Source organism: Podarcis tiliguerta (genome assembly GCF_965153285.1).
Source record: "Podarcis tiliguerta genome assembly, chromosome: 17".
NCBI lineage: Eukaryota > Metazoa > Chordata > Lepidosauria > Squamata > Lacertidae > Podarcis > Podarcis tiliguerta.
Window position 1 is genome coordinate 33,705,528 of NC_139550.1, and position 110,578 is coordinate 33,816,105.

Sequence of the window (110,578 nt, forward strand, 5' to 3'; positions counted from 1 at the left end):
AGATTTCAGCAGTGTAATCCTATGCATGCTTACTCCCAGATAAGCATGTATAGGATTGCAACCTGAGACTTCCATGGTTAATCAGTTTACATTCAGGTTGTCACTCTAGTTGGGGTTGCTTAGTCCTAGGCAGGTGTGATTTGGAGATGCATGAACAGAAATATCGTATGTTGTTTTTTTTTCAAACCAAAAGACCAGCTGCTAATCCTGTGATACTTCTGTGCTGGTTAGGTGTAAGTTGGAGGCTTCCCTTCCATGCTTTAAGAATGATGCAAATAAGCTAAAGAAGATTTAGAAGAGGGGGAGGGATAAATGAGGAAATGGATTGCAACAAAGAAAATGTAAAGCAAAGATGAAGGAACTAAACTCTGGCGTATTCTTACATTACTGTGATGATGTGGTTGCCACTTCTGTGTGGTCTCTTCCCAAGCTACTGCCATGATGTTTGAGATGGGTTGCAGGCATAGGCAAACTCGGCCCTCTGGATGTTTTTTGGGACTACAACTCCCATCATCCCTGACCACTGGTCCTGTTAGCTAGGGATGATGGGAGTTGTAGTCCCAAAACACCTGGAGGGCCGAGTTTGCCTATGCCTGGGTTAGGGTCATGCATGAGGACTTCCTTCTTGACAGAAGGCTCTCTCCTTTGGGACAAGGGGTGCCCAAGCACAAATTACCCTTACACCTCACTCATTGCTTCCCTCATTCAACATAGATTGATGCAGCATGCTATCACACAGATAGAGCAGGCACTAGGCTAAAGTAGTATCAGAACAGGCCTTAGAGAAGACTTGGGGAGGACAGGGTAATAGGGTTTTTTGGAGGGAGGGGGCTAAACATCTTCAAGTGTTGCCATTAAGGAGAACAGTTGTATTCAACAAAGTGTTATGTCAATAAATGTTTCCAAACAGTGAAAAGAGCTGGGTAATAATAGACCACGTGGCAAGGGACTGTTGAGATGTCTAAAATATATATTCATCCTGCTGGTTCAGAAGGGTTTTGAGGGACCGGTGCTCCTAGAAAGGCTTTCAAGTGATGACCCTGAAATTCGTCATTACCAAGTTGAGCACACGAATTGCTCCAGCTCCCAGTGCTTGGCTTTCTCACGAATTCAGGACCGTTAATCAGATGCTCAAAATCATGTGCTTTGTAGTTGCTCCCTCTTGACGAAGCTTGGGTTGACTACTGTGGGCCAGGTGGGCAGGCTACCTGACAATCAGCAGTTTGTCCAGTGACTGTCTTCTCTCTTTGGGTCAATTCACTTGCTTATTTTTATGTGGTGGTCTTCTTCCATCTGGATCCGAAACCGAAACCCTGGTTGTGTTTCTGCAAGGTCGAATGTCCACATGGCTGCTGCTGCACGGTGACTGCAAGGTTGTGCTAAATAATCTCCACCTTGAGCTTTGGGTTGGCAACTGGTGATTTCGTTGGGGTGTTCTCTTACTTGTGTGAATGAATATTCACTCTTAAAGCACTGTCTCGTTTCCTCCGGCTACTGCTGCTGCTTCTTTCCTGTGTTAGTCACATGAGTGAACCCACCCAAGAGGGAATCATGCAGTGAATGGGGTGATATCATGATGCTGTGTCAATCACATTTGGCTCCACATTAGTCTCACTGGAGGCAAATGAGGGTAATTTAATAAATAATGAATTTTTTTACATAAGGGCGCTGAAGAAAGCATTATATACATACATGTTTTGACTGCTAAAATGTTGCTGAAAAATGGCAAGTAGTTTTGGATCTCTGCACATTCATTTTGGCCTATAAAATGCTCAGTGCTGGGACGAATGGCTTTTCAGAACAGGAAAGAGAAGACCCCTCTCATATTGGTCAAGGCATGAACATATACGAAAAATTAAGTCATATGAATGGCTCTCAGTTTTGGTCCCAAGACAACCACATCACATGCCTCAAGGGTGGTATGCTATGATTATGGGGCGGGTGGTGCTGTGGTCTAAACCACTGAGCTTCTTGGGCTTGCCAATCAGAAGGTCGGCGGTTTGAATCCCTGCGATGGGGTGAGTTCCCGTTGCTCGGTCCCAGCTCCTGCCAACCTAGCAGTTTGAAAGCACGCCAGTGCGAGTAAATAAATAGGTACCGCTCTGGTGGGAAGGTAAATGACGTTTCCGTGCTTTCTGGCTTCTGTCATGGTGTCCCATTGTGCCAGAAGTCATGCTGGCCACATGACCCGGAAAGCTGTCTGTGGACAAACGCCGGCTCCCTCGGCCTGAAAGCAAGATGAGTGCCGCAACTCCATAGGCGCCTTTGACAGGACTTAACTGTCCAGGGGTCCTTTACCTTTTTTTTTAACCTTGCTATGATTAAAATCGTCATGAAGTTGATGCAGTCTTAACAGTTTCAGAAAATCACTGGCATGGATCTGAAGGCATAAAATGTAATGTTTTAGGAGGTGGGGAATTAGAATCCATTCTTTGCGGTTTGCCAAAAGTTTTGTACTTTTTGTGTGTTTTTTAAACTGCCCAACCCAAGACTCATTACTTGGAATCAACCCTCCCTGATTATAACAAAACCTGTCTGAATCCTCCATTGCCCTGGGACAAAATGTTTTGGTGCCTGAGTTGGATAATCCAAATGTCACACACCCGCCCACTCATCAACATGATGTGCGGCTCACTGGAAAGTTCTTCTACATAAAACCTTGTTGGAATTAATGGGAGTTCCGTATAAACATTACTTTGCTTTTGGACATCGCACATTCATTTCAGTGGGTATTGGACAGAAAAAATGTCACAGTGGATTATATCCCATAGGATGGTTCTATCACTTCCACACTTTGCCACTTCTGATGACACTCTGAAAGCCACCCAAAGCAGCCACTCCACCTTGCCTCACGAAAAGGCCATTTACATCTTGCTCTCTCCCTGATTCTCCTTTTTGGAGATCTGAAACCTCACCTGGAAAAAACTGGTGTCAGCCAGTGCCCAGTGAGTGATCCCAACAACTCCTTTCAAAGAGGTTTTTCAAGGCAACATTTGGACAATGGGATACTTTAGGAGCACTGTTCTCAACCTGTGGGTCCCCAGATGTTGTTGGACTACAACTCCCATCACCCCTGAGCTCTGGCCTTGCTAGCTAGGGGTGATGGGAGTTGTAGTTCAACAACATCTGGGGACCCACAGGTCTAGATGATCCCTCCCAACTCTATGATCCCCATCTGCCTGCCAGTGAAGGGAACGAGAATCTTCCTCCTTATTTCACATTCTTGTCTGGAGTAAGGATCTTCCTGTCCTGCCTTCATCAGTGACACTCTTCGTCATTGCTCTTTGTTCTCTTCCTGGCAGTCACTCATGAAAGCTAATGCCACAATGAAACAGTTGTTAGTCTTTAAGGTGCCACAGGTCTCTTTGTATTGCTCCAGAAGATTAGCATACCTACCTCTAGGGTTGTGCGCCCATCTCACTTAAGAGGCCAGGGGCCAGCGCTGTCTGGAGACACTTCCGGGTCACCTGCCAGCGTGATGAAGCTGCTCTGGCGAGCCAGCACCAGTGCAGCACACGGAAACTTAGGGGTGCTTTCGAACTGCTAGGTGGGCTGGAGCTGGGCCCGAAAGACGGGAGCTCACCCCGCCGCGGGGATTCAAACCGCCGACCATACGATCGGCAAGTCCTAGGCGCTGAGGCTTTACCCACAGCGCCACCCGCGTCCCTATAGTTTCTGCTTACTTGCCCGCTATTGGAATGCTAGCATGTTTGCCATACATCCAGACATTACTGGGATTGCAAAGGTGGAATTGACGTCTGTGAGGGTTTTCCTAAAAAAGCAACCCTGGGTAAAGGGAAAACACGTGGGTTCACCACCATGGCTGCCACCCTTGGATTGGAAAGGTCTGGAAATCCACACTTGGTCTTCCGTGTCCTTCCCAAGCAATGTCTCCAGGCCACTAAAGGGCACGTATTATTAAATCTTTTTTCTAGGCCTGTAAATCACTTTCAGATTCTATAGCAGTGCAAATTGGAATATTTAGTAGTATAAGGTGGGAAATTATTTAAATCATAAGAAATGGGGGTGAGCATTAAAGCACTGAAGTACTTGGGGGGGGGGACTTGGGGGTCTGTGTAAAAAAGGGCTCAATGGTTTTGAGGTCTTCTTAAAAAAATTCTCAAGAACTTTCAGGGTGTAGTGGCTTTTACTTTTTGAAATATGGCAACCCTAGTACCAGGTTTATAACTGTGAACAGGTGTGTGTGTGTGTGTGTGTGTGTGTCCCCAACCAGCCTCAACCCCAGTTGGGCCCTTCATTGCTATCCAGTCTCCCTTTTCTTAGGTTATCTCTACCACCATGAATAGAGATACCCGAAAAGATTTAATCACATCAGATTATACCTGTTGGATTTGGTCTTTGTAAATGCAACTCATGATGAGCCAGGGCTATGTTGGTCGCCACTGAAGTATTATCTTTGTGCCTCCACTGAGCCTCACCACTCCAGCCTCTCCTCAGAAGTCTTTTCTCTAGAAAGCGACAACGAAACCTTTCCAGTTCCCTCCGGAACACCAACTCACAATGTGTTTGTGTCCCCATGATTATTCGTTTTTAAGCTGCATATTGTTTGGTCTCCTTCTGCCCTTCCACTCTGAAGAACAGTTGCCCATAATTACTATGGATACAGTGACGCCATTGGGGAGGGTGGGGCTTAGTGATCTCCACAAGACAAAAATCAAGCCAGTCTATCTGGAATTAAGCCATATCTGTGGAATGAAAGAGTGTTTGTGACTGACAAGGATCTGGGGCTTAGGAATTCAGGCAATATTTGAAGAGAAACTGGCAACCAGTCTGGGTGGGTTCTATTCCTGGTAAAGGGAATGGAGGGAGAGTGGGGCAAAACAGGCAAGCTTGGACCCAGAGGTCCTGTGTAGAACTGGATTCAGTTAATTTCTGGGCCATGGAAGAAGACCCACTTAACTCTCTTGGGATGGGGTAGATGTATATAGATTGTGAGGCATGAGAACTGAGAGAGTACCTTAGAGTTCATGCTCTCTTTGGATGTGGTTTCTAGCCAAGCCCAGTAAGGAGTCAGGAACTAACCGCTTCTGTAGCATTTTTGAAGCTAAGCAGAGCTTGGGTGGAGACCACTGGGCATCCCTGTAGGCTTACTAAAAAGGGGACAGCTGGCGGCCTTTGGCTCCTGGTGGGTTCCTTAATGGACCTAGGCTTTGGCGAGTGCCCAGCCCCACCCACTGATTGTGCCATTTCTGTCATCACGTGGCTGTGGCCGTCATCAAACAGCCACAGCGTATGGGTGGCCACTTCTTCCCAGCCTGAACTGAATCACCGCTTTGGCAAACCACTTTGAAGGTATTTAATTTTGATCCTGTCCTCCTTCCAAAGGAGCACAAAGTGGCGTTTTTAACCTCGCAACATCTGTGAGCAAGATTAAAAGCAGAGAGGGTGACTTGCTCAAGACCACCCAGAGAGTTCGCTAACCACTGCACCAGTCAGTCTGGTGCTCAGAACATCACTGCGTGAGAATTACACCAGTCACCTAAAGATTCTCCCTGGGGCAGGTCTATAATAACACAGACTTCCATCAGCTTAACAGTCATTCCCTTTCCCCAGGGATGCTGGGAGTTCTGAGAGAGAGGGAGCTGGAAAGGAGAATTCACAGCCCTTCTCACCAAATTACAATTCCCAGGATTCTGTGAGGGTAGCCATGACAGTTCAAGTGGTACAAACCCCAAATAAGTTTTCAGTGCAATGTTGCTCTTGATTAACACTGCCCAGTTGTCTTCTGGGCCAGCCAAGCCATCAAAGCTTCATTTGAAGTCTTCGTCATGGGTACGGCATGCGTATTTATTTTATGACCGCTTAACCAACTTCAGAAAGTTTGAGCTGGCACGTCAAATTGCAGTTAGTTATATGACAAACACTTCAGGTGCCCCAGCTGCAGAATGATTGTGTGAATTGGTCCCGAAAGCTGATCTGGCTCTAAGGCAGTCGGACAACGGTATTTATATAATAGCAAGAATTTCATTTCCCTCCTCCACTCCACTTCTATGCTAAATCCAAGCCCCCCTCCACCCAAAAGAAGTTTTTGCTCTAGGGACAGAGACTAGCGCCGGAAAGACTTTGCTAGAGAAGAAGTTTTTGAATGCCAAAGTCAAAAGCAACTGGATTTACTCTTTTAGAGAGGAAATTAAATAGCTGCACATTCCTATAAATATTGTTGGTCTTAACCAGTGTTTGAATGTGTGCCTATGTTACACGTGTGGGCCAAGACAATATATGCAGTAAATATAGCTGTATTTTTAATGCATCTAAGGCAGGGGTATGCAACCTAAGGCCTGGGGGCCAGATGCAGCCCAAACACCTTCTCAATCCGGCCTGCAGACGGTCAGTGTGTTTTTACATGAGTAAAATGTGTGCTTTTATTTAAAATGCATCTCTGGGTTATTTGAGGGGCTTGCCTGGTGTTTTTACATGAGTAGAATGTGTGCTTTTTATTTAAAATGCATCTCTGGGTTATTTGTGGGGCATAGGAATTTGTTCATTTCCCCCCTCCAAAATATAGTCCACCCCCCCCCCCCACAAGGTCTGAGGGACGGTGGACCAGCCCACAGCTGAAAAAGGTTGCTGACCCCTGATCTAAGGTGTTAAATGCATGCTTGACTGGGAGTAAGCCCTGTTAGATACAATTGGACAGACATCTGAGTGCATAAGATTGTGCTGCACATCCTGTTGAATTAGCAATTACATCAGTGGCTCAAGCACACCCTGAAGGAACTGAACAAAGCTTTGATTTTCAACAAGATCTCACCCATCTTTTCGTACTGACTGCTCAGGACAGGTGTTGTATATGCAAGCCAAGAATGTCCCAGATTTCTGTAATTTTTTTTATTTGGAGGGGGTGTCTTCAAACTGAGAACTTGTGGCAGAACATAACTTTGAAGGCCTAGAATCCAAAAAAGCATGTGAAACAAAGAAACTTAAAGTCTTGGTCCTCAGACAAGCACACATGCAATTAAAACTGAGACGGTGCACAAACGAAGGACATATTGCTCACGTCCTATAAAGCAGCGTGTGTAATTAGATCTGATGCTTTGCATACCTGTTCATCCAGCTGAAGAAACCTTAGGGCAAAAGATGTCTCTTTCTTCACTGTTGCTGTTTTCTTGGGGTGGGTGGGGGGTTGTATCATTATGGGAGCCCCAACTTGCATTGTGAAGCTTTACATAGGTCAATATAGGTTTGCCACAGTGACAACTAATCAATGTTTCTGACTATGAGTGCATTTTATCAAGAGACCATCTTATTGTCTTCTAATACCCTTTTGCACATCGCAGTCAGCACACTCCTTACGGAGCAGAGTGATGTGCTAGTAATAACACAGGACCATGAAGAGGTCCCTTTTTTCAATTAATCCATAAGAGGGGAAGGATTGCCCTACAGGAACAGTCCAAGGTCAGTCTGGCTCAGCCACCTGTTTCCAACCAGAGAGCACTTGAGAATGGAATTAGTGGCCTTCCCCCTAATATTTGTTGGTAGCTGTAGCCTCAAGGAGTTTGCCCAAATCCTTTCCTAAAGCCATCACAACCACATCTTGTTGATTAGGCGTGATGGATCCAGCGGCGGAGGAAGCCGCTTGGGTGCCTGTGGCAGCGTGCCCAGGGACAGGGCGAGCTGCCCATAGGGGTGGGGTGCACCATGGGGCCACTGGGGTCTGCCTGCCTCCTCCCTCTCAGCCACCCTATAGCGGGGGGGGGGAGGCAGCGGGTGAACCGTTTGGGCACTGTGGAGCCTGTGCACGCCCAAGCCACCGTGTCACTTCCAGGAGAGACGCGTGGCTTAGATGCACAGTGGCATTTTTTCACGCCCCTCAGAGTGACACCCAGGGAGGCCCGCATCCACTGCACCCCACCCCCCTTCGTCTGCCCCTGCATGGATCACTTTTGCACTGTGTGGGGAAATGTCCTTTCTTTAGTCTGGCCTCCTGAGCCTACCGCCAGTCACCTTCAGTGGGCGACTCTGAGTTTGAAGAGCGAAAAAGAGGACCCATTTGCCAACTTCTACTTTTAACTATGGATCTCTATGACGACTCTCATTTTACATACCCATGAAAAAGAGGGCATGTCCTGGAAAAAGAGGACATATGGCAACCCTTCTCCGAGTTCCAGGATCAAGAAAATGTTCACTAAAGGATGTTGCGAGTGAGGAATGTGTTAGGCTCATTTGTTTTCAAGCAGGCTGCCAGGGTTAGGATTAAGGAACAGGACTGTTTTATGTAAAACAACAAAATGGGAGTCATTCTAGGGCTACACATTCTGAACGTAGGAGCAGTCATTGTTTTCTTTGTGGAAAGGATGAGGCATGTACCGTTGTGTTTCTGTTACATCCTCTGGCACTGTGAAGTTGTGGCGTAAGGAAATGCACTACTGAGGCACTTTCTTTTAAAAAAATAAAAGTTATGTTTCTTAGAAAGAGGGCAGAGATGGGCCTCACTTTGGTTTTGGTGGGATTCCTACAGGCCTCTGACAAGGCAGGCCCAAACAGAATTAGGCGCCTGAGGTGAGGAGCCGTGCTAATACTAATTATATGTGCAGCTGTTCCCATTAACCTACAAGTGGTTTGTAAACAGAGAACATCCGAATAGATTGTCCCCTGGTCTCTGTCTCCCACAAACTGAAGGACATCTTGCTTGCTTCAGTCATTCTCACCTTGGTTCCCTGCCTCTCTCCCATGGGCATAACATTTAAACTTTTAATACTCAAAATCTACATGCCGGCCTTGGGCAGGCTACATCTCTCACCATCCCTGAGCATTGCCCATCCTGTCTGGGGTGGATGGGAGCTGGGAGGCCAACAACACTGAGAAGGTCCCAGGCTCTCCATCCCTGCCCAGGTATTCTGGGCTGTCCTTCTCTCATCCAAGGGTGCCACTAACCAGTACTGCCTGTGACACACACCAATTGCGTCCCAGGGGCTTCCTCATTATGGCCATGCTGCTTGAAAATATCTCCTTCTCCACCCCTAATCGCCCTCCCCATACTGGGCCGGGCACCTGGTGAAAATCTGACAGGAGTCCCTGGATTTATGCCACAGTAACTGAGAGCAGCGTCTCATGCTGGCTGTGCCTCAATATTTGTACAAGCGATTTTCTCCCGTGCAGGTCACCTGCATCTCTTAACTGCTGGGTGGAGTTTGGCACAAGGGGAGCAGCGCACACTTGCTCTTGTTGCTTTGCCATGGCAACAGCGCACAACACTTGCCGTTGCTAAGTCATCACCTCCCTCTCCCTGAAGGCATCTAGTTCCTCAAGCTGTGAGAGGCCCACCTAGTGGAGAGACGTGAGCCTGCAGAGGGGATGGAATGGCCTGTTCATCCAGCCCCGTCGAGGGTGAGGAGGGAGGTCAGCGTTGCACCTGCTGACCCCAACTTTTGCGTGTTCATCTGAACCTCCGTGCGGAGCCTCTGCGCTTCCTGCCTGCGTGTGAACAGGCTTCCGTCAGCGCTGTTTGTACCCCGGCAGAAACACAGGATACAGCTTGTACGCACGTAGGCTCTGTATAGAACATTGGTGATGAAGATTGGGGTGGGGTGGGGCCAGGAGAAGGAATCCCACCCTCCTCCCTCCATGTGTTCATTGTCTGCAGATCTGGCCAGTTGAACACAGTTTCAACAGTACACTTGCTGGACGCAGGGAGTGTTTGGGGGCACACAGAGGAAACAGATTGGCCTGAAAAATGGCAGGCGATCAAAAACGTACGTGTGCAAAAAAACCACGGATAAATACACCATGGCACTTCCCAAGCAAGAGCACTGTTTTTGAAGGGTGCCAATAAAGGGAGAGGCTCTATAACTGGGCCCAAGTTGGATACCCTGCTGGGTTAGACAGCGTTGCCCAGTCCCTGTGCCAAGACCTGGCAGGGCCCTGGAAACGTGTGCCATGTTTTCTGTCTGCCATGCAGCACAAAACCGATCAACCCCAGAGTTATTTTTACTCAGACAGCTCCATCGTCACCGTACAGAGAGGCGCCTGGGATAGGGCCCTACTGCACAATCGGTTGCTTGCGGGCAGCAGTACTTTGGAGAGGCGCCATTGACTGCATTCCAAGGGTTGAACCCCAGCTGCCCCTATAAACATATGAAATGAAGCTGCCTTTTAGGGGACCAGAGCTTCTGATGGGCTTTCACATGTCCGGGTGGCTCTAATATTATTATCTTCTCCAACTGGCAGTCCCTGTCCAAGGGCTGCAGAGGAGAATTGTCTTTCCCAGCCTTGCTACCCGAGATCATTTTCACTGGAGATGCCAGCGACTGAAGCGTTTGGTTCTTCTCAAAACGAGTCATGTGCTTGACTGCTGAGCTGTGGTTCCACGTTGTGAGAAATCTTGGGGCACACCTCTTTAGATTGGGCCAGCCCTGGCCTCAGGGCAACGGCCAGGTGGCTGAGTTGGCTGAAGAGGAATGCTCAGAGAAGCAGGAAGCTGTTACAGAAGCAACCGGCCTTCTCTCTCTCTGTCTCTCTCTCTCTCTCTCTCTCTCTCCACTTCCACCAGATTCTGGAAAGAGAGTTTGGGCTCATCCAGACTGCCGTTTAATGGGGATGGTGAGCTTCCCGTGCCTCCATTAATTCTCCATTTTCCATATGACATTCTTCTCCAAATCAGGGATACTCTGAAAAACGGTGTGTGAGATAAAATCTGGATTGAGGGAAGGGAAGGTATGGGAAGGCAGTGATTTGGAGAAGACTGCTATACAGACAGTGGAGGAGGCCTTTGCTCTGAAACAGCAGGTCTCTTCTTATGAACAGAATAATACCTGGGAGGTGGTTGTCTGATCAGAGCAGGAAGAGTTGTCTGGAAGGGATGCAAGGCCTATGTGACTGGGTTCCCAGGTATTCCTGGGGGAAATGGAAGCCAGGTGGATGGGGTTTGGCTCCCAGTCCTGCAGGGAAAGGCAGTGGCTTCCAGAGAGACCTAGAAACTTCACAAGCTCCCCCAACTGTGAGATGATATCTGATCATTTTGCCCACTTGCAGACACCGCTTGCTGCATGCAGAGGGCAAGTCCACTGCAGCACAGTGCCTGCAAACTCAGATCACGCAGACAAATCAGCCAAGCTAGATGCTACAGGGAAAGGTGAAGGATAACGCATGCACAGCCCAATCTACTAGCTAATCCTGGACTGGCAAGAAAATGGATTTCCAAAGAGATCCAAAGTGGTGGTGTGCAAGATGCGACATTTTCAATTATTCCTTTTGTAGCATTGTTGTTCTCTGGCTAGACGGTTCTTGCAAGTTTTTTAAGCGCACACAAACAAAACCAACTTGCAGAAACAGATGAGAGTGGGGGAGAAGAATGCAGACCCCAGGCAATGCCTTTTTCCCCGACTACAAAAATGGCATTCAGAACCTGGATATATAAAAATCCACCCACAGAGCCAATCTTCCTAAGGGGAATTCCACAGGGGTGCCTCATGTTGGCAGTATTCCACATTCTGTCCCTGCAATGAGCAATCCTGCAAGACCTTGAGTTTCTTTCTGATCTTAGAGGGCTTTTCCAGACAACCTGTATTTTCAGCATTCATCCTGATTCGTTTCCGGGGGGGAAATGTGCAGAGCTTATACAGCATCACAGTTTATACTGAGCATTCATTTTAATTGGTTCGGACAAAATTTTGCGCTGATGTGATGCAGTGTTGTTGCTTATTGAGGGTTCACACTCAGAGGTTGTATGACATCACCTGGCATGGCTGTTATCTCACACTAGAACACATCCCAGTCCACTTTCCCACCGCTTTTCTTACCATAACAATTCCACGGTGGCGGCTGCTTTTTAAAGTGCCGTTTGCTGTGAGACAGAGCCAAATCTGCTTTTAACTGCACAACCTAAATTTGCTGGCATGTGATTTATGTCTACCTGGAATAAAAGCAGTGACAGTTTGGTAGCGGCTGCAGTCACAATCCTTCCGCCTTGTCAAACAGTGCCCCACATATATCCCAGAGAGCATAACCACAGGGCTGCTCCGTAGGCAGGGACCGACAGAACTGGGGGGTTTGTGGCAGGGGGCCCAGCATCCTGTAAGGAGGACCAGGCTTTCGAGGCTGGGGAGGGGAAGGTGGGGAGAGCTGGCTGTGCAACCCTCAGGCAAGAGGGAGCAAGAACTATGCGCTCACAGAAACACACCACCATCTCTCTCTCCCTCCCTCTCTCTCTCCTTCCCGGACGGACGTGGTTTCCCTATTTATCCACAATGACTCAACCCTCCCTCGGCCCTTGTGACTCTCTTCGGTAACCTTCAAGGAAGGGAGAAAGCAGAAGCAGTGCAACCACAGAAGCTGCCAGCTTTGATCTGCCAATTCTTTGCGCACGACCCAGGGGTGGGGCAGGGGAGCGATAGGTGCGATTTTATGCTTCTTAGATCAGATGCTCCTCTCCCACCCACCCCCACTTGTTTTCTGGGGGAGACCTGGTGTAAAAATATATGCTTGTTGTTGCTATCATAGTGGGGGTTTTTTTTTACTTTATTCATAGGCTTCTGTTTAGGACACGCCATTCCATCTTCTCTCCCCCCCTCCCAGTTTTCTTTCTTTTCTTTTCATTTCTTCTTTTTTATAAAAAATACATTTATACCAAACTTCGAGGAGTTTGAGGTGGCATACGCAAGTCTCTCCCATTTCTATCTTCACAACAACCCTGTGACGTAGCGTCACTTCAAGGTCTCAATTTGAATCTGGATCTCTGAGTCCAAAACTCTGATCTGTTGCTTTAACACAACATCATCTAACTCCCTGCAGGTAAATGCTCTTTAAATAGTCAATGTCATCGAATCCCCCCCCCCCCTGCAAAGGAATTAGGATGAATGCTCAATAAACAGGCCACCTGGAAATGCTCTGCCTATTTATCTACTTGCACTGGTGTGCTTTCAAAGTGCTAGGTTGGCAGGAGCTGGGACAGAGCAATGGGAGCTCGATTCGAACCACCGACCTTCTGATCAGCAAGCCCAAGAGGCTCTGTGGTTTAGACCACACCACCACCTGCATTCCCACAAGAACATAATAAAAACCTGCAGAATCAGGCCGGTGGCCCATCTAGTCCAATGTCCTGTTCTCCCAGTGACCAACCAGTTGCCTGTGGAGAACTTTTAAGCAGGATCTAAGCACAAGAGCACTCTGTGGTCTCCAGCAACTGGTTTTTGGAAGTTTATCTGCCTCCATCCCTTTCTGTTTTTGACCGGGACAGCCAAATTTTACACTCAGCTCCTAGGATCAAGATAGAAGCATCACAGTTCCGATTTCATGTGCTATAGTAGCCACTGGGGTCATAGAACTGTACAGTTTGAAGGGATACACGATATCTCTGTTACCTATCTATGTATTTTTCCACACAGATATATATATATATGTCTTCAAAAACGCTGGCACTCATTGCAGACAACAACTGAGCTAAGACGCTCCTCTGAACATATCCAAAATGCCTTACTGTCTCTGAGAATACTCATTTGTGGAGGGAGAGCAGGAAGCAGACACTTTTTCTAGTTTGTGTACTCTTAAGAGCAAGGGGCGCGGGTGGCGCTGTTGGTTAAACCACAGAGCCTAGGACTTGCCGATTAGAAGGTTGGCGGTTCGAATCCCCGCAAGTTTGGCTCTCAGATGGTTGCAGCTGGCAAAGGTCACATTCAATGTTGCATTCGACGTACTTCTTCCTTATGTACAGAATCTGTAGTCCGTCTTCAAAAAGTTATCAAAGCAGACGAAAAGAAAAAATACAGCACACAACGTATTCAGTGATCCAAAATAATTATAAGATGGTCATGTGGTAACAGTATATCTTTTACAAGCACTCTCTGTTGGGGGGGGGCTGTTGGAGTAAATGAATTCTGTTGTACAGCAGGAAGAAAATTTAAGATCCATATGTAAGGAGGAGGACCAGTGAGGCCACTGAATATGGGAGGAGGGGTTTCTATACATACAGAAGATCGTTCCTTTTTTCATTTGTGAAAATGTTGTGAATAAGCTTTCCGAGTAAGAACAAGCACAGATTCATTTTGGGGGGCCTGGTTTCGTGATGTTTTCCCCTCCTCCCCCCCCCCCTTTGGGACTCCGTTTCTTCTTTTGGCAATTGCTTTGAGAAAAATGGTTCTGCTTCGACAGAGTGATAATCTTCCAGTCTGCCCCACACTTTTGCACTGCTGGAAGAGATACACTCTGCAATGTGAGCTTTCAGCCCCCAGAGAAGCTGGGGGGATATAGAAAAACTTCTGGAAAAAGTTGAATTATTTATGGGCAGCCTCTCCTCTCCTCAGAACCATCCCAGAGGCCTAATAAAAGGCAATTGTGTCTAAACCAAGAATAATCTTTCCCTTTATATGACATCTCTACTGCACAGTGAGACGAGGCAAGTTTGTCCCCTGTGGTATTAAGGCAAACTAAGGCCCGGGGGCCGGATCCGGCCCAATCGCCTTCTAAATCCGTCCCGCGGATGGTTCGGGAATCAGCGTGTTTTTACATGAATATAATGTGGGACGTGGTTGGCGCTGTGGGTTAAACCACAGAGCCTGAGACTTGCCGATTAGAAGGTTGGCGGTTCGAATCCCCGCAACAGGGTGAGCTCCCATTGCTCGGTCCCTGCTCCTGCCAACCTAGCAGTTCAAAAGCACGTCAAAGTGCAAGTAGATAAATAGGTACCACTCCGGCGGGAAGGTAAACGGCGTTTCTGTGCGCTGCTCTGGTTTGCCAGAAGCGGCTTAGTCATGCTGGCCACATGACCCGGAAGCTGTATGCCGGCTCCCTCGGCCAATAAAGCGAGATGAGCGCCACAACCCCAGAGTCAGTCAGGACTGGACCTAATGGTCAGGGGTCCCTTTACCTTTAATGTGTCCTTTTATTTAAAATGCATCTCTGGGTTATTTGTGGGGCAGAGGAATTCGTTCATTACCCCCCCAAAAAAAAAAATAATCCGGCCCCCCCACAAGGTCTGAGGGACAGTGGACTGGCCCCCTGCTGAAAAAGTTTGCTGACCCCTGTATTAAGGGTTCCAGCCTAAGGCCTCCTGTGGTTTCCACTGCTACTTCACCTCCAGGAGCAGATCGAGAGACTGTTTTGCAAATGCAGTGCTGACAGCTCCAGAAGTCAAGGTTGGCTTTAAGATTTGCGGGAGTCCTGCAACCCAACACTTCCAACCATCTCAGCTGCCCGAATGAGGCATCGTCAGCTGGGAGCCTAGATGTTCAGGCCAAGGCAGCAGCAGGACCAGAAGTGGAAGTCCACAGCCATTCTGGGATGTGCCTGCAGGCAAGGGAAGGCAAAGAGGTTTCAGCAAAGGGCCACAATGAGTCAAAGAAAGGGTCCAAAGGCCTGAGCTTGGATCAGTTCAGAATTTTAAACCTTTCTGGATGTCGTCGAGGACCTATGGCAAAATTAACAGCACAAGGCAAATAGATGACCTGTTCAGCCAGAAATAGGAGTGCTCTTGATAAAGTATCACAGGTGGTCCAAAATACCAGAGACCAGGGTGGTTGGCGAGGAAAACCAAGTGTTCATGTTTGGCTGTAGGACTGTCATGTTGCAACCTGGAGGTCTGTGCTGAAGGTTTAAATAGCTAATGCTGCAAGAAATACATGCAGATGCACCTGATCACCCAGCTGTGTAGCACAGCTGGAGTCAATAGGACAGGGTAGAAAAAGCTGCAGCCTGCCTTATGTCTTGCTGCTCCGGGCTGTTTCAACGTACAGCCTGGCAAATGTGCTCTCACGGGTTCAACGAACCTCAGAAGGCTGAGACCGTGTGTCCTGGGGTTAAACCCTCCCCATCGGTTTATGGCATGGGCAAGATCTGAACTCAGTCCTGTAGCTGCTACTGCACTGGCAATACAGTTTGAAATCTGGGAATTCTAGGTGTCTGGGATGCGGGTGGCGCTGTGGGTTAAACCACAGAGCCTAGGACTTGCTGATCAGAAGGTTGGCGGTTCGGATCCCCATAACGGGGTGAGCTCCCGTTGCTCGGTCCCTGCTCCTGCCAACCTAGCAGTTCAAAAGCATGTCAAAGTACAATTAGATAAATAGGTACCGCTCCGATGGGAAGGTAAACGGCATTTCCGTGTGCTGCTGTGGTTCGCCAGAAGTGGCTTAGCCATGCTGGCCACATGACCCAGAAGCTGTACACCGGCTCCCTCGGCCAAGAAAGCGAGATGAGCGCTGCAACCCCAGAGTCGTCCGCGACTCGACCTAATGGTCAGTAGTCCCGTTACCTTTTAGGTGTCTGGGAGAGCTTTAGTGCTGCGCCTTGAGCCAGAGTCCATGGCTTTTAGGAGCAGATATTTAGCACGCATGTCTCTGCACACAAGTTTACAGGGGCTGCCTCCTTGCGAATCAGCCACTGAAACTACCTAAAGAGCTGGGAGCACGCAAACCTGGAGTAGTTGTGATACCCTTCGCACGCAGGTGTGAGTGTACCCATTGAACTTCCCCATATGCCTATCTCTGAGTTTTATCACAGATAACTAACTGAAAGAGGTGCAGAGTATTTTCAAAAGTAAAACCTGTGGGAACAAAAGGTGCATGTTTTCAATAGGCTAAACTAGCCTTCCCTCACGTGGTGCCCTCCACATGTTGCTGTACCGAAGCTCCTGTCATCCATATCCTCTGGTCATGCCGGCTGGGGCTGATGGGACTTGTTGTCCAAAGCATGTGGAAGGCACCACATTGGGCGGGCGAGGCTGGATTCTTGCCAGTGAAATAGGATAAGCAAGTTCAAGCAGTGGCAGACTCCACCAGGCAGTTATCTAGTTCTGCTCTGGCTCATTTCAGGGGACTAAACTTCCTGGGTCAGTTCTGCTCTACGTTCCATGTTCATTCTGGTGTGCCTGGCTAGCAGCACCTGAAGACTAAAGGCTGCGTGGGCAGGGGTAGGATGGGAAATAAGGTTGTGTAATTTCTGTGCGGTTGGGGTTTTGCAACGTTTTCTGAACTCTCTGCCTTGTCTCTTTACCCAGATGGCTGCTGGTTCGCTTTGACTCAATGCAAACAAATGTCCCTCTCTACCCCCTGGCCTAGGGCACCCCCCATTCTGAACATTTGCCCCTCTCAAGGCAGAGCACTTTAGCATTTAGGGCTGCCCCATCTGCTGCCTTGTGCCCAAAGAAACTCTGGTACCGGCACTGCCCCACTCGGGAGCTTTGCCCAACCAGCTGGTGGTGGCGGAGCCAGAAAGCAGCCTTGTGCCCCAGGTGTGCCAGGCCTGGCTTGAGGCTGCAGTGGAACAATTTGTACAAAAAGAATTAGCGGCGGCGGCAGGCAGGCCTGGAGGGAATATTCCGGCTGGTAAATGTGCTGAACCCTGTGGGCCCCACCCAGCTGGGAAGTGAGTTTCCGGAGCTGCCACATAATCTTGGTGCTTTGAATGCTCTATTTTTAGGGCTGCTTTCAACTGATTTGGGAGCTGCACCGCTCGCCCTTGGCCTCGCTGTCTCAGTAGGTCGGGGGAGTGCGCAGGACCACCTCCCCAATTCTCCCCCCCCCCTCCCAGCCCAGCAAGGATGTTTCAATCTGCAATCTCAGAAGCAAATGTCGGAGCAGGAGACTCATCACTCTCTCGCCTTCCTTGTTTTTCTGCAGAGACACTCTGGCGACAGGACTGGCCCCCTCGAGGCATCGCAGACCCCAAATCTCCTGGGCCTCTCTCAACCTCTGGTGAGTCTCATTCCGCTTCTTCAGCTGCACATACACACCTTACACTTAAAGCACCACCCGCACCAAAAATCCCAGAGAACTGTAGGTTGCTGGGAATTGTAGTTCTGTGAGGGGTGAACTACACTTCCCAGAATTCTTCGGGGAGGGAAAATGTGCTTTAAATGGATGGTACTCTAGGTCTCCCTTTGCCTACAGTCCTGAACACAAATGTTAAGAAACAAGGTTGGCTCTGAGGTGGAGGAGGCACTTTGCTGCCGCTCTGTCCTTTCTCGCCAAGCCAGCATGGTCAATGGTCAGGGATTGTGGGAACTATGAAAATATCTGTAGGGCACCATGTGACAGAAAGCTGGTCTATATCCTTCTGAATGCAAGACTGAAGTGTCCCTCCAATTTTACCCCAGAGACAACCCCCCTGTCTGCCCTAAATAGCAAAAGATTAGAGAAATGTTGAATTACAATAGTCCTCTAAGGTAGGCCAGTATATCTGAAGGAGCATCTCCACCCCCATCGTTCTGCCCAGACACTGAGGTCCAGTGCCAAGGGCCTTCTGGCAGTTCCCTCACTGCAAGAAGCCAAGTTACAGGGAACCAGGCAGAGGGCCTTCTCGGTAGTGGCATCCACCCTGTGGAACGCCCTCCTACCAGATGTCAAAGAGAAAAACAACTACCAGACTTTTAGAAGACATCTGAAGGCAGCCCTGTTTAGGGAAGCTTTTAATGTTTGACACATTGTTGTATTTTAATATTTTGTTGGAAGCTGCCCAGAGTGGCTGGGGAAACCCAGCCAGATGGGCGGGGTATAAATAACAAATTATTGTTATTATAGGCCAATACTATCATTCCTTCTTCAGCTCATTGTCATTCCTACTCCAAAGACATAGAAACTGGCAGAGGAGAGAGCTTGGTGAAAGCATAAGCCCTCAACGTTACAGGTGAAGATGTTATGGACCTGCTGTCCTGCCTCAGGCTTGCTTTTAAGTGCCACAAACAAGGTGGCACATGGAGCAGGCCTCAGGCCTTGAGGCGACTGAGTCTCAGCAATGAGAATTGAGCCATGTAGACACACAGCTCCCACTTTGCAAGGGTTCACAGTGTGAAAATTCACTTATCTGAACACGAAGAATTAGTACCCAGACCTCACAATATGGACCATAAATTCAGATATCCAAACAGAAAGCATGTTTTACTTCCTTGTTAGCCTTTTGCTGGTTGGCTGAGGGAGGGAGAGGGAACAATTGGACAAACCAGAGAGCGATTTCCCTGGGTTTTATTCCAGCCTTGGGGAGTCAAAATTCCATGGTCAGTAACGCTCTGGAAAATTTTGCACAAGAATCAATGGGAATTGTTGGCTGGTTATGCAAACGCTTGCCTGACGAACAATTTCCAGGGAGCACATTGTGTTCGTTAAGTGGGACCTGTGTGGAAAAATGAACATGTCTTTCAGTGTTCCAACTCTTCTCTCCTGGCTGGGTCACACTGGTGCAAACTCACTTCGCCTCTCCCCGCTCGCATATCTCAACGTTCAGATGACTCTTTGCTGAATGGGTGGACTGCCTCCATAGAAATGTCTTGCCTTTGAGCCGGCATCAAGGAATATGAAAAACTGTCAGCAGTGCTTGTTATCTGCGATAGCTCATTCCCACATGCAGGTCAAGAGTCAATGCTGCAGTCATCACATGCGAAGTATGCATGTGAGAACAAGCTCTAACACCCTTGGGGATAAGGGGTCCAGTTTTGGCTGGGTGGAAGCAAAGGGAAAAGGCTGGCTCTGGCAAAGTGGGGTTAGCACTGGTAAGAGGGCACCAGTATTGGCCCCAGTTTAGGCTGGGTTCTCTTCCCTTGCAGCCAGTTTGTGGACCCTCCCCTTGGCTCTGAGGCACAGAGAACTTTGCTGCCCCATGGCCCTGCTTTTTGAGAATGAGGCCCAAAGGGCATGCTACTTTAGATGTGTTGTTGCATTTGAAATGGATTGGGAGAGGGGTTGGCATCAGGGTCGTGTGTGGTGTTCCTGGCTAAAACTGCTCCTTCAAAGCTGTTTGTTTGTTTGTTTGCTTGCTTGTTGTTTTTTTTGCCCCCACAGGAGCTTCCCTTCCAGTGCAGGGGGCATTTTTGTTAGGAGCATAATAATAATAATAATAATAATAATAATAATATTTATACCCCACCCATCTGGCTGGGCGGCTTCCAACAAAATATTAAAATACAATAGCCTGTTAAACATTAAAAGCTTCCCTAAACAGGGCTGTCTTCAGATGTCTTCTAAAAGTCTGGTACAGTCATACCTCAGGTTAAATGTGCTTCAGGTTGAGCGCTTTCGGGTTGCACTCCACGGCAACCCGGAAGGAACAGAACACGTTACTTCCGGGTTTCGCTGCTTGCGCATGCGCAGACAGTCAAAATGACATCACGCGCATGCACGGAAGTGGCAAATCGCAACCGCGCACATGCAGACGTGCAGTCACGGGTTGCGTTTGCTTCTGGATAGGAATGTGGCTCCGGAACGGATCCCGTTCATATCCAGAGGTACCACTTTAGTTGTTTTTCTCTTTGACATCTGGTGGGAGGGCGTTCCACAGGGCAGGTGCCACTACCGAGAAGGCCCTCTGCGTAGCAGGAGAGGGAAGCGTTAACCCCACCACCACCAGCTCGTGCCCACCGCAATCCCCATCCGGATGCCCGCCCACCTTAAATGCAATGGTACATTTCATTTGACGTGTGTGCCCTTTGGTCCCCAGCCGTCCCCTTCTTGCCACATGACATGGTTCAAGTATGCACTTAGAGGTATTTTTAAGCATACACGTAAAAAACATATATGACATGTCAGGCACATCAAACATCTTGTGTTGTAGAGACAACCTCATCAGGGAGCTGCGACATGGCCCCTTCCCATGCCCATTTTGTATGACAAAACAGTGGGGTGGGGGCCTATCCTTGTCTTGCTGCTTCTACCCCCAGTGTGGTATAGTGGTTGAGAGCGGTAGTCTTGTAATCTGGGGAACCGGGTTCGCGTCTCCGCTCCTCCACATGCAGCTGCTGGGTGACCATGGGACAGTCACACTTCCTTGAAGTCTCTCAGCCCCACTCACCTCACAGAGTGTTTGTTGTGGGGGAGGAAGGGAAAGGAGAATGTTAGCCGCTTTGAGACTCCTTAAAGGGAGTGAAAGGCGGGATATCAAATCCAAACTCTTCTTCTTCTTCTTCTTCTTCCTGCAGCGGCTCGCAGCTGGATGCAGCGGGTGAGGTTTTCAAGAAGTAAAAAGCTCTCTCACCTTGTGACCTGCTGCCACCTGATTCATGGCTGTCTTTTCTCTTCCAGCTCACGCCCCAAGGTCTCTCCCCGATGCCTCCCCTCTCCTGCCGCTGCTGCCGCTGCCAGTTGGGGTTCCTGGTGATGTGATTTTATCTTGACGCTCCGAATCACATTGCCAGGGATTTCCAACCGTCGGTGAGCGAGAGAGATCACACCCGACTTGGATGGGAGGCAGCAGAGGCTCACCAGCAGTTGTGGGAAGGTGAGAAGTCTGCCCAAAGCGTGGCAAATGCGCCACCAGCCCCGTGCAGGGCTGCTATACCTGAGGAGTGGGGGAATGGCGGCGCATACACTCATGTGCTAGTGGGGGTTGGGGGCTTCAGCAAGGAGCATGGGGTTCGCCAGGAAAGACCTCCCGACTGCAAAGGGTAGGGCTTAGCCCACCTGTGAACAGCGTTTGGTTCCATCATGTTCACAGTGGCTAAGTTCCGCCACTTGGAGTCCATTGTCCCCACATGCAGGCGCATGACACAACTTCATCCCTCGGCAAAGCCTCACCAAGAAGGGATGCCAGCCAGCCTGCGTACTCTACCTTTAAAGCACCCCCAAGAATCCAGGGAACTGTAGTTTGTTGAAGGTGCTAGAAATAGTAGCTCTCTGAGGGGTAAACTACGGATCTCAGAATTCTTAATTGTGGGGAGGTAGGCATGTACGATGGTGTGTGCCCGCTTGAGCAGGCGATTCTGGACTTACTGGTCCATGCTGTGATTCCTGACATGGTACCTATGCTTGCTTTGCCCCCCACTTGGAGCCTGACCCTCCCAATGTCTAATAGATGTTTTTGGGAGGGGTTGGCTTGTGGGTTTGCTTTGGTTTGCCTTTTTTGGGGGCGGGTAGGCATTCCACCAGTTTGGAGCAGGGTGATGGCCCTGGACTTCATGAGTCTTTCTTCTGTTAAATGGATACAGTGGTACCTTGGTAGTCGAATGGCTTAGTTGTCGAACAAATCGGCGCCTGAACATCGCAAACCCGGAAGTAAGTGTTCCGGTTTGCAAACTTTTTTTGGAAGCCGAATGTCTGACTGGGCTTCCGTGGCTTCTGATTGAGTGCAGGAAGCTCCTGCAGCCAATCGGAAGCCGTGCCTTGGTTTTCAAACAATTTCGGGAGTCGAACGGACTCCTGTAACAGATTAAATTGGAGAACCAAGGTACCACTGTATTTGGTTGGTGCCTACATTTCCTTAAGATTTCCAAATGTGTCCCCCCGGCTCAAGAAGATTAGAGACCCCCAGCCAGTGGCGTAGCGCGGGGGGTGCAGGGGGGGCCGGCCGCACCGGGCGCAACATCTGGGGGTTGGGGTTAGGGGGCGCAAATCCACGGGTTAGGGGGCGCAAATTACTTGCCTTGCCCCGGGTGCTGACAACCCACGCTACGCCACTGCCCCCAGCCCTCCTTATTTGTCCTGAGCAATTGAAACACAGTCCCTGCTGTGTTTGGTCCTGTCTCTCCCCTGCCACCCCCCCCCCCCGCTCTTTCTCAGTGGGGCCCTGGACATCTGCCCCCAAACCCTGCCTTAATGGCACCATGGAAGACCCTGATAGGGGACAGAAAATGCAGGGTGGGTGGGGGTTGAGATAGAGAAGGTCTTCTTTGTTCTGAGCTGGAGAGGGTTGGTGGGGCGGGGGCAGGCAGAGGAGGGGTGTGGAGACCCCAGCTTCCTCCATGGGGCTTTGCCTCCTGTGCCTACTGAGCTGATACTCAGTTGCTTTAGATAAACTGGCTCAGTTCAGCAGGAACAGGAGTCTTGCCCAGACCTTGCAAAGATTCAGCTGCTGGCTGGGGGACCTCCGAGGACGCAGGCAATGGTCACAGCTGGATTGTCATCACCTCCAACAACACTGTGAAGGGGCACAGCCTGAGCTGCACGTGTGCCACGGAGGACCCTGAGACTGGCAGGGCCCCCCTCCCAGGAAAACAGCCGCCTCTGCTGGATCTCAGGAGTGCCCGGCCAAAACCTTCTCACCATCCCCACCAGACCTCAGACAGCTTCACTGTTCCTCCGCATCACTCTGTGAGAGCTTCTGCACCATCTTTGGGGGCTGGCCTTGCATCACCCCACATGTAAATAAACAGTTGCTGTTAAACGGTTGTCGACTCCTTGCTTGGATTTCCGCCTGTTGAATAGAATGGAAGCAGAGATTTTCAACCTTTTTGAGTCCACAGCTCCCCTGACCAATTCCATTCATTGGGCTCAGGAGCCCAGTTCTGTCACCCCTTGCCTGCAGAGCTGGCAGCCTCTCACCCTTTTTTGAACACCTTCCCTTGTGGAGTGCTCACTCGGCCTCCTCTCCTCTCCTTGGGAGTCCTCCGGGAAGCTGCCACTGCCATCCCTGGTCTCTGAACTCCCCCCACCCCAAAGAAGGATGCTTCGCAGAGGCACCGTTCGCCTGCGGAGCTTATAGTCAAGGCTGCTGCAATGAACAGCTGTGCAAGCCTTTGGGAGGCAGAGACGCCAGACAAAATCAGGGGAGGGAGGGAAGGAAAGAAAGAAAGAGGGACAGAGGCCAGTGTTCCCCACAGCACCTCTGCTCATCATTCAAGGCACCCCAAGGTGCCACGGCACACAGGTTGAAAACCACTGGTTTACAGGATTGTAAGTGTGGCATCCAGGAGCCAGCAGGGCTTTATTCTTACTGCCTTCAGTAGGGTGGATGGCCTCCCCTCCCCGAACCCCACTGTCCCTGTGACGTCATGCGCTGAGACAACAAGGTGAGGCATTGTAGGGGGTGCAGCCTTCTCCCTCGTGTTGTGAACACCTGAAGCCACCTGCCCAGGCAGGGCACAGAGTGAACCTTCCCGCTCTCCCCAACGCAGCCACCCCATCATGCAACCTGCCAGCAAGTCCAGGCTTTGTGAGCAATTAAGGGATTAGAGGAGAGGAGTGGCGCTGGGGATCCCACCCACTCTGAGTCATGCCAGGGCTGAGCCCAAGAGGCCCCTCTCCGCACACCCCTGCCTGTAGGTGTAAGATGGTGGAGCTGGAATGTTAATGCTGGAGTGTACCAAGGCGCAACAGGGGAGGGCAGCTAGTGAGGGAACCCCTCACCGCACACCCCTGCCTGTAGGTGTAAGATGGTGGAGCTGGAATGTTCATGCTGGAGTGTACCAAGGCGCAACAGGGGAGGGCAGCTGGGGTAGCAGGGGAGGTGAAACACAGAAGGGGTGGGGACCAAATACACCTGGTTGTAGCACAGGGGTGTAGCACAGGGCGCAGGGGTTGGAAACAGGGGACTTGGTGATCCCTGGTGGCTGCTCAGCAGCACCTGTTACGGAGAGGGGGTGCATCCTGTCCATTGAGACAAAGGACACATTCTGTGAATGGCTCCTGGGAACCAGCTGCCAGGCACCTTTACTGTCCCAGCCGATCGAATCCCTTTGTTTCTTTTATTTACAAAAGCATTCATACAGCGCCAATTCATACAATATAACATGGTGGTGTAAACAAGATATGCAGTAAAGCACCTTAAAAAAAACAACATTAAATGACTGGCTAATAAAAAATTAAGCAGCAACGTAGGCCTATACATACAAAGGTCTTCAAAGAGGCACCTGAATATCAAAGGTAAGGGTGCCTGTTGTTTCTCGACTGAGTGTTCCACAGCAGGCATGTGCTGGCACTACGTGCCCAACTTCTGTAGCATGGGGAACAGCTGGTGATCTCAGTGATGGAGCTGGGGTATAAGGGCTCTGGGAGTCCCCAAGTTATCTTGGATCCAAGTTGTTTGGGGATCTGTATACAAGAGCCTTAGGGACGTGGGTGGCGCTGTGGGTTAAACCACAGAGCCTAGGGCTTGCCGATCAGAAGGTCAGAGGTTCGAATCCCCGCGACGGGGTGAGCACCAGTTGCTCGGTCCCTGCTCCTGCCAACCTAGCAGTTCGAAAGCACGTCAAAGCACAAGTAGATAAATAGGCACCGCTCCGGCGGGAAGGTAAACGGCGTTTCCATGCACTGGTCTGGTTCTCCAGAAGCGGCTTAGTCATGCTGGCCACATGACCTGGAAGCTGTACACCGGCTCCCTCGGCCAATAAAGCGAGATGAGCGCCGCAACCCCAGAGTCGGCCATGACTGGACCTAATGGTCAGGGGTCCCTTTACCTTTATACGAGAGCCTTGAACCTGGCCCAGTAGCTGATGAGCAGCCTGCTGGGGGACTGAGTATTAATCCACACTGCAGAGACAGCAGAGCATGTCCTGGTCCCCCTTTCTGGTCCATGCAAACGAAAACCAAGGGTGCAGGGAGTTGGGGGACGATTTGCCCTGGAACCTGCCAACAAAATGTTGTGGTTTACTTCAGTCTCTGTCACTAGCATTCTCACATGCTGCCCCTTTGCTCCCAAGAGAATTAGCTCAAATCCGACGCTGTAACATCAGGATTGCAGGGGATGGGATTGCTTGTCCAGCATTCATGTCACCCTCTTCTCCTCACCGCGGATGGACTTCATGCTTCAGGTGTTAAAATGCCCAAGGCAAGAACTGTCCAAAGTCCTCGAGGTCAACCAAAGACATTTTGGAGCCTGAAGACCCAGCACAACTGACCAGGAAGTTCTCCCATGCAAATGCTACTGCAACCTCCGCCAGGCTGTGTCCCCCTTGGGCTGATCAACAGCCTCCCTTCATTTTGCTCCAGATCCACCATCTGGAGGAGCTGCCTCATAGCAGGGCCAGAGGTGGCTGCAGGGCACCATGACCGGTTCAGCCACACTGGGTACCACACCTACAACAGTGGTGTATAACAGAGTGCAAGAGGCAGAGGTGCCGAATATTAGCGTCGCTGAAATTTGAGAGCTCGTCGGCCACTAGCAGATCTGACTGCCCACTAAGTCCCCACCAGATATATCCTCTGAAATATATGAATTCAGCTGGAGTTCCCATGCTACTCCAAAGCTGGAGACAGACGACAAATTCCTCTTTCCCCAAAAAGTAAATTTTATTTAATACTGTCAATAGAGGTCCAGTAAAAATCAAAATACAAATAACAAGGGAGAAGTACAGTGGTACCTCTGGTTAAGAACTTAATTCGTTCCGGAGGTCCATTCTTAACCTGAAACTGTTCTTAACCTGAGGTACTTTAGCTAATGGGGCCTCCACTGCCTCACGATTTCCGTTCTCATCCTGAGGTAAAGTTCTTAACCCGAGATACTACTTCCGGGTTAGCGGAGTCTGTAACCTGAAGCGTTTGTAACCTGAAGCGTTTGTAACCTGAGGTACCACCGTATAGGTAATAATATAACAGAATGAGAAAACTATAATAATGGTGAACTACATGTTCATCTGGGACGCGGGTGGCGCTGTGGGTTAAACCACAGAGCGTAGGGCTTGCCGATCAGAAGGTTGGTGGTTCGAATCCCCGCAACGGGGTAGGCTCCTGTTGCTCGATCCCTGCTCCTGCCAACCTAGCAGTTCGAAAGCACATCAAAGTGCAAGTAGATAAATGGCGGGAAGGTAAACGGCATTTCCGTGCGCTGCTCTGGTTCACCAGAAGCAGCTTAGTCATGCTGGCCACATGACCTGGAAGCTGTACACTGGCTCCCTCGGCCAATAAAGCGAGATGAGGGCCACAACCCCAGAGTTGTCCGCGACTGGACCTCATGGTCAGGGGTCCCTTTATCTTTACCTTACATGATCATCTAAATGGAATGTGTGTGTTGTGCGCGCACACACTTGAATAACTAACAATGTCCCAAGGAGTATTTATAGGTTTGTATCTTCCTGTACTTTCTTGCACTTCATAAGGATGCCCCATTTCCCCACAAAACAATTACAGAGTTGCAGAAGACATTTTTTCAAGGTGAGGTGAAGCTGTGTGATAGCTCCATCATGCCTGTGTGGTGGACACACACATTTCCTTGTCTCACTGTTATCTCTAGGCAAATAGTTGGTCTCCCCCCCCCCCCCCAGGTTTTGGAAGCACACTACAAAAACCTGCAGGGCCTGTTTGCCCAGAGAGGGATGAGGGAACACACCAAGGACACATAGGCACCTATCACAAATAAGCTCATCAGGTTCAGAGAGAAAGTTGGGAGGGGGGCGATTAGGGTCTCTTTGGGGGAGGGCTGCTACAAGCATGGCAAGGTCCACCCAAGACTAGGGTTGCCATAGGATTCACTAGGGTTTCCAAAAATGAAAATAGTTGTTGAGCTTTTATTGGCCAATGTTGTTCAGCTTTTGGGGAGGGGGTAGCAAAGGTGCCAAGCTTTTGTTTTAGTTTTGTCCAAACTTTTTGAGCTATTTTAAAGGAAATTCACCAAAATCTAGACTTTGGGACATTTCAGCAATTTCTGCCCAGACACTATTTCTGACTGCCGTAGAATCATAGAATCATAGAGTTGGAAGAGACCACAAGGGCCATCGAGTCCAACCCCCTGCCAAGCAGGAAACACCATCAGAGCACTCCTGACATATGGTTGTCAAGCCTCTGCTTAAAGACCTCCAAAGAAGGAGACTCCACCACACTCCTTGGCAGCAAATTCCACTGTCGAACAGCTCTTACTGTCAGGAAGTTCTTCCTAATGTTTAGGTGGAATCTTCTTTCTTGTAGTTTGGATCCATTGCTTCGTGTCCGCTTCTCTGGAGCAGCAGAAAACAACCTTTCTCCCTCCTCTATGTGACATCCTTTTATATATTTGAACATGGCTATCATATCACCCCTTAACCTCCTCTTCTCCAGCCAGGCTAAACATGCCCAGCTCCCTTAGCCGTTCCTCATAAGGCATCGTTTCCAGACCTTTGACCATTTTGGTTGCCCTCCTCTGGACACGTTCCAGTTTGTCAGTGTCCTTCTTGAACTGTGGTGCCCAGAACTGGACACAGTACTCCAGGTGAGGTCTGACCAGAGCAGAATACAGTGGCACTATTACTTCCCTTGATCTAGATGCTATACTCCTATTGATGCAGCCCAGAATTGCATTGGCTTTTTTAGCTGCTGCATCACACTGTTGGCTCATGTCAAGTTTGTGGTCAACCAAGACTCCTAGATCCTTTTCACGTGTACTGCTCTCAAGCCAGGTGTCACCCATCTTGTATTTGTGCCTCTCATTTTTTTTGGTCCAAGTGCAATACTTTACATTTCTCCCTGTTAAAGTTCATCTTGTTTGTTTTGGCCCAGTTCTCTAATCTGTCAAGGTCGTTTTGAAGTTGGGAGGGGGGCGATTAGGGTCTCTTTGGGGGAGGGCTGTTTCAAGCATGGCAAGGTCCACCCAAGACTAGGGTTGCCATAGGATTCACTAGGGTTTCCAAAAATGATAATAGTTGTTGAGCTTTTATTGGCCAAAGTTGTTCAGCTTTTTTGGGGGGGGGGTAGCAAAGATACTGAGCTTTTGTTTTGCCCAAACTTTTTTGAGCTATTTTAAAGGAAATTCACCAAAATCTAGACTTTGGGACATTTCAGCAATTTCTGCCCAGACACTGTTTCTGCCTGCCGTATTCCGGCATTGTCCAGGGAATTCTGGCCGTGTGGCAACCCTACGCCAAGAGCCTCAAGTTAAGGCCAGCTCATGATATCTTGATGCAGGAGAATTCAAGCCCTACTCCCAACAATAATTAACGTGGGACATTCTCTGCCAGGACATTTCCCCATGGGAGCCACACTGTGTGCAAATCCATGAGGTCAGAGTAAGAGCTGCGGGCCTTGTCTGTCTCTAGCCCATCTCTGGGAGCTCAGACCATTCCTGGAGGACCTTGTGTCCCCGTGTAGACACTGCTGCTGTGTGGAGAGAGGGCAAGCTCCCGCTGGCCCAGCGAGCGCTGTTTATCAGTTGTAAGCGCATGGAGTGGGAGGGGGCAGGCAAGGGGGTGACGTGAGGGCGCCCGGCAGTTGAAACAACCCCGTCAGGAAGTCCTCGTCTGTCCAGAGCTTTTTGATGTATGCTCCACTATAAATAGGACTGGAGGAAATGGAGCTATCCTGGAAGCAGATCCTTCCTTTTCCACCCCCACTGCACACCCATGCTGAGCGGGCTGAGCTGCAGTCTGGGCAAGGTGGGGGCCAGAAAGACAGGCAGGGGGCAGGGAAGGGGCCTTTCACCAATGCAGCCTGGAGATCGGGGCAAGGCAGCGGAGATCTGGGTTCCCTGGCCTGGCTGGGTCTTATCTAAACCCAGCAAAGAAATTTCCGCAGTGTCAAGAGGCCAGTGGCGAGTGCAGCCTGGACTCAAGGCCACCAACAACCTCAGAGATTGCAGGGGCCGGTTTTTGTTATGGAGGGGGAGGCCAGGCGGTCTGCACATGCTCAGAGGCACTCTCTTCACATACTCCAGGACTAAGCAGAACTGATCCCACAGCTAAGGAAAGACAACCATGACTCATTTCAGTTCTCCAAGTTCTTCCCCTTTCCGCAGCAATGTGCGATTTCTTTTAATCATGAAAATCCGCTAGCATTTTTGTGCATGCAGTTTTGACTAATATATACACTTAGAACCCAATTTCCCTGATAGGCTTTTTTGTACAGTGGTACCTCAGGTTACAGACGCTTCAGGTTACAGACGCTTCAGGTTACAGACTTTGCTAACCCAGAAATAGTACCTCGGGTTAAGAACTTTGCTTCAGGATGAGAACAGAAATCGTGCAGCGGTGGCACAGCGGCAGCAGGAAACCCCATTAGCTAAAGTGCTGCTTCAGGTTAAGAACAGTTTCAATTTAAGAACGGACCTCCGGAACGAATTAAGTTCTTAACCTGAGGTACCACTGTATACTGTTTTCTCATTGGTGTGTGAATTTGGTAGTTTCATATTAAAATTTTAACATAACAGAATTTCTCCTCCAACCTAGCAGTCAAAACACCCAAGCTCTGGACAAAACCCAGAGGGAGAGTGGCATTAAAAATACCCCCCACCCCTTTTACAGCTCAGCAGTTCTCCCTCCCTTGATCGGAGCAACTAAAATACACAGTCATCACCAGAGCCAGATGAGAAACATCACTCTGAAGCGACTGCTATTTATATCTCCTGGTGGCTGGAGGCTCATTTTTCTGGGAGCCAAATGACAGCCCTGGTGGAGAAAACGGAATCTTTCAAGGTTTCATGTGATCCTTGGAGACAGTACTCCATGCCCTGAAATAAATACCGTATATGCCAGCATCTTATTTATTAATCACAGTGTTATCCCAATCTTTCTCCAAGGTCCTCCAAGTAGGGCTAGCCTATTTTATTATCACACTAGCCCTAGGAGGATGTAGAATAGCAAAGTACCTCCATGGCTGATTTGAGCCCCACCCAAATGCAACATACTATAGGAACACAGGAAGTTGCCTTACACTGAGTCAGAACTTTGGTCTATCTAGCTCAGTGTTGTCTACACTGACTGGCAGCATCTCTTCAGGGTTCTAAGGGATCTTGGGGTCTTAGTAGATCACAAGCTTAACACAAGTCAGCAGTGTGATGTAGTGGCAAAAAAAAACCCTAATGCTATTCTAGGCTGCATCAACAGAAGTCTAGGGTAGTCAGAGTTCCACTGTATTCTACCTTGGACAGACAACACCTGAAATATGGTGTCCAGTTCTGGGCACCACAGTTTAAGAAGGATACTGACAAGCCAGAATGTGTGCCAAGGAAGGAGACCAAGATGATCAGGAGTCTGGAAATCAAGCCTTATGAGGAATGGTTGAGGGAGCTGGGTATGTTTAGCCTGGAGAAGAGGAGACTGAATGGAGATATGTCAGCCATCTTCAAATATCTTAGGGGCTGTCCCATGGAAGATGAAGCTTGTTATCTCCTGCTCCGGAGGGTAGGACTCAAACCAATGGCTTCAAGTTACAAGAAAAGAGGTTTTGACTAAACATCAGGAATAACTTTCTGACAGTAAGACAGGGGAACAGGCTCTCTTGGGAGATGGTGGGTTTTCCTACCTTTGAGGCTTTTAAGCAGAGGTTGGGATGTGTGTCCATGCTTGAGTTTTCTGCATTGCAGGGGGTTGGACTAGATGACCCTCTGAGTCCTTTCCAACTCCACAATTCTGTGATTCTATTCCTCTTTGGGTCAATAAAGAAGATCAGGTTATCAGAGCAAATTAGGCCTGCTCTTTTATTTGCTAAGAACATACCTACCAGGAACATATAACCTGATGTTTATACCACTTTAACTTTCCCCAAAGAATGCCTGTGGTTGTACAGTCATACCTCGGGTTACAGATTCTTTGGGTTGTGTGATTTCGGGTTGCGCACTGCGCTGAACCTGGAAGTACCAGAACTGGTTATTTCCGGGTTTCGGCACTTGCGCATGCGCAGAAGCGCCGAATCGCAACCCGCACGTGAGCCGCTGCGGTGCTGCGGGTTGCGAACGTGCTTTCCGCACGGATCACATTCACAACCCAGGTGCCCACTGTAGTTTGAACAGGGTGCCATGAATTTTCTAAAGAAGAATCTCTATCCCACCCACAGTCCAGAATTATAGTCCCCACCCCCACCCCAATTGCTGGGGAGATGGACTGGAGGAAGAGCAAACCATTCAAAGAGTATGATGGTCAGAGAGGTTTGAAAGCTGACTTCAACCTCCAATTTTAGAAGTCAAGCAGAGATACCTGTCGGCTGCACCCAGTCCTGGCCCTCCCAGCCCAGCTACCCTTAGAGGCTCTTAGGCCTCTTGAAGGGGAGAAGATGCTTAATCCTTCTTATTCAGCCACCTGCCACCTCCCCTGCCGCCCCCCCCCCCAACTTCCCTTCTGGGCATTTTGTGCTCCAACGCCATGTTTGCAATGCAACCACAGGGTTGGAAAGACGGGTGGTGGGCAGCGGGCAAGGACTAAGCAGCACCCACAAGCCACCCATACTTCCTCTGTGGCAAGGATATGTTGCAAGTTATAAAAAAAAAGGAAATGGGGGCTTGGGACTGTTAACCAGCAGCTCAAAGGAACCCCAGTTCCCAGGAACTTTCCAAAATAGGAGCAAGCGAGCACACAAAGGAAGTGAGTCAAGGCCCAAGCAGAAGTGTTTGAGGGGGAACTGGGATCGAAAAGAGCAATGCAAAGTGTCCTCCCGTTGAATGTCCAGAAAGCCAGGCCCAGGGGCTGCCAGGGGGCTGCCAGGGCAAGAGAGGAGGGGGCCTGTTGGTGCCAGTCTTGTGTTCCCAGCCAGATGGGGCAGGGGCTCCACCACTGCCCATCAACCCCCACCCCAGCTAGGCATGGGCGTAGCCTAGGGCTGCCATACATCCGGAACTTCCCAGAAATAGCCGGGTTTCGTCCGTCAAAAATGGAGTCTGGGCGGAATTATTGCAAAGCGTCCAAATACCCAGGAAAACCCAGGCATGTGGCAGTTCCATATCGGAACTGTTGGTTTTTTGGCAGTTTTCCTTTAAAAAGATAGGTTAAAACCTTTGTTTTTAAGATTATGCAGTGTAGAGGGGAAAGGGGGCAGCCACTCCCCTCAAATCAAGTAAATAAAAATACTTAACTAAGTGACCCACTGCATCAGACACCCCGGTTCTGCCCCCCCCATAAAACCTGCCCCCCCCCAAAGAAATAAATCCTGGCTACACCTACGCAGCTAAGCCAGCCTTTTTCAACCTGGGGCCCCCAGATGTTGGACTACAACTCCCATCATCACCAGTGGCCCGGATGATGGGTCTCCAGATGTTGTAGCAAAGCACACACAACTGGCGGGCGGGGGGACCCCAGCCTCCCTCGCCTCCCTCGGTCCAGCCGGGCGCTGTTTCTGCCGCTGCCGCAGCAGCAGCAGCAAGCGCTTCCCTCGCGTGCAACGGCGGCTTCCTCGCCCAGCGGCGGATGAGGCGCGCCCGAGCGTGGGCCGGGAAGGCGGGCGAAGCGGCTGCTCGGGAACAGCCGCCGGCGGAAAAGCAGCCGCGCCGCCCGCACGTAGCGCACGGGCCGAGGATGCGCTGGGGCGCGGCGCCCTCTGGCGGCCGAGGCTGAGCGTTGCCGCTGAGGATTCCGCGCGAGGCAAGGCGCGGCTGCCGCGGGGCGTCGCTGTTGGGATGAGTTGGTCACCCCGGATCACACAAAACTCCCGTTGCAAAGCATGCGGGCGGGGGGGAGTTTTGCATCTCCTAAACACACACACACACACCCGCCGCCCGCAGCGTTATCGGTGGCCAGTGGGTCGCTCGTTTTGGATCCAGGTTTGTGTGTATCTGATTTCAAGCCTTTAGGTTCTTAATTGGCAACGTGCTTGGAACAGGTCTTAATAATCACAACTGGAAATGATGGCTAAATTGATGTCGTATAACTTACTTGCTTGTATAAGCCATGTTCCTCCAACTTGGAGTTTACAGCCCTTTCCTATAATCCAGTTATAAACTCTAGAACAGGCTTGGCCAAACTTGGCCCTCCAGCTGTTTTGGGACTACAGTTCCCATCATCCCTGACCACTGGTCCTGTTAGCTAGGGATGATGGGAGTTGTAGTCCCAAAACAGCTGGAGGGCCAAGTTTGGCCATGCCTGCTGTAGAAGAATGAGACTCCCGTTTGTTTCAAAGGTGTGCAGAAGAGGGATAGCACAACTCTGGCTTGGCTGTCTCTAGCAGTCCTTGTGTATTTCTGCCTGGCTCTTGCGTTGCCAGCGGGGCATTTATATATAAAAATATAAAGCGGTATAAAGGTAAAGGGACCCCTGACCATTAGGTCCAGTCGCGGATGACTCTGGGGTTGCGGTGCTCATCTCGCTTTACTGGCCGAGGGAGCCGGCATTTGTCCGCAGACAACTTCCGGGTCATGTGGCTGGCATGACTAAACCGCTTCTGGTGAACCAGAGCAGCACACAAAAATGTCGTTTACCTTCCCGCCAGAGTGGTACCTATTTATCTACTTGTACTTTGTGCTTTCAAACTGCTAGGTTGGCAGGAGCAGGGACCGAGTAACGGGAGCTCACCCCGTCACAGGGATTCGAACCGCCAACCTTCTGATTGGCAAGCCCTAGGCTCTGTGGTTTAACCCACAGCACCACCCACGTCCCTATAAAGCGGTATAGAAATGAAATAAAAATAATAATCCCAGATGTGTGTGCGCGCTGGTTGAGTTGACTATGGCACAGAGCCTAGGGAAGAACCTCAGTGAAGCATCCTGCACACATCAGGAGCGAGTGAACTCAAAATGCCAAATGGCAGGCACCCCTTTTCCAGTTCCCAATTAGGTAAGGAGCCAGAGGCTCCCGTGAGCCCTTCCTTAACCCAAGTGGCCTATTGAGAAGTCCATTAATGCCATTGTGGGTGTTAGCAGCCAGCAGAGGGCAGCATTACCAAGAGGTGAGGCGAGTGATGGCAGATCTTGGGCTGCCATCAGTGAGGACAAGAGAGGGTGGTGGGAAGCTCTGACCTTTTGAAGCAACCCCGTTCATTTCAGTAGGACTTGCGCAGAGACCCCTCTCTGTGGGGTTGCGCTGTGTTCATTAGTGAGGAGGAGGAAAGGGTGTTTGGGTTCTCTGCCACCCAAGAGAAGTCCAGAGACCACCAAGCTGAGATATTTTGCTTCCCTGAGTTATTTCATCCTGCATTCCCAAGAGGCATGCAACACCCTCTGGCAATGTTGTGTGCCACTGTCCAAACTTGTGATTCCTAGCAACTGATATTACAAAGTAAAGGATCCCTGGATGGTTAAGTCAAGTCAAAGGTGACTATGGGGTTGTGGCGCTCATCTCGCTTTCAGGATGAGGGAGCTGGCGTTTGTCCACAGACAGGCTTCTGGATCATGTGGCCAGCGTGACTAAACCACTTCTGGCGCAACAGAACACCATGACGGAAACCAGAGTGCATGGAAATGTTGTTTACCTTCCCGCCACAGGGGTACCTATTTATCTACTTGCACTGGCATGCTTTCGAACTGCTAGGTTGGCAGAAGCTGAGACAGAGCAATGGGAACTCACCCCGTCACGAGGATTCAAACCGCCGACCTTCTGATTGGCAAGCCCAAGAGGCTCAGTGGTTTAGGCCACAGCGCCACCAAAACACATAGACAGGCAACAGAGAGATTGTGTAGCCCTTCGAACTCTACGATTCTGTGACACCAGTGGCTACAACAGCTCATGAAATCAGAACTGTGATGCTTCTATCTTGATCCAAGGAGCTTAGTGTAAGATTTGGCTCTCCTTGTCAAAAAAGTTGGAAAGGGATGGAGCCACAGTGGCTAGGAGTCCTTGCTAGCCTTGTTCTCCATGAACTTGTCTAGTCCTCTTTTAGATCTATCCAGATAGGCGGCCATCATTACCTGCTGGGGGAATGTGATTCATAGTTTGCACAGGGCTGGAGCAGAAACTTGATTCATTTCGCATTTAGAAGAAGAAGAGTTTGGATTTGATATCCCGCCTTTCACTCCCTTTAAGGAGTCTCAAAGCGGCTAACATTCTCCTTTCCCTTCCTCCCCCACAGCAAACACTCTGTGAGGTGAGTGGGGCTGAGAGACTTCAGAGAAGTGTGACTAGCCCAAGGTCACCCAGCAGCTGCAGGTGGAGGAGCGGAGACGCGAACCCGGTTCCCCAGATTACGTGACTACCGCTCTTAACCACTGCACCACAACTGGCGTAGTGTCAATCTACCTAATTCACACTTTCTGAAATGATAAGGAAACAAACACAACCATCCTAGGAAATGCCCCCTTCTGCAAAAGCTGCAAATCAGTTTGCCAGCCAGGTAACACAAACACTAAGATACAGAGTACTTAACAAATGCATATATTAGTGAAATAAAATACAAAAGCGTTTGGGGAAATCGCTCTGCAAAAATGGGTCTATGAGGCAGAATTGTATATAAAAAGGTATATAGTACATTAGGGTGGCTATATTTAAAGAAGTGAAAACCCAGACACAAAAGTTGTGGAGTTTTTTTTTAGTTTTGAGCTTTTTTTTTTTTTTTTTGCAAAATCTCAACAACAAAGTTTTTGAGCTCTTTCTAAATGAAAATCACCAAAATCTACGCTGCTGACATGGGCTGCCATGCATCCGGATTTTGCTGGACATTTCAGCGATTTCTACCTGCACTCTGCTTAAGGGGGCTGAATACCAGCTATGCTTGGAAAATTCCAGATGTATGGCAACCCTATGGTAGGGTAGATTTGCACAAAAATGCTGGCAAATTTTCATGAAGTTACTATTTTAAAATTGCAGTTGGAAAAATTAGTGAGAAACTGACATGGCTGGATTGGTCCATTTTTAGTGAAAAAGTACTTTTGTCTGCCATGAATCTTCTATATTCAACTTCCTTAGATGTCTCCATGATACAGCCTTGGGCCTGGTACAGTCAGGCTGGTGCTGAGGAACAAGTGCTCAGGGCCACCCCACCCAGCTAATCAGCCTCTGTGTGGGAAGCACTGATTTGGGTGACTCATCCGGCTGAGTTTTGTGCATGACCTGTCCCTGCCTGAGCACCCTTCCTTATAGTCTAAGGTAAAGGTAAAGTACCCCTGACAGTTAAGTCCAGTCGTGAACGACTCTGGGGTTGTGCTCATCTCGCTTTACAGGCCGACGGAGCTGGCGTTTGTCCGCTCCGCAGACAGTTTTTCCAGATCATGTGGCCAGCATGACTATGCCACTTCTGGCGAAACCAGAGCAGAGCATGGAAATGCTGTTTACCTTCCCGCCGGAGCAGTACCTATTTATCTACTTGAACTTTAACGTGCTTTTGAACTGCTAGGTTGGCAGGAGCTGGGACTGAACAACGGGAGCTCACCCCGTCACAGAGATTTGAACCGCCTACCTTCTGATCGGCAAGTCCTAGGCTCTGTGGTTTAGACCACAGCGCCACCCTTCCTTATGGTCTAGCTTGTATCTATTTCCTCCTAAATTTGCTGCATCTGGCTGTTTGTGTTGCTATCCCTGCAACTACCTCCAGGGAAAGAAACTACGGTTGCAAAACAGAACCGCCAGTCACGGCCCTACCTGGGTTGGCCAACCTGGACGGGAGTCATCCTTTACTATCATGCAAGAGGAAAACAAACACTAAGCATCCAGGTGAGCTGACTCAGCCCATGCACTGCTGGAAGAACCACCAGCCCAGCCCTCCAACGCAGTGTTTCCGTTTAAAGATGTAATACAGACTGTGAGGGTGGTCAGGTGTCCTTAGAAAAGACAGTAGTTGAAGATGTTCCTCTATTTAAAGGGCTATCTGATCCAAGTCCAGTTCAAATATAAAGTTGCCCATCAATAGCAGGCTGAGTGGGCACGTATATTTATATTTAAATTATAGCATTTATTTATAATTTTGCACCGATACATATAAATCAGTACATGCACATTTGTGGCTCGCTTTACTTAGTACAGTAGTACCTCGGTGTAATGGTTCTAGGGGTTGCTCGTGCGTAAGTTGCCTTTACTCCTGGCTAGGTTGCATGGTTGAACCCTTTCTGTCAGGACAGCCTCAAATTCCGTGGCTGCCTCAGTCGCTGGCAGAATCCGTCAGTGGGCGTTTCTTAAACCGCTTCCAGCATAGAAGCTGTTTGACGCCCAGTCTCCTCCCCCGTTGCCTGCGCGAAAGTTTTCTGTGCAAAGTGGGTGTGGGCAATGGAGCGCTCGTACCCTCTCCGCTGGTCTCCTGCGAAGAGTCCTGGAGCCACCTCTCCGATTCCTCCATCTCCTCCCCTTCTCCACTGGTGTTACGCTGATTACCTTCCCCAGCGGATGGGCTATCCCTCCTCCTACTAGGACCCTCTCCACCATCATCCGGGAGCCTCCTCTCCACCTCCCGCTCCGATGGCAGTTCCCTGACACTCGGGTTAAGAACTTAATTCGTTCTGGAGGTCCATTCTTAACCTGAAACTGTTCTTAACCTGAGACACCACTTTAGCTAATGGGGCCTCCCGCTGCCGCTACCCGATTTCTGTTCTCATCCTGAAGCAAAGTTCTTAACCCAAAGTACTATTTCTGGGTTAGCGGACTCTGTAACCTGAAGCGTCTGTAACCCGAGGTAAGGCTCCCGTTTGTTTAGTCCCAGCTCCTGCCTACCTAGCAGTTCGAAAGCATGTCAAGTGCAAGTAGATAAATAGGTACCACTCTGGTGGGAAGGTAAACAGCGTTTCCATGCGCTGCTCTGGTTCGCCAGAAGTGGCTTAGTCATGCTGGCCACATGACCCGGAAGCTGTCTGCGGACAAACGCCAGCTCCCTCGGCCTATAGAGCGAGATGAGCGCACAACCCCAGAGTTGTCCATGACTGGGCCTAATGGTCAGGGGTACCTTTACCTTTACCTCTTGTGGCACTGTAGTCAGTCAGGCTTTGTTGACCTTTAGGTTAATTAAAATTCAGGCATTTCTAACCTCTGCTACACAACAGGCAGGGCTAGACTTTTAGAGCAGAAACCGAGCCTCAAAGATTAATGGATCCAACTTCTTCAGATGTTCTGCTACTGTCCTTGGTTTTATTATTTTTACGCCTTCTGGAAGTGCCACTGTGGCTCTGAAAGCTATAAATCCAAGAAGGAATAGCCAATTGCCCCAGTGTGCTGTTATGTTCCTGGTGGTTCTCCTCTTTGAAGGCTAAAGGCTACATACAGTCCCTTATGCCACAAGAAAACCTGATCCCCTTTGAGACCCAAGTGGGGAATGTGTGGCCTGGCAGAGGCCACTGGGCTCCAACTCCCCTCCATCCTAGTGGGCAGTAACAGTGGATCCTAATCTGTGGCACTCAGACCCTGCCAAGATTAGACTTCCAGCACTTGAGCAGTAAACTTGTTCTGATTGTATGGTTAAAATGAGCTGGTTTGTAATCTCCTTTGTTTGAACAACTTATGTACTATTGAGGACCAGTGTCTCTAAGTGGTGTACCAAAAAGATACAATCTGTTTCTGGAAGGCCACAGGTTTGCCTCCTCTGCTCCCAGCTTCAAGGTGCCATAGGAGTCTTTCTTCGAATTTCTAGTAGTGATACCCAGAGAGGACAATTGCTCGAAGCCCCACTAACAGCGGCTGACACAAGGACATCCTCGTCTATGCTCTGTTACAGGGATTGGAGCTGACCTGATTGCAACCCCTCTTCTCCTGTGTAAATAGATGCCAAATATTATACTGCTGTTTTCTATGCAAACATTTGGCAGAATGTTTTGATTTTCATCTTTGGTTCCATTGACTGATTGGCATTTCACGTTGTCAGTTGGTACCATTGCTTTGATTGGGTGATATGCAAACACACAGTGCAACAACAGCCACAACCCAACAGCTGCCATGCGACATTGAACAAATGCTTTTTGTGCTAGTGTCACTTGTGCATTTACCCAATCAGGAAACAGGTGGGTCTGTCTGTCTGTCTCTCTGTCTTTCACACGCAGAAACACCCAAAGAAGCATTTCAAATTTGGGTGATCAGCTTTCAGAGAACTTCAAGGCCCACAAAACAGCCGCTGTTCATTCTAGCACAAGGCTGCTTTCTTTATCTGCCCATGCGGCACCCAGTATCAAGGCTGGGGCTCCGGGGCACTGCCACCATTCTCCTAATAATTTGACATGAGCACAACAGTGTGACGCGGCAGCTAAAAAAGCCAATGCAATTCTGGGCTGCATCAATAGGAGTATAGCATCTAGATCAAGGGAAGTAATAGTGCCACTGTATTCTGCTCTGGTCAGACCTCACCTGGAGTACTGTATCCAGTTCTGGGCACCACAGTTCAAGAAGGACACTGACAAACTGGAACGTGTCCAGAGGAGGGCAACCAAAATGGTCAAAGGCCTGGAAACGATGCCTTATGAGGAACTGCTAAGGGAGCTGGGCATGTTTAGCCTGGAGAAGAGGTGGTTAAGGGGTGATATGATAGCCATGTTCAAATATATAAAAGGATGTCACATAGAGGAGGGAGAAAGGTTGTTTTCTGCTGCTCCAGAGAAGCGGACACGGAGCAATGGATCCAAACTACAAGAAAGAAGATTCCACCAGTAAGAGCTGTTCGACAGTGGAATTTGCTGCCAAGGAGTGTGGTGGAGTCTCCTTCTTTGGAGGTCCTTAAGCAGAGGCTTGACAACCATATGTCAGGAGTGCTCTGATGGTGTTTCCTGCTTGGCAGGGGGTTGGACTCGATGGCCCTTGTGGTCTCTTCCAACTCTATGATTCTAAATGCTGTGTGCCAGTCATTACTTGCTCCCTGTGACTCAGGACTATGTAATCTGGAAGTAAATGTCCCAACCAGCACGGTTGGGTTTCACTCAAGGCTTGTATTATGACTTATAGGGTTCTCAGTGCTACAACTGCCCTGCAGGTTTGCCAGGGACCTCACCCCAAAACTTGTTGAGAAATAGGTAGCTCAAGCTAGGCAACCATTTCAGTGACTGGAGGTTGATAGCCGCGGTGTTCAAATTTACCTTTGAATATACCTGTCAAAGTCCTATTATTCAGACTTTCTGCCACAGGTACAACAATATTTTGGGACAGGTTGTGGAATATAATTTCAGTATGCTTTCCTTATACTTCTGTCTTTCAGGGCATGAAGGAACACTTCATGGTCACGCTGTGATACAAGCCACTATACCCAACCTGATTATGGAATCCTGTACCAAGTGAAGACTTGGATGTTACACGAGAAGAAGCTCATTTGAACCATCAGTGCTCAAGAAGGCATGGAACAGGGACAAACCTAGATTAAGGGCAGGGATGGGCAAATCAGCCTGTTCCCATGTCACCCATGTGCATGTATGTTTACTCAAAAGTCTGGTCAGTCCTCTTCCAGCATGCATCCCGCACGAAGTATACATTTGTACTTGTATCTCTAAATGTATTTTCTCTGAGCACACACATTTGGGAAATATAAAAGCTGGGAGGTTTAATGTGCATTTTAGTCCTGGAGGTACAAATAAGATCTAATTGGCACACTGCTTTAAGCCATAGTTATAGATTGTGCGTTAAAGGAGTGCATGTGCTGCAGCCGAGATTGCAGGCGCTTTGATCCTCCCCTGTACTTCTGGGGAAAGAAATCATGGTCTTGCTTAGCATCGTGTCTCAACCCTGGCTTGTGGTTTCTTTCCTCTAAACAAACCATGGGTGGAAAGCCCAAAGCAAACCTTGTTTGCCAAGGCTGGATGCAATGCTCAGTGAGAACACGGCATCTTTCCTGGCAGCAGCAGCAAGAGTGGAAGGAAGCAGTGAAGCACCAACTTCAGCAGCATTGCCCCAGCACCCTGGGCACCCACATATAAGTCGGTGTTTGTGGGGGTTTTGGTTCAAAGTAGGACGCGGGTGGTGCTGTGGGTTAAACCACAGAGCCTAGGACTTGCCGATCAGAAGGTTGGCAGTTCGAATCCCCGCGACGGGGTGAGCTCCCGTTGCTCGGTCCCTGCTCCTGCCAACCTAGCAGTTCGAAAGCACGTCAAAGTGCAAGTAGATAAATAGGTACCGCTCTGACGGGAAGGTAAATGGCGTTTCCATGCACTGCTCCGGAAGCGGCTTAGTCATGCTGGCCACATGACCCGGAAGCTGTACACCGGTTCCCTCGGCCAATAAAGCGAGATGAGCGCCGCAACCCCAGAGTCGGCCACGACAGGACCTAATGGTCAGGGGTCCCTTTACCTTTTTAGCCAAGGTTGAGTCAATTCATTTGAGGATCATTTGCAAGAAAACAGTGAGAAACAACACACACACACCATCTCCAAAAGAGAAGCCAAAAAAACAAATGTTGCGGTTTATGTTAAACCTTTTACAAAATAATACAATAAATGATTCAATAAATAGAAAAAAAATTACAAAATTACAGGATTTTTTTTTAATACAGGGAAACAAAGAAATAAACCCAGAAACTTTAAAACTAACTGACTAGCTGGCTCCAAAGTGGAGCTGTGCAACACACCAACATCTCCACCAACACTAAGGGCCAAGAGGGGCTGAGCGCAGGACGCAGCCCCCTTGGCCCCATGCGCACAAAAAGGAGCCCCTTCGGGACCCCTGGCCTCTTCATATATATTAACTTTTTAAAACATTATCTTGTCATCACAATAATCTAATTAGTAGCATGAGCTTGTTGTGGTTTGTTCCTGAGTAGATTTTATCCAGCAGAAAAAAGAAGTGGGATTTTGGAGCGGGGTGTCTCTGGAAATACCATTTAGCACCCCACTAGGGCCACTTAGAGACCTCCCCCCGCCTTCCTCCACGGGAAACACTGGACCGGCTGCGCAAGACAGGCGGCAAGATCTAACAGGCGCCAACCAACCAAGTCAGGTGTGGTGCAAGGGGTGAGCCCCAAGATCTTCCCGAAAAGCATCCAAAGGCATTTTTTTGGGGGGGGGGGATGTTTATTGGATCACTGTGGCACAGCCACCTGGAAGGGCAAAACATTTCTGGCATGCCTGGCACTTCACAGCATCATCCTGAAACAGGGAAGGAGGTTTGAGGTATGAACTGTCTACCCACCAGCAGCTCCAGAATTCTAGACTGGAGGAGCCAGAGAACAGGAATCCTTCAGTTGTAGGAGTCTGAGGGGCATTAACTGGAAACAAAGGTAGTTCTAGAGGGACAGAAGAGGACACTGGGGCCCCCCAAAAATGGCTAAAGTGCCCCAACCCCCGTGAGTAGGGCCTGGCGCCAACCTGCCACCGACAAGCTAAAAGCCAAAGGGAAAGCTGAAATACTGACAAATTTGGGAGGGGTGGGGGAAGACAGGGAGTCATGCTTGGGCAGGAAAGAGCGGGGGGGGAGGATGCCCCCCCAATGCACAAATGGAATTAGAAGAATGGGTGAGGGACTGGAGAAACCCGTTTGCTTGGAGTGACAGGTTGCGTTCTGTGGCAGCGGGAGGGGGGGGGAATGTAATGTGTGCGAGACACCCCATTCTGGGGACCGAGACAGAAGCCTTCCTGGTCTCTTGCAAAGGTGAAATTCCACAAAAGGGACGCAGCAGGGTTCCTGGCCTCAGTGGATGTGGGCAACCACCTGCTTCATTAGATCGGGCCAGGTGAACCTCAGAACTTGCCCCACCTACCACCAGCAGACCAAAAGCAAGCAACTCTTCTACTGGCTCATCCAGCAGGAAGTTGTTCCCCTCTTGGAGAACATTTGCGCCGGAAGGACTTAGGCGGCTCCAGCAGCGAGCCCCCCCCCCCCCGGCACTAGGGGCTCTGCTCCAGATGCTTTCGACACGAAGGGAGAGCAACTTAAATGTTATCAGTGCAAGGAGGTATCAGAAGTTGAGGGGTCGCCTACCCCAGCCCTGTTGAGGACACTCAAGCCCCTCTTTTGAGTCTCCAGACTTCAACACACAGGTTTGGGACTTCAGACCTAAAGGGATTTGGGTGGGGGGACCGAGAGAGCCCGTGCGGGTCTCAGCAGGGAAGATGATCGGCATTCATGCATCCCACCTGAGCTTGCATAAACAAAGCCCAAACCGACTCGCTAGGCTTGAAATATGACATCAGAACAGCAGCTGTGAAATTCCATGGGACTGGACCCCCCCCACCACCACTTGCAAGACCCTGCCAGGGCTTGGACCCTTCAACCAAAGTGTGGGGGGTTCCTGTTTGCATTCCTGCAATTTAATACTGAAAAACCGGCAACTCCTGGAGCCAAAGAACAAGCCCAACTCCTTCCTGCCCCACTGAGGCAGCCGAGGGAGCAGCTGGGGCTTCAGGCTTCAGACAGAGGCTATGCTCAGCTCAGGTGTTGCAGGAAAAAAAAACAACCCTCCCCACCCCAAGGGCCTCCACATGGGACCCCCAGCCGAAGTGCAGGCCCATCTGCTACAGCCCCGGAGCACCTCCGCCGAAGGGAAGAGAGACCTCGCTGCTCTCCCACCTCCAAGTAAAGGGATTTCTGAACCCAGGCAGAAGTCCAGGCTCCCCTTCATCACTCCGCCCTCAAAGCACTAGTGCCCCAAGGGAAACAGATCTTACCACCCCACCCTCCAAGCTAAAGTCCTTCTGATCAAGGGGAGAGAGGTGCCCCTCTGAACACCCTCCCCCCCCCAGCCAAAGCATGCGCGGCCCAGAGCAGCCCCTAGCCAAAGCGCTCCCGCACAAGCAACATCAGTTTCTTCTTGCCCTTGTAGGTCTGTTTGAGGTTGTCAAGGAACTGGCTAAAGCGCATGTGCCCTTCGTGCGCCATCAGGAACGTCTCGCGGGCTTTGCCCAGGAACTCGATGAACTCGCCGTAGTGCCGGGGGCTGATGTGGGTGAGGCGCGAGTGAGTGGTGCTGATGTAGGCAGCCATGGCGGCCTCCAGGAGCTGGCAAAGGGGGGCTTTGTCCATCGCAAAGAGCTTCCCTCCGGCACCGGCGCCCCCCGCCCCGCGGCGCCCCCCACCCAGTGAGGCAAGGCCCGGGGGCGGAAGGCTCCAGCGGTGCAAGATGTCAGAGAGCATGGGGGCGCACTGGACGCTCTTGATGACCAGCGGGACAATGGCAGCCAGCTCGTTCTTGCCCAGCGACTGGCTGAGGGAACAGGCCCAGAGGACGTCGTTGAGGGCGGGGTGGGTGTCCTGGTTGAAGGCGATGCTGAGGTGCGAGAAGGCCAGGGTGGCCAGCTTGTAGGCGCGCAAGGGCAGCCCGCGGTGCTCCATGTACCGGGCCACGGTGAAGAGGTGGGAGTGGCCCATGCCGGCAGAGGCCGCCGAATCCAGGACGATCTGGTAGGCCGCCTCAAAGGCCGCGTGGTTCTTCTCGCAAAGTGTCAGAGCCGGCAGCGCACAGTTCTGCGGGTCCTTCATGGCGCACTGCAGCGCCAGCGTCCGTGCGCAGCTGCACAGCTCCTCCCGCTGCACCGTGCTCAGGCTCAGCCTCAGCAGGGTTGCGTGCGTGGTGCCCGTCACGGCCACAATGGTCGTCGCCTCAATAGGCGTGAAGAGCGTGTACCAGTTCTGCATGATGTTCATCAAGGCCTGGACACCTGAAAGGGAAAGGGGGGGAAAGGGTTAATCGCAAAGGTCACGAAGCAAAGGGCACCCACCCCCAAGGTATGGACCCTGAGCACTGTGGGCAAAGTGGAAGCAGGAAAGGTGCAGCCCCCGAGAGGCCGTTGTCTCTTTGGTGGGAAAGGAGCAGGACCCATCAAGGAATCTGAATCAGAAGAATCTTTATTTGCATCAGCCATTACCCATGATAATTTAAAAAAATGTACTGTAGAGGTAAAAACTTAACTACAGAAAATATATTTTGGAGGTTTACATCAATAACAGATCTTATTCTAATTGCACCCATTAAACACCTTGCAATTTTTGCTGTCACCTGATCATCTTCGCGGCCTAGGACCCTCGTACCTACGGGACCGCCTCTCCCAGTATGCCCCACGGAGGACCTTAAGGTCCATAAACAGCAACACCCTAGAGGTCCTGGGCCCTAAGGAAGTTAGATTAGCCTCAACCAGAGCCAGGGCCTTCTCAACACTGGCTCCGGCCTGGTGGAACATTCTGTCTCATGAGACCAGGGCCCTGCAGGATCTGATTTCTTTCCGCAGGGCCTGTAAGACAGAGTTGTTCCGCCTGGCCTTTGGCTTGGAATCAATTTGATTCCCTCCCCCTCTTTCTTTTTTCCTTTCTCCTCCTGTGATGAGGCTGCATTTTAATGTTTTAATGTTGTGTTTTAATCTTGTTTTTTAAGTTGTATTTCAATCTACTTGTTTTTATTATTGGTTGTTAGCCGCCCTGAGCCCAGTCTTGGCTGGGGAGGGCGGGGTATAAATAAAAATATATTATTAATTATTATTATTATTATATTATTATTGATCTGCTAAAAGAAAGGGCACAGTGGCAATGGTTGAGCAACCCGGCATGGACAATAATAGAGGGGTAATAACCTCACTCCTCAAATCTTCATAAAGAGTCCAAGCCAGAAGCACATGAGCCACTGACTCCATACTGCCATCTCCACAGGGACATAACCGTTTTCCCGGTGGAATTTTTTGAAACCAACCCTCAAGCACAGCAGAAAGCAGTATATTCAATCTTGCGAAAGTCTAGGTGGAAAATAATCATGCCAGGGACAAAGTTTCCTTATTGCGGCCACCAAGGACATTTTTGCGGCAGAGTGACCGCCTGCCCCAACAGCCGCATCGCAAGCACTCACCAATCTCAGTGGCGCAGCTGACCAGCCAGCGGACCATTTCCCTCCGTCGCCAGGTCATGGTGTTGAGCGTCATTCGCATCACCTACGGGAAGAGCAGCGGGAGACAGGCATTTGCAAGACTGAGCGGAAAGAGCCACGAAGCATCTGAGGAGCCCCACTTGAGGTGCCCTCCCTTCCTAGGATGGCTGTTCTTGCTGCTGCTGCTGCTGCTCCCAGTGGCGTAGCGTGGGGGGTGCAGGGGGGGCCGGCCGCACCGTGCGCGACATCTGGGGGGGGGGCGCTCGCACTCGCAGCTCTCTGCCCCTACCTACCTCACTCACTCTCTCTCACTGCAGTGCTGGCTGTGCGAATCCGATCCGAGCCGCCGGGTCGCCGCCCACTGTGGAGGGGAGGGTGCCATGCGTGCGGTGCGGAGAGAGAGCGAGGGACTATCTGGGGGAGGGACAGTGCAGCAGGGGAGTGCGCAAATTACTTGCCTTGCCCCGGGTGCTGACAACCCATGCTACGCCACTGGCTGCTCCTACTACTAAGTGAAGTCTCAGACAAGCATCCAGCACTGCAATCCAGTGGTAGGCATGGAAAGAGGCAGTTTCCACCCCTGCGTGCCCGAAAGGTGAAACCATTCCTTCCCTCTCAAGTTCCCCACCTGCAAAAGGAGACCTTCAAAGGACAGGCGGAACTCCAAGAAAGCGCCTTGTGATACGGCTGGCTCCCAGGGGAGAAAAGAACAGCACAGAGACAACGCAGGAGACTTTCGCTTAAGTTTCTACTCCAAGCAGGTAGATTCCTGCACTGCAGGGGGCCGGACCCTCAGGGTCCCTTTCAAGTCTACCCATCAAATCTCAACATGCATTTTACCATAAAAATTATACAGTTTTTCAAGAATGCAGAAACCTCTTGCTCATCCAGGAAGGAACTTGATTTCAGCAAGGATAGTGGGTGGGAAATGAGCAAATGGTACAAAGATGCTGTTTTAAAATTCCTTTTTTTAAAAAGCTCAGTGTCCCTGGTTAGTGAGAATCCACACCCTAAAGGAATCTATTATTTCAAACAGCTGCACCAGAGCTTTTGACTGGAAATTGTCCTGCCCATGAGCAGAACTCTCTCACTTGGGATCCTCCATCTGCTGAGTAAAAACTGAAGAGCCTAAAATTAATTTAATTTGGAATAGGCAGAAAATATTAAAAAAAACAAATTTAAGGAGCCACAGAAAGAGGGGGAAGTGGAGTTTTGAAATGTTGAAGATATTGTAAAATTATTGAAATGTATAAAACTGAAGATCACAAACAAAACACTAATTTATAAAAAGAAAAATGATTCATTTAGGCACTTGGCTAATGGGCAATTCCTCAATAAGCCTGCCTCATCTAGGGTTGCCACCTGTCCTGTATGATACAGAGTTATCCTTTATTTTGATTTAAAATGTTATGTTCTGTACAGTGGTACCTCAGGTTAAGTGCTTAATTCATTCCAGAAGTCTGTACTTAACCTGAAACTGTTCTTAACCTGAAGCACCACTTTAGCTAATGGGGCCTCCCGCTGCTGCTGTGCCGCCGCTGCGCGATTTCTGTTCTCATCCTGAAGCAACTGTTCTCATCCTGAGGTACTATTTCTGGGTTAACGGGGTCCGTAACCTGAAGCGTATGTAACCCGAGGTACCACTGTACTGATAAAGCGTTTTTTAAAAAATACTTTCTGCCTAGTCCAAATTAAATTAATTTACTCATTTATTCATCTACTTTAAATATATACTCTTATAAAACTGCAGATTATTCCAATAATCCTGCCAATGTTCTTCTTATCTGTTTTCATTTACAGTGGTGCCCCGCAAGACGAATGCCTCGGAAGACGAAAAACTCACAAGACGAAAGAGTTTTCCGTTTTCTGAGTTGCTTCGCAAGACGGATTTCCCTATGGGCTTGCTTCGCAAGACGAAACGTCTTGCACCTTTTTTTTTTTTAACCGCCAATGCATTCCTATGGGAAACCGTCAATACACTTTGGTGCTTCGCAAGACGAAAAAACTCGAACGAAAAAACTTGCAGAACGAATTAATTTCGTCTTGCGGGGCACCACTGTATTTAAAAAAACAAAACAAAACTGAAGAGCCGAGAGGACTGGGCTATGGCAATGGCCCTGCACCGAGAGCAGGGCGCAGGATCTGCTCAAACGCAGGCCAAGCCTCACCTGCAGTCCAAGCTCCAGGGAGATGTTAAGCAAGGTGGTGTCTGGGGGCGTGTTAGCTGGCGTGGCCGTCTTGCAGGCATCTTGGGCCAGCTTGAAGAGCAAGGCTGGAGAGTGGATATTTTGCTGGATGGAGCCCAGAACCATGCGCAGCCAGTTGGGGTCACCTAGAATGAGCCAAGGAAAGGACAGTGTTTATAGTCTTCTCAGAGCCAAGAATAGACCCCACGCCTCTGGCCCACTGCTCTGAGCACAGGTGCTCTTCTCCCTTCCGGAGCAGGAGAAAAACCTGTGGCCCCCAGATCTCTGACCTCCATCCACAGCTACCTTTAGCTGCTGTAAGCATGGCTGATGCCAGCTCACACTGCCGCGTCTCTAGGTGGCCGAGGGTGAACCAGCGGGGAAAGCGATTGGCCATCATGGAGTCCAGGGGGTTCTGGTGCAGGATGTCACTGGCTGGCAGCACTGTCTCCAACACGGGCAGCCTGCGGGGATTGAGAGGGAAACTGGGTGAGGTTGTTGCCATGGCAGAAAAAGAGGGACTACCCTGTTTCCCCGAACGTAAGACATCCCCTGAAAATAAGACCTACTTCCAGTTTTGCCTCTCGCTGTAATATAAGGCATCCCCCCAAAATAAGACCTCCCCGATAATAAGGCCTCCCCAGAATATAAGGCCCCTGAAGCTACCGTAAGGCGTCTGACTCCTCTGGATTGTAGCGGTCGGCGCCGCCGCGCAGCTCACTGATTGGCCGCAGCACAGCGGGATCTGTTCAGGCAGTGCAAGGTCTCTTTAAATCAGAGAGCCTGCGCCGCTGCCAGGCTGCCTGCTGCTCGCTCTGCCCTGACGGAGTCTCGCTGACTCACAATTAGACAATAAATGTGTACCGTATTCTTCTTCATGGAAAAATAAGACATCCCCTGAAAATAAGACCTAGCCCATCTTTGGGAGCAAAAATTAATATAAGACACTGTCTTATTTTGGGGGTAGCCTTGCCTGCCAGAAGCAGAGGACCCCAGGAAAGGAAGGCCAGGCTCAAGCAGATATTTGGGGGAAACAGAATTTGGAAAGAGGGTGGAGGAGCCAGAAATGGGAAGCAGTAAGGCCCCGGGGCCCTTCCTTCTGGATAGCACTACTTTCAATGTTTGCGGTTGATGGTATTTGGCAGCAGCTGGAAAAGAGCCTGGGAGAGGAAGAGGGTTGGAAGTGGAGAGACAGAGCAAAGCAGGACACACAGTACAAGGCCTGTTGGGCTGGATTCTGGCCACAAAGAACAACCTGGGTCAAACCGCCCCCACTGCCCCACCTTCCTCCGCCACTGGAGAACAGCACTTTCTCCTATGTATCATCTGGAACCTCAATATCCTCTTCAGAGGCCTGACTCTGAATGCCCCCCTCCAAACGAAGGCGAGGCAGGTAGGTGCTAGGGAGAAGGCCTTATTGGCCCTGGTCCCTCCCCAGCTGTAGAATAGCCTTCCCAGAGAGGTTTGCCTGGGGCCATCTTGATTGGCCTTTTCAGCACCCTTCTCTTCAGCCAGACCTTTTAAAAACAGCTTCTCAGCTTTAAACAGGAAGAAACACCACAGACAGAATAATTTCCACACACAGGAAGAACAAGGATATAGCTTGAGTGCCTCACTTGTAGTATTATAAATTATTTGATGTGACAATATGAAGTTGATTTATAAGGGATGGTTGTTTTGACCGGAGTGTAATTGAAATAAATAAGATTTTGGAACGCGGAAATAAAGTAAATCATCAATTCTAGCACACCGGGGGGGGTGGGGTGCCACCTAAATTATATAATTTGGTACCTGAATGATTGGTATTGGAAAGTGTATTATAATTTGGCATTGTTATAATGAGGCTATTATTAGATTGTAATTGAAAACTAATAAAAATTATCATCAAAAAATACAACAATAAGCTGTGTTTAAATCAACGTTTCAATGTTTCCGAAAGAAATGGATTGTGAGCCACCCAGAAAACTTTTGTTGTGTGTGTCTCTCTATAAATAAAGGAAGCCCAGCGAAGGGGAAGCAGGGTCTGTGGGGGATCTACATACCTCATGGCTCGCAGGGCCAAGCGGTAGGCCAGCTCCGGGTCATATGGCAGCATGGCCGTGAAGAGGTAGCGAGCAAAGGTGTGCATGGGAACAGTTTCACGGAAGACGACCTCCCCAAATCCACTGAAGGGTCCCCCTGAGAGGAACAGGCAAGCGGGCGATTAACAGATTGATTAGCCAGCTCAAAGCACTTTGCCCAAGAAGAGAGGAGAACAAGGGCAAGAAAAAATTCCCAAGCGGACAGCGAGCCACCTGGGGCTGGTTTGCCCCAGCTGGTATCACTGGTCCTTCTCTGTATCCCAACAGGCCGCCACCGCAGAGCAGTAACATCACGCAGGGCCCTGATCCCCAGGGGACTCAGCATCCCCAACACAACCAACCCCTCTCTCTGCCAGCGACTCAACATCTGAGCCTGCATCCAACTGTCAGCATGTTGCAAGTCAGGTTCATGTTCAAGTGATGGGGACAGATAGTGGCTGGCCCAAGGTCACCCAGGGAGTGTAATAATAATATTATTATTATTATTATTATTATTATTATTATTATTATCATCATCATTATTTTATTTATACACCGCCCATCTGGCTGGGTTTCCCCAGCCACTCTGGGTGGCTCCCAGCAGAATATTAAAAACACAATAAAACATCAAACGTTAAAAACTTCCCTAAGCAGGGCTGCCTTCAGATGTCTTCTAAAAGTCGGAGAGTTATTTATTTCCTTGACATCTGATGGAAGGGCATTCCACAGGGCAGGCACCACTATCAAGAAGGCCCTCTGCCTGGTTCCCAGTAACCTCACTTCTCACAGTGAGGGAACCGCCGGAAGGCTGTTTTGAGCTTGGAAAGGTAGAGTGCATTGCAGTAGTCCAAGCGGGAGATAACCAGAGCATGCACCACTCTAGCAAGACAGTCTGTGGGCAGGTAGGGCATCAGCCTGCGTACCAGATGGAGCTGATAAACAGCTGCCCTGGACACAGAATTGACCTGCGCCTCCATGGACAGCTGTGAGTCCAAAATGACTCCTAGGCTGTGCACCTGGTCCTTCAGGGGCACAGTTACCACATTCAAGACCAGGGAGTCCTCCACACCTGAGTGGGGCTTTCATACCCGATCTTCCAGGTCCTAGTTCAACATGTCACATTGCCCACTGCACCACACGGGTTCTCGTTGAAGCACCCGGCATTGAAGGCGCTCAAGAGGCCTTCTACTTTCCACTTCTCCATCGCCCAAGAACAAATCCCTTGCTGCCACCCTGGGAGACCCTCGCTACCTCCTCCGCTCCCTTCAGAGGCATGGTGGGGGAGTGTCAGGTCTACGGGACCCATGGAACCCACAGCCCAACCCATCGTCCCCTTACCATCCAGGAGCAGAGCCACCTGCTTGCGGAGCACAGGAACCAGCCGCTCATCCAGCTCCATCTCGTCCAGGAGTCCAATCAGCTGCTCCTCACTCCGCACCACTTTGTCCTGGGCGTAGAGCCCCTCTGGCATGGATCTCTGTTGCCCGAGCCCCAAGAGCGCCACCTCCAGGGCCAGCATGAAGTACGACTCACCAGGACTTGAGGGCACTGGAATGTGCTGGTAGAGTGCCTTCTTGGGCTCCGATGCAGAATCTGGGGAGAGATGGCACAGGTAGGACCACAGAGCAGGAACAGAGCCCCCAGCTCCCACAGCTGTGCTCACATAAGGCAGCTGCCCCACCGCTGCAGCAAGCCTGTGTGTGGCCATGCCGCAACCAGGCTAGACACGGGTAAGCTCCTGCACAGGCACAACCCAACATGTGCAGAGCCCTTTCCTCATATGGCCACAGAATAATAAAAATAAATAATAAATTTTATTGATACCCCCGCCCTTCCCGGTTCAAAAACCGGGTTCAGGGCAGCTAACAACAAATTTAAAACAATTATAAAAGCAGCATAAAATACAGTATAAAAAAATGAGTAACAATAAAAATAAAAAATCTATTAGATAATCCCCAGGGCTAGCTGGCTGAATTGGTCCTACTTGGGCCGGCGAGGATGCCAGGGGAGAATTAGCTGTGGGGTCTCAGAGCAGGTGATCTTCATAAAAGGGAAGGGGGAGGGAAGAGAAGGGAAATAAAAGATCAGGATGAATTCAAATTAAAGGCCAGGAGGAATAGCTCTGTCTTACAGGCCCGACGGAAGGAGGTTAAATCCTGAAGGGCCCTGGGATAGAGAATTCCACCAGGTCGGAGCCATCACTGAAAAGGCCCTGGCCCTGGTGGATGATAGCCTAACTTCTAACTAACTCCCTCCCCTTTCATACCACCATGGCCCAAATTATTTGCCCAAAATGATCTTTTGGCTATCAGAACCTCAGCTACGGTCAGTTAATCTCAGGTGGATCTATAGACCAGGCGCCAGTGATGCTCAGCTATGAAGAAGGGCCTTGCAGCTCCCCCCACCCTCATTTCCCCCATGTGCCCACAGTACCTGGGTAGAGGGCCAGCACCTCATCATCCATCCGGCAGGCCTCCAGGAAGGTGCGGCAGAGACAACCGATGGGGTCCAGGGGGTGCCCTACCCATCCCTCCAGGTTGGTGATGCTGGTTGTGCCTTTGTGCAAGAGTTCTGGAAGAGAAGAGGAAGGGATACTTCAGACAGCAAGCTCCAAGCCCAAGCAGCCCCACCCCAAACGTCAGTCCCCGAAAACAATGCTGTGTGCTTAAGCAGTCGTGGAAAAGGCCAGCAGCTGCCTCCATCACCTCCAGGACCATCACTGCTCAAACTCACAAGACTGTGTGTCTCAACTGTTCTTTGCTGCTTTCAATGAACAGAAACCCAATGCGACACGTGCCAGTTCCTCAGCAGCAAGTCCATTTTTGGACCAGGATTGCTCCATTGCCCACTCTGGGACCTGACCTCAGAAGCACCCTGGAAGTAGCAGAGAGCCCCCATCCTTCTCCAAGCTCCAGTGTCTCCTTTGCTGTCCTACCGTGATGGCGAGGCCTGGGATCTGCTGCCAGACTTGGCCTCCTCCCTCCCATCCCAGTGTGCTAAGCCGCGCTTGCCTTTCTTCTGCTGCTTGTAGCTCTCCAGCTGATGGCGTCGCTGCAAGCGCATGGCGTTGACCACAGCCACAGCCAGGCGCAGGGCCTCTCGGGGGTAACCGTGGGAGCGCAAGGCGTCCACTCGTGCGCAGGCCATGGGGAAGGCATCGCCCAGCCAGAGCGGGTGGCCCTGGGGGTCAAAGCCCAGCTTGTCGCTTCCACTCTTCAAGGAGACACCGTAGCAGTCGCTGCTCAGGATCTTCTGCAGGTGACAATCGCCCCAGCGAAGCTCTGCAGCCTTGATAGCACGGCCAAAGACGGTCTGCCGAACACCAGCTGCCAAGGAGGAAACAGGCCAGAGCAGGGCGGGTGAAAATTACGGAAGAGTTTGGGCCCAGAAAAGCACCAAGCTCCTCCTCCGACACGAACACTGGTTTAAATCTAACTAGAACGCTCTTCTAAAACGTAACTTCAATCAATAACAATTTACATTTCAAATGAAAATAGAAACGGATTCTCAGTGCTAAATTTTGTTTGCTTTCGTCATCACAGAAATGTGGGCTGCACAAATCTGGATCTGGGGATATATTTGAGGACAGGGCACCTCTCCAAAAGGAGCACCAGGACAATGGGGTCAGGAGCTCTATGGGTGTGCACAGATATATAAAATAAAAAGGATACAACCCTCCTTACTTTTCGCTCTTTTGTCAGCAAGAGCTGCATACCAAATTGTCATAAACTTGCTTGTCATTGCATATCTCAGTAAGATCTCAATGGTGATATGGCACTAATAATAATAATTTATTTATACCCCGCTCATCTGGCTGGGTTTCCCCAGCCACTCTGGGCGGCTTCCAACACAATATTAAAATACAGTAATGCCTCAAACATTAAAAGCTTCCCTAAACAGGGCTGCCTTCAGATGCCATCTAAAAGTTTGGTAGTTGTTTTTCTCTTTGACATCTGGTGGGAGGGCGTTCCACAGGGCAGGCGCCACTACCGAGAAGGCCCTCTGCCTGGTTCCCTGTAACTTGGTTTCTCGCAGTGAGGGAACCGCCAGAAGGCCCTCGGAGCTGGACCTCAGTGTCTGGGTAGAACGATGGGGGTGGAGACGCTCCTTCAGGTATACTGGACCGAGGCTGTTTAGGGCTTTAAATGTCAGCACCAACACTTTGAATTGTGCTCAGAAACGTACTGGGAGCCAATCTAGGTTTTTCAAGACCAGTGTTATGCGGTCTTAGCGGCTGCTCCCAGTCACCAGTCTAGCTGCTACATTCTGGATTAGTTGTAGTTTCCAGGTCACCTTCAAAGGTAGCCCCACGTAGAGCGCATTGCAGTAGTCCAAGCAGGAGATAACCAGAGCGTGCACCACTCTGGCGAGACAGTCCAGGGGCAGGTAGGGTCTCAGCCTGCATACCAGATGGAGCTGGTAGACAGCTGCCCTGGACACAGAGTTGACCTGCGCCTCCATGGTTAGCTGTGAGTCCAAAATGACTCCCAGGCTGCACACCTGGTCCTTCGGGGGCACAGTTACCCCATTCAGGACCAGGGAGTCCTCCACACCTGCCTGCTTCCTGTCCCCCCAAAACAGTACTTCTGTCTTGTCAGGATTCAACCTCAATCTGTTAGCTGCCATCCATCTTCCAACCGCCTCCAGACACTCACACAAGACCTTCACCGCCTTCACTGGTTCTGATTTAAAAGAGAGGTATATCTTCACGTATGTTACCTCTATAGATTAGGGCTGCCATATGTCCAGTTTTTCCTGGACACACCTGGGAATCAGACTACCAAAATGGCGTCCCGGTGGATTTTTGACGAATCGACAAAATGTCCAGGGAAACCCAGACGTATAGCAACTTTGGTGATTTTTTAAGAAAAAAGCTGTCGTATTATTTTTTTTTAAGTCTACAACTTTGTCCAGATTTTCACTTTGGGACTATGGCAACCGTACCATGGATCATTGCAATAAATCCTATATGGTAGGTCACAGGAGGTAGAATGCATGAGTGTTAGATGCAGAGTCCTGGCTGCAACAACGTTCTCCCTAAACACACTCCCTAGCATACTGCCTGTGACAACGACTTTATTGACTACTAGCCATGATCACCAAAAGATTGTAGGGGAAGGCAATCAAGCCCAGGACCAGGAACTCTGACCTCCCCCCCACCTAGCCCCCGATGTTCTGGCCTGGGCTTCCCTACCTGCACTGCGGTTTGGGTTCGGCGGCAAAGTGCTGTTGGCTCCGCTGCTGTCGCAGGAGTAGTTTCCCTCCTCCAGAGGACAGATGTCCAGCTTGTTCCACTTCTTCAGAAGCTGCAGCCACAGAGTCCGCTCCTCCAGCTTGCAGTGAGGACTCAGGACCACACAAACCCACAAGGCGCCTGGGGCACAATGAGAAAGGGGGCAGGGAGAACAGCCAGGTTAACTTTCGTCTGTTTTCTAAAGCTGGGTTAAATGTTTTCCCTTCTGAAGTGCTATGGGGAAGATTGGCTGGTGTCCCATACCAAGATAGGCTGTGCCCATGTTCCCAGGGTGTTGAATGCATGGAACACATTTTATTGCATTTTAGTCTGTATAAACAGGATTAGACAACATCTAATCAATCCAATTAGGGACGCGGGTGGTGCTGTGGGTAAAACCTCAGCGCCTAGGACTTGCCGATCGCATGGTCAGCAGTTCGAATCCCCGCGGCGGGGTGCGCTCCCGTTGCTCGGTCCCAGCGCCTGCCAACCTAGCAGTTCGAAAGCACCCTCGGGTGCAAGTAGATAAATAGGGACCGCTTACCAGCGGGAAGGTAAATGGCGTTTCCGTGTGCGGCTCTGGCTCGCCAGAGCAGCTTCGTCACACTGGCCATGTGACCCGGAAGTGTCTTCGGACAGCGCTGGCCCTTGGCCTCTTTGAGTGAGATGGGCGCACAACCCTAGAGTCTGTCAAGACTGGCCCGTCCAGGCACGGGTACCTTTACCTTTGCCTAATCAATCCAATACTAATAGAACAACCTGGAATGTTCAGATTCTCCTTGAGGATAAGTTTGATACTATTACACTGTCTGTAGCAAAATTCCTCTCAGAGGTGGTAAAAATGAGAAATCGGTATGTACAGACTAAAGCTCCTCTGTTGGCTAGGACGGCTGATTTTATATCTCAATAACAATATACTATTGTTGAACTGTGTATTTTGGGTCTATGGACTGCAACAAATCTGTGTGATAAGCCAGGGATCAGGCTCACTGCCTTGGGGCCACAGGGTGCAGCAATTGAGCTGGGGTCCACACATATTGTGGCTTTGAGCTCCAGTATGAAAGACAGACAGCAACAAACAACAAAATATCAGAGTATCTAGCAAACAGGTTGCAAAAGAACTGGGCGGATTCACCAAAGCAGGGATACAGGAGGCCAGGGAGTTTAAAGGCAAAATATAGGGGCACCTCTAAGGGCAGAATTCTGCTCAAGGAGTATTGGCCAGCACACCCCAAGAAACTGCCTTCTCTTCCTCCCAAATCCAACACAATGTCATCAGAAGGCAGGCTTGGGGTATTAATGACACGGCTACAGACTGCGTAGTTCCTTTTAAATCTCTCCATATAATGTTGCACTCTGCCATGGGTCAATCTTTAAGCAGCTGAGAAGTCAGCTGTTAATCATCTTGTGAAGGACCTCTGGCACCATCTTTGCTTAAGTTCTGCCTGCAGGCTAAAAAAACCCTGTTTCAGATTTTCTTTTCTGCCCAAAACATGGAACTGACGGAGAGTGAGGGGAGCAATTTCAACTGAGAGTTCAGCCAATCGTGGAATCAGTGGATGTTATTTTTTTAAAAAAAATATTGCTTCTTTAACGCATTTCAACACTGCAAACTGCTCACATCATTTTGGCATGGGATGAGCTTAAAAAAAAAAACCCAAATGATGCAAACCAAGTCCCACCTGGGATTTCAGTGGGCTCTGCCCGTATTTCCAAACTTCTCTTTGCAACCCTAAGGACTAGAAACTTCCTTTTTAAAAAGAAAAAGGCAAGGAGAGAAAGCTGAATAGTTCCACTGACATGAAGCACACAGCTCCTGGCCATAGATTCTCCTGGGCAGGCCCACCCCTTGCGTAAAATGAACTCACCTAGTTCATCCCAGAGTTGCCGGCACTTGTCAGTCATGCCAGCCCCTTGCTGCCGCCAAAGGGCCAGGCGTGGGTCCTGCAGGAACTGCTCGGTCATCAGGATGAGCATTCGTGCCCCGTTGGAGTCTCGCATTCGCAGCATTTCCCGCACCTGGGAAAGGAGAGAGGTTACAACTGGAAAGGAGAAGGCCAAGGGATCCAGAAAGCAACTGCATCTTCTCTCCCAAAGATGTAAAGCCAAGTGCAGACAACTGTCACAAACCTCTCCACCTACTGACTGAGCCCAGCTACCCTGAGCCCCGTTCCCTCCTCCTTTGGGCTGTGTTGACACCTCAGCACTCAAGAGTCCTGCATGTTGACTTTGCCCAGTTATCATCATCTTCTCCATGCTGCCGGCATCTTTCTATATCCCCAAATGTCAGCAACCCAACACTTTTAAAAAGCTTTGTCTTAGAAGGAACCAGATGTTGGGGGGAGGGGGGCTTCCCAAGAAACCTGATGTCTTTAGGAACAGGTTGAAGGAACATTATACAGTGGTACCTCGCAAGACGAAAAACTCGCAAGACGAAAGAGTTTTTCGTTTTCTGAGTTGCTTCGCAAGACGGATTTCCCTATGGGCTTGCTTCGCAAGACAAAACGTCTTGCGCCTTTTTTAAAAAACCGCCAATGCATTCCTATGGGAAACCGTCAATACACAGTGGTGCTTCGCAAGACGAAAAAACTCGCAGAACGAATTAATTTCGTCTTGCGAGGCACCACTGTAACTCTTATGCCCAAGCAATGGCAACACACTGTATCCCCCGCCCCCAAGGCAAAAAGACAGCCTTAAAGAACAAAGTGAAAGTAACTACTCCACCGGCCAGGCAGGGCTGACCAGAGAGATGATGTGGCTTGAATCGTGCCCACAATGATGAATAAGAGGAGGAAACACGGCTGGGTCCACAAATAAGAGGCTTTTACCTTGTTGAACATGGACTGGAGCTGCTTGCTTGCCCCGTAGTAGCCGCCATTTGAGAGCAGCTGCTTCACCTGCTCCTGGATCTGCTCCTCATCCAGGTGCCAGCAGTTTGCATCCTCAATGCCAGCACCAGCTGTGGGGTCAGGGGCACCTGGCAAGAGACAGCCAAAGCATCCGTTGTTACACACACCCAAGACCCGACCCAGCAGCGTTACCCACGACTGTGTGTAACAATAAATGAATCCAGTTTAACGAAAGTGAGTCGACTTCAACCTCCTGTCCAGTAAAGTGAAAAGGGGCAAACGGCGCCTGAACGAGGTGCCTTTGGGGAGTTGGGGGAGCAGAGAGTATGACCATCGTTCTTTTGAACTTCAAAAGAGAGGACGTTTGCATACATAGACCGTGATCCCCTCAACATAAAAGGTTTGTGAATATACATGTATAAAAGTTCATGGACAAGAGTGAAACAGAAATGGGCCAACACGCCTGTGCAGCTGAATTGTGAGAGCTGCATTGGAGCTGAGCTTGGAAGCAGAGCTGGAATGATAAGAGATAAGACGACAGGCCTATCAGAGTTGCTACTTGTTCATCTTCGCAAGGAACACAAATACAAAGCTTATCTGATGCTCACGGAATGTGAGTATCACCCAGGCGGAACTAACCTTATTCATATCTCATTATATAATTGTTGCACCATTTGCAGCAGTGTGGCGCTGTGGTCTAAACCACAGAGCCTAGGGCTTGCCGATCAGAAGGTCGGCAGTTCGAATCCCCACGACGGGGGTGAGCTCCCTAGCAGTTCAAAAGCACGTCAAAGTGCAAGTAGATAAATCGGTACCACTCCGGCGGGAAGGCAAACGGCGTTTCCGTGCGCTGCTCTGGTTCTCCAGAAGAGGCTTAGTCATGTTGGCCACATGACCTGGAAGCTGTCTGCGGGCAAACGCCGGCTCCCTTGGCCAATAAAGCAAGATGAGCGCCACAACCCCAGAGTCATCCATGACTGGACTTAACAGTCAGGGGTCCCTTTACCTAGTACTGCTAGTCTACAATACAGATTCTCTCTACACCCATCTCTTGCAGGGGTGCAATTAGTGCCAGCACCGTCCGTTAAGAGTTTGGGTGTAATCTTTGACACCTCCCTTTCCATGGAGGTGCAGATTACAGCTATAACAAAGGCGGCATTTTTTCATCTCCGCCAAGCTAAGCAGTTGGCTCCTTATCTCTCTTGCCCTGACCTAGCCACTGTGATCCATGCGACTGTCACCTCCAGACTGGATTATTGTAACTCGCTCTACGTGGGGCTGCACTTGAGACTGACTCCAGGGGGTGCAGAATGCCGTGGCGAGACTCCTTACGGGGTCCTCGCTGCGAGATCACATTCACCCGGTGCTATACCAGCTGCACTGGCTCCCGGTGGGGTACAGGATCAGGTTTAAGGTGCTGGTTTTAACCTTCAAAGCCCTCCACGGCCTAGGACCCTCATACCTACGGGACTGCCTCTCCTGGTATGTCCCACAGAGGAACTTACGGTCTTCAAATAAAAACATCCTGAAGGTCCCAGGCCACAGAGAGGCCAGGCTGGCCTCAACTAGAGCCAGGGCTTTTTCGGCTATGGCTCCAATCTGGTGGAGCGCTCTGTCACAAGAGACTAGGGCCCTGCGGGACTTGACATCTTTCCGCAGGGCCTGCAAGACGGAGCTGTTCTGCCAGACCTTTGGTCGGGGTTCAGTCTGACTCCCTCTCCCCTTTCATAAGAACTTACATGAAAGTAGCCTCCCAGTTTTCTCACAGGCCCATATAAGTTCAGCACAAACAGTTGGGCCTGGTGAGCATTTAAGGTCCCCAACCCTAATCTGCGGGTTGCCATCTGATTGGATTTCATTCTGATCCTGATCTGATATGAGGATGTATTTTAATTGATTGTCTGATTTTATGTCAATGTGTTATACATTTGATGTTAGCCGTTCTGAGCCCGGCTTCGGCTGGGGAGGGTGGGATATAAATAACAATTATTATTATTATTATTATTATTATTATTATTATTATTATTACACCCTCTCTTTTCTGTGTAAGAGGTGCTGTCCCCTTGTAACAGTGGCAGTCATGGTGAATCAGATTTTTGGCTTTCACTTGGCAGTCAAGGAGAATTTAGGCTGTTCCTTTTTGGCAGCGGACATGGAAGAGCCCCAGCGCCCAACCACCCACTCTATGACCAAGAGGAGGAAACGGGCAAGCAAGGGATAGTGCCATGCATCCCTTGTCCAGACCTTGCCGCATCGGCAGCTGTCCTGTGCCCTCCCCGCTGCTTCCTCTGTCTGCCCTGGGGACCCAAACAGAGTTTCATACCGTGCACTCGGTTGATCTCGGAGCCAAGCAGCAGAATCTCATCAGCAAGCCTCTGCGCGGTGGGCAGCACCTCCGTGTGGTGCGCACTGATCAGGTACTGCACAAATTTCTGCAGCTGGTCCCGGTTCATTTGGGACAGCGTTTCCGAGATGGGCAGGCGCAGCTCCACCTGCCGGGCCTGCCGGATGCGGTGCAGGGACAAGGCCACCACGTGGGCACAGTAGAAGATGTCCCGGTTGTCGCAGGCACAGCTCACTGACGTGATCTTACAGCGGTCAAAACTGATGGAGACATGGTAACTGTGCTCAGGCTCGCTGGGGCCTGGGGGCTCCGTCACAATCCCGCTCAGGTGGAAACCTGTGTGTTTAAAGAGGAGGAAGAAAAGAAACAAAGAGTCAGTGAACATACAAAGTGTCTGCCCCTGACCAAGAGGACTAAAAGACCAAAAACTGAGGACCATTCCACCTGCAGGGAAGGTGAAGGCCTCGCAGACAGAAAGCATGACCAAATTAAGCTACACAAGGGGGTTAGGGAAAACCAGCCTGGTGGGGATATTTTTAGGGGACTAGCTTTGGCCATGAACACAAATCCTTGTCCTGAAACCAGCTGTGTAGTGAACAGACATTAAGGGAAACTGACAGGCCAGGAGTCCAACCACTTAACTTAAATCCTGCTCAGTTTGAACAAGGAGCATCAGTCCTCTTATCTTAGAACAGGCATGGCCAAACCTGGCCCTCCAGATGTTTTGGGACTACAATTCCCATCATCCCTGACCACTGGTCCTGTTAGCTAGGGATGATGGGAGTTGTAGTCCAAAAAACAGCTGGAGGGCCAAGTTTGGCCATGCCTGGAAAAAGGAACAGGACAAATATGAATCACAGAAATGCAGAATTGGAAGGGACCCTGAGGGTCACCTAATTCAACCCTTTGCAATGCATCTAAAGAGCCCAACCCACAGCACAATCCTTATTCAAAAAGTTCACAGTCAGCCCCCTTCAGGGATGACCCTAGTGGATAATTTAAAGCAGGTGGTTTTTGAAAATTATTATTCATTAAACGGATAGACCTTCCTTCATCCAAGGATCAAGCGGAGCTGCTGAAAAGCTGGAGGAAATCCCGCCCACTCAAAAATAGGTGAGCTTGGCCCAGACCTGCCTGCGGGGTCCTGATCTTGGTTGCACCTCCAGCTTAACCTGGAAGTGATACCAGGCAGGTAACACACACCTGAGCGAGGCGGAGGAAGTCCTGGGAGGTGCAGCTCAGCTGCATTGACCAAGTGGGTGAGTCACACACAGATGACGAAAGCAGGCACACTGACAAAGCAGGTGGGGCCCAAGGCCACACCTGTAGACCCTGGTGCATCACAGCCCAAGCACAGCAGAGGAGGACACCTTGCTGGTAGTGCCAGCTAGGCCCTACGGACCAGTAGGGTGACTCACTCTAACTGGCCCCACACCCTGCAGCTTGTCCTCAGCCCTCTGGCACGGGGAAGCTGCTGGCTACACAGACAGCAGCCAGGCACAACCCTGTCCTCAATCACAGAGAGACAAAGCAGACCTAGAGCTCGGCAAATTCACCTGGACTTCCACCCTGGCACAGCCCAGGCACAATATAATAGGCAAAGTAGAAAAACAAACTGTGCCTGAGGGGGAAATGTTACTAACAGCCTTAGGTATGGGGCTCCATAAGGATACATCTAGAAAGCCAACATTTCAGAGATCACAAGCACCGTTTTGGTACTTGGTGCTTTGGTACTCCCAGTCCTGTTAACAGCATGTTTGTATCACAACACCAATATGTACATCTGTGGTGCAGCAGAATGGATAACGCTCAATTTTGTAAATATCTTTGTTTTCATGTGTTGTTATTCACTCTGAGATCCCCCCCCCCCAAAAAAAATATAAAGAGGTATAGAAATGAAATGAATACTACTACTAATAATAAAAATATAAATATAAAAAATCCCCCCCAAAGGTACCTGGACATTCCATTGTGGCCACCACAACCTAGGTTTATGGTGCCATTTGGTGATAAACTTATATACAGTGGTACCTCAGGATAAGTACTTAATTTGTTCCGGAGGTCCGTACTTAACCTGAAACTGTTCTTAGCCTGAAGCACCACTTTAGCTAATGGGGCCCCCTGCTGCAGCCACGCCGCTGGAGCCCGATTTCTGTTCTCATCCTGAAGCAAAGTTCTTAACCTGAAGCACTATTTCTGGGTTAGCGGAGTCTGTAACCTGAAGCATATGTAACCTGAAGCGTATGTAACCTGAGGTACCACTGTATATAAATTTCTAACACTGCCCCTGGCCATCAGTCATTCTGACTGGGGCTGATAGGGGCTGGGGTCTCTGGCAACAGCTGGAAGACACCCCTTTGGCTACCACTATTCTAGGAAAACAGGGGACAAAGTAAATACGTCATAATAATTCAGTGGAATCGTTTCCTTGAAACTCCAAATGCTATGTAACCTGTAGGTCCGTCTTCAGCCCTATATTCAAGAAACATGTCACGATGACTTCAGAGCTATAAGCTCAAGTTCAGTGACAGAGGACAGAAGGGCAAATAATAAAGGGGAATGAAATTAAAAAAGCTAGTCCCCAGGAAATTAATAAACTGGACAATGCAGAACTTCAAAACAACAGAACTTCTGTCAAAGCTCTTTGAACATTGGTTCTAAAACATTAAAGGTAAAGGTAAAGGTACCCCTGACCGTTAGGTCCAGTTACGGACGACTCTGGGGTTGCGTGCTCATCTCGCTCTATAGGCCGAGGGAGCCGGCATCTGTTTGCAGACAGCTTCCAGGTCATGTGGCCAGCATGACTAAGCCACTTCTGGCGAAACCAGAGCAGCACGCGGAAACACTGTTTACCTCTCCACCGGAGTGGTACCTATTTATCTACTTGCACTTTTACGTGTTTTCAAACTGCTAGGTTGGCAGAAGCTGGGACCGAGCAACAGGAGCTCACCCCGTCGCAGGGATTCGAACCGCCAACCTTCCAATTGGCAAATCCAAAGAAGCACAGTGGTTTAGACCGCAGTGCCACCCATATCCATTCTAAGACATTAGAATAGCTAAATAAGAGAAGCAGTACATTTAAGTGGTATTTTCAAACAACTTTTTTGCACACAGGGCTCATCTATACTTGTTCTGCTGCTTTCCCCCAGGGAAAACCTGCTCTTTACCACTGAATTGGAGCAAACATCAATTGGATTTTCTGTGGATTGACGTATGCTCCAATTCAGCAGCAAAGAGCGGGTTTTCGAGCGGAAAGCAGCGGGGCAGATGGAAAACCTCTGAAAGCCATGCCTTATAGCCACAGGACAAGTGGCAGTGTGGACAAGCCTTAAGGTTGCAATCCTAAACACTGGGAATTAAGCCCCATTGAACTTAGCAGTATTTACTTCTGAAGAAGTCTCCATAGGTTTGTGCTACCACTCGCTCCTGAAAAATGATATGCATTGAGAATCTTGCATTAAATATAGGCACAAAAAGTCTTTAGCTATTCTGTACATCAGAGTGTTCCCTCATCATTGGCATAAACATCTACAGAAAGATGGAAAAGGAGCAGCTTTGATTAAAAGTTGTGATAAAACAGAAACCTGTTGAAGCATCAGGGATCGGTCTTGGGACATATTTTAATCAATATTTTTTTATTAGGTAGGAGGAGTTCATTGATAGTGTCTATGAATGAAAGGAGGTGAAAAGCCGTTGCTTCTAAAGAACCAGGAGGACAAACTGGATTAATTCACTGAGCAGAGCAATGGAATGAAATCCTACAGCGGAAAGAGTTGGAGTCATACGCTGAAACTACCACAGTTTTCTGTATTATTAGCAAAGGACTCATCAGCTGCAAATAACAAATGAGGAAAGAACTGGGCAGATCCTGCTCAGTCACAAAAGGCTATGAGCCACCCATGAGATGCAGCTGTAAAGGAGACAAATGTAATTCTTCGCTGTACGAGATGGAGCACTTTCAAGCAGGAAGCATTAATGAGTTTGCACAAGTCTTTGGGCAAGACGTCATCCAGAAGGCGAACCTGGCCACTCTTCTCGAGGAGGAAAAAAGTCCAACAGGAACGGAAGGAGAAGTCAATCAATAATTATTTATCTTATTTTAAGGCAACAGCAACTATAAAACAATATGTTAAAATATAATTGATAAATCTAGACCGGCAATTTGGAGATGGTGCTGAAAGGTGGGAAGAGGTAGAGGCTTCTCTAGTATCCCATATTTAACTTCACTTTTTGTGAGTTGCCTAGAATTATCTGCTCCAGAATCACCTGAAGACACACTGGCCTGGTTTGTGCAAGACCAGGCATCCCCAAAGTCGGCCCTCCAGCTGTTGTTGGACTACAATTCCCATCATCCCTGACGACTGGTCCTGTTAGCTAGGGATGATGGGATTTGTAGTCCCAAAACAGCTGGAGGGCCGAGTTTGGAGATGCCTGCATAAGATTGACCGTGAACGAGCAGCACGTGATCCAAAGCAGTACATCAAGGATATGGTTATTGCTCGATGTTTATTGGGGGGGGGGGGCTGACAAGGGGTCCATGTTCAGATGAGACCACAAGCCAGCCTCAGAGTTGTTTTTAATCTGTGGCTAAGCAGGAGCAGGGGTGAAATGCCACGGGAATAGCCCGCTCACAATAAACCACAGCTTTAAGCTACTGTTTAATGCGACAAAGTGAACTACTGCGCCTTGGATGCTGCATGCATTTAACTGATGGTGTAGTTAATGGAAGACCCTGGCTTGGGGCTATGGGGTGAGCTTAAGGACTTCTTGCTTCATCCCAGCCCTAGGACTCTATCGTAAAGGTAAAGGACCCCTGGATGGTTAAGTCCAGTCAAAGGCAACTATGGGGTTGCGGTGCTCATCTCACTTTCAGGCCAAGGGAGCTGGCATTTGTCCACAGACAGCTTTCTGGCTCATGTGGCCAGCATGACTAAACCGCTTCTGGCACAATGGAACACTACTACTACGGCTTATTTAGCTACCTGGAGTAGGGCGATTGCAAGATGACAGTGGTAAAAACATGCCACTGCTTATCATTTTTTGTTTTAGCATTTTTCTATTTTTGCTGCATCAGGAGTACTAAAGAGAACCCCAAAACTCCAGCCCACCTGAAGCTAGCAACCTTTTGACTTGCACAGATTTCACATCCGTTATACTATAAGCGGTAACTCAAGCCTTGCAGGGTAGGTTATCCTTTCTGCTTCTGTATGACTCAACTCCAAAGTCTAATCTGAAGTGGTAATTTTTCTGGTTTTGATTGGAGGCTTTAAAACATGCTAGTGGCAAGGCAAATCTCAGCTTAGGTCTACCAGTGCAGAAGAAAAAGGTGACAAGGTGGACTGTACCACTTCAGACACGGATGGGGATGTCATCTTGAAAGACCCCCCAATTCTTATTATTCTTAACTCTCTTGGCAAGTCTTTACACCTGATTTGGTGTATGTTTGCCGAGAATTCTCTTTATTGTGTTAGTTTTTTTGCTTTCTTTCTTTTTTTTTAACTAGCAGAGAGTTTATAACGCACAGGAGCATTTGGAAGCAGGATTCCAGTCACCTGCACCAGAGCAGTACAGCCCGTGATCCCTTTTCGCTATGCTGCAAACACAGCTCCAACTCCAAAGCCTCATTTTCATTAAAAGGCCAAGCTCGGCTCTCATACAGCTCAACAACTTGCTTGAATAGCAATACCTGCTGCATGCATAACAAAACAGCTGTAACTCCAAAGGACAGAAAGGACTTTTGTATTCAAATAACGTGTGGGGGTAGCATCCAAATTAATCAGCATGCTGTCAGCACATTTGCTCTCTTTTATATCTAAGTTTATTTAGGGAGATATTCGTCATACTCCCAAGCAGACTGCCTGGACCCATGTTACAAAAAAATGAAGTAGTTAAAACATCAAATAAAACAGACTAAAACAAATTCAAGCTTCAATGAAAATATTTCAGATCCTTCTCTAAGTGCCATTTTGCTTAAGGTAAAGGTAAAGGTACCCCTGCCCGTACGGGCCAGTCTTGACAGACTCTAGGGTTGTGCGCCCATCTCACTCAAAGAGGCCAAGGGCCAGCGCTGTCCAAAGACACTTCCGGGTCACGTGGCCAGCGTGACATCACTGCTCTGGCGAGCCAGAGCCGCACACGGAAACGCCGTTTACCTTCCCACTAGTAAGCGGTCCCTATTTATCTACTTGCACCCAGGGGTGCTTTCGAACTGCTAGGTTGGCAGGCGCTGGGACCGAACAGCAGGAGTGCACCCCACCGCGGGGATTCGAACCGCCGACCTTTCGATCGGAAAGCCCTAGCCGCTGAGGCTTTAACCCACAGCGCCACCCGCGTCCCTCCGCCATTTTGCTTACCCCATATTTAATTACCTACTTAATTTATATAGCTGCCCCATAGCAGAAGAACTCTAGGAAGCCAGTGTGGTCTAGTGGTTAGAGTGTCAGACTATTAACTGAGAGATCAGGGTTAAAATCCCCACTCAAGTCTTGAAGCTCACTGGGTGACCTTGGGCCAGTCACAGCCTCCTAACCTACCTCACAGGGTAGGGGGTGAGAAGGGGGATGAAGCATGCACTCCTTGCAGAAAAAGATAAATGCAATAAATAAGCTCATCTGCTTATTTGCTTAAGAAAGCTGGAGGAGCCAGTCAGATGGAGTTGTCAACCTGGCATCCAGAGATCTCAATGGGCAAAATGCGCCTGGCGCCTGGCTAATTTCTAACACTAGCTCAGGGATGGTGCGAGTTTTACTCCAGCAACATCTAGAGGGCACCTCAGTGGGCATCCATGTGCTGCAACTACTCAAGATGCAAACTCATATTTGAGGCAGAATTATTCCAACATGCATACACACCGCACAGCGACTCTCCACTGAGCATGCAGACTGCCTCCATTTATAAGCACTGTCTTTGAGGCAACATTTGAGCAAAGATAGGCACTGTTCCTGCTATCAAATGAAGCAAGCATGTGTGCTCATTTGCAATGAATAGTGAGCACACATAGCTGAGCAGCCCAAAGAACAGGGAGGTGGCTTCTAGTCCCCTAACCTCCATTTTATAAAAATGGGCAGTTAAAGATGGCAGGCAGCTAGAAGCTGTATCAAGGGGTCAGGATCAGTTACCAGCAGGTAGCAACACTTGCTACTCAGACATAAACGCTTCTGAACACGAAGGTTTTACAGTGGTACCTCTGGTTAAGTACTTAATTCGTTCCGGAGGTCCGTTCTTAACCTGAAACTGTTCTTAACCTGAAGCACCACTTTAGCTAATGGGGCCTCCTGCTGCTGCCACGCCGCCGGAGCCCGATTTCTGTTCTTATCCTGAGGCAAAGTTCTTAACCTGAAGCACTATTTATGGCTTAGTGTAGTGTGTAACCTGAAGCGTGTGTAACCTGAAGTGTACGTAACCTGAAGCGTATGTAACCCGAGGTACCACTGTATTAAGTTATCCAGCTCACAGCTCTCGCAAGAATAATCCTCAAGTAAAAATGTCTTTCCTTAAAGTGATCACTGGCACAATTCCATAGCTTACTCACTGAACTCTCGTTATGCAAAGAAAAACTTGTCTACCATGTCTATCAGCCAGTTTCACTGGACAAGCCCTGAGTTCCAATATTAGGACAATGAGACACATTTTACTCTACACTATGCAGGATTTTGACAGAAATACCTTTCCCATTAGTCTTTTCTTCTAAATGGAAAGCCCCAAACACTTCAACCTGTTCCAGTAATAGGCTCTACCCCTATTTAATTGCGCTTTCCCCACTACCCTTTTAGTTCTAGAAAAGAAACCAGAACATTTTGGCTAGGTGGTGCCCTCCAGATCTTGATGAAACACAGATCCTAGCACCATTCAGTATTAGCCATTCTGCCTGGGGCCAATGGGATTTGGGAGTTCAAAACATTGGAAGGGCAATTAGTTATTTACCCCAGATTTACACGGCATTTTAAACAGTGTTAGAAACCGAGATATGAAAGCTAGGAGCTGAATGACACCTTAAACCTGGGTTATGGGCGCAACAACAGAATGTCTAAGCGCACTTTTTTTATAACAAGAATACAAAGCTGAAAATGAATGAACTGCAGCTAAAATCTTACGTTCATTTTTAACATGCAAAAAATAAAGCCATGGTTCTCCTGCCCACCCCCCTAATATTCTTAAGAGGGTCTCTTCTCCAGTCTTCAGAGAGTGGCTGGAAGTGGGGAGGCAGAAAAAGGCCCCCCTTACCTTCCACTCTGCAGTGTTAATCTGAAATCTTAGGCCCACCACTGCGCCCGGACCTCAGAAACGGCTTGCGCTAATGAAATTCCTTGTCGCAAAACGCGCCCAGAACAATGGGAGTTTTGAACGCTGGTTTTAAAATATTGAATTTTGACCACCACCCTCATGTTATCTCCCCACTCCCATCCCATGTGCAAGCACCCTCCCAAGACAGATACTGATTACTCTGAGCAGATTGTGCTCCATTAGGACTAAATCCGGCTTGAAAAACTAAGCATATTTACAATCTGCATGATTACGAACATCAAATGAGTCTGCCTGATCAGGCCAATGGCCCATCTAATCTAGCATTCTGTTCTCACAGTGGCCAACCAAATGCCTGTGGGAAGCCTGCAAAGTGGACATGAGCTCAACAGATTATTTTGGAACTGTAAATGTGTGAAGAATCTTGAGATAAAAGAAAGACTTCAACAAAATGTTATGTTTGGTCTGTATCCAGGACATAAGTTCCAGATTTGTTGTCTTTCGGAAAAAATGGTGATTATTATGGGAAAGACAGCACTAAGTCATTTTTATTAAACAAGATCCAGCTGTTTAAGTTACTTCATCTTTCTTTTCAGAGAACTGAGAACACTTTACCTACTGCTTGGCCAAAACAACACCAAGTAGGAGGGGAAAACCAGGGTTGGGGATTCTGTGGCCGCCAGACGGTTCTGGACTCCCTTCAGCGCCAACGAGTATGGCCAATGATCAGGACACATCATCCAACATATAGAAAACCACTAGTTTCCCACCACCCCTGCTTTAGATGTAACTTTAGGACTTAATATGTGACCCAGAGCTAAAATTCCAGAACTTGTTTCCAGTGGCATGGCTTTACTTTAAAAAAACAGTAGGTGCAGAATGCCATTCCTTTACTGAGCCAGCACTATACACTACGCAGATCCAATATTAAGAATGGCTTTCATACCAGAAGGGCATGAGTTCCAGACAGTCTTGCTTCTCTGTTTTAACTCTGTCCAATAAATGTTGCAACTTTTACTTTTATATAAAGCAATGGCTTAGATCCAAACTACTGTATTTTTCACCCCATAGGACGCACTTTTCCCCCTCCAAAAATGAAGGGGAAATGTGTGTGCGTCCTATGGGGCGAATGCAGGCTTTCGCTGAAGCCTGGAGAGGGAGAGGCATCGGTGTGCACCGACACCTCTTGCTCTCCAGGCTTCAGGAAGCTATCCGCAAGCCTTGCAAGCACTGTGGGAGTTCCCACGGGCTCACAAGGCTTGCGGGCAGCAGCCTGCCGCCCGAAGCACGGGGAGCCCTCCGGAGGACTCCCCGTGCTTCGGGCGAGTTTTCGCAAGCCTTGCGCGCCCGACGGGAGGTCCCGCCGAGCGTGTGAGGCTTGGGGCGGCAGCCTGCTGCCCAAAGCACGGGGAGCCCTCCGGAGGACTCCCCGTGCTTTGGGTGAGTGTCGGTAAGCCTTGCGCGCCCGGCGGGACCTCCCCTTGCTTCTGGCGGGTGTCCGCAAGGCTTGGGGCGGCAGCTGCAGCTGGGGGGGGGGATAATTTTTTTTTATTCATTTCCCCCCCCCAAAAAAAATCGAGGTGCGTCCTATGGGCCGGTGCATCCTATAGGACGAAAAATACGGTAAGTTAGCTGAACTTGGGTCCCAAGTTCGTAACCTGAGTTTTGCAAATCAGCCAAACTAAGTCTGCCCATGGTATTCACAGAGCACATTTCAAGTATTCCAAGCACACATACTGTCTCAATGTATTTACAGCCTGTCCTGCAAGGCAGGCCAGGATCATGCCTATGTTGTGGGTGCCGAGCCCCAGGGAACGGTGGCTTGTTTAAGGCTACCAAGTTTATGGCTGAGGTGGAAGTTGAACTGGGATTTCCTGGTACGCAGCTCCTGCTCATCAGTTCTACTTTTGGCTTAGCATTGTTAGCAAGTCTGTAACATTTGCAGCAGTCATATGGGGCAGCTCTGAGGACTTGATGACATGGCAGTCTGCTCAGCTCAGGCAGCTTCCAAGATCCCTTGAACAGGTTAGGGGGAGTTGCAGGCAGGAAACCCAATACCATGTTGACTTTTTTGTTACCAAAAGACTCAGTGCTAGGCTAGGGGCAGGAAGAGGGGAAAGGAATGTAAATCTAGTATTGGTGGCCAGAAATCTGAAAGTGGAAGCCTGTCTCCTGAGCATAGCAGAGTGACCCTATTGGTAGTGGGGAGCTTCACATCTATTGTACAGAAATGTTGAAATAATTTTCAGTCTTTATTGGGCATGGTGGTTTGTTTGTTTTTTTAAATCACACATGTACAGGGGTACCTCAGGTTACATACCCTTCAGGTTACAGACTCCACTAACCCAAAAATAGTACCTTGGGTTAAGAACTTTGCTTCAGGATGAGAACAGAAATCGTGTTCCAGCGGCGCGGCAGCAGCAGGAGGCCCCATTAGCTAAAGTGGTGCTTCAGGTTCAGAACAGACCTCTGGAACGAATTAAGTACTTAACCCGAGATACCACTGTACTAGAAAGGGGGAGGGAGGAAGAGAACCTGTTGCATCTGAACCCTTGACCTCCAGTCTTGTGTTTCATGGTCGCATCACTGGGATACTATATTATGCCAAAATCTCGAGTTCTAGCCACTACAGAATATTCAATGTTCTGTTTGCTTTTATATGACCAGCAGTCAGCAGATTATTATCAGGCAAGTGGTGGGAGTACAGCAACTGCAGACTGAAGATGGGCAAGAAAGGACCAGAAGAGCTAGAACCGACACAGAACACAGCTGCTGCCAACAAGTCTTGCGACAAAAACAGAGCAAGTCCTAATGTTAGTTCTATATTTTCAGCATGGTTTGGGTGTAACATTCACGAGGTTCATTCACTGTAAAACATGCTATTTCTCTAAGCATTCAGATGAACACAGAATATGAATTCTCAAATGCTAGCATGCCATTCACAACATATGGCGCAGGCTCAAGTAGACAGGAAAGTGTTGTGGTCCTCTAAATACCCTTCTAATAAAGTAAGGGCTACTGAAACGCAGTTGGAGCAAGAGGTTGTCAAGAATATTACATGGACTGGAGGATATTCAGCACCAACCACATGCCACAGTCTCTGCCTTAAAGACACAGCCACAGATTATCAAAATACTTCATGGCTTACACACACACAAAGCATTCCATGCAATTAAATCGATGAGAAAACCTAGAACAGGACTTTCAACGTGGCATTTCCAATTCATTGCAGCCTCATGAGGCTGCAATCCTATTTCCACCTAACCAGGGAATTGGTTGGCACCCGTCTGTCTCAAAAGACAATGGAGTGTGCCTCCAGGGGTGAAGTCAAACTGCTGCATTAGCAGCACTGAAGCAACCTCTCCAGGGCCCAAGCCTAGGCAGCGTGTATGGAGATCCTGGGCTGCCCAGATGACAAGACCCCCCTCTCGGCTTCGCTGATGTGGTCCAAAAGAAAGCAGAACAATATGTTTGGCACCAGTTTTGCTGCAGGTGTTGCTGGAAGGAGGTGTACAAGGCGCCATCCAACCATCTAAGGGACTCCACTCTGGATGTGTGTAGGGCTTACTCCTTAGTCTTTTCTTCTCCCAAACATGTCTCACAAGCCAGCAGAGGTTTAGGATCAGTTTTCCTAGATGGGCTACCTTCCCAGGTTGACAAGCCCCATCTGCCCCTCACTTCCCTCTACAGCAACCGCCTTCTTGACTATTGGACCCAACTATTAGTCTCGTCCACTCAATCCACTGAGCCTGTCTTCACACGCAGAGGAAGTCCCCAACTCACCGAAGGTTTGAGACCCATCGGCTGCCCTCACCTGGTTTAGCCAACCAGTCAAAGTCATTCGCGGGATGTGACCGCTGTCGCATTCTAACAGCTTCTAGGAACCACAGGTGAGAGCTGAGTGCAGGGACCAAAGGTGGACAAACTACCCCAGAAAGAGCATGATGTGTCCCCCCACCAGAGGTAGTACCCCTTCCCTAACATCCCACTTATCCCAGAGAGTAAGACCAGCTGAATTCAAAAAGACTTACTTCTGAACGGACATATATAGGATTGAACTACAAGTCATAAATTCAACTAGTGACATTTGAGAAGATGTTATTGTTTGTTGTTGTTTTTAGATGTAAAGTAATAAGCGCTGTGGGTTAAAGCCTCAGCGCCTAGGGCTTGCCGATCGCAAGGTCGGTGGTTCGAAGCCCCGTGACGGGGTGCGTTCCCGCTGTTCGGTCCCAGCGCCTGCCAACCTAGCAGTTCGAAAGCACTCTCGGGTGCAAGTAGATAAATAGGGACCGCTTACTAGCGGGAAGGTAAACGGCGTTCCGTGTGCTGCGCTGGCTCGCCAGAGCAGCGATCTCACGCTGGCCACGTGACCCGGAAGTGTCTCCAGACAGCGCTGGCCCCCGGCCTCTTGAGTGAGATGGGCGCACAACCCTAGAGTCTGTCAAGACTGGCCCGTACGGGCAGGGGTACCTTTACCTTTTACCTTTATTAGTCTCGTCCACTCAATCCACTGAGCCTGTCTTCACACGCAGGGGAAGTCCCCAACTCACTGAAGGTTTGAGACCCATCGGCTGCCCTCACCTGGTTTAGCCAACCAGTCAAAGTCATTTGCAGGATGTGACCGCTGTCGCATTCTAACAGCTTCTAGGAACCACAGGTGAGAGCTGAATGCAGGGACCACAGGTGGACAAACTACCCCAGAAAGAGCATGACATGTCCCCCTCCCACCAGAGGTAGTACCCCTCCCCTAACATCCCGCTTATCCCAGAGAGTAAGACCAGCTGAATTCAATAAGACTTACTTCTGAACAGATATATATAGGATTGAACTACAAGTCATAAATTCAACTAGTGACATTTGAGAAGATGTTATTGTTTGTTGTTGTTTTTAGATGTAAAGTAATAAGTGCTGGGATACTAAAGCAGAGCTCAAATAAAACAGCTGTTAAGAAATTGCCCAATGCATTTCTGTTAACGAAGCAACAGGAAGACTCAGCAGCGCATGTGTTCTAACGTGGGCTGACACAAGGAAGAGACAGGAAGCAGCCAAGGCTCAGGGAACAGAAACATAGCAAAGATTTCATGTTCATTAATGCCGAGGGCTCCATTTTGGCCCTACATATATGGGGCCAATCCCCTGCAGGATGCTGATAGAAGTCTGCAAGTGTCAGAATTCTGCATTGCAGGGGGTTGGACTAGATGACCCCTGGGTCCCTTCCAACTCAATAATTATAGGATTCTATGAGGGGTGTAGACAAGAAGCAAGTGCTGGTATTAACACAAATACATTATCAGATTGATGACTTTGCAAAGTTAAAAAGTGAAGAGATTTTCTTGAGCCAAAAGAAAGCCAGTTAGTCGGCTGAGCTAGTCACTTCCCTTCCAGCCCAGTTCACAGATAGCCTATTAATATTTCAGCAACAGTCATCAAGGATCCACCCGCAACTAATCCTGTTATTAGAGAAGTTTTTCTGCTCAAGATCATCAACAAGTGCCTGGTCTCATCAGGGATGTGTGCCGTTCTGCAACTTTACTGCCCAACTACAGAATCCGATGCCACAGTTTGGCAACCTAATGAAGCCTTTTCTTTATTCAAGCAAGTCTAAGCCTCATGTTTGCGCAGAAATGATCAACAACAAAGCAAGAGGCAGAGATTGCAACTGTCAGGAGCAAATGCTATGCAGAGCTCCAGAGTCCAATTCTTCCCATAAGACACTATAGAAATAGACAGGGCCAAGCCGGCGTCGCCTGCTGCTCAGTGCCTCATCATGATTACCCAAAACACACCCTTCATTAATTCATACAAAAAGGGCATATAAAGAAAGGACATAGAGGAGGAAGCTTTCCACAGTAGCCCTTCAATTTTGGCATTCCCCACCTTTGGTTACTTAAAGCAATCTCAGAAAGCTCCAACAGATCATTTGGACATAAATCGGGTCGCTGGAATAGGGGGGAAAGTTGTATTTTTGTGGCAGATACACTCTGTTTTATTTAAACATCCCCTGCCTCAAACATTGATTGCCTCAAAAACATTTCCTCTACAACCTAGGTCTTGGAACAAACAACAAAGGATGTATTCCCTTCCCAGGTTGTCCTGAAATCCGTCCCCCTTCATTCAACCCATGCCACCTAAAACATTTGCAAAGTTTCTGAACCCAGACAGACAGACAACACAGGTATATTTAAAGCAACAGAAACAAAAAGTCACGTGACTTGGGACATCAAGTAACTATAGCCTTGATCATTATCCCCTTTGTATGTTAATCCAAGAATGGCAAGAGTGTAGCAACCTGCCACATGATCTTACATGAGCAGCTGTTAACTTGGCTTGCCCCATTACCTTGGAAACCTCTATGGTAGCAGTGAGCTGCTATCTTGCTCACTCACGGTTGCGACAAACAGCAAGATTGCATACCCTTGTTTCCCCAGCCTATCTATGTGAGAAATAAGACTGGCCACTTAGTCTAATGCATAAAGGTAAAGGGACCCCTGACCATTTGGTCCAGTTGTGACTGACTCTGGGGTTGTAGTGCTCATCTTGCTTTATTGGCTGAGGGAGCCGGCGTACAGCTTCCGGGTCATGTGGCCAGCAGGACTAAGCCGCTTCTGGCGAACCAGAGCAGCACACGGAAACGCCGTTTACCTTCCCGCCGGAGCGGTACCTATTTATCTACTTGCACTATGACGTGCTTTTGAACTGCTAGGTTGGCAGGAGCAGGGACCGAGCAACGGGAGCTCACCCCATTGCGGGGATTCAAACTGCCGACCTTCTGATTGGCAAGTCCTAGGCTTTGTGGTTTAACCAACAGCACCACCCACGTCCTGTAGTCCAATGCATATTTACTCAGAATTCGAGAGTATTTCCTCCCACATACATGCATATGCTGAAGTGCCATTCCAGACCTTTCAACTGCATGCAAGCATAGTTTTATCACTGCTTTAACTTTGCCACAAGGATTTTCCTTTGCTCAATGGGACATCCCCTCCCTCTCCTCCCCCCCCCCCGCCATTGCTCCATCAGCACAAAGATTTCTGCTTGTGCAACAGAAAGCACTCCCCCTGGCATGCCCCCTAAATCTATTCCAGGGGTTCCCCCAACCCTCTGGAGCAGGTTGCAAGAGTCATCCAACACAAAAGCCACTTACCTACTTGCAGGACACGGTCAACAGCACCCGACTGTAACAAATTTAGGCCACGGTTAAAGGGCACACGTGAGTCTCGCTCACCCTCCGGAGGGTGATAGCCAAGGGATGAGTACATGCATATTTCTCGCTCACTCCGGGGGAAGGACCAAAAGACAATGCGCTTCTGCACAGGTTCCGGGACGCGGGAGAACCGCTCTTCTACCTGGACGAGAGGAATAAGATCACCATTAGGACTATAACACCCTGGGACCAGGGATCTGAATGACAGCTGTCTCCTATATAAACCCATTCATCTCTTAAGATCATCCTCCAGGTGCCACCCTTGCAGCCCCAACCTTTAGACCCAAGGATCAAGTCTTTTCTGTGGTGGCACCTGAGTGATGGAACTCGCTCGCCTGAGATATCTGCCAGGCACCAACTCTTAGCTTTTACACTGCCCTGTGGTATAGCAGTGATGGGCTGGGACCTGGGGGGCAAGGTGCAAGTCCCCACTCAGCTGTGGAGCTCACTGGGTGACCCTGGGCCAATCACTGTGTTTTTCATGACTGACTTGGTTCCTTTTCCTGTTAAAACTTTGATGTTTTATATTCAGAGCTTTACTTTTATTGCTATTCAACTGTCAAGCCTAACACAGAAAATGAGAATCTAAATGTTTAAAACAATACATAGGTGCATCTTTCAGCCCTGGCCACCCCCAAACAAGCCTGCTAGGCCCTCTGCCTGACATCCCGGAACAGGGATGCCATAAACTGATACAGTGGTACCTCTGGTTGCAGACGGGATGAGTTCCCAAGGGTCGGATCCCAAGGTTTCCGCAACCTGAGGACCACTTCTGCGCATGCATGCATGGCGAAACCCAGTAAAATACTTCCGGGTTTGCCGCGCGCGCATCCCGAAGTTTACGTAACCAGAGGGTTACGTAAATGGAGATGACTGTATACACTTTGATGACAAGGCAAAGCTGCATTCCCCAACCCGGCCTTGATGCAGCAGGGATGGGAAAGCTGGCGCTTGACGCCCTCTCATCAGGGCCAGTGATCAGGGATGGCTGCAGCTGGAGTTCAGCAACATCTGGAGAGAAACTGCATTGGCTGCCTGGGCACAAACACCATATTTTCATGACACCAGGGTATGACTAAAAATCTTTTCAAATTCCTAGACACCAATGTGGTCAAGCAGATGGATGGCCAGCTATTTGGGCTGCTACGCACCCGTCTGAGCTCTCTGTACTATAAGAAGGTGCCTAGTGAACTGGAATTCCTAAGTATTTGGTGGGGTTGAGGGTGGAGACGACATGAAGCCACATGATACTGGAAGCCACAGAATTGTGACAGGCCTGGGAAAGGAATGCAAATGCTTACGCAAAGATGCGATCGCCAAGCATCATCTACCGTAAACCAGAGGCATAAAGCCATTGTTGTGGCTTGTTAGTAGCCCGTAGCTCAGAGAAAGGAGAGCAGCTATGGTGGAGCCTGCTCTGGGCCAATAGCACCCATCCCTCCCAGAGAGCAGAGAGTTCCTGCTGCCACAGATAAAATGAAGGGGGGTGAGTGAAGCCAGGTACTACCACACACCTTGCTAAGCTCCTGTCCAGTGAGAGCTGGGTCCCATGATCATTTTGACTTCCTTTGGTCATAGCATATCTGGCTAGTTAATGCAAGTTAAGTTTAGAATTCCTTCCTCTCTCCCCTCGCTCGCCCTCCATTTTGGTCACTGAGCCTCGGAGCCTCACTCCCCTTTAGACCAAGCCTGAACAACATTCACATTGATAACAACCCCCCAAAGGCAGGGAGGCCCCAGCGTGTTAATGGGAAAGTCCAAGCACGCCAAGAGCAGCATATGAATGGCAGAATGGCCATATCATAACCTCCTTATTGCTCCTCCATTTCCTGAATTCAGAAATATATTCCCAGCATACCCTGTGCTGGCCTTTGTGAGAGACTGTGAACCTGTCTCTCTGGGCAAAGGATTGAAATCTCTGTATACAGTTGTGTTTTATTTTATGTAGACCAGTAGTGATATAGTGTTACACAACTTGTAATATAAATGAATGCTTTGGAGAAGAACTGAACAGGTGAGGTGTTTATTCCTTCAAGGGAATTCACGAAGAGAGAGCTGAATTGCTGCTGCTGTGAAGATGCAGGAAGACTTTCTGGGTAAAAGGAACCCCAAAGGGTTGGAGCACAAACCGTCTAACACCCTGGGACAAATAGCAAATGCCTTAGGTCCAGCACTCATTCTCAAAGGTAAAAGGTAAAGGTACCCCTGCCTGTACAGGCCAGTCTTGACAGACTCTAGGGTTGTGCGCCCATCTCACTCAAAGAGGCCAAGGGCCAGCGCTGTCCGCAGACACTTCCGGGTCACGTGGCCAGCGTGACATCGCTGCTCTGGCGAGCCAGAGCTGCACATAGAAACGCCGTTTACCTTCCCGCTAGTAAGCGGTCCCTATTTATCTACTTGCACCCGGGAGTGCTTTCGAACTGCTAGGTTGACAGGCGCTGGGACCAAACAACGGGAGCGCACCCCGCCGCGGGGATTCGAACCGCCGACCTTTAGATCGGCAAGCCCTAGGCTGAGGCTTTTATCCACAGCGCCACCCACGTCCCCCATTCTCAAAACAAACAAACAAAAACCACCACCACCAAACTGGGAGGGGTAGCTAATGCCACCGAAGATGGAATTAGGATTCAATATTAGTTTTAACAGTTTGGAGAACTGGGCCCAAACTAACAAAATGAATTTCAACAGGGCCAAATGCCAGGTTCTACACTTAGGAAGGAATAACCAGCTGCACAAATATAAAATGGGGGACACCTGGCTTAGTAGTAGATGCAAAAAGGATCTAGGGGTCTTAGTAAACCAAAATCTTAACATGAGTCAACAGTGCGATACAGCAGCAAAAAAAGCAAAGATTATTCTAGGCTGCACCAACAGAAGTATAGAGTTCAAGTCAAGGGATGTAGTAGAACCACTCTATTCTGCCTTGGTCGGATCACACCTGGAATAGTGTGTCCAATTTTGGGCTCCAAAATTAAAGAAGGATATTGATAAAACTGGAACATGTTCAGAGGAGTGTGATCGAAATGATCAGAGGTCTGGAAACCAAGCCTTGTGATGAAGAGTTAAGGGAGCTGGATATGTTTAGCCTGGAAAAGAGGAGACAGAGAGGAGACATGATAGCCATCTTCAATTATCTTTAGAGCTGTTACATGGAAGATGGAGAAAGCTTGTTTTCTCCTGCTCAGAAGGTTGGGTAGGACTTAAACCAATGGTTTCTAGTTACAATAAAGGAGATTCCTAGGTCAAAGGGCAGCATCGGGAATGGGGATGTTGTTGGCACCTGCCATGGACTACATTGCAACAGGCGGCCAAATGCCAGTCTCTGGAGCCTCCTGCTCCTCCTTCTTGCTATTCTTGCCTACCGTCCCCAAGCAAATGAACAGTGATAGCCCTCTCTGGATAGCTGCGCAGACTGGGCTTAAAAGGAGAAGGTGTGCAACCAAGCAGTGGTAATAGCAAGGAGAAGGTGGCCTTTCCCAAGTAAGGGTTGCATTGAGGGCATCTTGCCCAACAGCCCTCCGAAACCTGGAGCCAGCTCCAACTCCTCTCTCATATTCCAGTCTATGGATTATTCTCCCACTTCTTCTGAATTTTCTGCCTGGGCACAGTCTCCTGGCCCTTCAGCCTCCATCTCTTGGGATCATTCTCATTCATCTGGCTTACCTTCCTCACAAAGCTCCTCCTGCCCTAGAGACAGCAGGTGACTTCTGCTCCAGCCAAACCGACTTCCCACTTCCCCACATCTGTGGCAGACTGTGCGCAAACATTCTGCGCGGCCCATTTCATTCTCGCTTCTCGGAACGCTCAAGACACCACAGAACGGCTCAGCCAACAGGTGCCAGAAGTTTCAGCGCTGCTGCAACCAGATCTCTTAAATGCATCACAACAGGCACACTAACTTCTAAATCTATACACCAATTTCCATGCAAAGGATACTCAAAATTGGCCTTCTCTTCTATTTCTGGTTCCAGACTCCCACACAGTTGCCACGACCAACTGACGCCACAAGGAAAAGACTTTTCCTTCACTTCAGCATAAATGGTGGCCACACAAAGTCTTGGTATTCAGAGAATGGCCAGCAAGGATCAGGCAGGCTCCTAAAAGTCCACTCACAGATATTTCCTCCTAGTCCAGTTTATGTAGCTTATAGGTACACAATTCCAACTCTGTCCAGAAAACAGAAACTGGTCCACATGTTGACACTTAACTAACTTATTTCCCTTCTTGCTAATTTATGTTAATACAAGCAGCTTCCTCGCTGGCGAAAGTTTTCTCCCATATTAAGCAATGGTCTGCTTACAAATATTCTCAGATCTCATCCAGCCTTCTTTTTCCCCCTTGGCCTCTCGCCCAATCTTCTCAAATTAGAGAAAAAAGAATGAGCAAATCTTTCGGCCTAAAACTTTGCCTAAATTCTACCCAATAGTTTCCTCAGGTAACTGAGCATTCTCAACTCTTGTCTCACAAGCAACAGCTGAATCTTTGGCACAGGCAGATGGTCGTAAGACTCCAAAATTTCACTAAACCCTCCTCCTCTTGTGCCAAATTTGTAAGTAACCTTGTGATTCAATCCAAACTTGGGCAGAACTGGATTCCTTACATACACACACACACACACACGGTCTTAATATGTCATTCCCTTTTGGCCCCCTTCTCCATGCAGTCGTCTTAACTACTGGAATTTCTCCCACTTAATCTGTTCTGATGCCTTCATTAAATTCATCTCCCACACACCGTATTGCTATTCTCACACCACCTTTTTTGCCAAAATTTTCAGCTCTTTCAGAATCAGGCTTCTAGTTCAAAGTTCTCTTCCAGCACTTTCCCTGTGTCTCCATGCAGGTTCTCTTTTTAACACCCCATTTTCTTAATTCCATCCCCTTTCACACTGCTCTTGACACAAGAAGCAGATGCCAGGGCCATAGCTGGGGAGGGGGTGAGTGCTAGCTGGACATTTTGTCCGAGTTGAAGCTTCCAGAGGCACACCATTGAGGCTCCCAGCCTGTGCGTGTGTGCGTGTTTGGGGGGGCCAAACTGGGTCTTTGACCAGGGTGGGTGAAATAAAGCCTAGTTTCAGCCCTGCTTTCATCCAGTCCTCCTGGCAAAACTCATCTCACACACAGTCTCCCTAAGGACCAGAGAGTTCTAGGCTGGATTACTGCAACACGTTATATGTAGTTCTGCCTCTGAAGAATGTTTGGAAACCAGCTGGTGCAGAATTCAGTGGCCAGGTTGCTCACCGGGACAATACGGTTTTAGCATATTACACTGATCCTGGCCCAACTGCACTGGCTGCCAATTAGTTTCTGGGCACAATTCAAAGGGCTGGTTGTGACCTATAAAGCTTTAAATGGCTTAGGGCTGCAATCCCTGAAGGACCGCCTCTTCCCATATGAACCAACCCAGACTCCGAGATCAGAGATCATGAGATCATCGTCTGAGACCCTTCTTCACATGCCTCCTCCATGAGAGGTCCAGAGGGTAGACCTCTTCTGCAGTGGCTCCCCATTTGTGGAATGCTCTCCCCACCCCAAGAGAGGTTTGTCTAGCACCTTCATTATACATCTTTAGGTACCAGGTGAAAACAGGGTTGTCGTCAACCAGGCCTTTAGCTGATTTATATTCTACGGCCTTTTAAATGTGTTGTTGTTTTTTGAGCGGGGAGAATTATTGTCTTGTTTTGCTTCTGTTCTAACTATTTGCCTGTGCTTTTATCTTGTATTTTTATCTTGTGATCTTCAGATGAAGGACAGTATATCCATTTAATAAATAAATAAATAAATAAGCTTCTATCTCTTCTGTGCTAACTTCCCTCTAGTATCCTTCCCTCCTTCTGGCTATTCTTTAATCAAACACTGGGGGGGGGATCCAAATGGGGGGAGGGACTGTGTCCCACTAACCCACTGGAAGATCTCCTGCACAAGCCTCCTGCACAAACAAATGAAAGCTTCATAAAAGCAACTGCCATTAATTTCCAGGCTAAGGTCAAGGTTTTGATGTATACAACCCTATACAGATCGTCTTGCCCCTTGCATATCCTTATACGGCTCTGCAGATGTGGGCCTCCTGCAGATACCATCTTATGAGAAGGTCTGTTCCACACAATATAGCAATCAGGCCTTTAGTGTTGTGGCACCTGCCCCCTAGGAATTCCCTCCCCTTAAATATTACACAGTCACCATCTATGGTGCCTATGGAAGGGCTCCACCTTCCAACAAGCCTTTTCTTTCCCAGTCTGTATCTGTACTGGAATTGTTTTAAAGATGTTTTATCACTGGTCATCTGCTACCCTGGGCAACTTTGAAATTATTATAAATTCAATAAATAAATAATGATTTAATAAATAAATGGGGCTTGCACAGCAAACCTCCCAGTGGATTTCACCTAAAGAATCAGACTCCTCCACATCAAACTTCACTGCTCTTAAAACTGCACCAGAGAATTCATCACCTGATAACAGCTATATCACCTCATCTGACCAGAAGGTTTCCTTTGTATATTCCTGTTTGTACTTCAGTCAGCTAGGAACAGAGTTTAATAAGGTGACTTGATGGAGAGAACCAGAACAACACACAGCCCAAGAACAATATGAGAAAGTCAGTCAGGAATGGTGTACTATGGCAACAGTGTCCTTCAATTTAAATACCGGGGGGGGGGGGGGGGAGTGACAAAGGAAAGAAAATTAACCAGCCAGTGCTGAAAATCAAGGTATGAAACTACAGAAGACCAGTTCTGACCAAGAATATGCTACAGACAAGTGGACCTGCAGTCCTGTTCACAGACCCTGCTTAAATCCTCAATGGAATTTAAGCAGTCAATGGTAAAACTGACTACAACTTCTACATAGACTCTGCCACTTCATGTAGCTAAGCGAGCACCAAGCTTAGTTTTCACTAAGGTAGTAAACCTATGTCCTGTTTGCTATTATTTAGATTGAAGTTGGGAACTCTTATGATAGAATACTCCTTCATACACAAATTTCCTTGAACATGGAATATGTCTGGGAGAAAGATAGGCTAGAAACCTTCTCCCAAATGTGCTGCTCTTCCTTGTGAAAGAAACCAATTTGTTTAGAGAAGAATTTAGTAATACACCCACCACCACCTGCATCCTAAAGTGGAAGAGGCCAGACACAGGTCTATGTGAAATGATCAAGACAAAGGCTTATTTAAAGGCCATGGTTACAACCCTGTCACTTTCAAGTCAAAGCTATTCCCTTCACGGTGAGAATTCCATTTATCGAACTTGAGACGAGGTACCAAGTTAAAAGGCAACTCTTTGGCTGTGTTTTACAACAGCTATTCAGTTCAAATTCACATGGAAGATGAGGACTATGCCTGCTCCAAATGACAAAATGGGGAGGGGGTGTTCTATCCAGCTCTATCCTTTCATTCCTCCAGAGTTCTAATGTGCCTCAAAGCCAAGGCAAATTGAGGAGGTGGAGGTTGACTGATAAACAGTCTACACTTACTCTAAGCACTGGCAAAGTAATCCAGAGAGTCATCCTTGTGGACTAGCCCATTAAATGAGCAGAATTCAGAATTTTTCAACGGATTCTTCGCACACACAGCAGCCTAGCGACACCCCTCTCCTTTTTACCATTCCCTGATGAAACCTTTCCAGTCTTGAAAATTAAAGAGATTGGAGGGGGATATGCTTTTTCAGCCCAGAGCTCCTCCGTATTCCCTCCTATTTCAGGTGTGCAAGTGCTTGGACTTGGAAGTTTCACTCATTGATGGCAGTGACAAGTGACTCTCGTCTGACGAGTTTCCCAGCCTGACACAGAAATCAACCCCTGTGTCTCCCTGGATGGAACTACAGCTGCTTACAAGGAATTCTTAGATTTGAGGGAAGGAAGTAGCTGAGCTTTGATCTCCAAGAATTGTGAGCAAGTGTGGCTCTGACAAATTTCAGAAAGAGGAGAAGAACATGTGTAGCGAGCCTAGTCTCCCCGCACCCTCCACGCCACAGTATCGCAACCTTACCTTCTCCTAGGCTCTGCCCAGACTAGTCCTGACTCTCTCGGCTAGCCAAAGTTAGCTAGTTTCAGCTATCCCAATTAACACCCACTCCACCTATTTCTCAGCAGGCACACACAGAGACAGCCTTTAAAGGGCACCCTAGGATAACCACTTCCTCCAAATCAAGCTGCATAAAGGCATCATTTGAGGGCAGAGGTTGTGGGTGAGAGAGAATCACAAACAGATGCAGAATAAAACACAGCATGCGCAAGTAGCACGCAAAGAAAGCCAGGAGATAAAGTCATTTTTTTCTTCCAATCTCAATGGACCTTGGAAGCCTGGCTGTAAATCCTGGTGGGATCACACAAAAAGGGATGTCAGAAAAAATGCTGGAGCTTCTCCTCAAATCAACAACTGAAAAAAGGCAAGGTAATATGGACTAAAGAGAGAAGGAGATCCGGAATGTAATTGTCAGTCACTCTGGTGAGACCTAGAGGAAGTCCACTAAATCGCAAGTTAATATACCAAGCAAGGCCACATTTAGGCCATTAGCCCCCTACCCAGCTCATGGGACCCCGGTTCAAAAGCTACTTAGAGGGGACACCCTGCCCCCCAATAACCCAGCCAGCCCAAATTTGACCTCCCAGGAAAGGATGGCAGGAGATAGAGCATACAAAACTAAGTATGAATGACAAGATGTTAGGGTGGCAGCAGCAAGAGGGGGGAGAATTAAAAGGAAGAAAGGAGCTGGCCCCAGAGAAGACTACAGGGAGATGGCAGAGGGTAGAGATTGGTGGAGAGAAAAACAAACAGATTAGGCTCGGCTTTGTTCAAGCCTGGCTAGTAAGTAGGATTGTCAACTCGAGGGGCGCGCAGAATTCCTGCGTTCCCTTCTCCTGCCGGCATAAATCCGGCCGAGGAAGCCCCTCGACGACGCTGCCACCTGCACCCCGACCCATTGTTCGAAGGGGCCGAGCCCCACAAGGGCAGCTTCGAAGGAGCGGGCAGCCCCAACTTCCACGGCCCGAGGCCACGGGATCGGCTTTGCAACGCCAGGCCGCAGCCGTCGGAGAAAAGAAAAAGAGAGGGGGGAGGAAAAGCGGGGGGCTTTAGAAGGGGGAAGGGCTCGTACGCGGCCGGGGATGGGGGCCGAGATACAGGAAGGCGCTCCTGAGGATGTGCAGAGTGCCTTCGCCGTCCAGCGCCCTCGGGGGAGACGAGGGGGTGGCGGGAGGAAGGCTTGCCGGGCAGCTGCGAGCCCCGGCACCTCTTGGGGGGAGAGAGGCGAAGGGAGCCTCGGACGCGCCGGCTCCTTCCCACGCAGCGGCCCGGGGGGGGGGGGAGCGGAGAAGCTGCTGCCCTCACCTGCTCGAAGGCCCACGTCTCCGCCACCCGCCGGGCGCTCAGGTCCAGAAGCGTCTCGACGGCGCTGGGGGCCGAGGTGGCGGCGGAGGCGGCGGCGCCCGGCCCCGGCCCCAGCTCGGGCTGCTCCCCGGAGCCGCCGCACCTGCGCTTGGCGGGCGGGGGCTCCATAGGCCCGGCCGATCCCCGGCCTCTCCTGCGCGCCTTGCCCGGAAACCCAGCGGCGGCGGCGGCGGCCCGGGCCTGGCCTGGCCCGCTCAGTCGGCCGTTCCTCCCTCTCCGCTGGCGGCGTCGGATGCGGCCCCTTTAAGGAGCTCCCACAACAATGAGCTCGGCTGCCGCGGCCTCGCCGGTCCTCCCTTTTCAACCTGCTCGCCTCCCATTGGGTGGCCGGCGAGGGAGAGACCGGCGAGGATTGGGCGAGCTCGGCTGCCGCTCAAGGAGGAAACAATGCACGCCCCCATGTCGTGGGGTTTAAATAAATATTAAAAAAAGGAAAGAAAGGAAAGTGGGAGGGGAGGGCCGTCTGGGGGGAAAAGGTGTCAATCAAAGGTCGAGAGGCCCACCCAGCCAATCAGGCAAGGCGGGGGCGGCCTCAGTCCTGCCGGTGGGGTTCTATGTGGGCGTGGCCTGCGCTGCGATCCTTCCATTCACAACATTCTGGAGCCGGCTGGGAATGGCAACAATGTGGCGAGCCGCGCATTCCAAGCCGGGAAGGGGCCGCCTCCGCCGCCCGTCACTCCCCGGGGGCTCATCGCCGCCGCGCCCTCGCCTTCCTCACCACCGGACTCGAGGGAGGCGGGGGAGCCGCCGAGCTGCTCTGCTGCGAACCACCTTCATTCACAAAATGACCAGGAAGAAAAGTCGTTTCCAATGTGAAAGCGTAAGGAGCAAACTTTTAAACTAGGCCTGTTGTGGAAGAATTCAGCCGCCCAGCCTCTGGGGCTAAAGGAGCAGGACATCAAGGCTTTCCTCCACCCCAACCCCTCTCGTATAATCCGGGGGGGGGGTTAATCACATTAACTGCATCGTTTTTGCTCTGTAAATAGAGCAACAGGACAATTCCAGGTAGCATCCCGTTTCAGTACCTGCTCCAAGGAATGCGCACACGTCACCATTCCTGTCAAAACACTTTTGCAAAAAAGCTGCCAGTCTCCAGACTTGCCATATAGCCTGGACATTCTTAAAGCGACAGTAGAAAGGAAAAGTCTTGGGATATTGACTCTCCCCCGAATAAGCACTAAGTATTACTGAGGAGGTGGGGGGTGGGAATAAGGCAATATAAAAGGCAGCACTATAACAGGATATAATAATGATAGCTGCAACATTCATGGTCCTGCTCATCTCATTGGGATTCCATCTTCTGCCAGCGATGCCATTCCACCATCTACAAGGGACAAACAGGCCAGTCTGTGCAAAAGAATAATGGACACAAATCTGACATCAAAAGCGGCAATATTCAACAACCAGCGGGAGAACATTTCAACCTCCTACAATACTCTTTTACAGACCTTTGTCCTTCTTGGACAAAAGGACTTCAAAGGGAATCCTCAGTGTGAAACTGATGAGTTGCAACTTAACAAGAAGTTAGGTTCTATCACCTGTAGTCTGAATCAACATAACGGGTTTTTAACCTCACTACAGGTGTCAATTAGCTTACAAATGCCAGGATGTTCACTATCTTCAACACTGCTTTGTGAATGGTTGCTGTAGTTATCAGTGTTCCCCCCCCCAATTTGTTTTTGCATTTCATTTCCCCCTGAATTCATTTTGTTTGTGAGTGTGTATTTCTCTGCATCCATATACTTGCCAACACTTCATGCATAAGATAAAATAGACTTTGGTCCATAAAGGTTTATACCATAATAAATTTGTTTAACCTTCAAATTGCCACAAGACTCCTTCATGTTTTGGAGCTTTAAATGCATGTACTTTAAATGCATGGTATGTTCTAGCATCCTGTCTCCTAGTAGCCTACTAGATGTCTTTGGGAAGGCTACAAGCAGGACATGAGAGCACTAGTATTCAGAGGCACAATGTGTCCCTGATATTGGTGTACTATATAACCCTCATTTACTTGTAACAGATTCACAGAGAACAGGATATTATCATCTATGATTCAGCTACCATAGTCCTGTCAGTGAAGGGAGAAGCTTCTCCTGATGTTTCTGTGCTGCTACATAACCAAAGGTCTCTAGGCAAGAGTACATTGAAATACAAAATAAACAATAAAAATGCAATTGCAATACAAAAAATTATTTTTTATAAATATTTATTAAGTTTTACATAAACAATAAAGAACAACATAAACAACACATAACACAGAAAAAATACACAAACATAAAACACAAAAACAACAGTAATAAACAATAAAAATAGAGAAAATTAAAAAAAAAATACCCTTTTTATCTTCATAATGACCTTGCATTTACTTGTTTCTGCGACTTCCCCCAACCTCCCTACTCTGTATTCCAAATCAAATGTTCTGTCTGCAAATTCTTTCCCTCTATCATAATTTAAATTTCTCATCATCTTAAATCCATATCCCATAATTATATTTCCTTCAGTCTAGATTTTAAATCTTTTTCTGTTCACCTTTCTTGCTAAAAACCAGTCACCTTCAGTCCGATATCTTCAAATGTTCGTTATCTTGCAGTATTTCTGTAAATAGTCTTTAAATTTCCTCCAATCTTCCCTCACCGTCTCTTCTCCCTGGTCTCTAATCCTGCCGGTCATTTCTGCTGATTCCATGTAGTCGATGACTTTCATCTGCCATTCTTCCAGAGTGGGTAATTCTTCTGTCTTCCAATACTGTGCAATAAGTATTCTTGCTGCTGCTGTAGCATACATAAAGAAAATCCTATCTTTCTTGTGCACCTGTTGGCCAACCATGCCCAGGAGAAAGGCTTCTGGCTTCTTCGAAAATGTGTATTTAAACACTTTTTTCAGCTCATTATAAATCATCTCCCAGAATGCCTTAATCTTAGGGCACGTCCACCAAAGGTGAAAGAATGTGCCTTCAACTTCTTTACATTTCCAACACTTATTATCGGGCAAATGGTAAATTTTCGCAAGCTTGACTGGTGTCATGTACCACCTATATATCATTTTCATTACATTCTCTCTTAGGGCATTAGATGCCGTAAATTTTATACCGGTGGTCCATAACCGTTCCCAGTCAGCAAACATTATATTATGGCCCAAGTCTTGTGCCCATTTAATCATCACTGATTTCACTTCCTCATCCTGTGTATTCCATTTTAGTAGCAAGTTATACATTCTTGACAAAATCTTAGTTTTGGGTTCTAACAATTCTGTCTCCAATTTTGATTTTTCCACCTGGAAGCCAATTTTTCTATCCATTTTAAATGCTTCCATTATTTGATGATAATGGAGCCAATCTCGGACTTTACTTTTTAATTTATCAAAACTCTGTAGTTTCAATTTGTCTCCATCTTGTTCTAAAATCTCCCAATATTTTGGCCAGTTTGCCTCCATATTGAGCTTTTTTAGTGCTTTTGCTTCCATTGGGGACAACCACCTTGGGGTCTTGGTTTCAAGCAAGTCTTTATACCTCATCCAAACTTTAAACAATGCATTCCTAACAATGTGGATTTTAAACATTCTATGCACTTTAACCTTGTCATACCATAGATATGCATGCCAACCAAAAACATTGTTAAATCCTTCTAGATCCAACATGTCAGTGTTTTCAAGAAGTAGCCATTCTTTTAACCAACAAAAGGCTGCCGCCTCATAATAAAGTTTCAGGTCTGGCAGGGCAAAGCCCCCTCTTTCTTTTGCGTCGGTCAATATTTTAAATTTTATCCTTGGCTTTTTGCCCTGCCAGACAAATCTGGATATATCTCTTTGCCACCTCTTGAAACAATCAATCTTATCTATAATTTGCAGTGTCTGAAACAAAAACAACATTCTTGGCAATACATTCATCTTTATCACAGCAATACGACCCATTAAGGAGAGTTTCAAATTAGACCATATATCTAGATCTTTCTTTATCTCCGACCAACTTTTCTCATAATTGTCTTTATATAAATTTCCATTTTTCGCAGTCATAGTAATACCCAAATATTTCACTTTTTTCACTACTGCCAATCCTGTCTCATTCTGAAATCTTTCTTTCTCAATTTCTGTTAGATTCTTTGTCAAAACTTTGGTTTTTGTTTTATTCAATTTAAACCCTGCCAGTCGACCAAACTCTTGGATCAGTTCTAAGGCTCTTTTCACACTGGATTCTGGCTCCTGTAATGTCAGAACTAGGTCATCTGCAAATGCTCTTAATTTATATTGTTTAGCTCCGACCTGAATCCCTCTGACCAATTGGTCCTTTCTAATCATATTCAGCAACACCTCCAGGACTGATATAAACAGCAAAGGAGAAATTGGGCAACCTTGTCGCGTACCTTTCTCTATTCTGAACTCCTCAGTGATTACACTGTTTACAATTAACTTAGCTTTTTGTTCAGAATAGATTGCACCTATACCATTTTCAAATTCCTGACCTACCCCCATACTTTGGAGATTTTTCTTCATAAAACTCCAAGAAATATTATCGAAGGCCTTCTCCGCATCCACAAATATTAGAACCGCCTTAGTATTTATTTTTTCTTGTAAAAATTCCAGAATGTCTATTATATTCCTTACATTATCTGATAAATGTCTTCCTGGGAGAAAGCCTGCTTGGTCCTTATGAATCTCCTCTATTAAAACCTTCTTGAATCTTCTAGCCAGAATATCTGCAAAAATTTTGTAATCCACATTAAGTAATGATATTGGGCGGTAGTCTTTGAGTTGGTGTTTCTGAGTCTCTACCTTTGGTATAAGTGTAACAAAAGCTTCTTTCCACGTATCTGGTGCCTTCTCCCCCTGAAGTATTTTGTTACAAACTTCTTTCAATGGCTGAATTAGCCAGTCTTTCAGTGCTTTATAATATCTAGCAGTCAGTCCATCGGGTCCTGGAGACTTGCCCAGTTGCATATTCTGAATGGCACTCTCGACCTCTTGGTCTGTTATGCTATAATTCAATTTCAATCTATTCTCTTGAGATATTTTCGGTAGCCCATTCGCTTTCAAGAATTTCTCTATGTCTACTTCCTTCTGGGGTTGTTGAGAATAAAGCTGTTTAAAATATTTTTGAAAAGCGGTCCTTATTTCTGTAGGGTTCTGAATAGTTTTTCCTTCCACTTCTAGATTTGTTATTGTGTTCAACTTTTGTCTCTTCTTAATTTGCCAAGCCAATAATTTCCCACACTTGTTTGCAGATTCAAAAGTTCTCTGTCTCATTTGTCTGATCTTCCACTCAATCTCTTGATTTACCATTTGCATATATTCCACTTGATATAATTTAATCTCTCTTAGAGTTTCCTTTGAATTTGGCTTTAATCTCAATCTCTTTTCTCCTTCATTGATCTTTTCCAAGATCTTTTCCCTTCTTTCCTTTTGTAATCTCTTTTTAAGCGTATTTTGTTGTATCAAGAACCCTCTCATAACAGCTTTACTTGCATCCCATACGATTCTTTTCTCCACCGTCGTGTTCAAATTTATCTCGAAATAGTCTTTCAAAGTTTTCTGGGCCTTTTTGTTCACTTCCTCATCCCTGAAGAGAGAGTCGTTCATTCTCCATCTGAAAGAACCAGTTGGTAGTAAGTTCATTCCCATCTTTACTGCATTATGGTCGGAGCAAGTTTTTGGGCAGATTTCCACCTTTTTTATATTTGGTGCCAGTCCTCGGGTGATCCATATTTGGTCGATTCGTGTCCAAGTCATTTTAGCTTCAGAATAGAAGGTTCCCTCTCTTCCTAACGGGTTTTTGGTTCTCCAGATGTCAATCAAGTCCAGGTTATCAGTCAAATCAAAAAAGGTTTTCGGTAGTCTACCATCCTTGGTGACCACCTGTCGTTGCGCCTTGTCCATATTTGTTGAAACAACTCCATTCATATCTCCCATCAAAATCACACTGTATTCCAAATATTCATTCAGTGTCTCATGCAGCTTCTTAAAAAACTCGGATTTTCCCTCGTTTGGTGCATACACTCCTACTATCAGATACTTCTGTCCATGGTACTGTATTTCAATTGCCAAATATCTTCCATGTTCATCCTTAAACATAAATTTTGGTGTAAGGCTCTCTTTGGCATATATTACTACTCCTCTTTTTTTGACTTTGTCAGATGAGATAAATTCTTGACCCAATCTTTTGTTAATTAAAATTTTCCTATGGAGCCTGGTCACATGTGTTTCTTGTAAGCAGATCAAGTCCAATTGTTCTTTCTTTAAAATATGGAATATCGATTTCCTCTTTCGAACTGAGTTGAGGCCATTACAATTCCAGCTTAGAAGTTGCAGAGACATGATGAATTTATTCTGTTATATTCCTCCAGATGCTCCCTCTGTCTTGTCTTTATCTGTCAAGTCCGGCGTTGTCCTCTTCTTTCTGTTTCGTTTCGGCCTTGCTCCTGTCTTGTCTTCCTCTCCCTCCTCTGATGACTCCAAGGAATCTGCTACTTTTAATGTTCCTTTCTGTAGGTCCTCTCCATAAACTTCTAAAAAGGCGTTCTTGTCTTCCACTGATCTTACTTTTGTCTTTCTTCCCTTGATACTGAAGGAGAGTCCTTCCGGAAATTCCCACCTGAAAATGATGTTGTTTTTTCTTAATTGAATAACTAGATCTTTATAATTCGATCTAAGGTCCAGAAGATGCTTTGGAATATCCTTGAAGATCTCGACTTTGGATTGATTAATTATCAATGATTTTTGAAAATGTAGTCCCAAAATCTTGTCTCTTTCTTCTTTGGTTCTAAATGTAACCAAACAGTCTCTAATTTTGATCTTCTTGCTTGTTCTTCCCAGACGAAAGGCACTCAGGATCTTAAATTCCTCCTTCTCAGGCTCCAAAGTCCAAAATTTCTGAAATTCTTGTGTCAGAAGGTCCCGCAGGCTTCCTTCCTCGATCTCTGGAACGTTTCTAATTCTCAGATTAGTTTGTTTATCTTTTAATTCCAGCATAGAAAATCTTGCTCTATACTCCTCCAATTGCTTGCTCATCGGTGGCAATTTCTCCTCTGTAGCAGCTGCAACCCCCCTTGCCTCCTCAGCAATTTTTCTTGTCTCAACCGACGCCTCAAATAATTCCTTAATTGAGGCTGTATTCTGTTTTATACTGGCAGAGTTCTGTTCTATCTTTTGGAAGGCCTCTGTTACCCCTTTGTTTGTTTCTTCAACTTGACTTTTTACTTCCACAACTTGTTTTTTAGTTTCTGACACTTCTTGTGTCAGTTTGTCTAGGGATCCCTGTACCCTTGCAAATCCTGCAGTAATAAGGTCTTCTGTCCCAGACATTTCTTTTACTTTGGGTATAACAGAGGCACTTCCTGTAGGTTCAGGGAAGGATCCCCTCCTTCCCGTGTGAAAAGATTTACCAGATCTTGTTGTTTTGTCTTGAAATTGCTGTAATTTTCCTTTTCCCTCTGCCATAAGCCACCAGTTTCAAGGTTACTCTGCAGCTGCAACTTATTTACCAGTTCAAGGGAAGAGAGTGGAATTTTCCTCTATTTACTTTGTATCCCTGCAGTAATTTCAGTAGCCACCAGGGGGACCTCGGAAATATTACTATTAAAAAAATACAATGTATCACCTTCTCTCTTTTCACAACCGATTCGAAACAGTAATGTCCACAATACCAAGTTTCAAGTAGAATTCTCTTGTCCTGGTGGGCTGGCTCCTTCAAACACTTAAATATTCTTTTGAATGCTTCACAGTCTTTCACAGTCTTTTAAGACTTCACTTTCACTTTTGGCAAACCAAAACGGCAGTCCGGACAGCTTCCCTGCTGCCTGGGGGGGGATTTTCTATTGTCCTTTAGCCAAATCCAAATCTATTCACAATCAAACGTCTAGGCAGTATATCTTAGTCTTATAAGTCTCTTTGATCAGACAGAATGTCCCTCCATTTTCCCCCTCCCCTTCTAATAACAGTGGGGGGGGGGGACTTTTAACGTCCTTTGACGGCTCAGGACGATATTTCTCAATCACAGAGACCTTTCATGCAGGCAAAAATATCTTTCCTATCTTTTCCCCTCTCCTCTCCTGCTTCCGGAGAGGGGGTCTTGTCTTAAGATTTTCGGATTTTTTATCCTTTCAAAGACGTCTTTAAAGGTTTTAGTCCACAGAGTCTTTGCTTTAAACTATTTACACAGCGGAAGGCTGGCTTCCTGTTTAGACCTTACCGCTTCGGGTTCAAATTACTTCTCTCTTTTACTTCAAGTCCCAATTCTAATCCAACATTCAAAATCTTGCTTTTCTTTGAAGTTTTAACTTCCCCTACTCACGGGTACTTCTTTTCTTTTGTAATCCAAATTGTCTCAGGAAAAAGCCGGCGCTCTCTCGGCAACAGCTGCGCGACGTCACTCCAGAGAAGTAGCGATCGACTCTCAGTGCCTCGCCACCCCCGCCCCGCTCAGGAGCCTTTACCAGACTCCTTTTACGTTTGGGGGGGGCGCAAATGGCACCCACCGAGTCCCACGGCCGTAGGCTTCCTCCGCCTACGGTTTCAAGGGTCCACCGCGTCGCCGAAGCGGTAAGATCCCAGTTTCTCTGGAGCTCTTCCCTCCGAGGATCAAAGGGAAGCCGCCATCACCGCCGGCGCTCGGCTCCGGAAGCCTGCAATACAAAAAATTATTGCAGTATAGATCACGCGATAAAATTAACTGCAGGCAGGTCTTAAAACTTTATAAAGCCAATCCTCCTAACAGAAGCCATCTCAAGATCAGGAGATGACATGCATGCCTGGTGGTGTGAGGGAAATGCAGGTTTCAGTGACCATTCAACTTCTGATAACATGGTTATAACTCTGGAAAATATACAATAAATACTTAGCACTTTATGTCAAAGGTGAAATTTGAACCAGAGACCACCTTGTTCACAGCACACATAGAAAAGCCAAAGAGATCATAATGCAACCATGCAGAGATCCCAACTTTGCAAAGGCAATAATAGTTAGGACTGCCCAGAATTTATACCAATACCAGTCCCCTCAAGTCAGGGACCTTGCAACACAACCTTCACAAGATTCCTAATGTATGTTTCTCCTACATTCTCCTCCCCTCCTTTGAGGGGATAGGGCAGGACTTCTCAGACTTGAGTCCCTTGCTGTTGTTGGGCTACAACTCCCAGCATCCCTAGCTAGCAGGACCAGTGGTCAGGGATGATGGGGATTGTAGTCTAAAAACAGCTGGAGACCCAAGTTTAGGAAACCCTGGTCTAGGGGCTCCAGGTTGTTCCTGTCCTGCAAATTGAAAACAGATTATTGATACCAGGAAGAATGGAATATTTAGTTAAATTTGTTAAGTTAAATTAGCTGGAAATAGCTTGCAGATATTTAATGGGCTTAGGATTTTATTTATGTTAAGTGATGAAGTAATATGTTTAATTCCATAGGGTGAAGATTTAAGGATGTTAATGTTTAAGTTAAATTTAATAAAAAATGGGATTTGGAAAACCGTTAAAAGGACATGCAATGAAATTCAACTAAGGGGAAGCGAGGAAGTCACTTAACAAAGTTAGTAACTGTAATTTTCAATAAGGCTATGATTTATGTTTGTTTTGTTTGTTTGTCTTGTGTGTTTGTTTGTTTTTTATAATATTGTGAAAATGAATAAAATTTTGGGGGAACAAGTAAAAAAAAGAAAAAGAAATAAAACAGATTATTGCCCTAGAGGTTTCTCATCCAAAACCTCTTCCCCTAAACTCTTGAACTTTATATGCATTTATTTACACAGTTTGAATGTATACAAACACCAGCAATGATGAAGCAACATGGCACTGCACACTGAATTTGATAACTTCATAATTTATAGTGCAGACTGAGAAGTTAAGGCCAACTGGCAGTTTGACCTGTCTGGTATGTTAGGATTGCAGCCTAAGGCAACTAGTCTCCTGCTCATTAAGAATCAGAACGTTCTCCTTAGTGAAATGAGAGGAAACTGCGCAAGAGCGCCTGTCCTTTTCTGCAGGGCTTGCCCAGGAAAACTTCCTGATGGATTGTGCCCCGTGGGTCAGACAGGTACGCCTTCCGCCCTCTGCCAGCCTTCACAGTACCCTTGGCTTGCATCTGGTGTAATCAAGCCTGTTCTACAGAAACCAAGCATGATGAAGGCCAAAGCATTTCAGCACATGGGCAGTGGGAAAGCTGGCTTCCAGGAACATTCCTGCTAGTCATAAGATGGATTGCAGCATGGAAACCCAATAGGGCTCATTCCTCCAAAGACAACCCAATGAAGTAATCAGGGCTCTGTGTCATCAGGCTGGGCTGATACTATTCTGCCTCGTTGAAATAGACTGCAACTCTGGCAAGAATGCCCTGAAGGTTTCTTTCCTCACAGAAGCAAAATGGTTTGGGGTGAGCAACTTCATAGAGATCTGACATGTGCCACACTAGGAACCAAGCCGCATATGAGGGCATGGAAGTCTGTGGTGTCCTCATTCCAGTTACTGGAAAGGAAATAACATCCCAACAAAAAGGGAACGGTTAAGTAAACTATGTGAGTATCTGGAGTTAGCAAAATTGACGGATATAATAAGGCATAAATCTACAGAAACAATGGGAATGCTGAAATGAGTATGTACACAAACAGGGATCAAACACAAAAGTTTGGCTGTGCTTAGACAAACCTTGTGAAGAATATTGAGAATACAAAGATTAGATGAACTACGAAAGAATTTAAGGAAAGAAGTGACTGAAGAACAGATGTAAAGGTGAATCAGATAACCAAGAGACGTGTGGTGAATGCGGTGGAAGTCTTTTATAATATTTTAACTAGGATTTAAATATTGTAATGTTTGAAGTATGAATTTGGAATAATTGATTATAATAATATTTTTACTCTTCATTCTTGTTTCTTTTATCTTTTGTCTTTCTTCTTTTCTAGTCTGCATTCTGGAAAATTGTGTAGACAAAATGTATTTATGTATGGTTATATATTGTTTCTATTTCTTTTTTTCTATTCATTTTTTGTAACATTTAATAAAACTTTAAAAAAAGGAAATGTGGGGTACCAATATAAGAAAAAGTACACACAAATATACATTATTTAATAATAAATGTAAAAAACCAACAGTGAGGATAATAAATGAATTGTGTGCTTCAAATATAATATCAGGGGCATAATCTGATCAAAGTTACACACTTTCGGATGCAAATAACACTTGATTTCAGTGATAGAGGTGAGCACTTAAATATCTTCCACAAAAACAAATGGGATTTGGAAGTCCTTAGATTGGGCTGGGTCGTACCCTAAGGTCAGAGACACAAGGTTCTGTAGGACTTTATATTTTCAGTATATTTTAGTTATGACTTAGTGAGCAGAATGTTCAACTAAAATGTTAACTGAACAAACAGAGGGGCCAAATCTTTATCAGTGAGGGTAAAGCTCAGTCAGTTGGGTTATGAGCAAAAGGTCCACTTGTTTATCTTTTCGAATCTGCTTTAGTTCCAATATGCTGCTTTGGTCACGTGGAAGATGGAGCAAGGATTGTGTCGATGAACATTTTTATTGTGTAAATAATGTTGTCTTTTCTCTTCCTCTTTTGATTTTTTTACTTCGTATATTTGTTATTTCTTTATTTTTTATTTTCCTCTTTTTCGTTCCTTTATAAATTTTCTATTCTCTACATAATTTCCTTTTTCTTCATATGTAAAGAGATAGAATACAACAGGCTTCCTCAACCTCGGCCCTCCAGATGTTTTTGGCCTACATCTCCCATGATCCCTAGCTAGCAGGATCAGTGGTCATGGATGATGGGAATTGTAGTCTCAAAACATCTGGAGGGCCGAAGTTGAGGAAGCCTGGCATACAATGTGTGTACAGTGGTACCTCGGGTTACATATTCTTCAGGTTACATACGCTTCAGGTTACAGACTCCGCTAACCCAGAAATAGTGCTTCAGGTTAAGAACTTTGCTTCAGGATGGGAACAGAAATCGTGCTCCGGCGGCGCAGCGGCAGCGGGAGGCCCCATTAGCTAAAGTGGTGCTTCAGGTTAAGAACAGTTTCAGGTTAAGTACGGACCTCCGGAACGAATTGAGTACTTAACCCGAGGTACCACGGTATAGATACGTAAATTTTTAAGCAATGAAGAATAATAGATAGATAGATAGATAGATAGATAGATAGATAGATAGATAGATAAAGGTAAAGGTACCCCTGCTCGTACGGGCCAGTCTTGCCAGACTCTAGGGTTGTGTGCTCATCTCACTCTATAGGCCGGGAGCCAGCGCTGTCCGCAGATACTTCCGGGTCACGTGGCCAGTGTGACAAGCTGCATCTGGCGAGCCAGCGCAGCACACGGAACGCCGTTTACCTTCCCGCTAGTAAGCGGTCCCTATTTATCTACTTGCACCCGGGGGTGCTTTTGAACTGCTAGGTTGGCAGGCGCTGGGACCGAACGACGGGAGCGCACCCCGCCGCGGGGATTTGAACCACCGACCTTTCGATCGGCAAGTCCTAGGCGCTGAGGCTTTTACCCACAGCGCCACCCGGGTCCCTAGATAGATAGATAGATAGATATATTTAAAGGAAGATGGAGCAAGCTTGTTTTGGGCTGCTCCAGAGTGTACGACCTGAACCAATGGATTCAAATTATAAGAAAGGAGATTTGGGGAAAACATTCTGACATTAGGAAGAACTTTCTGACAGTTGGAGTTGTTTGACAGTGGAATGGATTCCTTCAGGAGATGGTGGGCTCTCCTTTGTTGTAGGTTTTTAAACAGAGGTTGGACGGACATCTGTCAGGGATTCTTTAGCTGTGATTCCTGCATTGCCAGAGCTTGGACCAGATGACCGCTGGGGTCCCTTCCAGTTCTGCAATTCTATGATCTTTGTAAACTACTATTCTGACTCCAACAGTGACCTCTCCTGGTCACCATAGAGGAAAGCCTCCCAATTGTCAGTCACAGCTAATGGGGAGTCATTTCCAAACTGTGTGCCGCATGATCACACAGGAACGCAAGGAGAGAAAACAGACTCAAAGCCCCTGTGAGCCAAAGTAGCCATTCATAGATGAGGCTGTGACACTGGATGACACAGTGCTCTGACCTTGGCTCCTTCCACTGAGCCCATGCTCAAGATGGGCAATTCTGCCCGGTCTCTGCATACACACCACCAGAGAAATTTCTTAATTACCTGCGTTCAGAGAAGGTTCCCTGCTCCGCCTCCGTCCAATCAGGGATAAGAGGGAATATCCCAAACAGTGACTCATGAAGAAGCACATCGGGTGAGGTTTATGAGAAACAATTAATTCTTACTCCTCCTGAACTCCTGCACTTGTGTGACGCATTATAGCTCAGTGGGAGTGTAAATGCTATGCCTGCAGGTTCCATGCTCAGTTCCTCTCCCTCTCTATTATTAAATGTTCTGTTTTACATTTTAGAATATTCATTTAAACAACCTTAAAATATCAATGACCTCCCTTCTTCACTTTCCATGGTTCATTTTGTATAACATAAATCCCTGCATATTTTACATAAACTAAACCATTCAGTTTATGTTTATGTTCAGTTTAAACTAAACCATTCAGTAGGGACACAGGTGGTGCTGTGGGTTAAGCCACAGAGCCTAGGGCTTGCCGATCAGAAGGTCAGCGGTTTGAATCCCTGTGACGGGGTGAGCTCCCGTTGCTCAGTCCCTGCTCCTGCCAACCTAGCAGTTTGAAAGCACGTCAAAGTGAAAGTAGATTAATAGGTTCCGCTCCAGCGGGAAGGTAAACGGTGTTTCCGTGTGCTGCTCTGGTTCGCCAGAAGCGGCTTAGTCATGCTGGCCACATGACCCAGAAGCTGTACTCCAGCTCCCTCAGCCAATAAAGCGAGATGAGCGCCGCAACCCCAGAGTCGGTCACGACTGGACCTAATGGTCAGGGGTCCCTTTACCTTTACCTTTAGACTTGCTAAGATGTATAAGACTGAATCAGTAAGTGCTGGAGATGCAATGAGGCTGAGGGTACGTTCTTTCATATGTGGTGGACCTGTAAAGGGGTAAAAAAGTATTGGGAAATAATTCATAATGAACTGAAAAAAATGTTTAAAAGTACTTTTCCCAAAAAAACCAGAATCCTCTGGGTTGAGGATAATTCAGATGGAAATTCCTAGATGTTCAAAAAAAATATTTATGTATGCTACTACAGCGGCCCGTTTTCTTAGCCCAAAAATGGAAAATGAGCGAGGTCCCAACTAAAGAAGAATGGCAACTTAAACTGATGGAATATGCGCAACTTGCGGACCTAACATATAGAATAAGAGAACAAGAAGAACGTACGTTTAAAGATTGGAAAATGTTTATTGAATATATGGGGGGAATTGAGTACACTTGAAATTGTTGGCAGCATTAAGATAAATTCAACAGTGTAAAGAACCTGCACAAGCAACGATTACACAAACCCCCACATATATTAAGTAAAATAGAAACATCACCACCCGACCCCACCCCCACCCATCTTTCCCCCCCCACCTCTTTCCCCCTATTCTTCCTAATGTCTGAACAAATGAAATCAATTTGTAAAAAAGAAAAGTTACATAAAAAAAATACGAGAGAAACATTGCACATACCTTGTAAATCAAGAAAATCTTTAATAAAAATAAATTTAAAAAAGAAAGAAAAATTACAGTGTAAATAAGTTTTGATGGATGTAATAATAGAATACTGGATGGTTTAAAGGCTCAGAGGGAAGCCAACATTCAGTTACCGCTGCACACCTCCAGAACGATGCCACCAGATCCCTTTTGAAGTCTCAAGTCTTTCTTTTAAAAAATCCTTGCAGCTGTTTACTAGACTTATCTTCCTGTTTCATCTATCTGTCTGCTCCCCAAAACTGGTCATAAAGGTACAGGTACCCCTGCCCGCTTGGGCCAGTCTTGCCAGACTCTAGGGTTGTGCGCTCATCTCACTCTAGGGGCCGGGAGCCAGCGCTGTCCGCAGACACTTCCGGGTCACGTGGCCAGCGTGACGAAGCTGCTCTAGCGAACCGGCACCAGAGCAGCACACAGAAACGCCGTTTACCTTCCCGCTGGTAAGCGGTCCCTATTTATCTACTTGCACCCGGGAGTGCTTTCGAACTGCTAGGTTGGCAGGTGCTGGGACCGAGTGACGGGAGTGCACCCCGCCACGGGGATTCGAACCGCCGACCATGCGATCGGCAAGTCCTAGGCGCTTAGGCTTTAACCCACAGCGCCACCCGTGTCTCTGGTCATAATGAGCCTCAAAAAAAAAAAAATCTCAGGGAAAAGGCTTTTATCTTAGATACTTCCTCTCTCCTTGATGGGATTTGATCAGGCCAGGGCTTCCCCAGAGGAGGCTGGGCAGTTTTGAAATAGGAGCACTGAACTTGGAGCATGTCCAAATGGGAGTTTCCCACACTCTTGCTTTTGGCACCTCAGTCAAAAGTGTGGACAAACCCCCTATCATATTGTATTGATCTTACCGTTCTTTCTTCTTCCAAGTTCTATTTGTCACCAAAGGACCAGTTCAGATGAGATGTTGTACAGCTTGAGAAGTGAAGGCGCATTGAATCTGCTCAGGTTTACCCTACCCTCCACACACACCCCAACACCATTACAAACACAGTTGAGATTGTTGTCAACATGTGGGCTATGTCTCTATCAAAGCTGGCTTTTGTTGTGTGGCATTTCCTCCCTCGTTCCGTAATCCCCTCCTCTGTGTCTTGTTAATGCTCTTTTAGTCATTGCATGTGGTGTTTGTGCGTGTGCCTTAATTAAACAGGAGTACAGATAATCCAAAACGGACTGTGGTCTAAACCACTGAGCCTAGGGCTTGCCGATCAGAAGGTCGGCGGTTCGAATCCTCGCAACGGGGTGAGCTCTCGTTGTTCGGTCCCAGCTCCTGCACACCTAGCAGGTCAGGGGAACCTTTACCTTTACCGATAATCCACTGGGTGGGGTGTTAGGTGCACTTCCTGGCAATCTCAACATGACTGCCAATATCTTTAGAGGGCATAATCCTGCCCCTCAACAGGATTCTCTGGGCAGCTAACAATGGAACACATAATAAAAAATAAATATATTTCAAAGTAAGCAAGCAATACCTGCAGAAATCTCAGAAGCCCAAAGAAGATGCTATGTCAGATTTCTACTGGTTGGGAGTGGGGTTTAAGTTAGGGCTGCCATACGTCCAGATTTTCCTGGACATTACTGGGATTTGAAAGGCAGAATTGACATCTGGGGGGATTTTCTGAAAAGTGGCGTCTTTTCCTGGATCTTAGGCAAGTCAAGTTTGTTTGTGTTTTTGTAAATGCTCAACAACTTTCGGGTTTGCCAAAGAAAAGCTCAACAATTTTGAGTCCTTCTAAAAAACGCTCAACAACTTTCAGGGTGTCCTGGTTTTTACTTTTTGAAATATGGCAAGCCTAGTTTAAGTGCCCTGCACAGTTCCTTGTCTATCCTAAAAGACCCGCACAACCAGAATAAATTATGCAAAAACTGCAAAATAAAGTATTCAAAATAAGAGAAAACATGCAAATTTGCTTAGTATGCACAATTTATACATGTTGCAGAATCCAGCTTCTCTTGTTATACACTTCAGAATTCCCAATTGTTTTCTGATTAGATCTTTTAAATATGCATTTTACATTTTAGCACATTTAATAAAGCAAGTTGCCATAAGGAGTCCACACATTTTGCCTAGTCTAGGTGGCAAATCTTAAAATTTGTGGTTGCAAGTATCCTGCACCTCACCCAAAGAACAGTGCCTGCTCCCAGATTGTGGGCTGCATCTCCAAAACGCTCCCCGGCGACCTTGCGCCAGTCACTGCCTTGCAGCCTAACCTACCTCACAGGGCTGCTGTGGCAATGAAATGAGAAGCACCATGTACACCTCCGTGAGCTCATTGGGCACCACAGTTCAAGAAGGACACTGACAAACTGGAACGTGTCCAGAGAAGGGCAACCAAAATGGTCAAAGGCCTGAAAACGATGCCTTATGAGGAACGGCTAAGGGAGCTGGGCATGTTTAGCCTGGAGAAGAGGAGGTTAAGGGGTGATATGATAGCCATGTTCAAATATATAAAAGGATGTCACATAGAGGAGGGAGAAAGGTTGTTTTCTGCTGCTCCAGAGAAGCGGACACGGAGCAATGGATCCAAACTACAAGAAAGAAGATTCCACCTAAACATTAGGAAGAACTTCCTGACAGTAAGAGCTGTTCGACAGTGGAATTTGCGGCCAAGGAGTGTGGTGGAGTCTCCTTCTTTGGAGGTCTTTAAGCAGAGGCTTGACAACCATATGTCAGGAGTGGTCTGATGGTGGTTCCTGCTTGGCAGGGGGTTGGACTCGATGGCCCTTGTGGTCTCATCCAACTCTATGATGCTATGAAAAGGAGGGATATATAAATGCAATAAATAAGGATAAAGTGGTTGTGTTTAGCCAGATCGTGCCCTCTGTGTTCACTAACTTCTCGCCTCCACTCCAGGACATTTCCAAGTACAGTGGTACCTCGGGTTAAGAACTTAATTCGTTCTGGAGGTCCATTCTTAACATGAAACTGTTCTTAACCTGAAGCACCACTTTAGCTAATGGGGCCTCCTGCTGCCGCCGCGCCGCCAGAACACGATTTCTCTTCTCATCCTGAAGCAAAGTTCTTAACCCGAGGTACTATTTCTGGGTTAGCAGAGTCTGTAACCTGAAGCATATGTAACCCGAGGTACCACTGTAAATCTTTAAGACCTGTTCAACTGACAAAACTGCAAGATGAAATGTTCTGAGTTAAGAATGCACTTTTTAGATAATATATTTATTAAATGTGGTGGAGATACTATAGTGATAAACAAACATCTGCAGCAGTTACAGGAACAGGGATTTCAACTTTTAAAATTACATTTGGGATTCCTGATCTGAGAACATATACCTTGGTTTTATGCTATCTCCCTGTGGAAGAATTAGCCACTATGAGCAAGCCACAATGGACCTTCTGGGTTCCAAAAGCAATCAACAAAGATTGTTTCAGAAACTTTGCAAAAGGAACAAGGTTGAAATGGGCAGCAAAATAAAACTATGTGGACCCTCAGAAGGCAGCAGAAAGGGGACAGATGACAGAAGGGATCCTTTTTACTCAAACCACAACACACACGTGAGTAAATCACACTTGTTTCCAGGGACAGCTAAAAACCTCAAAGCTCAGTTGGGAATTTCTGCTTCTTCATGCAGACATTCAAGCCCTATAGAAAATAGTGGGTTGAGATTCATCCTAGCCTGCTGCGTCCTGCTCAACATTCACACACTGGACTCCCATGTTTGCAAAGACACCCACATGTGTAAATACCAATGTGATATAGGTGTCACACATGCCATGTCTGTAGACCCACATGAACACATGAAGTCCGTGTCTGATTCTGATAACTTGATGCTGCTGAAACACCAATGGGCAACCGCTCCGCTCGCTCCTACAAACTCTACCCAGTCCAAGCTAACTTTGAAAGAATGGCTTCCATGGAGGTCGTTAACGAGAAGACAAATCCAAATATAAAACAGGGGAAATGCTGGGACTTGAACCAATATTACATACAACAGAGCTGAAAAACAAAGCCCATCTCTTCACCTAGGCACAGAACAGCCCATCCGGTTTCTCGTGTGAAGGGAAGCTTTTGCCACCAACTGAAATGTTGCTACGTTATTAATCTGTAGGCTCTTCCAACACTACAAGGCGGGTGTCATGGGTAAAGTCGTCCAGCCGTATAAGGCTGCTCTCCGCCACCCACTCAGGTACACAGGTCATAGCTAAGACTTGCTGGAGTGGCCTGGCTCTTTTGTGGTGTCTGCTTTGGGGGCCTTCAGCACACTCAGTTTCTTGGGTAGTTTAGCGCTGGCCTTCATCACCACTTCGTGCTCAATCTTCTTACGGATGCCCACCTCCAGGTTCTGCAGAGAAAGAAGTTTATATGACAACTAAGCAGCTATGCACCTGAAATGTCCCAATGTTATGGTGTGCCATTGAAGTTTGCTTATGGGGTGGTGGGTATAAGGTATTTCTGGTTTTTTAGCATGTGGCGCTGGGGTCTAAACCACCGAGCCTCTTGGGCTTGCTGATCGGAAGGTCAGCAGTTCGATTCCCCGTGACGGGGTGAGGTCCCGTTGCTCGGTCCTAGCTCCTGCCAACCTAGCAGTTCGAAAGCACGTCAAAGTGCAAGTAGATAAATAGGTACCACTCCGGAGGGAAGGCAAACAGCATTTCCGTGTGCTGCTCTGGCTTCGCCAGAAGCGGCTTAGTCATGCTGTCCACATGACCCAGAAAAACTGTCTGTGGACAAACATTGGCTCCCTCAGCCAGTAAAGCGAGATGAGCGCTGCAACCCCAGAGTCATTCGTGACTGGACTTACGGTAACTGTCAGGGGTCCTTTACCTTTACCTTTTTATACTACCCTTGATCAGATATGACCCCAGGCTGGTTTACAATAAAAGCAAACAATACAATCCACATGAAACAACGATCAAAAACATCCTAATGAAAAGAACAGTAAGGTGAGTTTGAACATACGTAGAAGGCCTAGGAGAATAAAAAAAATGTTTTTGGCTGGAGTCTCAAACATAAAGCTCTCCCCATGGTCACCACCAACCTCACTCATGACAGAAAGTATTGGTAGATGCGGGTCAGTGTGGGAATGGGCATTCCTTTAGACACCCATGAGAGCCAAGGGCCTTAAAAGTCAGTGCTTGTGCCTTCACTTAGGCTCAGAAACAAATAATAATAATAATAACAATAATAGTAATACTAATTTACTATTTATACCCCGCCCATCTGGCTGAGTTTCCCCAACCACTCTGGGCAGCTCCCAATCGAGTATTAAAAACAATACAGCATTAAATATTAAAAACTTCCCTAAACAGGGCTGCCTTCAGATGTCTTTTAAAAATAGGATAGTTGCTTATTTCCTTTACATGTGATGGGAGGGCGTTCCACAGGGCGGGTGCCACTACCGAGAAGGCCCTCTGTCTGAGAACCAGACAGAGAACCAGAGAAGTTTTTTAAATTCAGATGAGCCATCTCAGCTAAAAGCACAGCAGCTGAATCTGTACTAGTTATAAACTGTCTCCAGGGGCAACACCAAATGCAATGCATTGCAGGAGTCTAACCGAGAAGCTACTGGAGCATTGAGCATGGTGGCCAGGCTACCCCTGTCCAGAAGCAGCTACACATCATGTCTTAGGCTAAGCCAGTGGGAAAGTGCTCCGTGCCACTGAAGACAATTGATGATTGGTCCGTGGGTTGAAAACAAGCACCCACATAGCACAAGCCTCAGAAGGTGGTCTCTGCCGTTGCTGCTTCCAGAGTGTCAGTTTGGCACGGAGGAGCGTGGGAGCATCTCACCTTTTTCAGTTTTTGCTGCTGGATGACCCGAGCCTTCTTGGGAGCAATTATGCGGCCTAGGAGAGGAACCAAACACAAAGGAAATAAATTATCTTTCACTTCCACGCTGCTTCATCTCCTAGGCAGAAGCTGTGCAGGATATACAGATATGCAGAAAAGAATTTGCCTACCAAATATCATTGTTTCTTACTAGATGGGCAACCTTCTCTTGGGCTAGATTTGTATGTAACCCACTGTCACTACTCAAAATATTTAAAGTACATAATTTGTAAAATAATAATAATAATAATAATAATAATAATAATAATAATGCAGAAGCTGTTTCAGGAGAGTTACAAAGATCATGTACAGCTGCACTGGACAGTGTGTTTGTTGCTCTACTCTGGAGACTCGCCTGGAAATTGCCACAGGCGCAGAATGCTGCAGCCAGAGTGCTGTATGGAGAGTCTGGCCATCCACACATTACAGTACAGTGGTGCCTCGCAAGACGAAAAGAATCCGTTCCGCGAGTCTCTTCGTCTTGTGGTTTTTTTCATCTTGCGAAGCAAGCCCATTAGCGGATTAGCGCTATTAGCGCTATTAGCGGTTTAGCGGCTATTAAAGGTTTAAGGGATTAGCGGATTAGCTGCTAAAAGGCTATTAGCGGCTATTAAAGGATTAAGGGATTAGCTGCTAAAAGGCTATTAGCGGCTTAAATCAGCTGATAAGCGGCTAAGATCAGCTGTTAAGCGGCTTAGGGGCTTGGGAAAAAAGGGGGGAGGGGGAAAAAAACCCCAGGAATCGCAAGACATTTTCGTCTTGCGAAGCAAGCCCATAGCAAATTCGTTTTGTGAAGCACCTCCAAAACGGAAAACCCTTTCGTCTAGCGGGTTTTCCGTCTTGCGAGGCATTCGTCTTGCAGGGCACCACTGTACACCTATATTGAGAGAACTGCACTGACCACCAAGTAGCCACTGAGCTGAGCTCAGTGTTTTATTATTAACATATAGAGCCTTGAACAATTTGGGGCCGAGGTGCCTAAACGATTCCTTTTCCCTGCATCGGTCTTGGTTTAAATATTCAGCGGAGGCCTTGTCAACAGAGCCATGGCATGCCAGTGTCACCTGATGGCAGGGTCTTCTCAGTGGTGGAGAACGCTCTCCTCGCTGTCATTTGTAGGGTGCTTCCAACATCTGTTAAAAACAACACCTCTTTATTGAGGCTTTCCCTGACTGTCAACTGTATTTCTTACATCTGCAGAAGTTGCTTTTTTAAATAATATGATTTTAATGTATCTTGCTATGTTGCAAACTGTGTTGGAATTTTTTAAAAAATAGCAAGGAGTTTAGAAATGTATTGAAATAAATACAGTGGTACATCGGGTTAAGTACTTAATTCGTTCTGGAGGTCCGGTCTTAACCTGAAACTGTTCTTAACCTGAAGCACCACTTTAGCTAATGGGGCCTCCTGCTGCTGCCACACAGCTGGAGCATGATTTCTGTTCTCATCCTGAAGCAAAGTTCTTAACCCGAGGTAATATTTCTGGGTTAGCGGAGTCTGTAACCTGAAGCGTATGTAACCCGAGGTACCACTGTAAATCCCCACTCAGCCTTATTTGCCCATCCAATTTATTTCATTTACACCCCACCGTGTAAGGCGCTCTACATGATCCCCTCTTTCTTTGCACACATCCTTTTACCATCACCTGTGCCATGGAGAGGCAGCCCAAGGTCAGTGGCTGAGTTCTTATGGCTGTGAGAATTCGAACCTGGGTCCCCTCAAAGTCCAGCGCCCTTAACCGCTATGACTGCGAACCCACCATCCAGTCAAGTCAATATGGCTCCCCCCCCCCATCGCAAAGAATCCAGGGAACTGTAGTTCGCTAAAGTTTCTTTCCATTGTAGCCCTGAGAGGCAAACCACAGAACTCAGGATTCTTTGCGGGAAGCGACCTGCTTTTTACGCATGGCGCGCGCGTAAAATGGGAACGTGGAGAGCGCTCTGGCACCGGCTTCGTGGATCACGAATAAAGAAATTAAGGGGAGGAAAAGAAACCTCCTAATTTGGTCTTAAATCGCTTGGATTGGCTTGGGCAAGAGAAAGCAACTAAATATTTAAAATAACTAATAATAATTATTCCTCATCGCGCGCTTGGAGAGCAGGGGGTTCTTTTTCCGCGCACCCGGAATGCTTCCGAGCGCGCACAAAACTCTCCGGAACCGGAGGCAAAGTTGCGAGCTAAGCCGGCGCCCGAGCGGCCTCTGTGTCCGTCCCTCGGCCCTACCTCCTTTGCGAGGCCCCCGGGCCGCCGCCGCCGTCGCTTTCTTCCCCGCGGAGGCCGCCTTGCGCGCCTGGAACTTGCGCTTCCCCTGAGCCATCGCTCTCGGCCGCCTTGCCTTGGGTGGTCGGCTCACTTCCGCGCGCCCTGGTGGACGGAGGGAGGGAGGACTCGAACCCGGAACTGCAGGCGCAGCTGCCGGGATGCGAAAGGGCACGAGCGGCGCGCGACCCGGAAAAGGCCGGCAGGGCGCGCGCCTCCTCGTGCTCAGGCAGCGAGGGGAAGGCAGCTACGCAGGCTGCTCTTTTCATGAAACTAGGCCAGCTTTTTGGCAGGATCCTGGCTCAAGCCACAAACGATTTATTATTATTATTATTATTATTATTATTATTATTATTATTATTATTATTATTTCATAAAGTGAAAATCCGGAGCTTTTTTTTTCTTGTCACAAGCCTGGCAAATCTTGATATCCTATGCTTGATCTGATCACATTGATAGTCTTTACTTGGACTTTGTTTTTAACCCATGTGCAGCTGCACTCATTCTACGTGCCTATTTCAGTTTTGTTGTTATAATTGTTCTGTTTTATATACATTATGAAACGGAATAACAAAATTCGTTACCAAAAAACCATGCACGAGTTACTTTACCAACTTTAAAGAGGCTGGAATTAAGCCACTAGAGGTTGGGGGAGGTTCTAATGTTGTTTTAATTGGTTTAATTCAATTTTGATAAATGCTATGCTTAATAAATTGATTTGGTCTTTTCTTCTGTTGTGCTGTACCCCAAAGTTGAAGATAGGGTAGGGGAAAAATAAATTCCACTTGATTCCATCCTGTAACTATTCCCTATCTTTCATAAATACCTTTAATGTGGTTTTTGACTCAGCCTCAAATAGCAGTCACTTTGTATTAATGGTTGATTTTGTGGCACAGCCAGACATTCCCACAGCTAAGGTCTAGGATGCCCCCCACAGCTTGTCTATGTTGATCTTGTATCCGTGCATATCAAAAACAGTAAGAGCTGTTCCACAGTGGAATTTGCTGCCAAGGAGTGTGGTGGAGTCTCCTTCTTTGGAGGTCTTTAAGCAGAGGCTTGACAACCATATGTCAGGAGTGCTCTGATGGTGTTTCCTGCTTGGCAGGGGGTTGGACTCGATGGCCCTTGTGGTCTCTTCCAACTCTATGATTCTATGATTCAAAAACACATTAAGAGACACAGCAAGCTATGGGTTTGGAATCTGTAGCACTGTTGGCTCATTTTGTACCATGAAGTTTGGCTTCTGTTATGTAATCCAGAGCACCATGGCTCTTCAATTTTAAATAAAGCAAAAGGTACAGTGGTACCTCGGGTTACATACGCTTCAGGGTACATACGCTTCAGGTTACAGCCTCCGCTAACCCAGAAATAGTGCTTCAGGTTAAGAACTTTGCTTCAGGATGAGAACAGAAATTGTGCTCCGGCTGCGCGGCAGCAGCAGGAGGCCCCATTACCTAAAGTGGTGCTTCAGGTTAAGAACAGTTTCAGGTTAAGTACGGACCTGCGGAACGAATTAAGTACTTAACCTGAGGTACCACTGTACATGTTTCTGACCTCAAAGATTAGGAATTTAAATCAGAAGAGTTTTGTGCTGACATCAGGCCATGCCTCTGCTCACATTCCTATGTGTGGAAGCACATATTTTAACTTTGGGTATATTCACATTGCTACTTCCTCCTTTATGTAGGAAACAACAGCCACCCTACCAGCCCAGAGATGGAAAGAAGACAAGAGAGGATTGGCAAACCAAGCTGAGGGACTACGCTGAAATGACAAAACTGCCTGGAAAACTCAGAAACCAAGAAGACAGAAACTTCATAAAAGAATGGGGGAAATTTTATTTAGGAGACCACTGAAAGCAGATGGAAACATTGACATGATTTTAATTTCACTTGTAGTGTAATAATTACCACGGATAATATGGACTGATATAATAGAATTTGGAGGAATATGCAGTTTTAAAAGTTGTGAGATTCGGAGGAATCTCTGTATATGGATTTATATTTGGATTTTTATAACTTTGTACTTGTAAAATCAATTAAAAATGATTTCACATTGCTACTTCCTCTGCATCCAGTGCACTCCCACTACTTATTTTTGAAGCCGCATTCACACAGTGCTAGTAGCCACAATCCACATTGATTAGATTTCTTGACAAATACAGATGTTTGATGTGTTTTTCTCTCAAACCAGCTTCAATTAGAAAGCTGGGTTGTGGAGTTAACAGATACCTGTAAACACGCAAGTGCAGATGACAGCATAACGAACAGGAGTTCCAGGAGGGATGCAAGGATGGGGAAACAGAAAAGGCGATGATGCATGTTGCAAAGACATTCCCACCCCTCTCTTATGTGAATAACTCCACACAAATGCGGCTTGAAATGAAGCAGGGGGAAATCGCCTTGCTGCATTTCAAGCCACTAATGTGAACATTAGACAGCATCTTAAAAAGCAGAGACATCACCTTGCCAACAAAGCTCCGTATAGTTAAAGCCATGGTTTTCCCGGTAGTGATGTATGGAAGTGAGAGCTGGACCATAAAGAAGGCTGATCGCCGAAGAATTGATGCTTTTGAATTATGGTGCTGGAGGAGACTC

At 47.8% G+C, this 110,578-nt stretch overlaps 2 protein-coding genes and 1 long non-coding RNA gene across 4 annotated transcripts; 1 reads left to right on the forward strand and 2 right to left on the reverse strand.

The window, feature by feature from the left end:
* Nucleotides 1–35,259: 35,259 nt before the first annotated feature.
* On the forward strand, nucleotides 35,260–103,180 carry LOC310667923. 2 transcript variants are annotated; one of them, XR_014506420.1, is made up of 4 exons: nucleotides 35,260–35,413; nucleotides 101,977–102,221; nucleotides 102,698–102,806; nucleotides 103,043–103,180. It is a non-coding gene; the product is annotated as an uncharacterized lncRNA (long non-coding RNA). The 2 variants fall into 2 exon arrangements; XR_014506421.1 differs by lacking the exon at nucleotides 103,043–103,180 and having other exon boundaries at nucleotides 35,263–35,413; nucleotides 102,698–102,949.
* ZSWIM4 (zinc finger SWIM-type containing 4) lies at nucleotides 41,462–85,675 on the reverse strand. Its single transcript, XM_083419544.1, has 14 exons — nucleotides 85,304–85,675; nucleotides 75,918–76,119; nucleotides 60,512–60,868; nucleotides 58,168–58,316; nucleotides 57,208–57,358; nucleotides 55,301–55,480; nucleotides 53,118–53,432; nucleotides 52,540–52,677; nucleotides 51,445–51,699; nucleotides 50,089–50,224; nucleotides 48,353–48,510; nucleotides 48,029–48,192; nucleotides 45,843–45,924; nucleotides 41,462–44,667 (listed from the first exon to the last, which is right to left on the reverse strand). The coding sequence occupies exons 1-14, from the start codon at nucleotides 85,469–85,471 to the stop codon at nucleotides 43,781–43,783; spliced, it is 3,342 nt and encodes a 1,113-aa protein (XP_083275670.1). The 5' UTR covers nucleotides 85,472–85,675; the 3' UTR covers nucleotides 41,462–43,780.
* On the reverse strand, nucleotides 103,093–108,170 carry LOC310667874 (leydig cell tumor 10 kDa protein homolog). Its single transcript, XM_083420910.1, has 3 exons — nucleotides 107,946–108,170; nucleotides 105,684–105,739; nucleotides 103,093–104,235 (listed from the first exon to the last, which is right to left on the reverse strand). The coding sequence occupies exons 1-3, from the start codon at nucleotides 108,037–108,039 to the stop codon at nucleotides 104,095–104,097; spliced, it is 291 nt and encodes a 96-aa protein (XP_083277036.1). The 5' UTR covers nucleotides 108,040–108,170; the 3' UTR covers nucleotides 103,093–104,094.
* Between the last annotated feature and the right edge of the window lie 2,408 nt (nucleotides 108,171–110,578).

What these genes read in the sequence shown, in the direction of transcription:
- ZSWIM4 (XM_083419544.1), bottom strand. Translation starts at nt 85,471, where the DNA reads ATGGAGCCCCCGCCCGCCAAGCGCAGGTGCGGCGGCTCCGGGGAGCAG. An exon ending in CTACAAGCAGCAGAAGAAAG is followed by an intron (nt 52,678 to 53,117) that starts GCAAGCGCGGCT and finishes CTTCTCTTCCAG; the next exon opens with AACTCTTGCACAAAGGCACA. An exon ending in CAGCTGCGCCACTGAGATTG is followed by an intron (nt 44,668 to 45,842) that starts GTGAGTGCTTGC and finishes TTTCCCTTTCAG; the next exon opens with GTGTCCAGGCCTTGATGAAC.
- LOC310667874 (XM_083420910.1), bottom strand. Translation starts at nt 108,039, where the DNA reads ATGGCTCAGGGGAAGCGCAAGTTCCAGGCGCGCAAGGCGGCCTCCGCG. An exon ending in CCGGGGGCCTCGCAAAGGAG is followed by an intron (nt 105,740 to 107,945) that starts GTAGGGCCGAGG and finishes TTCCTCTCCTAG; the next exon opens with GCCGCATAATTGCTCCCAAG. An exon ending in AGCAGCAAAAACTGAAAAAG is followed by an intron (nt 104,236 to 105,683) that starts GTGAGATGCTCC and finishes CTTTCTCTGCAG; the next exon opens with AACCTGGAGGTGGGCATCCG.